Source organism: Eleutherodactylus coqui, chromosome 4 (assembly GCF_035609145.1).
Source record: "Eleutherodactylus coqui strain aEleCoq1 chromosome 4, aEleCoq1.hap1, whole genome shotgun sequence".
In the NCBI taxonomy this organism is placed as follows: domain Eukaryota; kingdom Metazoa; phylum Chordata; class Amphibia; order Anura; family Eleutherodactylidae; genus Eleutherodactylus; species Eleutherodactylus coqui.
Genome location: NC_089840.1, coordinates 276246102 through 276375346, shown reverse-complemented (window position 1 = coordinate 276375346; position 129245 = coordinate 276246102). Strand labels below are relative to the sequence as shown.

Here is a 129245-nt window from a genome sequence, read left to right as displayed (position 1 = left end):
GCTTTCACTTTTAATGTTGGATCTTTTTTCTTGTACTATTTATCAGTTGAAAAAAAAAGGAAAATGTCTTCTTCCCTGATAAGTTATTTGATGTTTAACAAGCTGAGATTTGTGAGCGCTGCATTTGTAAAATTCAAAACATTAATATAGTTTTCTTATGTGAGTTTTTCGATAGTCAAAAGGATTTGACTTCCAAGTAAAATATTCCCCACCTTCAGGATGTGAAAATGGTTTCTCCGCTGAGTGACTTCTCTGCCGTCCAAAATTACTTGATTCAGCTGTAAACATTTTCAACATTTTCCGGACATTTACAGTTTCTCCCCTGGGGGTGGGGGGAGGGGTGACTTGGCTGATGGCAGAGAAGGACACTTTCCCACAGAGCTCTTGCTATCCTGGTAATCTACAGCCTTAGGCCGCCTGCACACGAGCGGAAATCCCGCCGCGGGATTTCCCGCGGGATTTCCGCCGCTGAAAGTTTGCATAGGAGTGCATTAAAATACGCACTCCTATGCAGACGGCCGCGGTTTGGCCGCACGAAATCTCGCGCGGCAAACAAACCGCGGCATGTTCTAATTTTCTGCGGGGCACGCACTCACTCGGCCGCCGGCTCCGGTCTGCGCATGCGCCGGCTGCGCGGCAGCCGGCACATGAAAGAGCCGGGGCCGCCAGGCACGGGTGAGTACGCGCTCGTCCCTGCAGGCGCTCGGGTCGGATCGCGCGGCGAGAATCCTCGCTGCCGGATCCGACCCGCTTGTCTGCAGGCGGCCTAAATAGGCTTCCTTGTAGCACCATCCTGGTAAGATTGAAGGTCAGAAGCAACACTTAACACAGAGGGCAACAGAGGAGGACGGCTCTGGATCCATAGCTCACTTCTTTGGAGCTGGTCCCAGACAGAGCAGTCAGATCCCTGCACCCAAGATGGCTGCTCACAGCACTGCAGGTGCAGCACAACAGAATAAGATCACTGCCACCGTGTCTCCAGGACAGAGAGAGCTAGCAGGTACGTCTGAACATCCCCCTCGGGAGGAGGCAGGCAGGAGCCCGGGGTATTATTGTATCTTCACGCAACTGGAAGCTAGGGGTGTGACAGGGCTTAGATAGTGGGATGGCCCTGTCACACCCCTAGCTCCTGAATGGCTCGTTGCCAGTGTGCAGTCCCATGCCCCCTCCCCCCAGCTGTCTTAATCACCTCCCTGCTGCAGCTGTAAATATTGTGGGCCGCAATGTAGTGGGTCCCTCCGCTGAAGTGACCCTGGCCGCAGCCGGTACTCCGCTCATGCCACTCTGGCAGCCTCTCCTGTTGCGGTCATCCGACTGTGGCCGCTTCTCCGCTCATCGGACTCTGGCTGCAGCCGTTGCAGCGCTTATCCTCTGCCCAGAATCACTGCTCCGCTCATTACTCACCACCCTGCCACTGCTGCAAAGAGTGTGGGCCGCGATGTAGTGGGTCCCTCCGCTGAAGGGACTCTGGTCCCAGCCATTGCTCCGCTCATGGCATTCTGTCCGCCGCTGCTCTGCTCATCAATCTGTAACCACCACTGCTGCTGCGCTGATCCTCTGCTCCCCGACACCGCTGCTCCACTGGTAGTGTGGCTGCTGCCACTGCTGCGTTCATCTTGTGCCCGCTGGCGCTGCTCTGCTCATCTGACTGTGACTGCCGACACTGCTCCGCTCAGCCAATGCTGTCGCCCCTGTCACTCATCGGGTCAGCTTTGCTGCAAAAGCCATCCGCCACTGTGACTGTTTTCTCCCCAGCGGCTCACGTATCTCGGCAGCGCTCATCAGTGCTGGGGGGACGGGGACACAGACTCCAGGGTTGGGGGTGACAGATCAGTGCCGGGGGGACAGGAAAACAGACTCTGGGGCTGTGGGTGACAGTGCAGAAGGCAGAGCACACAAAGCATCAGGGACCCCACATTGTTAGAGTCTCTGCAGCTTGCAATTGACCGCCAATCGGATGCTAGGGGCTTGTCTGGGGGTGTTAACTCCTGCTAACCCAGCTCCGTCCCTAGCTTCTGGTGGCGTCAAGATACAATAATACCGGAGACCAGGACCTCCACAAGTGTGGAGCTTATCACACTCAGCCCAGGGGGAGATGTCTGCAGGGACAAACACAGCACAGCAGGGAGAGGCAGAAATAATAATTCTGCAGGCATTGCAGAGGCTTCTCCCCTGTAGCTGAAAGCACCAAAAGCCAGCTTAACCCCTCACACTCCAGAGCACTTCCTTCCCCGCAGCTTCAGCAGTGATCTCCCTCAACCACTAACTACTATCCACTACACAGCTGAGCAGAGGGACACACAACTAACCGCTCACTGTATAGAGTGGAAGATGAGTGAGATTGGAAAGAGAGAGATACAATACATAGGCCATCATCTAGTAGAAGCAGAGAAGGTACAAGATCAGATATATATACATATCAATGATCACCATACTATATTCAACAAGAAAGCTAACCAAACTTCGGATATCCTAACACACCTGGATGACATTGAAAATCTCCACAGGTGTAATAACATCCGTATCAAAGGTCTACCTGAGGAGGTTGTGTGCGCACAGTGGGAGGACTGGGCACATAAATGTTTTGGAAATCTCTTGCAATGCCTGGTGGAAAAACCTGTGGAGATTGATGGAATCCACAGATCCTTGTGCCCGAAACCATCAGATACTTCTCAGCCATCCAATGTACATTGCAGAATCCACTTCTTCAGGGAGAAAGAGGAGATATCGAGAAAGCTTAAAGAAAGGAGCGCTATTAAATTTAAAGACACTACTCTTGCAATTTTCCCTGACCTTGCTAGGAAGACCGTATTACTCCGCAGAGTTCTACATCCACTTATCTCAGCCTTAAAGGAGCTGGATATCCCATACTGCTGGGACTTTCAGCTTACAGCCAGGCATGATGGAAAAGCAGCTATCTTCGGAGATCTACTCAAATTTTTGGCCGCCTTTGGAATGCCTGTGATTAATCTACCAGATTGGCGGAGACAGTCAGCCTCTTATCCCCTGCTGCCTAGGGAGAGGTGGCATCAGGTCAGAGGCCAGAAGAAACATCAAGGGAAATACCTCCTTGTCCACCTAAAATATAGGGGCTGAGGCACAGGCACTCTCGCTTTGCCTCTGAGGACGTTTTTCCTACTGCCAGGTTGGAAATGCTGCTGCTATTTTAGAACGTTGTGGTTATTTTTTCATATATGCATTCACTATTTCTATGTCGAAGACCTGCGATTCGTGAGAGTCATGTTGGGCGTGCAGGGTCATGAAGAGGACACTCCCGAACTATGGTCTACTTTAGATTTAGAGATGAGCGAGCACCAAAATTGTCGGGTGCTAATTGCTTGAGTCAAACTTTTCGTAATGCTTGAGAGCTCGTTTCGAGTAACGAATCCCATTGAAGTCAATGGGCGACTCGAGCATTTTTTTATGGGACTGATGCTCCACATACCTGATGACTTGTGAAACACCAGAAAACATCAGAAAGTCATGAAAACACCACAGAAACGGATAGGGAAGAGCAGGGGCAGCATGCATGGCTGCATCTGATGCTCCCAGGTCCCACTATTAAGCCAAAATGGGGGAAATAGTCTGGCAGTCACCCCCCTAAAAATTTACTTCAGACAAGCTTTCATTAGCAAGGCACACGCGCTGGCACATCTTAGCCAAGCACCACACTATTTGAAACCAAGGACAATCAATGCCTGCGGGTGACACCGCTGCCTCTTCTCCAGCGTTACATGCTGGCATTGCTCTCCAACCCCCCGCACGACCTTGCGTCCACAGCGCACACAAAAGTTTCCCTGCGAAGCGTTCAGCTGCCCTCATGCCACACGCTCTCTTCATAGCTACACCACCCTCATGTCTATTTATAAGTGCGTACTGGATGAGGAGGAACTGGAGGCACACACTGTAGAGGGTTGGCAGGGCCAGTCAGCGACCCACTTTGAAAGTGTGGGCGATAACCCACAATGCTGTTGAGAATTGACTATAAATTAAGGTACGATCATCATTTCAATCCTGTGCCACCTCCGTCTCAAAATTGTCAGGAGCCGCAAACGCGGGCATAAAGGGGACTCAGGTGCCAGCACTTCTACACATCTCCACAATGCAGCAGCACATACTAACACCAAAGATTGATTTGAAGCAGGAGGTGTCGCAAAAGTAACCACCACAGGTATACAGTGACCCTGTGAAAGTCTCATGAAATCACTAACGCTTCCTGTGAATGCTCCAATCCTGTATCTCGGATAACTGTGGTCATTTGTAGCACGAGAGATAATACATGCCGACCAACGCAGATCCCCAGACCCCAAGCAGGAGGAGGAGGTGACATAATAAACCCGAGAAACCATGACCGAGGTAGGACCCACAATACTCTGTGTGGGAAGCACGTGAATGGGCCCTGGGTCAGGCTCGGTACCAGCCTCCACCTTGTGTGACCCAAGGTATCGTGAGTTACATAGCAATGGGAAATCCATGTGTCCCCACACAATTCATTCTGTGTAGGTGTCAGATAGCTGAACACCACGCTAAGAAAGCCGTCTGTGCCCTACCCAAGTCATTCAGTGTATTTGTGCCAGATAGCTAAAACACTGCAATGGGAAATCTTTGTGCACCCACAGCATAGGCGAGCCCATGAAAGTATTAAACATGAAGCAACTACAGTGCCCAAACATGGCAGACTTTCACTCTGCTGAGGACCTCGGCCTCTGCACACACCCTCAGCAATCGTTGGCATAAAGCGGACTCCGATGCTAGTACAGCTGTGAACGTCTCATTAAATCAGTTACGGTTGCTTTCATCGCTCCAAAGACTGGATGAACCACGAAGAAGTTCCACGGGCCGAACCTGGCGCAGTTGCATTTCCCCCAGGACTTTGTCCTCTGCCCACACCTCCAGCAATCGTGCACATAAAACGGACTCTGATGCTAGTACAGCTATGAACGTCTCGTTAAATCAGTTACGCTTCTTTTGTTTGGCCCAAACCAGTGTCTCAGATAACTGTGGTAACACAAGAGCAAATACATTTCGACCAACACTGAACCCCAGACCCCAAGCAGGAGGAGGAGGTAACATAGTAACATAGTTCGTTAGGCCGAATGAAGACAATGTCCATCTAGTCCAGCCTGTCTATCCTCCTATGTTGATCCAGAGGAAGGCAAAAAACCCCAAGAGCAGAAGCCAATTAGCCCTTTTTGGGGAAAAAATTCCTTCCCGACTCCCTAATGGCAATCAGACTGTTCCCTGGATCAACCCCTGATAGTTCCCACCTGCCTGTAAACCCGGATTAACAATTACCCTAAGATTTATAACCTATAATATCCTTCCTCTCCAGAAAGACATCAAGTCCCCTTTTAAACTCCTCTATGGATTTTGCCATGACCACTTCCTCAGGCAGAGAGTTCCACAGTCCAACTGCTCTTACAGTAAAGAGCCCTTTTCTATGTTGGTGATGAAACCTGCTTTCCTCTAGACGTAGCCGATGCCCTCTTGTTACCGTTTTAGTCCTGGGTGTAATCATGGGAGAGATCCTTGTATTGTCCCCTCATGTATTTATACATAGTTATTTGATCATCCCTTAGTCGTCTTCTTTCTAGAGTAAATAATCCCAATTTGGATAGCCTCTCTGGGTATTCTAGTCTCTTCATTCCGTTTATTAGTTTAGTTGCTAGTCTTTGAACCCCCTCCAGCACTGTAACATCTTTCCTGAGCACCTGTGACCAAAAACTGTGCGCAGTATTCCGTGTGGGGCCTGGCAAGTGCCTTATATAGTGGAAGAATAATGTTCTCGTCCTTCGCCCCTATACCTCTTTTAATACACCCCAAGACTTTATTTGCCTATGCTGCAGCTGACTGGTATTGGTTACTCCAGTTCAGTCTACTATCCACTAGTACCCCCAGGTCCTTTTCCATATCACTTTTCCCTAGTGGTACCCCATTAAGTGAATATTGGTGAAATCCGTTTTTGCTGCCCATGTGCATAATCTTACATTTTTCAATATTGAACTTCATTTGCCATTTTTCTGCCCAAGCCCCCGGCTTATCTAGGTCCTTTTGTAGCTGTACATTGTCTTCCATTGCATTGATTATATTGTATAATTTTGCGTCATCTGCAAATATTGATATTTTGCTGTGCAGCCCCTCTATCAGGTCGTTGATAAATATATTGAACAGAATGGGGCCTAATATTGAACCCTGTGGCACCCCACTAATGACTGTGGTCCAATCCGAGTATGAACCATTTATTACCACCCTCTGCTTTCTATCATTGAGGTGGCATAATAAGTCTGAGAAACCATGATCTAGGTAGGACCCGCAATTCTCTGTGTGGGAAGCACATGAGCGGGCCCTGGGTCAGGCTCGGTACCAGCCTCCACTTTGCGTGACCCAAGGTGCCGTGAGTTACATAGCAATGGGAAATCCATGTGTCCCCACACAATTCATTCTGTGTAAGTGTCAGATAGCTGAACAACACAATGGGAAAGCCATCTGTACTCTGCACCATACCCAAGTTTGTCAGTGTATTTGTGCCAGACAGGTAAAACAACGCAATGGGAAGTCTTTGTGCACCCACAGCATAGGCGAGCCCATGAAACTCAAAGACGGTATTACACATGAAGAAATCAGAGTGCCCAGACAAGGCAGAATTTCACCCCTCCAAGGACCTTGGCGCACACTTCTGCCCTAGTAATTCGGTGTATTGCCAGATAGGTAAAACACCGCAATAGGAAAGCCGTCTGCACCCTACACAAGTCAATCAGTGTATTTGTGCCAGACAGATAAAACAACGCAATGGGAAGTCTTTGTGCACCCACAGCATAGGCGAGCCCAAGGAACTTAAAGATGGTATTACGCATACAGAAATCACAGCGCCCAAACATGGCAGTTTCACCCCACCAAGGACCTCAGCCCACATTTCTACCCTAGTCAGTCAGTGTATTTGTGCCAGACCAGGAAAACACCGCTATGGGAAGTCTTTGTGCACCCACAGCATAGGCGAGCCAAAGGAACCCAAGGAAAGTATTACACATAAAGAAATCACAGCGCCCAAACAAGGCAGTTTCACCCTGCCAAGGACCTCCACCTCGGCTCACACCCTTAGTAATCGTGGGCGTAAAACGGACTGGGATGCTAGTGCAGCTGTGAACGTCTCATTAATGCAGTAACACTTCTTTTCTTTGGCCCAAACCAGTGTCTCAGATAACTGTGGTAACACGAGAGAAAATACATGTTGCCCACTGCTGATTCCAAGCAGGAGGAGGAGGTGACATAGCAAGGCCAAGAAACCATGACCGAGGTAGGACCCGCAATACTCTGTGTGGGAAGTATGTGAGCAGGCCCTGGGTCAGGCTCGGTCCCAGCCTCCACCTTTTGTGACCCAAGGTGCCGCGAGCTACATAGCAATGGGAAATCCATGTGTCCCCACACAATTCATTCTGTGTCTGTGTCAGATAGCTCAACACCGCAAGAGTAAGTCTTTCAGTTCCTTGGGCTCGCCTATGCTGTCAGTGCACAAAGATGGTATTACGCAGGAAGAAATCAGAGTGCCCAAACATGGCAGAGTTTCACTCCGCCAAGGACCTCAGCCTCGGCCCACATTTCTGCCCTAGTCAGTCAGTGTATTTGTGCCAGATTGGTAAAACACAGCGATCGGAGGTCTTTGTGCACCCACAGTATAGGCAGACCCCTGTAACATTTCTGTTGCAAAAGTATAGGCAGACCCCAGTAACATGTCCGTAGTAAAAGTATAGGCGGACCACAGTAACATTCCTGTAGCAGAAGAATAGGCACACCCCTGTAACATTCCTGTAGCAGAAGTATAGGCAGATCCCTGTAACATTCCTGTAGCAAAGGTATAGGCACACCCCAGTAACATTTCTGTAGCAAAAATATATACAGACCCCTGTAACATTGCTGTAGCAGAAGTATAGGCAGACCACAGTAACATTTCTGTAGCAAAGGTATAGGCAGACCCCTGTAACATTTCTGTAGCAGAAGTATAGGCAGACCCCTTTAACATTTCTGTAGCAAGAGTATGGGCGAATACCTAAAACATTGGTGTACCATGAGTGTAGGCGAAGGCCGGAAAAATTAGTTAGATAACAGTATAGGCGAGGGCCAGAAAAATTGGTGTATCAAGAGTATAAGTGTACCTCTGAAAAATTGCTCAACCGCGAGGGCAGGTGAAACTCATAAACATTTTTTAAAGATACAGCTCGCTGTTGCTTAATTTGTAGCAGAGCCTGGAGGCAGCCCTGTGAAAAAAAATGGTTTCTGTTAAAGTATCAATACTTTTGAAACTTTGAAAATTTGTAAAAAAATTATGAACAGAGCCTTTTGGGCGACAGAAAAATTGGCAGTTCAGCATGATGACATGCTGTTTTAGGAGGAGGAGTAGGAGGAGGAGTAATAATATTCGAGAGTGATTGACAAAGCCAATTCCCCCTTTTTTTTCGAGGACAGAAAATGTTTTTTTTCCCTGTTGCAGCAAAAGAATCATTAGGTTCCGCTGCTTTCCGCCGGTGGAGAAGAGAAGTCTGGGGAAATCCAACCTTTGTTCATCTTTATGAGTGTAAGCATGTCGGCACTGGCAGTTAACAGGCGGGTACGCTTATCCGTGATGATTCCCCCAGCTGCACTAAACACCCTCTCTGACAAGACGCTTGCGGCAGGGCAAGCCAGAACCTCCAGGGCGTACAGTGCAAGTTCGTGCCACGTGTCCAGCTTTATATAGATAGTGCAATAGTATAGTGGTGCAGCAACACTCAGCAAAAATACATCATAGGCAGGTGCGAGGTGTGGACAGGAAAGGGTGCAAGCTCTCCAGGTTACATAGCTTCCAGAACCACACAGTCTGTCTCCAATAAAAAGGATAAGAGCAGCACAACCAATCGTCCAGAAAATATCCTACTTTATATTAATCCATACACAAAAAAGGGCAGCAACCTTTCAGCTCCAAAGAGCCTTTTTCAAGCTACCTCCCATAAAATACATCACAGACTATATACAAACAAAACACCAATCACAGACAATTGCAAATTAAAGCAACAGGATCTCACCTGTGAACACCATTGTTGATCCCTGTGACATGAGTGCAGGCAAGAGCGGCTGCAGCATGATAAACAAACTTACACAGCGGAGCTCGCACCTACTGCGCATGTGCGAGGTCATAATGACTCTCGCGATAGCAGGCTTACAGCAAAGCCGGACCAGTTCCTACAGCGCATACGCGGAAATATCGTGCGTCCAGCGATATCCGACCAAATGACATCAGCATCTCATCAGCCCCCATAACGAGCATGCAGCACGCATGCCCAGACTTTGGACTACGGCAACAAGCAGTTTTCTTGACAACCACAATTAGCTTTATTTAAAGTGGACACCGCCGCATTGCACTAACAGCAAGCACTTGTCCTGACAATCACAACTAGCTTTATTCAAAGTGGACATCGCCGCATTGCCCTAACACTTCCGGGCAATAGTTGCATCATAACCCACTTATCAGAGTGATAACATATATTGCATGAAGAAAGCAACCCAGTGCCATAGTTCTAATGCATATAACTTTATTAAATTCATAGCCAAAAATTTTTTTTGTATATATAATACAAGAGCATTGCAAAATTGCTTCACAAATGCATGTGAATGGTCACAAAACGCCTGCCATAACTAGCCAGTGGCCTCCGAGCCAAAAAAAGACATCACAGAAGGAAGCATAGCCTTTCTAAGGTAGAATCAGAGGCGTTACACTCTATGGGGGCCGATTTGTCCATCACCATCAGGGCTGCCGATAAGGGGGGTGCCGTGGTGGTGATGGACTCCTCCTATTACAATGAGGAGTTGTGCATGCAACTTAATGACTGAGATACATATGAGCCTCTTGTAAGTAATCCCACAACGGAGTACCAAAAAAGGCTTATGGAGGTTTTGGAGGAGTCATTTGACTCAGGTATTATTGACCAAAAATTGAAGAATTACACAGGTCTGCGATGAAAAAATTGTAGCATATTTAATTAGTGGATTTAACAGCATTTTTTGTGCTGATTACGGTAAAAATAGTGAAAAAATTCCATCACCCCTAGATAAGTCACAAATTTCACCTGAAATTTTCTTATTTTCAGGGTTTTTCAGGTTCGGTACGCGTACGACAACGAATCTAAACTGTCTGCTAGGCGTGACCTTGACTGCAGTCAGTGACTCAGTGTGGAGCCAGCCACTGTGGTGGACGCATCAAACAGTTTTGTGATACGGTATTTAGAAGAAATGGCTACTAGAAGATGTGTCAACTCTCCTAACTGTTTGTTATATTTGTGGGTCTTATACCGTCAAGAAGCAACAAAGGAACATTTCTAAGTTTGTTCAGAAGGTGTATTTTGCATACTTTGGTATGAAATTAGGGGACCAAGATAAATCTTGGGCTCCCCATATAGTGTGTTCTGTGTGTGTTGAAGAACTGAGACAATGGTTTCAAGGTAAGAAGAAATCATTTCGTTTTGGAGTACCCATGGTTTGGAGAGAGCCTAAAAATCACAGTGATGACTGTTATTTTTGTTCTTGTTCAGTGCAAGGTTTCAATTTAAAAAACAGGAAAGACATTTCATACCCAACCAACATACGTTCGGCTTTTCGCCCTGTTCCTCATGGACCTGACTTGCCTATTCCTTCACCTCCGGATTCCCTGGACAATATTTTAGACCAAATGTCACATAGTAGCAGCGATAATGATGACAGCTCTGATCCAGGTACCAATGACCCTGAACTTTTCTCTCAATGAGACTTGAACGATTTAGTACGAGATCTGGGCCTACCAAAGGATTCAGCGGAAGTGTTAGGGTCTAGACTTAAAGAAAGACATATGTTAGCCTCCGGTGTTTCATTTTCATGGTACCGACTAAGAGAAAAGGAATTTGTCCCTTTTTTTACACAAGAGGGTGAACTAGTTTTCTGCAACAATGTACCTGGAATCATGGAAATGTTCAACATAACGTATGACCCAGAGGAATGGAGACTTTTCATAGATTCGTCAAAAAGGAGTTTGAAAGCCGTACTTCTTCACAATGGTAACCAATATGCTTCTGTGCCTGTTGGACACTCAGTCCATTTGAAAGAATGCTACGGAAATCTTGGGTTTGTTCTTAATAAGCTCAGCTACTCTGACCATAAATGGACCATTTGTGGGGATTTGAAAGTTATTTCCATGTTACTAGGTCAACAAAGTGGTTACACAAAGTTTCCATGTTTCCTCTGTGAGTGGGATAGCCGTGACAGGAAACAACACTATGTCAAGCAGACCTGGCCAATCAGAAAGGCTCTTATTCCTGGAATTAAAAATGTTGAAAGACAAAGTTTAGTGGATCCTAAAAAGATCTTACTTCTACCACTTCATATCATATTGGGACTAATGAAACAGTTTGTGAAAGCATTACACAAAGAAGGAGAGTGTTTCAAGTATCTTTGTGAACAGTTTCCTGGTCTATCAGATGCTAAGCTGAAAGAGGGAGTCTTTGTTGGGCCTGACATAAGAAAACTTTTTAAAGATGAAATCTTTGTCACTAAAATGGAAATGGAAGAAAAAATGCCTGGAATTCATTTAAACTTGTTGTAACAGGCTTTCTTGGAAATAAAAAAGACCCAAACTACAAAACTTTGGTTGCTGAATTATTACAAAACTACAAAATCTTGGGCTGCAACATGAGTGTCAAAGTCCATTTCCTTCACTCACATCTGGACTACTTTCCAGAAAATCTTGGTGCTGTAAGTGAGGAACAAGGAGAACGTTTCCATCAAGATCTAAAAGAAATGGAGCGCAGATACCAAGGTCAATGGAATGTCAACATGATGGCAGACTACTGTTGGATGTTAAAAAGGGAAAATTCACAAGAACACAGCCGAAAAAGTACCAAAAGAAGCTTTGATGGAAAAAGAAAACGTTTTTACAAAGACTTATAATAACTTTGCAACACATGTGTATCACTATTATGCTTATTTTAGCTAGGTATTGTTGTTGCTTTTTTTGCTTTTACTTCATGTTAAAATAATAAAAACTAGAGATGAGCGAGCGTACTCGTTCGAGCTTGATGCTTGTTCGAGTATTAGGGTACTCGAGATGCTCGTTACTCGAGACGAGCACCACGCGGTGTTCGAGTCACTTCCATTTTCTTCCCAGAAAAGTCGGCGCCGTTTTCTGGCCAATAGAAACACAGCGAAGGCATTACAACTTCCTCCTGTGAAGTTCCAGCCCTATACCACCCCCCTGCAGTGAGTGGCTGGGGAGATCAGGTGACACCCGAGTATATAAACTGGGGACGGCCGCGGCTCGCCACAGATGCACGCTGAGAGACATTAGGGAAAGTGCCGTCCTGCTGTAGCTGCTATAGGGAGAGTGTTAGGCTGTTATCTTTGTCTTCAAGAACCCCTTCTTATGGCCACATCTGACCGTGTGCAGTACTGTTGAGGCTGCTTTTAGCAGTTTAGCACATTTTTTTTTTTTGTATATCGGGCGTGCAGACCATAGCGTCCTCAGTCTGCAGTAATTTTACTGAGTATAGGGGCAGTACTGGTGAGGCAGGGACAGTGGTACAAGGATAGAGATATACTGGCTATATAGGCAGTGGGCTTTTTCAAAAAAATTGGAAAAAAAATCTTTGGGCTGCCTGTGACCGTGTTCAAGTTTACTGCGTGTCTGCTGGGGGTAGTAGTCGCTCACTATTACCCAGCTAGGTGTTACTGCAGCCTTGCGCATAATTTTTTCTGGCTGCACTGTGCTTTCAATAACCACAGTCATCCTCCAACAGGGAAATCCATATACAGGCTATATAGGCAAAAATTCCAAAAATTGGAAAAAAATACTATATTTGGGCTGCCTGTGACCGTCTTCAGTTTACTGCATGTCTGCTGGGGGTAGTAGTCGCTCATTATTACCCAGTTAAGCCTGTGACCGTCTACAGTTTACTGCGTGTCTGCTGGGGGTAGTAGTCGCTCATTATTACCCAGCTAAGCGTTACAGCAGGCTTGCGCATAATTGTTTCCTGGCTCTGCTGTGTCCATTACATGATCGCCGTCATCCCGCCAGAGGGAAAGAGTATACATATATACGCTGCATACGGTGTCTGTCTGGTTTTTGACCTCACCATTTGTAAAAATTGAAGCAAAATAGTGCGGTGCTTAGCTAAGGTATGCCTTGCTAATGAGGGTTTTTCAGAAGTAAAAATTGTTGGGGGGGGGCACTCTTGCCGCTATTGTGGCTTAATAGTGGGACCTGGGAACTTGAGATGCAGCCCAACATGTAGCCCCTCGCCTGCCCTATCCGTTTCTGTGTCGTTCCCATCATTTTCTTGAATTTCCCAGATTTTTACAAATGAAAACCTTAGCGGAGCATGGGTCCCATACAAAAATGCTCGGGTCGCCCATTGACTTCAATGGGGTTCGTTACTCGAAACAAACCCTCGAGCATCGCGGGAAGCTCGACTCAAGTAACGAGCACGCGAGCATTTTGGTGCTCGCTCATCTCTAATAAAAACAAATAAAAATTTTTCCATTTTTTGTATTTTTTTCAAAATACTTCAACTTTATTTTGTAGGCAAGCCTTACGTGATAGAAAAAAACCAATGTCATTTTTGAAATCTGCGCAAAAAACTACATAAAGATGATTTAACAAAATCAAAACAATTTTTAAGTTTCCGGTGACCCCGGTCATATATACATTGCCAAAAATACATAAAGATCTTCATCATCCCCCAGGACGCCCTATTGTCTCCGGGAGGGGCTCTCTTTTTGGCAATGTATCGCGATTTCTGAATAAAATTTTGAGGAAGTTTGTTATAGATGTGAAATCGTACATTAAGGACACAACAGATTTCCTTTTAAAAATCAAAGACTGCGTTATCCCTGAGAACTATATACTTGGGTCATTCGATGTAGTTTCTCTTGATATTGACCACGCAAAAGGGCTGGAGGCAGTTGACGAATTTCTGTCCGCTTCTACTTTCGAAAACAACAAAATAATTTTCATAATGACTTTACTAGATATGGTGTACCCCCTACATCCAATCTCTGGCCCGAACATGTCAGCTGCACCTCAAGAACATCGCAAGAATCCGCTCTTTTCTTACTGTGGACACGCTAAAAACACTTACTGTTACCCTCATCCACTCCCGGCTCGATTATTGCAACTCGTTGCTGATCGGCCTCCCCTGCACCAGACTCTACCCTCTCCAATCCATCCTGAATGCGGCAGCCAGGCTCATCTTCCTGTCCAGCCGCTACTCGGACGCCTCTGCCCTGTGCCAGTCACTGCACTGGCTGCCCGTTAAATACAGAATTCAATTTAAACTCGCCACCTTCATCCACAAAGCCCTCCACAGTGCAGCGCCCCCCTATATCGCCTCCCTCATCTCAATCCATCACCCAGCCCAGGCTCTCCGCTCTGCTAACGAAACCAGGCTGAGCGCCCCTTTAATTCGAACTTCTCATTCCCGCCTCCAAGACTTCTCCAGAGCAGCACCGGTCCTCTGGAACGCACTACCAAAGGATACCCGGGCAATCCAGGACTCGCAGAACTTCAGGCGTGCTCTAAAAACGCACCTCTTCAGGGAGGCATACTGCATTCCTTAAATAAACCCCTCTATACGCTGCCTGATAACATGCTCCCTGACCTATTGACTGCAATCCCTGCTAGCCATCATAAACCGCTCCTGCAGTCATACTGTTTCTGCCGTCACACGGCTAAATGTCTGACCATTGTCTATGTGTATAGCATCCCTCACTCTCCACCTCACCATACCGAGCACACTGCCAGCCCCTTTACCTTCTGTATCACCCCATTACTTGTAGTATGTAAGCTCGTTGGAGCAGGACCCGCACCCCTATTGTTTCCATCAATTGATTACTATGTAACTGTGGTTCTGTAATGTTTGTACTTTTGTCTTTCTGTATCCCCTGTCTATGTAAGCGCTGCGGAATATGTTGGCGCTATACAAATAAAGTTTATTATTATTATTATTACCCACCCCCCCGATTGAGGGGTGGAGACAGGGAAAAGAGACTAAAATATCTTGAATGTAAATGGATTTTTGAGTTGAATACGCTTTATCCTTTTGGTCTTAATTTAGAATATAATGCTCTTCCTCTTGTATAGGCTCTATTGATTTTATACTGTTATATATACATTGATTTTAACTATTTTTTGCATTGTTTGACAGGATCCTTGTGGAGGTGACATTGGGAGAACGGCACAGCTTTTTGGGCTCGGAGGCCACTGGCTAGTTATGGCAGGTGTTTTGTGACCATTCACATGTATTTGTGAAGCAATTTTGCAATGCTCTTGTATTATATATATATAAAAAAAAATTTTGGCTAAAAAAATTTTTTTGGCTATGAATTTAATAAAGTTATATGCATTAGAACTATGGCACTGGGTTGCTTTCTTCATGCAATACATGTTATCACTCTGATAAGTGGGTTATGATGCAACTATTGCCCGGAAGTGTTAGGGCAATGCGGCGATGTCCACTTTGAATAAAGCTAGTTGTGGTTGTCAAGACAACTGCTTGCTGTTAGTGCAATGTGACGGTGTTCACGTTAAATAAAACTAATTGTGGTTGTGAAGACAACTGCTTGTTGCCATAGTCCAAAGTCTGGGCATGTGTGCTGCATGCTCACTATGGGGGCTGATGAGATGCTGATGTCACTTGGTTGGATATCGCTGAACGCACGCTATTCCCGCGTATGTGCTGTAGGAACTGGTCCGGCTGCGCTGTAAGCCTGCTATCGCGAGAGTCATTATGACCTCACACATGCGCTGTAGGCGCGAGCTCCGCAGTGTAAGTTTGTTTATCATGCTGCAGCCGCTCCTGCCTGCACACATGTCACAGGGATCAACCATGGTGTTCACAGGTGAGATCCTGTTGTTTTAAATTGCAATTGTCTGTGATCGGTGTTTTGTTTGTATATAGTCTGTGATGTATTTTATGGGAGGTAGCTTGAAAAAGGCTCTTTGGAGCTGAAAGGTTGCTGCCCTTTTCTGTGTATGGATTAAAATAAAGTAGGATATTTTCTGGACGATTGGTTGTGCTGCTCTTATCCTTTTTATTGGAGACGTGTCCAGCTTTGACACCCAGTAGTTGTACGGAGCAGAGGCATCACGGAGGACGGAGGTACGATCGGCTACGTACTCCCTCACCATCTTTTTACAGTGCTCTTTCAGCCTTGACTGGGGAGTAGTGACACAGTCTTGCTAGGAAGCCATAAAGCTGGCAAAGGCCTTGGAGAGTGTTCCCCTGCCTGCGCTGGACATGCTGCCTGATCCCGGTGCCTCCCCTGCTATTTGGCCCTCGGAACTGCGCCTTCTGCCACTAGCGCTGTCAGATGGGAACTTTAGCCTCACTTTTTCCACCAGGGCCCTGTGGTATTGCATTACTCTCATACCCCTTTCCTCTTCGGGAATAAGAGTGGAAAGGTTCTCCTTATACCGTGGGTCAAGAAGGGTGTACACCCAGTAATCCGTATTGGCCAGAATGCGTCTAACGCGAGAGTCATGAAAAAGGCAGCCTAACATGAAGTCAGCCATGTGTGCCAGGGTATCAGTATGCAACACATCGCTGTCCTCACTATGAAGATGACTTTCAGGATCCTCTTCCTCCTCTACAGCCCATACAAGCTGAACAGATGAGAGGCAAGCAGCATGGGTACCCTCTGCAGTGTGCCCAGCTGTCTCTTCCCCCTCCTCCTCCTGCTCCTCCCCCTCCTCCTCCTCCAAAATGCTCTGAGATATAAACATGAGGGTGGTCTGGCTATCAAGTGACATACTGTCTCCTGTTCCAACCGCAAAGCGTTGGCCTTTATGCTTGGCAGCAAAAAAATTTTCAGCAGGCAAAGCAGCGGGATGGTAACGCTAATGATTGCCGCATTGCCACTCACCATCTGGGTAGACTCCTCAAAGTTTCCGAGGAACTGGCAGATATCTGCCATCCATGCCCTCTCCTCAGTAAAGAATTCCGGAGGCTGACTACCACTACACCACCCATGTTGCAGCTGGTATTCCACTATTGCTCTATGCTGCTCGTACAGCCTGGTCAACATGTGCAGCATAGAATTCCAGCGTGTGGGCACGTCACACAGCAGTCGGTGCTCTAGCAGCTGAAACAGATGTTGCAAGGTCCTCAGGGTGGCAGCGTCCGTAGTGGACTTGCGGAAATGTGCGCAGACGCGGCGCACCTTGCCGAGCAGGTCAGACAAGTGGGGGTAATTTTGCAGAAACCGCTGAACCACCAGATTGAAAACATGAGCCAGGCATGGCACGTGTGTGAGGCTGCCGAGCTGCAGAGCGTTACGACCGTTGTCACACACGACCAGGCCCGGTTGGAGGCTCAGCGGTGAAAGCCAGAGGTCGGTCTGCTCTGTCAGACCCTGCAACAGCTCGGGGGCCGTGTGCCTCTTGCCACTTAAGCTGATTAGTTTCAGCACGGCTTGCTGACGCTTGTCCATCGCTGTGCTGCCGCGCAACACCGACTGCTGGCGACATGCTCACACTTCTTAATTGAGAAGTAGAGGTGGCGTAGGAGGTGGGGGAGGGTTTGGAGGAGGTGGCATAAAATGCTGCAGATACCAGCACCGAGGTAGGACCCGCTATTCTGGGTGTGGGTAGGATGTGAGCAGTCCCAGGCTCTGACTCGGTCCCAGCCTCCACCAAATTCACCCAATGTGCCGTCAGGGAGATATAGTGGCCCTGCCCGCCAGTACTTGTCCACGTGTCCGTGGTTAAGTGGACCTTCCCAGTAACCGCGTTGGTGAGGGCACGATTTATGTTGCAGGAGACGTGCTGGTGTAGGGCTGGGACGGCACACCGGGAAAAATAGTGGCGACTGGGGACCGAGTAGCGCCGCCGCCATCATGTTTTTGAAAGCCTCCGTTTCCACAAGCCTGTATGGCAGCATCTTTAGGCTGATCAATTTAGCAATGTGCTCATTTAATGCTTGAGCTTGCGGGTGAGTGGCGGCATATTTGCGCTTGCGCTCCAACGCTTGAGCTAGCGACAGCTGGACGCTGCGCTGTGAGACATTGCTGGATGGGGCCAAGGGACGCGGAGGTGAGGGTGTGGGTGCAGGCCGGGAGGCGCTCGTGCCTGTGTCCTGAGAAGAGGGTTGGATCTGAGTGGCAGGTTGGGGCACAGGGGGAGAGGCAGTGGTGCGACCCGGAGGCAGTGAACGGCCTTTGTCCCACCTTGTGGGGTGCTTGGCCATCATATGCCTGCGCATGCTGGTGGTGGTGAGGCTGGTAGTGGTGGCTCCCCGACTGATCTTGGTGCGACACAGGTTGCACACCACTGTTCGTCGGACGTCCGCACTCTCACTAAAAAATATCCACACCTTTGAACACCTAGCCCTCTGCATGGAGGCTTGCCGCGAGGGGGTGCTTTGGGAAACAGTTGGGGGATTCTTCGCTCTGGCCCTGCCTCTACCCCTGGCCACTCCACTGCCTCTTCCAACCTGTCCTGCTGCTGCACTTGCCTCACCCTCTGAAGCCCTGTCCTCAGTAGGCTTAGCAAACCAGGTGGGGTCAGTCACCTCAACGTCCAGCTGCTCTTCCTCCGAATCCTCTGTGCGCTCCTCCCTCGGACTTACTGCCCTTACTACTACCTCACTAACAGACAACTGTGTCTCATATCATCCTCACCCACAAAGCTCTTGAGACAGTTGCCGGAAGTCCCCAACCTCATCATCCGGACTCCGGGAACTTTCCAAAGGTTGGGCATCGGTCATGACAAACTCCTCAGGTGAGAGAGGAACCATTTTTTTCCACTCATGAGAACAGTTCCTGGGAGTCTGCCTGCTCATCAGAATATGTCATTTTCATGGAGTGAGGAGGCTGGGAGGAAGGAGGAGCAGCAGCCAGAGGATTCAGAGTTGCAGTCCCTAGGCCGGGAGAAGTGGAATGCGTAGAAGACTGGGTGGTCAATACGTTGCTCGACGCATTTTCTGCCATCCACGACAGGACCTACTCACACTGCTCTGTTTGTAATGAAGGTCTACCACGCAGACCCGTAAATTGTGATATGAAGCTGGGGACCCCAGAAACTTGCCTCTCTCCTACTCCCGCAGCAGCTGGCTGTGATTCACCACGCCCAGGAACTCGGCCTGTGCTCACACTCTCCACTTGAACGTCCGCGTCCACGTCCTCGACCCTTACCCCTACTCCTCATCATGGCAGATTAAGAATAGAGCAGGGCCCAAATAAATTACTCCACTGTACAGCACTGACAACTGTGGCTTAATTCACCACACACAGTGACTTGTAAATAGCGGAAGCTCTATGCTGTGACTTGAGAAAATTAGTCCGCTGTCTAGCGCTGATACCTAGGGGTAATTTACCGCTCGCAGAGACTTGTAGATAATAGAGGCTGTGTGGAGTGGGAGAAGAATCTAAAGCCAGTGGATAGTGCTGGTAACTACGGCTATCTCAACTCCACCAAGGAAAGCGTATTATGAGTCGCTCTGCACAGCGGCAGAGCTGAAATACTTTGCAGTGGCCCAGGTAATATTACAGTATTGTTTAGCTGCGAGACCTCTGTCTAATGCACTGCAGACACAAAATGGTATAAATGAAATTGCTTGCAGTAGGCTAGGGGATGTTAGAGAGCCATTTCACGGTTAGAGCTGGTTGTACGGCACTGCAGCCTGAGAACGCTATTACTGACAGGCTGGGAACTTGCCTAGGCCCTAGATGCGTAATACAAAAATGGATGCACTACAACTCCCAGCAAGCCACAACTATAATGCACACTGTCAGATGTAGCCTTAAGAAGGAGATATGCGGTCATTGCACGGAGGATCAGGACTGTGTAGTGTATAACTTTCCCTATAGAAGTGGCTGTGCCTCAACACTCTGTGTCTAATGCACTGCAGACACAGAACGGTATAACTGAAGTCATTTGCAGTAAGCTAGGAGATGTTAGAGAGCACTTTCACGGTGAGAGCTGGTTGTACGGCACTGCAGTCTGAGAACGCTATTACTGACAGCCTGGGAACTGGCCCTGATGCGTAATAGAAAAATTGATGTACTACTACTCCCAGCAAGCCACAACTATAATGCACATGGTCAGATGTAGCCCTAAGAAGGACCGTTTGGGTTATTGCACGAAGGATCAGGACTGTATAGTGTATAACTTTCCCTATAAAAGTGGCTGTGTCCCAACACTCTGTGTCTAATGCACTGCAGATACAGAACGGTATAAATGAAGTCACTCGCAGTAGGCTAGATGTTAGAGAGCAGTTTCACGGTGAGAGCTGGCTGTACAGCACTGCAGCCTGAGAACGCTATTACTGACAGGCTGGGAACTGGCCTAGGCCCTAGATGCGTAATACAAAAATTGATGCACTACTACTCCCAGAAAGCCACTACTATAATGCACACGGTCAGATGTAGCCCTAAGAAGGAGCATTTGGGTTATTGCACGGAGGATCAGGACTGTATAGTGTATAACTTTTCCTATAGAAGTGGCTGTGTCTCTAAACTCTGTGTTATGCACTACAGACACAGAACGGTATAAATGAAGTGGTTCGCAGTAGGCAAGGAGATGTTAGAGAGCAATTTCACGGTGAGAGCTGGTTGTACCGCACTGTAGCCTGAGAACGCTATTACTGAAAGGCTGGGAACAGGCCTAGATGCGTAATACAAAAATGGGTGCAGTACGACTCCCAGCAAGCCACAACTATAATGCACATGTGAGAGATTTAGTTTGGTTCCATATTTGGTTTTACCTGATCTAGGTGTACAGAGGCCCCAGCGAGATATGCTTTACCTTTACACTTTTTACTGAACGTGCAGCAGCAGCCTACTTCTCTTGGACGAAGCAGTACCCCGGGGCAAGAGATTTCTCTTGACTTCTCCGTGGAGAGGGGGGTCGTCTGCAGTGTCAGTGCCAGGTGTACAGCTTCAGCATTTTTGAACTAGCTCCCTATCAGGTAAAATACTTTGATGTTTGTATGTTTTTTTTCCTTTTACGTGTTGTCCCTTTCATGTACGTTGCTACTTTTATGTTCATACTTTAACTCCTTCTGTAGTACATGTTGGTTCTACGATGATACATGTTGGTTCTATGATGTTTAACTCATTAAGAAACACTCACATGATAGAGGCTTTGGGAGATGCCTTTGATAATATCATTGATACACTGTTTGACATACTTGGTGTTCAGAATGAGTATACTAAACAATTAATCCTGGTCACTAATCAACATACAGTTGTTCTAGACTATCTCACCGCTTCACAGGAGGGTTATGCCAGATAGTAGGACCATCTTGTTGTCACTACATAAATCCATCAGGAGCATTGCAGATCACTCATGATAAGTGAAGGAGCTGTACCGTAAAGCTATCTCTGATGATGAGAATAAATGGCCAGAATGGTTGTCTTACTTAAATCCTGTGAATTGGTTTAAAGGCCTAAGTGGTATGATTTCTAGGGTAGTGAGTCTGTTCTTACAAGGAGTTCTGCTTATTGTGGTATTAGCCATTATCATTAAGATTGTTATGGTAATCAATAAGAAAATTCTGGGTACTAACTGCAAATGTTTTTCAGGACAATCTGCCAAGAAATTGCCTGGTATATTAAAAACTGAAACTCACCTTATGACCGTGTTGACAACTGATAAAGCACCTTGCACTTTATAGGGAAAACCTACTTTGCAAAAGTTTGACAACTGCATGTACTGTGGATATGAGAGTGTAATCTAAAAGGATCTCAGCCTTTGAAGGACTATATGCTTTTTGAGAGACTTATACACCTAATGGACTGTTATTCATACCGTGGACATTTCATTGTATGGACTTTTATTGGACTCATTTATTCGCATATATTTGCATATAGTCAACACCTTTGGATGCTGTACACCAGAATGTGATAACCCCTTCTTGTTCTGTGTTTTGAAAAATAAACATAGGGATAGTAGAGACCTGAACCAGTTGGGGGCCGGGTAGAGGAGTGGGAGGAAGATCTCCTGACTTTCCTCGGGGCAGGTCTCTTTAGGCAGGGCTAGTGAGTGTAGCAAAGATAGCAGGTCTGCTTTGTTTCAAGTTCTCTAGCCTAGGGAGCATCCTTGAGAGCCATTCTAAAGATATTTAAGGAGGGAAATTGTGAGATGTAGTTTGGTTCATAGACATTGGTTCACTCTGCAGACGCCTTTAGGGCCTTCAGAGAAGAACACACTGCCCTGGTCATAAACCATGTGCTGACTTATAATGTCACGTACACTAATAATCTGTACAAAGGATGTTCATTCACAGAATTATCTTTAAAATGGTATCAGGATGAGTTAAGAATTGTCCAGTGTGTAGGGGTTATCCTTTAATTGTGTTGTTTGTTCAACATCTGCAAATTCCAATGTGTTTACGCCAAATGTGATATTCTGAGCTTGGGAAAGTTATTTGTTTGCCAATAATGTATACACCCTTATATCTTACATATATCTTATTTGAATACTCCTTCCCATATCTATACATTTATGACACTTTTCCTGTCTTCTCAATAAAACTTGGGTGCCTGGTTCGCCAAACTCTCACTGCCATTAACTACATTCGGATGTCGTGTCTGAGTTTTGGTTAAGGGATAAGTCACTGGTGACTCTCATATTTGGTTTTACCTGATCTAGGTGTACTTCTTTAAAAATCTCTAACACACACGGTCAGGTGTAGCCCTAAAAATGACTGTTGAGGTTCTTGAAGACAGGATCCTACTCTAACTTTTTTGCCTATATCAGCAGCAGCTCTTTCCCTAAACTCTGCATAATACACTGCAGACTGAAAACACTATAGCTGAAATGGCCTGCACAGCCCGAGATGAAAATAAAACAAACATGGTGCACTACTGCTCCCAGCCAGCCACAACAGTAATGCACACTATGAAGAGAAGCCCTAAGAAAGACCGTTGGGGCTCTTGAAGACTGGATCCTACTCTAACACTTTCCTTATATCAGCAGCAGCACTTTCCTCAACATCTGCCAGCATGCATCTGAGGCGAGCCGCGGGCGGACCAGTTTAAGTACTTGGAGGTCACCTAATCGGCCCAGCCACTCACTACTCTGGGGTGGGATAGGGCTGGCACGGTAGCACAAAGTGGTAATGCCTTCCCCGCATGTCTATTGGCTAGAAAATACCGCTAAACATGCAGGGAAGGAAATGCAATTGACTCGAGTACCGCATAGTGTTCGACTCGAGTAACGAGCATCTCGAGTACCCTAATGCTCGAACGAGTGTACTCGCTCATCTCTAGTTTTAACCCCTTAAGAACCAGACACTTTTTAGGGGTTTTAGCCATGTGGTGGTTTTACTGCCCTATTCTTTTAGCTACAAAAATTATTTTTGCTGCGTTTTTTTTCTCGTGACATATAGGGCTTCTTTTAATATGTTTTTTACGTACTTTTTCTTCCGTTTTTGGGGGGGGGGGGTAAAAAGCTAAAAAAGATTTTTACTTACATTTCTAGTTTTTTTAAAATTTGTATATTTAGGCTAAAAGAAAGTATAGGAACGGGTTCCTCATTTTGTTTTGGACATTTTGATATATAATATGTATGGTTTTGGATTACATGGCGCATACGGCGATGGTTTTAGTTGGTGTCGGCTTTTGGTTATTTTCTTAATTTATATATTGTTGTTTTGTTCTGTAATTTTGCTTTACTTATTTATGTAATTGTTCTTCTTACTATCTATGTCCCCCATGACGTCATATAAGACCTCTGGGGGACATTCAGTTTCTTTTTTTTTTTTGACTTTCCCACTGTAGCTAGGGCATCCATAGGAGCCCGAGTTTTAGGGAGAAACATCCCCTGTAGTGACATTAGTCACTACAGGGTTCAATAATTAGTCACTACAGGGTTCAATAATTCAACCCCCTATTGGAAGTATGAAAAGTTGTTATAAATTTATATTCCCAAATTCTTCTATGGCTTTCTGACTTGAAACCGCTCTTTAGTGTCATAACTTTCATATCTTCTATGTTGTGACCATGGCTAGAAAAGTGCTCAGCCACAGGTAATTCTGGCTTTCAGTTTTTATCCTATTTTCCCAACATAAAGGCCCCCAACAGGATATTTACTACACAGGATCAGGTACACAACATCAGATGTGGAACATGTGAATGTCCCCGGGATCTTATAATCCTGCTGTGTGCTGGGGATTTGTATCCTGTCCACAGTCAGTACATGTGAGCAAGTCTTACAGCTCCTTACATTACAGGGATAAGTTCCATTTTGTTTATCAGACAGCAATGCACTCCTGATTATCAAGTTTCTCAGACTTAGAGGTTGCCTGTAACACAGAAGCGGAGAGTCTTGGAATATGGTTTTCAAACGGTCATCCTTGTGTAGGGTATGATGGAGTTTCTTTGCAGTTTTCCTTACTACCTCCAGCTGCAGATTGTAGGTCTCTATTAGAGGTACACAATCATTTTCTTTCTTCTCTGTGTATTGGAGTAGTTGATTTATGGGTATCCTGGAGGCTCTGGTGATTTGGTCATCAATTGAAGTGGGATGGTAGCCCTGATTTAGAAATGTCCTTTTAAGATGGTATAAATGTTCCTCTCTGTCTGTTGGGTTGGAGCAGATCCAGTTGTATCTGATGGCCTGGCTGTAAACGATCGGCTTTTTTATGTGTTTAAGGTGGAAGCTGTCCCATCTGAAGTATGTGGGCAGATCAATTGGTTTCCAATATAGGGATGTCGGTATTGAGTTGTTTGAAATTTTTATGATGGTGTCCAAAAAGTTGATTTCGGTATACGAGTAGCTGAATATCAGGTTTATGGTGGGGTGGAATGCATGGAATCTCTCATGGAATTTTATTAGTTGTTGCTTGATGTTGGTCCAGATGATTATGATGTCATCAATATAGCAGAAGTAGGCCAGTGGTTTGCTGGAGCAGGAGGCCAGAAAGTCATTCTCCAGTTTTGCCATTAAAAGGTTGGCATATTGTGGTGCCATTTTACTTCCCATGGTGGTTCTGGTGAGTTGAGGGAATATCTCTTTGGCAAAGGAGAAATAGTTATGTGTGGATGACTCTTGTAAGTTGTAACAATTGGCGTTAAGATGTGCTTGGCAGTCAGGCAGTCAGTCCATCTTCATGTGGGATGTTGAAATGTAAGCATTCCACATCTTTGGGGGCCAGGATAATGCCATCGGGGAGGGAACCTATGGTTGATAACCAAAACTTCCAAAACTTTGCAAAGCTGGCAACCCAGGGAGGCCAATTATCTCAGGTGTGGGAACCCTCACTGAAGGAATCTCAGGACGGGTAGAAGGTAACCTCAAACCACTGGTGAGAAACACACCTAACTACTTGCAAGACACCACAGACCTACTGAACAAACTCCCAACCATAGAGAGAGAGAGAGAGAGAGAGAGAGAGAGAGAGAGTGGGAGAGAATGGGCATGGAGAGGGGGAGAAGAGAGACGGCATTGAGAGTGGGAGAGAAGCGGCATAGAAGAGAGAGAAGCGGCATAGAGGGGGGAGAGATAAATGGCATGGAGAGAGGGGTAGAGAAGCAGCATGGAGAGAGGAGGGGGATAAGCAGCATGGAAAGGGGGCAGAGATAAGCCACATAGAGAGGGAGAAGAGATAAGCGGCATGGAGAGGAGGGAGAGAAGCAGCATCGATAGGGGTGAGAGATAAATGGAATGGAGGGGGGAGAGAGAAGCAGAGTGGAGCATGAGAGGGATGAGCGGCAAAGAGGGGAGAGAGAAGCAGCATGGACAGGGGGAAGAGATAAACAAAATGGAGCAGAGGAGATAAGCGGCATAGACAGGGGGAAGAAAAGCAGCATGCAGAGGAGGAGATAAGCGGCATGCAGAGGGGGAGGGGGGAAAGAGAAGCAGCATGGAAAGAGGGGAAAAGAGAAAAGCATCATGGACAGAGTACAGAGAAGCAGTATGTACAGAGCAGGAGAGAGAAGCAGCATGGACAGTGGGAGAGATCATTTGGAATGTAGGAAGGATAAGCGGCATGGAGAGGGAGGGAAAGAAGCGGCATGGACAGAAAAAGAGAAGTGGCATGGAAAGAGAGAGGGGGAGATTCACAACAACCATTTTTCCAAACATTTTATGGCGAACATCAAGTCAATCTAGTGTATATGTTTATATATTTTTTATTTTAGGATATATATAAAAAATGTAGCCATTTTTATGTTATTCATATCTTTGGAGGTTATAGGTTTGTATGGTCAATTGTAGACAAAGTTTGTTCAATCCCTGGGCATATGACCAGGCAGGACGTTCACAATGGTTTTGTAAAGGGTTATTAAAGCCTAATGAATTTCCAGGTATTTAGAAATGGGTCCATCTCTGGAAGTTTCACTGGAGCCGTTCCTTTGCCCCAAATTAGGTATCTATTTTCCCTTTCCTTTCCAAAAGCAATGGGATGCTTCATGGGAAGCCCCATTACTGTGGGAACAGGTGTGCTTACATTTACAGCAAATGCATTAGACTTGGTTAAATTGCCAACACAGGCCTGTTTTTAGCCCTGCTGACCAAGCAGAATGCCCAGAAGCATGGGAACTACTGACCAAGCCAGATGACCCAGCTACCCCTTGAAAATACTGCCCATATCTTACTAGGGCCATCACCCTCAACCACAGGCTAATGTCCTTGTGGTCCCATCTAATAGTTGGGCGTACCGCTTTCCTTTTTCCTGAACTGCTCGTCATATCAAAACTAGGTCTACCCGCTGAATACTCGGTACGCCTCCCCTATAGCATCCACGTAGCAAAAAAGGGGGGGGGGGAACAGTTGTCTGGCGCCTTTATTTCAAAGTCACTAGCTGAAAAACCTAATGCCTGCAGCCAATTCATGAATGTCTGCATTCAGATGCCATCTTTTCTTCTCCTCCTCATCCTTTTCTGATTTCTTCCTCTCCCTCTTTGTCCAAATTATTTTCTTTCCAAAAGGAGAGAGTATATCTCCAGATATTCTTCCACAATATCTTTTCCTTGATCTCCCTTTCTAAGTTCGCTCCTAATAGTCCTTCAAAACAAGCAAACACCTTCCCCTTTGCTTTATCATATAACCACATCCAGTCACCGTCCTTCTCTATCAGCACTGCAGCCGTCACTCCAGATGTCTGCTAGACATCTGCCACTACTTGACTCTGTGAGCAGGGGGTGCTCTCCATACTTAGCGAAGAAACTAAAAGGGTTGTCCAAGCTGAAATCCGAGATGGGTCACCCAAAAAATGAAACCTGGTTCCTTTATCATAATGAACATCCTTCCCACCCCTCCTAACACCTGACCTGGATGCTTCCCCCTGCCCCTCTGACCTTTTTCTACTCCTGTTAACTCAGTTTGATTGTCAAAATTACAAGCACACAACATTGATGATCTCCAATGAAGTTATCTTTTTGAAAACCAGAAAGTGTCCCAACCAGTTCCACAAAGTCCGGGATCCTCGGTGTAGTTCTCTCCACACTATTTTTACACATACATAACACTTACGAGCTCCCTCTCATGACCAGAGGTCTGAGGTGATATCTTACCATTTATAGAACACAAGCATGTAAAGATTTACACATGACACGTGTGACAGCTGCGGTAGAGAATTGAAGATTTCCTCTGCTGCATCTTTCATAGATGTGGCAGATGTAGCAGCAGGGAATTCTTTCAACTAACGGGGATGAAAGAAACATCTGCTTCATGCGGCAAATGTGTTCTTCATCCCTGCAGGGGTCACGGCAACGGCGGACAGGGAAGTATATTTAAAAAATGTGTTTTTTTTTACAATAAAATTTTTCTTTTTCAGGGAAGGGCTTATATGTAAAGCCCTTTCCTGAAAAAGAATGCAGGGGTGCCGGCAGACTATTGTCTTCAATGGATCCGCCGGCAGCAGACACGGCTCCATTGAAAACAATGCACGGACCTGCATTCACACGAGTTTTTGCACGTACATGGGTGCGCACGTATGTATGCACAAAAACACGCTCGTGTGAAGCCACCCTAAACCGGGGGAAGTTTTGTCCTGTACAGGGAGGCCAGAGAAAACACCATTAATACCCTTTCATTAATTGACTACCTACCATAACGCATCAGAACAGGTAAGAATCAATGGGCATCTGTCACCCCTTCCCGATCTGGAATGGAACAAAACAGGGGTGCCCCTTATCACTTTATCTATATATATATATATATTAGTGATGGAATCCTTGGCCAATGCCATCAGACGTAATGCTTCGGTCAAAGGAGTAACAATAGGGAAACAGGAGCATAAGCTATCCCTTTTTGCAGATGATCTTTTAATATATGTCCCAAATCCTAGAATAGGATGACTTATGATGTAGCATCTCCGGACGCATGTGCCGTGGTTAATTGCACCTGCTGCATCACGGGACCTTTTTATTGATCACGTGACTGAGGCAAAGCATTATGGGCACGTTAATCATGTGACTGATGCAAAGCATTATGGGCACAACCACATGCTCACTAGACAGGTGGGGACGCGCCGTTGGAGGAGCCGCACATTGAGACAATCCCAGACCAGGTGAAGCTAATCATAGGAGTTGATTGCAATTCTGGACCTGCATCTCTGATTTGTTGATGTGTATGGGTAATTTGTATAAAATGTGCAGGTGTATGTCTTGCTTTTATGCTTGAAAATAACTCCTTTGGAGTCGAAACGTTGCATGTAAACTATGGAGGGGTAAAGGAATGTTTTATTTGCACCTTCTATGCTGTCACCGCTACGTATTTTCTGTAGATGAAGTGAACCCTGGGAACGGATCCTTAGGTGACTGGGCATCATAAACCTGTCCTACCATATTATGGTGAGGAAGCTGTGCTGCTGGCAAACTTCTGTTTATTGTTCCCAAATTCTAGAATAGGCCTTTCTGTGATTTTACGGAAATTTGCTACATAAAGCATACAGCTATTTTAAAGCAAACACACAAAAGTCAGAAATACTAAATATATCTATTCCCCCAGATTAACCTAACATTTCCAAGACTTATTCCGCTTTCAGTGGAAGAGTTCCTCCCTAAAATATTTGCGAATTCAGACTTCAGCAACCCCTAAATTATAAACCCCTTATACAGACTTTAGAGTCAGAACTCAAAGGATGGCAAAAATTTCTGCACTCCTGGTTTGAAAGAATTAATGCACTCTAAATGCATAGTCGGACCAAAATCATATATTTTTCAGTAAGCTATGGGTGAAGATGGAACAAGATCTAAATATTTTTCAGATACAAGGGGCTTTCTGGATTCCTCAGGGACTCGAAAAGGACAGAATGGAATCTTCAATTCTATTAACCATTTTGCTTAACACGGGGAGCCGAATTCTAAGACAGTGCCATGTGATTTCACAACCTTGGTCTCTCACTCCATTAATGGGTAGTCCCCAGTTACTAACTTCTCTACCACAATATTACCTTTCATTCCACCCGAAAAGGACTTCCCTCCAGGTGCGAGATGTTATGGGCCCAGGGGTGTGAGATTCTTCTTGAAGTTAAGGTTGACTCTAATCTACCAACTGGATCTTGGTCCAATATTTTCAACTATGCAGTTATATCAACACCTTAACCCCAAGATCATATTTAACAGTAGATCTTACCCCTTTTGAGAAGCTATGTATTGCCCCTGTTGCACCTACATATGCGATTGCTACAATATGAACAGACAGAGCTTTGAACTTAGCTGGGTGGGGACAAAGGTGAGAGAGCATTGGGTAGGGCTTTTTCTGTAGAGCTCTGGTCTAAATCCTATATACTGTCCCTTAAAATGACTATATCAAGTAGGCTACAAGAGCTCAACTTTAAAATAGTCTCACACTTGTACAGACCCCAACCAAACTACACAAAATGTTTCCCTCTGTATCAGAACAATGCTGGAGGTACTTGTCAGACTCTGGTTCAATGTTGTACATTTGGTGGCAGTGTCCGCTTATAGCTCCCTTATGGAAGGACTTCTCTAGGTTATATTGGGCGGTATGCAGAACCTCAATTGATATCAACCCAGAGATTACACTTTTGTCCATGTTCCCGGGATCAATATCTAAAAATAAAAAAGTATTGTTAGGACATTTTATCATGGTAATGTTACAAATCATTCCCAGATACTCAAAACAAAGTAATGCAATCCTGAGAATAGCATGGGTAGAAGCAATTGATGCCATAAAACATATGGAGCAACTAAGATGCTCTGATCTTGAAAAGGAATGTACAACTTTCTTCACCACCTGGGTAGTATGGATAGGTGTTCAAGACTCACCATCTCTCTCTAGCTGGCTAGCAAACGGAATTGTACAGTAATAGGGGATACTCCATCTATACATTTATTTAAGCACCCAATAGACCATCCCTGTTCATGACTCGCGGTACACATCTTCAAAGCTGCTGCTTCTTTTATTTCTTCTTCTTCCTTTTCTGCTTCTCTACTCTTCATCTTCCTTATTCCTAGGTACCCTGCTATATTACCTTCCCCCTCTACCCCACAACACTTTTTTTATTTCTTTTTAAACTTAGTTACTTGGTTTCTTACTTTAATTTATGTTTGGATTGCATGCAACCAAGTAACAGGAGAATAACACCATAGGCTGAGCCCTTCCTGATTATCACCACCAGCGCCTCAGGTATATTCATACTTGAGAGGGATATTCGGAGAGGTGGCATATGTCACCAACAAAATCACCAATTTACATTAAAATTTGAGTCAATTGTTATTAAGCAAAAGGACAAGTTAGGAGACAAAACAATAGGAGAAGTTAAACAATTTATATCATCACAATTTTTATGTTAAATCTTTGAAATCTTATCGTATTCGTGTTTCTTGTATTACCCTTAAAGTTTCAATAAAAATCTTTTAAATACAAAACATTTCTCACATTCTTAACGTGAAAATGAATTCTCTCTTGTGTGAATTCAGATGAGTAAGAGTCGGTTTCTGCTTAAAATATTTTCCACAATCAGAACATGAATATGGTTTCTCCTCTGTGTGAACTGTCTGATGTACAGCAATATGTGATTTCTGCTTAAAACAATTTCCAATATTCCTAAAATGAATTAGGCTTCTCCTCTAATGAATGTGGCTTCTCCTCTGTGTGAAAGATTTCCCATATTTAGAACATTAAAATAGCCTCTCTACCCTGTATGAATTCTCTGATGTAACACAAAACTTGATTTTTGGTCAAACCATTTCCCACAATCAGAACATGAATATTGCTTCACTCTTGTGTGAATTTTATGATGTTTATCAAGATGTGTTTTTCGGTTAAAACATTTCCCACATTCAGAACATGAATATGGCTTCTCCCCTGTGTGAATTCTATGATGTCTCGCAAGACTTGATTTTTGGTTAAAACATTTCCCACATTCAGGACATGAATATGGCTTCTCCCCTGTGTGAATTCCCTGATGTAATACAAGACTTGGTTTTCGGTTAAAACATTTCCCACATTCTGAACATGAATACGGCTTCTCCCCTGTGTGAATTTTCCTATGTAACACAAGACTTGATTTTTGGTTAAAACATTTCCCACATTCAGAACATGAATATGGCTTCTCCTCTGTGTGAATTATCTGATGTCTAACAAGAGTTGATTTTAGGTTAAAACATCTTCCACATTCAGAACATGAATATGGCTTCTCCCCTGTGTGAATTCTCTGATGTAACAGAAAATTTGATTTTTGGTTAAAACATTTCCCACATTCAGAACATGAATATGGCTTCTCCCCTGTGTGAATTCTCTGATGTAACAGAAAACTTGATTTTTGGTTAAAACATTTCCCACATTCAGAACATGAATATGGCTTCTCCCCTGTGTGAATTCTCTGATGTAACAGAAAACTTGATTTTTGGTTAAAACATTTCCCACATTCAGAACATGAATATAGCTTCTCCCCTGTATGAAATCTCTGATGTAATACAAGATGTGATTTTCGGTTAAAATGTTTCCCACATTCAGAACATGAATATGGCTTCTCCCCTGTATGAATTCTCTGATGTGATACAAGACTTGATTTTTGGTTAAAACATTTCCCACATTCAGAACATGAATATGATTTCTCCCCTTTGTGAACTCTTTGATGTTTGACATCTGTTCTGTAATTTTGTTTCCGTTTAACAATCTGTAAAGAATCAGAAGATGGAACCTGTTTAGAAGGATCTGACGACAGATTTTTGCTATGAAGTACTGAGGATATATTTGTGATAATAGGAGGCTCTTCATATGTATCTTGTATGATACCAGGATCTTCCGCTTTCAAATCTTTTGATATCAGATGTCCGTTGGAGCTCCTGGTTTTGTCATCTGCTAAGAATAAAATGGATTTTAATATTTTTGAATATAACATTACAACTATACCAATAGCTCATGACATTTGTATATAAAATGCACATACAAATTATAAGGCTGGTATTAAAACCTAAACACTAAAGGTTTTTCCCATTTACATGAGCCACAATAATTTGTGAAGCACCTAATCTACTGACAGTCATCCTAATGGATAGATTATTTTAGCCAATAAGATTATTTTTTGTGCTTTTCCAATGCGGTGATATTACATTAGTACATACAACTGGAGCTCTCAGCTGTTGCTCTTATCCACGGCTCATACAGCTAGTAAGGTAACAGAGCACAGGAGCTTTTAGAAGAAAGTATCACACATCATTCCGATTTCCTGGGAGAATACAAACACCTCCAATTTTCATTGTTTGCACAGGATAAACAGCACAAAAATGACAAAAATGACAGAGAAGTGAAATGTGTTTTAGAAGGCTTATAAACAGATTCACCTCCTTTTCAAGCATTGAACATAGAGATATAAAGCCCCCATATGCTTCCATGCGTACTTTGAAAGCGAACCTAGAGGCTCGCTGGTGCCTGCAAACTCCTCATCCAAATAAATTCATCCTCTATTTTTCTGTAAACCACCCACTGATCACTGGGTGAATTGCTTAATGTCGATGGATGACAGAAACTCCCATGTTTACATGCGGAACTGTTGAACCTTGACATATTGATTTAACCTCTTCAGATGCAGAACGGGTTAGACAGTGCCGTCGTCCTTGGGTAACATGAAGAGATTGGAATAGAACCCCTTGCACTGTTCTAAAGGGGAAACAGGAATAATTTCACCCTGAGAGGAGAGAGTGTGTATCGCATTAGCCAAAGCATTGGACGATGAAGGAGAAATTTGAATTCTGTAACTGAAGAAGCAATCTTGGGGTCGGGCGGAAAACTATATGGCATGGCTCAAAGAGATGACTTCCCGAACAGATATGTCTGATACTTGAGTGATTAAGGTCACTCTGAATGCCTTGGTTGGGGACAGCCATACACACAGAAGATTTAGTATAGGCGGACTTGGAGTATAGTGGCCAGGGACACCAGGACGGGTGCGGTTTGTAGGACAGCAAGGATTTTTTGTTATCCAAGTTCCGGGGCCTGGAGCAGCAAAAGAAACAAAACTGATGCCTTTTCTTCTGTGCAGAACCACACATGGCTGGCTTTGTTTTGTGGTAAATGAGAACTCTTACCAACAGTAGCTTCAGAAATAATATTGGCTAGTCAAGAATGGGTGATGAAAATCAGTGCCACCTGGGATAAGGACAAAGGAGAAGCAGTCCTCCAGCATCCCCATGGGCTGTAGCCACATGAGACATCACTTCCCTCCAGCAGTTTCCCAAGCGGTTTCCCAAAAGAGGAGAAAATTGAACTGTCTCCCATAGGGAAGTCTTCATACAACCCAGGAATATGCCACGCCAAGGAGTATCTGCTAGGGGGCTTGGTATAGGTAGAGAGGTCTCGGTGGGTGGGGGGGTTGGAAGTGAAGTGAAGAAAGGTGGTTGAAGTGCCGGTGGTAAGAAGAAAGTGGAAGAAAGAAAGGGAGGAGAGAATACTTACCTCAGTGGAGTGAATACTCACCTAACCGCCATAGACAGTAGAGCTCCGGGATTCTAAGCTAAAACTGATTAGCTGGTTTGTGCAGGAGGTGTGTAGCTGGTAGGAAGAGGTAACACTTTTTTGCTTAGTGCCCACCTCCTAGTGGAAATAGCTATACCCATGGTCTTCAGCTGTGTCTCCCAATGCAATGGTCGAGAAATAAAGTAGTTTTTTTAATTAGAATTATAAAAATCTAAAGTAAAATAAAAAATTCTACAAATTGGTATCACTACATCCATGAAGGTCTACTAAGGTCTCCGTCAGAAAAAGAAACAATAGGCAGTGGAGGAATTGCATTATTTTTGGTCACTCCACGTAAAAAATTGAATGAAAAGCTATCAAAAAGTTGTATGTTCCCCAAAATGTTAGCAATGCAAACTATAGTTCACCCTTAAAAAAGCGAGACGTCACACAGTCCTATCACTGGAAAAATAAAACAAAAATAATGTGGATAAAATATAGCGTTAGAAAGACATTTTTTCTAAGAAAGGTAATTAACTTTTAAGCATTACTACATATAAAAGAGCTGTATGAATTTAGTATCCCTGTACTCGTACTGACCCTCAGAATAAAGACAGAATATAATTTTTACTGCACCATGAAAACCGCAGAAATGACCCCCCACCCCAAAGGGGTGCAGCTGTGGTCCTTTTCCCACTTCACCCACTTAGAGATTTTTAAAAGCAACGCAAGTTCATGTACCTTATGGGGACTAAAAAATAGTAAGAATAAGTTTTAAAAATGTTACTAATTATTAAAATAAAGAATAAGTAATAAAAGTTTTTAAAAAACACCCCTTTTGCCACATTTATAATAAAATAATCTAAATAATATAACAAAAATACATATTTGGTATTGCTGCGTTTGTAAAAGGCCGACCTTTCAATGTATCGCATTATCTACCTTGTACAACGAACGTCATCAGAAAAATAAATTGAATTTTGCTTCTTCGGTCGCCCTGTCTCCAAGAAAAAATGTAACAAAAAGCAATCAATAAGTCGTATGTATTCTAAAATGTTACTAACAGCAACTCCAGGACGTCTCGCACAAAATGAGCTTTGCACAATAATGTCGACGGAAAAATACAAAGGTTATGGCTTTCAGAAGATGGCAGAAAATAACATATAAAAATTAAATATCTTTGAAAAAATAAAAAGAATACAAAAAAACGATATTAGTTGGCATTGCAGTAATCGTACTGACCCACAGAAAATAAGATCTTGTCATTTTTGTTGCAGTTTGTACGCCGTAGAAACAAGACACACTCAAAGATGACCGAATTTCATTTTTTTTCCCATTTCACTCCACTTACAATTTGTAAAAAGTTTTTCAGTACATTATATGATATATTAAATAATACCACTGAAAAATATGACTCATCTTGCAAACAGCAAGCCCTCAGACATACATGTCAGGGATAAATAATAGAGTTACAGGGGCGGAGCCTGACTATGCAGGAGTAGGACGCACACTGCCCAGGCTCCCGCTGCTATCACCGGCAAACTTACCCCACCGCAGACCGAGAGCCGAGAGAAACCCCAGGAGACGAGATGGTGAAGAGGAGATGCACCAGGAAGATGCCGGACGCCGCTGATGAGGACCCGCCGACAATCCAGAGCTACTTCGGGAGCCGTGGCTCCCCCATCTAAGATGGTGCCGGAAAATGTGTGCGCGACGCTGAATTATGCCAACAGCGGGGGAGAAGAACACAGGGCAGCGGAGGAGGCAGGAGCTCCGGAGGCCGGCAGGACAGAAAAGTGCCATGAGGCTGCAGAATCCTCATCTCCCCGGTGGCCCCCCACAGCATACCACAGGGCCTGAAACCTCAGTATAAGGGGGGAAACTCCCTTACACATAGAGCCCCGTCCTCCCAGCCCTCCCCAGAAAGGGACTGTGATCACCCCAGACCCCCAAGAGGCAAAATGGGCGACAACCAGGGCCCCAGTCCAGTAGATACTGAAGCTGGCAGCGGCAGTTCGCAAGAGGGGAGACGCAACCCCACACAAAAATCCCGCAGGAGCACCATCATTGCGGCCAGGCCTAAAACTCCCAGACTCAATCCACAGATCCGAGACCCCTCGTCAGAGGATGAGTGGGACTGGAGGGATCATTTGCATGCGATTCCAACCAAAAGCGATTTCCAGAGGTTGGAGGCCTCCCATAAACAAGCTCTGTCCATGCTGCAACATGAGGTCAAACAAGTGGGCAATCGGCTAAGCTCAGTGGAAGAGTCACATGAGAAGGTTCTTTCTACACTACACGCCCATAGCCAAGCGATCAATGCAAAAGCTTTACAGATGGCGGACATTTTGACCCACATTAATGATATTGAGAACCGTCACAGGCAAAACAACCTGCGCCTGAGGGGTTTATCAGAAGAGATCATGCCGATGCAATTAGAGGACTGGGCCTGGTACTTTTTCGGCTCACTGCTACAAAGGGGACCTGAGAGCCCGGTTGAGATTGACCGTATACATAGGACTCTAGGCCCTAAACCAGACAACCCAAATAGACTGCGAGATGTGGTCTGCCGTATCCACTACTTCAAGGATAACAAAGCCATAATGAAAAAAGCCAGCAAAAAGGACACAATAACACACAACGGAACCCCCATACAAGTGTTCCCAGATCTGGCACAACGTACGCTGCAACTATGTAGGGCAGTGCGACCGATCTTGGATGAACTGAAAGCAAACCATATTTTTAATAGATGGGGGTACCCGTTTCAACTCACATCAACAAGAAACAGGAAAACGGCTTCCTTTAAATCACCAGCAGATCTACCAGGGTTTCTGGGAACACTAGAGTTACCTATGGTGGCGATCCCAGATTGGCCATACGTTCTGGCTCTACCTATTGGGGCCCCAAGAGAGCCAGGCAAGAGGTTAGATACCACAAATCCAGGCCTTCTGAGACCAACAGCAGGGCAAAGCGCTGATCGTATGGCATAAGTGTTGCCCTGGCGATGGAAGAGTTATGGACTTAAGCCATAGCAATATGCAAGAAACACAAAATTGACTCTAACCACCGAATATTGCTAGGCCCCACGGGCGGAACTCTTTGGCTGGAGGTAGGGGGGCTACCTGGGATAGTAGCATAGTTTCTCAAAGATTTTCAAACTGCATTAAGGTTGGATAAGTAACATAGTAACATAACATAGTTCGTAAGGCTGAATGAAGACAATGTCCATCTAGTCCAGCCGGTCTAGCTTCCTTTTTTGTTGATCCAGAGGAAGGCAAAAAAAAACCAAGAGCAGAAGAAAACCCCAAGTGTTGTAGTTTATGCAAAACGTAATTTACATAAGCATATCAACAATTTACTGTTTGGTGGGAGGGGGTTCTCTCTACTGCCCGGTCTCTTCACCCCACGGGATGGACGATGCTTTTGTATCGTCTGCCCAACCCTAGGTTGGTTTCCCACTCTGCTAGATTGGAGATTCGGATTCCAATCGACAGAACAACGGTTTTCTGTCACCCACCTCTACTTCACCCCCCTTTACCTCTTTTCGTTCTTGGACCTATGCCTTACTAATGCCTCTGATGCGGCCCACCCCCGGAGCTACCCACCCAACCAAAGATACTACACCATGGCTAGTTTGACTTTCTGTTCATATAATGCCAGGGGAATGAATGCACCAGCTAAACGGGGCCAGATCCTGGCACATATGCACAAGAAACAGGTCATGATAGCCTTCTTCCAGGGAACAGACTATAAAGCAGGTCAAGTCCCAAAAGGAAGTAATAGATATTATTTTAGTTGGTATCATAGTGCACACCCTGAAAAGAGAATTTGCGGAGCATCGAGCACAATACACAAGACCCTCCCACATAGAGTATTGGCCTCAAAAGCAGACAGTGAAGGGAGACTTATTTTTCTAAAGCTTGATCTGGGAGGACGTATATTAACAATAGCCAATGTTTACTCTCCACATTCTGGACAGGTCTCGTTTGGCTGCCGTATTCTGGGAGAACTGGCGCGGTTCGCCTCTCGCTCAAGGATCGTACTCAGTGGGGAACTCAACCTCGGCTTGGACCCGGAGCTGGATGAATCTTCGGGTACGTCTGGACCTTCCTTGGCGGCCTTGAGTAGACTGCGGAGACAGTTGGCGGAGCTGAGACTCGTTGACCTCCGGAGGATTCTCCACTCGGGGGTTAAGGACAACAGCCACCACTCAGTGGCCCACAACAGCTATGGGAGGCTTGATTAAATTTTTAATTCACATGATCTCCTGGACCTAGACCCCAAGTGTTCTATGGGCAGTTTCATATGGTCGGACCACGCACCTGTCTATGGGGCACTCCTGGGGCAGGGGAAAAGAGGGGGCCTGAACTCCTGGAGTTTAAACAACAACCTTTTGAGCAACTCGTGTTGTCTACAGGAGGTCAGACAGACCATTGAGACCTTCATAGATATACATAGTACGGACACAACACCTCCAACACTACAGAGGGAAGCCTTCAAGTGTGTACTGAGGGGGGTCTTCATCTCTCATGGGACACGCCTTAAGAGGGATTGGACGGGTAGACTGTCAAACTTGATCTCCCGGTTGGACAGGGTGGAGCAAACCAACAAAGCAAAACCCACATTCATGCAATCTCAGATACATGTTCCTTCCTTCCACAAGCCATGCAGGCTACCATCACTGTATTACCCAAACCTGGTAAAGACCCGATGGCGTGCGAGCACTATTGCCTGATCTCCTTATATTATCGATACGATAATCTTCGTGAAAGTTATCGCTACATGCCTAAAACCATTGACCCGGGAGATGCTTAACAGAGATCAAGTAGGGTTTGTCCCTGGACGGGAAGCCAGGGACAACACTATAAAGACACTCTCCCCGATAGAACGGGCGAAGGAGGCAAACACACCACTATGTTTGTTCTCGGTTGACGCCGAAAAGGCTTTCGACCGAGTCAACTGGTCGTTCTTAGAAACAGATAGGATTAGGCAACAGATGCAGGCAATGGATTATGGCCATTTACAACAAACCCACTGCTCAGATAAGGGTGAATGGCTTGCTTTCCAACCAATTAGCATAAAGAATGGAACACATCAGGGATGCCCCCTATCCCCAACACTGTATGCATTGGTAATGGAATCGCTAGCCAACACCATTAGGGAGAACAAAGAAATAATGGGCTATAAAGCTACTAGGAACGAACACAAGGTAGCTATATTTGCGGACGACCTGTTGATTTACATGACAAATCCCAAAATGTCCCTACCCTCCATCTTGCACGAATTTAAAAAATATAGCCGGGTCAGCAATTTCAAAATCAATATGACTAAATCAGAGATATTAAAGGGGTTGTCCCGCGGCAGCAAGTGGGTCTATACACTTCTGTATGGCCATAATAATGCACTTTGTAATGTACATTGTGCATTAATTATGAGCCATACAGAAGTTATAAAAAGTTTTATACTTACCTGCTCCGTTGCTAGCGTCCTCGTTCCCATGGAGCCGACTAATTTTCGCCCTCCGATGGCCAAATTAGCCGCGCTTGCGCAGTCCGGGTCTTCTGCAGTCTTCTATGGGGCCGCTCGTGCAGAATGCCGGCTCCGTGTAGCTCCGCCCCGTCACGTGCCGATTCCAGCCAATCAGGAGGCTGGAATCGGCAATGGACCGCACAGAAGCCCTGCGGTCCACGGAGACAGAGGATCCCGGCGGCCATCTTCAGCAGGTGAGTATGAAGACGCCGGACCGCCGGGATTCAGGTAAGCGCTGTGCGGGTTGTTTTTTTAACCCCTGCATCGGGGTTGTCTCGCGCCGAACGGGGGGGGGGGGGGTTAAAAAAAAAAAAACCCGTTTCGGCGCGGGACAACCCCTTTAAACATCACACTCCCTGCAGAGGATATCACACAACTAACATCCAAGTTCCCCCTAAAATGGCAAAAAGACCAAATAAAATATCTGGGGGTAGTCCTATCCTCAGATACGGGGAAACTATATGGGTTGAATTTTGAACCTATTCTCACATCCATTACAAAAGACCTAGATAAATGGAGAACATTGAACTTCTCTTTCTTGGTAGAATTAATACGCTCAAAATGAACGCCCTACCCAGACTCCTCTATCTTTTCCAAACGTTACCCATACAAATACCCAAAGACTACTTTATTAGATTCCAAAAAGCAGCAACCCGTTATGTATGGAAAGGATCTAGACCACATCTCAGCTATAAACTGCTGACACAGCGGGAGGATAGAGGGCGATTGGGACTCCCAGACCTACGTCTATACTATAGAACTGCAATATGCAAAGTAGTATTCGACCTGACGTAAAAAGACCCTACGGAACATTGGGTAGAACTAGAACGAACAACAAAACAAATAAAAGGGCTATTCTGGCTAAAGGGAGGATTAGGTAGACGGGATATCAGGGTATTCCCCTTAATGTGCTCAATACTGAAAATCTGGGATGGCTTCACAATCATGTCCGGACTGGTAAGGGTACCAGGGCCGTGGATACCCCTGACAGGGAATCCGGACTTCCCACTGGGAGACACCGGATTACCCCTGCTGGAGGGACTGAGACTGCAATGCCCTAGAGTGCGTGACATCATGGATAAGAACAGAATCTTGCGAATGAATGCACTTACGGAGAGGGGGGACTGTGGGCAGGTGCGTAGTTCCAGTACCATCAGATTGCTCATTACATAAGAATCTTGGGACCGACAACCAAATTGACACTACCCTCAACCCCCTTTGAGGAGCTATGTGAAGCACCTCAGAAAAATAAGGGTGAGGTCTCCGCTGTCTATGGCAACCTGGTCGCCGAGGGGGCCGGGACACCGGAGGAGGATTCAGGAAATCCTGGGAGAAGGAGTTGGGGCGAGCCGTGCCAGAGGAGAATTGGGCGAAGGCTCAGTGCTTGACGCACAAGATGACAGTGTCAGGTAACCATCAAGAACTAAACTATAAATTGCTCACACGATGGTATCGCACCCCGGTACGTTTAGCCAGATTCTACCCAGGAGTTTCCGACTTATGTTGGAGATACCTGAAGGAAACTGGGACACTCACACACATCTGGTGGTCATGCCCTCAGATTTCACCTCTCTGGAAGGCAGTCAAGGGACTACATAATGTGTTGAGCGGAGGTTCTCTAGTCCTCACTCCCGAAATTGCTCTCCTGTCTGTCCTACCGGGGCCAATAGGGATAAACAAGAAAATAATTCTTCGATTCTTTCTTTTAGCAACAAGGGTCACAATTCCCCGCCTGTGGAGATCACAGGTCCCACCCTCTAGATTGAATTGGGTAACAGATCTAGACAAGATAAGCCATATGGAGGAGCTAAGAGCGGGAGATGACATTAAATACGCAGCTTTTCATGCGATCTGGGAACCATGGCTGACCTTTCGCAAGTCAGCAGACTTTGACGGGTGGCTTCAGAGGGATGAATTGCCCGTTCAGTAATGAGCTCTGGGACTAGTGGGCGCACCGAGGCACCACAAGGTTTTCTCTACTTCTCTACTTTCTCACTCTTTTTCCACCATCTTCCTCTCCCCCCAAATCTCTTTCATATCCCCCTCTTTTACTCCCCCCTCCCTACCCCCATGATTAGATTTATTATCATTTTATTCAAAGTTTTTTCTGGTCCTGACGGACACCACGTCCTGGTCTATACCCGGGGCGGGGTGGTCGTCGGCTACTAGATTATAAGTATTGTTACCGTGTTCCCCGAAAATAAGGCACCCCTTGAAAATAAGACACCCCCTGAAATTTGCAGACGTTCCAAATATAAGGCACCCCCGATAGTAAGGCATAGTAAAGTGTGCAGGCAAGTCAAGAGGCCTGTCCCCTACCTCCAGATGTATAGGTAGATCTGCAGACAGTCTGCTGTTATTCTGTCCCTGCTGTGCTGTACGAGTGTGCTGTTGTGAGCTCCCCTTGCTGGCTGGCAAAGTCCATACTGTACGTTCTGTTCCTGCTGTACATGTCTGCTGTGATGAGCTCCCCCTGGTGGCCAGAAGCTGCAATACCATCCCTACTTACAAGTGGTACAGGAACTTCTGTCTGCAGACAGGTACGTTACTTTACAGCCCTTATTTTATGGCTCTGTGTGTGAGTCAGGCAACCTGGGTGATTCTTAAGGCTGGGTTCTCACAGAGCATATTTCCAGCGGAAATCTCGCAGTTTGGCCACAGCGATAAACAGCGAGATTTCCGCCGGGAAAGCGCTGCTTCAAAACCCACGGCACTCAGCCACTTGTTTTGAAGCGACCTGGCCACATGCTTTTCCGTTTCTGAGGCCGGTGAATCCGCACCACAACACCGGCTTCTCCCAGCTTTGCCGTGACAGATTTGCTGTCCCGTGTGGACGAGATTTCTGAGAAATTTCGTCCACAAAGCTGGCCAATTGAGGGATTAGCGGCCACAGACGGATTTGCCGCTGCGAAATAAGACACCCCCTGAAAATAAGACGTAGCGCATATTTGGTAGCAAAAATTAATATAAGACGCGTCTTATTTTCGGGGAAACAGGGTATGCTTTTTCATTGTTGGTTTCTCATAAGATAAGAATTAAGAAGCAACGTTAGATACTAATACTAACTCATTTTTAGGGCAATATCGAAGATACCATGAGATATCTATTGCATAATACAAGATCAGATGAGCAGTATATATTAGTTTAAGTTGAATCTCCATAAGCCATGAAGAAATTCGAATAATGCACCTCAGTTTGACATGAATAGACAATGCTGTAAGATGTATATTGCAAATAACGGGAATGAAAAAACAAAAATGAAAAAAAAGGGCTACGTCCTTAAGGGGTTAATATAGATTTTTTTAAAAGCTGCTATCTGGAGTCTCCATGTGCCGGACTGAAAGTTTTACTCTTCGTGTGATTCAAATGATCCCTTAATTCTTTGAGTAGCGAATAATGAAAACAATGCGAAGATTGTTTTTGGCTGAATAAGGGAATGTACAGCTAAAAACCCCGACAACACAGATTCTTCTCTACATGTAGTCTCACCTGGGGGGTCATCTGTAGGGATCCCCTCCATACACGGCTGATCCCCCCTCACATGTGTCTCTGTAGCATCAATAGGGATCTCATCTTCCTCCAGTTTCACAAGCTGTGAAATAAATATTGTAAACGTCATCACACAGTTGGAGAAGTCGTGTGGAAGGTTTTATATGGCCAGAAAAGGTCATTAATTAGTATGAGGAGCCGGAATGACATGACAGCAGTAGTGCCAATTTTTAAAGAGAGTGCAGCAGCATTCATGGGTGCAGAGAAAATAGCAAACTTTTATTCTCCCATGGTAAAAACTGCAGCGACGTTTCGATCCCCAATCGGATCTTTGGCAAGCTACTTTCTCTGCACCTATGAATGCTGCCGCACTCTCTTTCAAATTGGATGTGCTGTACGGATTGGGTCTGTTCTGTGTGTGGCTGATACATTTGCATGGAGGGATCTGACCGCAGGAGTGCTGTCTTTTTATGCTGCTGGTGCCTCTGTGTGTATAAAGACAGCAGTAGTGATCTGGGCCAAATAGCTGCCGGTCTCCTGTATAACTCCAACCTGTTGCTTCTTTATTCCAACAGAAGTCTCCAGAACCAGAATATAGTGATAAGATGCGGAGATCTAATGTCTGCGGTCGGCTGTAATCCCGCCATCTCCAGCTTTCTCATTACACAGGTATCAATCATATAATAAGACTGAACACAAGACCTTCCCAGCCGTCCTACAGACCAGAGGGGAGATTTCATGAGACCTTCTCTCCATCTACCTGATCATCCTGTGGAAGAAGAGGACGGGGACATTTCTCCGCTGCTGTTCTCTTACTGGATCTACCTGCAGAAAACACAGACAGCCAATGAATTCATTCTCTACATCTATATATATATTAAGACGAAAGCCCTCACTGACTGACTGACTGACTGACTGACTGACTGACTGACTTGTCACTAATCCTCCAACTTCCCGATGTCGTAGAAAGTTGAAATTTGGCACAAGCATAGATTATGTCATAAATAGGAAAAGTTAATGGGTTCCAACTCGATTATTCAATTCTAGCGCAAACAATTTAGCGTCCAAATTTTATGTACATAATCTAATTCTCTCACTTCCCGATGTCATAGAAATTTTAAATTTGGCACGGGCATTGATTATGTCATAAATAGGAAAAGGTAATGGGTCCCAACTCGATTTTTCAATTCTAAGTGCAAAAGAATTAGCGTCCAAATTTTATGTACGTAATCTAATTCTCTCACTTCCTGATGTCATTTTATATAAAGGAAACGTTGCATGGTTACCTCCACGTGGTGTTTCCTGGGTAACGCAAAGAACCATGCAAAGTGGTGAACATATTTTTTTCCTTGGTATCTCTAAAGTAACCACGACTTCATAAGATTTTCCGTGTGAACACTAGATAAACACTAGTACCAAATTCACTCGGGAGAAGCCAGGTATATGAGTTAGTACAAATAATAAAGGCCGTGTGGCTTTAGTCCTGTCTATTACCTGGTGATGGAGGGGACTGGTGGTCCGCGATCATGACATCCTTGTACAGATCCTTGTGTCCTTCTAAATACTCCCACTCCTCCATGGAGAAATAGACAGTGACATCCTGACACCTTATAGGAACCTGACAACACAATGATACCGTCATCACCCAGACATGTTATACCACCATAGCGTTACTGTATAATGTCCCAGCATTCCCAGCAGCATCACCTCTCCAGTCAGCAGCTTAATCATCTTGTTGGTGAGTTCTAGGATCTTCTGCTCATTGATCTCCTCCAGTATCAGGGGGTGAGGTGGAGGCCCTATGAGTGGGCTCAGAGGGCTTCTCCATCCATCAGACACCGGGGTCTGACAGCCATCACTAGAAGTCTTCTTCACTACCGTGTAATCCTGTTTATGGGGAGATACATCCATAAATATCACTGCAGACATTCCCGGAGTCCTACATGTCTCCAGTTATGGCCAACAATTATTAAGATTCTCCTCACATCTGTGTTCATCATCTCCGTTGTTCTACTCAGTTACAGGAGCAGAAGAACAAAATGATCAGAGTTTTGGTTCTGTTTGAGGACAGACAATAATGACCCCCAACAACCTCCAATTGCGTTATAGTAGATCTGTTGGGTTTCTGTCATTCTACCAGGACAACTGGCTCTATTACTTTCCCGGCATTTATGATGAATCGGCAGGTAGTAAATCCTCTGCCGTAGATGTGACCAGAGACTGACATAGATGAGAATGATGGAACGTGACGTCATCCCCAGAATCTCTCACCTCTCCTGTAAGCTGGAAGAGTATCTCTAGGGTGAGGGTGAATATACCCTCCGCCGTCTTGTCCCTCTTCCTATCCATTCTTGTCGGGTCAATCAGGAATATTATCGGATATAGAAGATATCAGCTGAGGATCCTGATCGGAGAGAAGATAAGACAATGTAAACCACCCCAAATTTCTGGATTATAGGGGATTCAAAGACGGCTATAAATAAGGGTGTATTCACACCGGTGATTTTCAGTACGATTTCTGTGTGTTGCGAGATGAACAGAAATCACACATGAAAAGAGCCGTTATTTTACGTGAGTGATTAGAGAGAGATGAAAGGGGTTAAGACACTAGAGATGAAGAAATGAGCTAGAAAAAAGGTTAGGAAGGAACTGAGTAAAAGGTGACAGCCACTAACGACCCTAAGAGGGAAAGAGTAGGGCTTGTCAGCTCGCGGCGGTGACCCGAGTGTGAGCTCCATCTAAGGTAGTGTCTCAGATTAATTGTATTTTGGGTGGTATTACACTATTAACCAACCAGGAGTCAAATTTCGCAGAGGGATGAAAATTTATCCAAGTCGCCCATGTAGCGTAGTGGCTGGCGAATGTAGTGTCGTCTCTAGCTTTCAGTTCTTCCATATACCTAATGTCGTCCATGGCCTTTACCCACATTAAACGTGTAGGAGTCGTCGTAGTGTTCCACAACTGCGATATCACCTGTCTCACCGCTAGAAGAAAGAACCTAAGTAGCCCCTTCTTGATCGCGGCCATAGGGCTTGGAATAGCGGAGAGGAGGGCAATCTCTGGGGAAAAAGGGACCTCTGCAGCGGTAAGGGGGTTATATAGTGTGTTTACCTCGTTCCACAGAGGGGACACCAGAGGGCAGGACCACCAGATGTGCAGCATCGATCCTAGGCTATGCAGGCACCTCCAGCAGTTGCTACCAACATTGGGGTACATCTCGGATTTTGTAGTTCAGTTCATGGTGTTTGCCTGATATGGACATCTTATGAGTCATGATAAACGATCTGGACCCAGTCACTTTCTTCAAGGTGCTGGTTCAGCTCCCTCTTCCAACTTCTCTTAAATCTCACCCCACTGTCTAGCGCATCCCCGGCTACCAATATGCCATAGACCGCGGAAATCTCACCTTTCCTTTCAAGAGACGAAGCGCACATCTCCTCAAAAGGGGTGGACTGCCGCGTGACCTCCGAGACCTGATCCTGTGAGCGGATGAACTATAGATATTGGAACCATGCACCAGCCAATGCCCCCCCCCCCTCCATCCTAGCAGTGTTTCCAGTGGTTTAATTCCACCCGTTGTAGTGACATGCCTAATTGGGATGGGGATCCCTATCCTGCCCAGAAGGGGTAGCCTTGCGCACCCAGCGGGAAATTTGGGTTACCGACCAGAGGTGTCCAGGGGCTGGGCACTGAAATTAAGCCTACTTTTACCGCGAAGCCATCCTATTGCTTCAAGATAGTCTCCAGAAATGGAAAAACCACCATCCCCTGATGTCCAAGGCCCTCTCTTAGCCAAAACACGCCTTGCGCTTTAAAAGGGTCTGGGTCCTGCTCAAGTTCCACCCATTGTTTCGATGATCTCCTGAGCATTAAGTCCAGTATGCACTTACTCAGTGCCGCTCTATGGTATTTAGCAAGGTCCAGGAGCCCCACCCCTCCCATCTCTTTTTTTTGCATTAAGGTTTTGTAGCTCAGCCTGGGTCTTGTTCCATTCCATACAAATTTCACTACGGCTCTTCTAAAGCATGTGAAAAAGCTTTTTGGTGCCTGGATCGGTAGGGTCTGGAACAGGTACAGAAACTTGGGAAGGGCGTTCATTTTTATTGCGTTAATCCTGCCAAACCACAACAAGGTCAGGGATCGCCACTTCTCCAGGTCCCTCTCCAGCAAGGAGCAGAGGGGCCCGTGATTAAGACTGAGCAAGTCATCCAACCTGGCAGAAATATGGATACCCAGATATTTGATATGGTCCTCTTTCCATTTCAAAGGGAATCAATATTTTAGGTGGGCGACTTTTGAGGGGGGGGGGGGGGGTTATATTTAGGATTTCTGATTTGTTTATATTAAAGTTGCTAAATTGGCTATATCTTTTGAATTCCTGTAATATGGCTGGGAGACTAGTCTGGGGGCTAGTCAGGTAAACAAGTAGGTCATCCGTGAACGACGCAAGCTTGTGCTCTGAGTGTGGCGTTGGGAAGCCTTTTATGTCTGGGGTCTGTCTTATAGCAGGAGGCAGAAAAAGGGGCATTTTGTGGGGATTTTGGGAAAGCGCTCGTTCTATCAGTTGTGTCACTTATTTATATTCTTCTGGGGGGATTTTGTACGGATTGTAGAAAGCGAATTTGTAGTGGAGGCCGAATAATCCTGATTGTAGCTGGAGATGTTCTCTGCCTTCCGGAGGCTTCTATTCCCAGTCATGGTACAGGCCTGCCAATAGGAGGCGCTGCAGAGGCTTTGTACCATCTCCTATGTACATCCCAGACTCCCCAGAGGAGCGTTACATGGCCGCTAATCTCCTGTACCTCCCTGGTGTCTCCACAAGGGGAAGCTGTGACCCCACATACCTCCAGCTGCAGCCGGACAGGAGCCGCGTGGTTGTTCTGTGCTTATAGGACCTGTGATGATGTCACCGTCATGTGATCAGTGTGTGGGAGGAGACAAGGGGTCACATGACCAGGTCTCTCCGCTCAGTGGATGCAGGACTCTGCTGTGTGGGGATGTATTCAGAGAGTTGGTAGTGCAGAGCCGTGTGAGACGAAGGAGCAGAGCCGAATGTGTGTGAGACGGAGGAGCAGAGCCGAATGTGTGTGAGACGGAGGAGCAGAGCCGAGTGTGTGTGAGACGGAGGAGCAGAGCCGAATGTGTGTGAGACGGAGGACAGAGCCGAATGTGTGTGAGACGGGGGAGCAGAGCCAAATGTGTGTGAGACGGGGGAGCAGAGCCAAATGTGTGTGAGATGGAGGAGCAGAGCCGAGCATGTAATGTACTTGTGGGGCGCTATATATATATATGTGTGTGTGTAATGTACATGGGGGTGCTATATATATATATATATATGTATCATGTATATGTTGCAGCTTGTTGCCCTTGGTGAGGTGTGCCTTGTGCCGGTCCTTGGTGAGGTGTGCCTTGTGAATGTGACATGATAAGCAGCCTTTATATTTTCTCACTGGAGTGCAGAAGGACCCAGGTTCAAGTCCCGGACATCCGGTATCTACAGTGAACCTCATCTGTGAGCCAGGGAGCACGATTCCCACGAGTCTTTGTCCTGGCCATACGCCTTCCATTGCTATTTGTTCTGGAGTTCAGGGCTCTGCTTACCAGGAACTCCTCTTCACCCTGGACCTTCACGGGTGGAGGAGGTGGCTGGCTTCTTCCAGGAAAGCTCTTGCCATAAAACGGCTTGAGCAGTGACATATGGAACACTGGATGAATCTTTAGCCTTCAGCCAGTTTCAAGTGGAAGGCCCAATAAACTTTTGACCCCATTAGGAGGAGGGCAAATTAATTTTTACATTTTTTTTGTAGACAGCCAAACCTTTTCACCCACCTTGAAGGTTGGAGAGAGTTTTGCGATGTCTGTCCACTGCCTTCTCGTAGAGTTCCTGGGCTTCTTGTAGCATTTATTTTAGCTTTTACTGAGTTTCCCATAATTTAGTAAGCCTGTGATTGAGAATAGCGGTGGTAGTATTCAAGAATATGTGAACTCGGGAACTGCGAGCAAGACTTGTGGACAGATATAAACCAATGACTTACAAACACCGAAAACAGTCACCTGACGTACCTGCACGCATAAACAGATCTGAATTGCTACAGTACGAGGTATTAGTTCGTATTTTGGCCAATATACTTAAGCCCACAAGTCCGCCGACAAGGGTCTCTGTGGTCACGTGGGACCCTAATCGCAAAGGTCAACTTCCACCTAAAACCTGCCTGCATGCAGGGTGATCGTCCCGATAGGGACTGCCCCACACTGAAACCTAAGGACTTAATTCGCTCTTCATGGTAAACAATCCAAACAGACAGGAGACAGTTCACACCAATGCAACAGGTAATGCATAGCACAAAGAAACTGGACTGTTCATATATATGTCTGGTCACCTGCACAGACACCCAGAACATGTTGTTGTTCACACACACAGAACAGAACTGTACACTTCATGTCCGGCCACCTGCACAGACACACAGAACATACCACTGTTCACACGCACAAACAACATCCATTACTGCAAACACCAGGGTATTGGGAAACCAGCATCTTCTAGCGAGAGGGGCTGGTATTTATATGTAAGGTTGGGTACAAACAGGGCGGATTTGCCGCGGAATTTCGCCTGCGGACGCTAATCTCGGGATTAGCCAGCCATGTGGAAGAGATTTCTCAGAAATCTCATCCACATGGGACGGCCAATCCGCTACGGTTAATCCGGCCGCAGCCGCGGCTTTGCCGACCGCAGCATGTCCATTCTTTTTTCTTTCCGCTGCGGCCGTGCTCTCCTCTATGGGAGCGCCGGCTGCAGCGGAAGAGCAAGCGGCCGGGCCGCTTCAAAGCCGCCGCAGGTTTTTCTGCTGCGGTTCTCCCGTCGGAAATCTTGCGGTTTTTGCTGCGGCCAAACCGCGGGATTTCCGTCGGAAATCCGCCCCGTGGGAACCCAGCCTAACAGAACTGTGGTGCTTGACTGCCTGGAGAACTCTATATCCAGTCGGCACAAATGTGCCACACCTGTGGAAGTGTGCTCCTGGAAACCCATGGCACTACAGGTCCCAGTAGTATGACCTAACACAAGGTTAGCAAAAAACTGATTTTAGAATTCTAGAGTTGTTATTGGTGAATTATGCCGTAGATAAGTAGTCCACCCAATCATCCTGGAGGTAGGAGTCGAGGGTCTGCTTGGTTCTTTCGGTCTGGCCATTGAACTGAGAATGGAAGGTGGAAGACAGGTTGATAGTAATCCCTAGAGCAGTACAGAAGCTTTTCCAAAATCTTGATTTAACTGAACCCTTCTATCAGAAACTACATTATCAGGAATGCCATGCAGCCTAAATATCTCCTTGATCATTAATTCCCCAGTTTCTTCAGCAGTAGGAATCTACTTGGTACAAAAGTAAGTGAATCCCTGTGTAATATACCTAATCTAAATCTCTAAGTTCCTGGTGTCTTACAAAGATGAAATTGGGCAGAACCATTGTTTAGGTCGTAAATCGAAAAAGTACAGGGGTTACAACTTGATTATTCAATTCTAAGTGCTAAAGTAAGTGACCCCCACCATCCCCTATGTAATGTACCTAATCTAATTCACTAACTTCCCGGTGTCGTACAAATGTGAAATTTGGCATTACCATTCTTTAGATTTAAAATAGAAAAAGTGAAGAGGTTACAACTTGATTATTCGAAGTAAGTGACCCCTAAGTAATTTAACTAATAACACACATTTGTACTGCACAAATGTGAAATTTGCTACAACTATTCATTACGTTTTATATAAGAAAAGTAAAGGTGTCACAACTTCAATATTGAATTCTAAAAAAAAACAGCTGTGCGAAATTCTGCGATGAATGATCTTTTCTCAGAAACCATAAAGCCTAGGGAAATGATTTGTATACTGAGGAGAATCTAAAGCTCCTGTATGTGCGTATACTGAAAAGAATCTACCTCACCTTTAAATGCATATACTGAAGAGAATCTACCATAGCTCCTTGTTCAGGTTCAGCAGGGGAGCTGTTCAACAGGTTTATAGCTGACTAGGAATAGCTGTCGACTGGAGTCCAGGGGATCCCATGTTCAAGTCCCGACACTGAGAGGCGTTCAGCAGGTTCGCACTTGTCAGAGCGGTTAATCTGCTTTAAGAGACCTTTCCAACTTAGGAGCAGAGTCAGTTTTCCCTTTTATTTTCTGTTCTTTTTTGCCCGGTGTTGACCCAGTTTTGCTTCTGTCCTGGGCGAGGTGTGCATTGCACCGAGGGCAAATGTGGCAGTATATGTGCGTAATGTACACATAGGGGGCCGTATGTGTGTGCAATGTATACGTAGGGGGACGTACATTACACATGTATACGGCCTCCTATGTTTACATTACACACAAAATCAGGTTGTTTTAGTCCTTTATGTGGGCATTATAGGTGTGCTTTCTGCATCATGGTTTTTAGATGCTTTTATTGTTGTGTTTTTATCTCCAGATATCCAATAAATTATAATTTTTGTATTTTCTCGGTGCGCACAATATTTTGCTTTGCTTTTTCCTTTTCTACTTCATCCTGAATTCAGGATAGTTCACCAATCACGTCTGGCAACAACACTCAGCAAACCCAGGCAGGAGCTGTGGACCACTAGCCATGGGGGTGCCCGGGCTGCTTGGTCAGGCACAGCAGTCGGGCCTTTCTGATTTTAATTTAATGTATGCTTAATAAAAATCAGAAACTCTCCGCTCTCACCTGCCGCCTGCCGCTCCGGGATTTGCTCTTCTCCTACCCGCCAGACGGATCTTCCAGCGGCTCCGATGTGTCCCTTACTGCTGCTCCAATGCATCTCTTAGTATGTAATAAAATATAAATCAGCTCATACTCATTTCCTCTGTGGCTCCCCAGCTGCTGTAATGGGTGCCGCTGACTTCCGTATTGGTTATTTAGTTACTTTTACTGGCCGAAAAATTCTTCTGGACTCAGATTGCTTCCCCTCAGGTACTTTCCAGTTTCTGTTCTCTCACCAACAGAGCTTTCTGACTGTTCCAAACTGCGCTCCCCCTCTCTCTCCACACTAATTACAACGACTCCTCTTCTCACTACGACTTCTCTAACTGCGATTACGTCTTCTCTAACTGCGATCATGTCTTCTCGACTGCCTGTCTCTTAGTCCTGGCTCGCAGAGCAAATTTGATTTGCGGAACCTGTGCAGGAGATCCTCAAATCAAGCCGCCCATAAAGATACATGGGCGCCCGGCATAGCAGCTTCTAAGCATGCGGATGTGACTTTTTTTCCAGGCATGCGTATCGCATGCGTGGGACAAAATTACAGCATACTCTAATTTCCTGCGGATGCCACAGGGACGATCCTCCTTGTGTAGGGTATGATGGATTTTCTTTGCCGTTTTACTTAGTTGCGGATTGTAGGTCTCTACTAGAGGTACACAATCATTTACTTCCTTCTCTGTGTATTGGAGTAGTTGATTTCTGGGTATCCTGGTGGCACCTGGTGATTTGTGTTTAGGGTCAAAAATGTCCCATCTGAAGCATGTGGGCAGATCAGTTGGTTTCCAGTATAGGGATGTCTGTATTGAGTTGTTTGAAAATTGTATGGTGGTGTCCAAAAAGTTGATTTCTGTATACGAGTAGCTTAATGTCAGTTTTATGGTGGGGTGAAATGCATGGAATCACTCATGTAATTTTATTAGTTGTTGCTCGGTGTTGGTCTAAATGATTATGATGTCATCAATGTAGCAGAAGTAGGGCAATGGTTTGCTGGAGCAGGAGGCCAGAAAGTCATTTTCCAGTTTTGCCATGAAAAGGTTGGCATATTGTGGTGCCATTTTACTGCCCATGGTGGTTTTGGTGAGTTGCAGGAATCTCTCTTTGCCAAAAGAGAAATAATTGTGTGAGGGTGAATCTTGTGAGTTGTAACATGGGTTCAGAGGCAACCACATTGGCTTCAAGGTGTTCTTGGATGCAGGCAGTCAGTCCATCTTCATGTGGGATGTTAGAATGTAAGGATTTCACATCCATGGGGGCCAGGATGGTGCAATTGGGGAGGGAAGCTATGGTTGATAACCAAAACTTCTAAAACTGCACAAAGCTGGCAACCCAGGGAGGCCAATTATCTCAGGTGTGGGAATCCTCACTGAAGGAATTAGGATGGGTAGAAGGTAACCTCAAACCACTGGTGAGAAACATAACTAGCTACTTGCAAGACACCACAGACCTACTGAACAAACTATCAACCATAGAGAGAGGGAGAAAGTGGGAGAAAAACAGCATAGAAGTAAGGGAGAGATAAACGGCATGGAAAGAGGGGTAGAGAAGCGGCATGAGAGAGAGGGGAGCCATAAGTAGCATGCACAAGGGGGAAAGAAGCAGCATACAGAGAAAGAGGGGGAAGAGAGAAGCACAGTGGACAGAGGAGTAGAGAGATGCAGTATGTACAGAGGATGAGAGAGAAGCAGCATGGACAGTGGGGAGAGAAGCGGAATGAAGGGAGGAGAGATAAGCAGAATGGATCAGGGGAGAGATAAACGGAATAGAGGGAGGAGAGATAAGCGACATGAGGGGGAGAGATAAGCGACATGGAGAGAGAGTGAGAGAGAGAGAAAAGTGGCATGAAAAGAGAGGGGGAGATTCACAACAACCATTTTTCGAAACATTTTATGGTCGCGTAGGAATCATCAGGTTAATCTAGTGTATATATATATATATATATATATATTTTTATTTTTTTATTTTTTTTAATTTTGGGATATACATAAAAAATGTAGCCAATTTTATGTTATTCATATCGTTGGAGGTGTATAGGTTTGTATTGATAATTGTAGACAAAGTTTGTTGAATCCCTGGGCATAGGACCAGGCAGGACGTTCACCAGGGTTTTGTAACGGGTTATTAAAGCTTATTGAATTTCCAAGTATTTAGAAATGGGTCCATCTCTGGAAGTTTCACCGAAGCCGTCCCTTTGCCCAAAATTAGATCTTCCTCCTTCCTTTCCTTTCCTAAAGAAAAAGGCTGCTTCATGGGAAGTCCCATTACTGTGTGAACATATGTGCTTACATTTACAGTTCCCAGCAAATGCATTAGACTTTGTTGAATTGCCAACTTAGACCTGTTTTTTGCCCTGCTGACTAAGAAGACTACCGAGAAGCATGGGAACTACTGGACAAGCCAGATGACCCAGCTATCCCTTGAAAGGACTGCCAATATCTTACTGGGGCCATCACCCTCAACCACAGGCTAATGTCCTTTTGGTCCCATCTAATAGTTGGGCGTACCACTTTCCATTACCTGAACTGCTCGTCATATCACAACCAGGTCTACCCACTGAATACTCGGTGCACCTCCCCTATAGCATCCATGTAGTGAAAAAGGGGAGAACAGTTGTTTGGTGCCTTTTTTCCAAAAACACTAGCTAAAATAGTTAATGCCTGCAGCCAATTCATGAATGTCTGCGTTCAGATGCCATCTTTTCTTCTCATCATCATTTTCTGATTTCTTCCTCTCCCCTTTGTCCAAATTACTTTCTTTCCAAAAGGAGAGAGTATATCTCCAGATATTCTTCCACAATATCTTTTCCTTGATCTCCCTTTCTAAGTTCGCTCCTAATAGTCCTTCATAACAAGCAAACACCTTCCCCTTTGCTTTATCATATAACCACATCCAGTCACAGTCCTTCTCTATCAGCACTGCAGCCGTCACTCCAGACATCTGCTGGACATCTGCCACTACTTGACTCTGTGAACAGAGGCACTCTCCATACTTACCGAAGGAACTAAAAGGGTTGTCCAAACTGAAATCCGAGAAGGGCCACCTAAAAAATGAAACCTGGTTCCTCTATCATAATGAACATCCTTCCCACCCCTCCTAACACCTGACCTGGATGCTTCCCCCTGCTCTCGGACCTTTTCCTACTCCTGCTAACTCAGTTTGATTGTCAAAATTACATGCACACAATATTGATGATCTCCAAGGAAATTATATATTTGAAAACCAGAAAGTGTCCCAACTAGTTCCACAAAGTCCGGGATCCTTACACTTCTCTCCTCACTATTTCTACACATATCACCTACCAGCTGCCTCTCATCTCCAGAGGTCTGAGGTGATAGCTTACCATTTATAGAACACAAGCATGTAAGGTTTTACACATTTATTAGTGATTGGTAACAAGTTTTTAGACTTCAACACAATTCTAATTGTCAAAGGCAAAAAATACCCATAAGTATTGCCTTTGGGAATTATAATTGTGTTTGTCTGACCCGGAGTATTCCTAGGGCAATTTCTGAATATGTTCCTACTTCTATATTATATATATTAATGGGAAATATTCTCTACACACGGTTGGTATACACTATAGATGTGTCATCTGGGTTCTAGGTGATTTTTAGATAACAGACATTAGTTGGCCGTTGCATATATTTCTTGCTCATCTTGTTATACATGTGACTTCGCTTTCACTTTTAATGTTGGATCTTTTTTCTTGTACTATTTATCAGTTGAAAAAAAAAGGAAAATGTCTTCTTCCCTGATAAGTTATTTGATGTTTAACAAGCTGAGATTTGTGAGCGCTGCATTTGTAAAATTCAAAACATTAATATAGTTTTCTTATGTGAGTTTTTCGATAGTCAAAAGGATTTGACTTCCAAGTAAAATATTCCCCACCTTCAGGATGTGAAAATGGTTTCTCCGCTGAGTGACTTCTCTGCCGTCCAAAATTACTTGATTCAGCTGTAAACATTTTCAACATTTTCCGGACATTTACAGTTTCTCCCCTGGGGGTGGGGGGAGGGGTGACTTGGCTGATGGCAGAGAAGGACACTTTCCCACAGAGCTCTTGCTATCCTGGTAATCTACAGCCTTAGGCCGCCTGCACACGAGCGGAAATCCCGCCGCGGGATTTCCCGCGGGATTTCCGCCGCTGAAAGTTTGCATAGGAGTGCATTAAAATACGCACTCCTATGCAGACGGCCGCGGTTTGGCCGCACGAAATCTCGCGCGGCAAACAAACCGCGGCATGTTCTAATTTTCTGCGGGGCACGCACTCACTCGGCCGCCGGCTCCGGTCTGCGCATGCGCCGGCTGCGCGGCAGCCGGCACATGAAAGAGCCGGGGCCGCCAGGCACGGGTGAGTACGCGCTCGTCCCTGCAGGCGCTCGGGTCGGATCGCGCGGCGAGAATCCTCGCTGCCGGATCCGACCCGCTCGTCTACAGGCGGCCTAAATAGGCTTCCTTGTAGCACCATCCTGGTAAGATTGAAGGTCAGAAGCAACACTTAACACAGAGGGCAACAGAGGAGGACGGCTCTGGATCCATAGCTCACTTCTTTGGAGCTGGTCCCAGACAGAGCAGTCAGATCCCTGCACCCAAGATGGCTGCTCACAGCACTGCAGGTGCAGCACAGCAGAATAAGATCACTGCCACCGTGTCTCCAGGACAGAGAGAGCTAGCAGGTACGTCTGAACATCCCCCTCGGGAGGAGGCAGGCAGGAGCCCGGGGTATTATTGTATCTTCACGCAACTGGAAGCTAGGGGTGTGACAGGGCTTAGATAGTGGGATGGCCCTGTCACACCCCTAGCTCCTGAATGGCTCGTTGCCAGTGTGCAGTCCCATGCCCCCTCCCCCCAGCTGTCTTAATCACCTCCCTGCTGCAGCTGTAAATATTGTGGGCCGCAATGTAGTGGGTCCCTCCGCTGAAGTGACCCTGGCCGCAGCCGGTACTCCGCTCATGCCACTCTGGCAGCCTCTCCTGTTGCGGTCATCCGACTGTGGCCGCTTCTCCGCTCATCGGACTCTGGCTGCAGCCGTTGCAGCGCTTATCCTCTGCCCAGAATCACTGCTCCGCTCATTACTCACCACCCTGCCACTGCTGCAAAGAGTGTGGGCCGCGATGTAGTGGGTCCCTCCGCTGAAGGGACTCTGGTCCCAGCCATTGCTCCGCTCATGGCATTCTGTCCGCCGCTGCTCTGCTCATCAATCTGTAACCACCACTGCTGCTGCGCTGATCCTCTGCTCCCCGACACCGCTGCTCCACTGGTAGTGTGGCTGCTGCCACTGCTGTGTTCATCTTGTGCCCGCTGGCGCTGCTCTGCTCATCTGACTGTGACTGCCGACACTGCTCCGCTCAGCCAATGCTGTCGCCCCTGGCACTCATCGGGTCAGCTTTGCTGCAAAAGCCATACGCCACTGTGACTGTTTTCTCCCCAGCGGCTCACGTATCTCGGCAGCGCTCATCAGTGCTGGGGGGACGGGAACACAGACTCCAGGGTTGGGGGTGACAGATCAGTGCCGGGGGGACAGGAAAACAGACTCTGGGGCTGTGGGTGACAGTGCAGAAGGCAGAGCACACAAAGCATCAGGGACCCCACATTGTTAGAGTCTCTGCAGCTTGCAATTGACCGCCAATCGGATGCTAGGGGCTTGTCTGGGGGTGTTAACTCCTGCTAACCCAGCTCCGTCCCTAGCTTCTGGTGGCGTCAAGATACAATAATACCGGAGACCAGGACCTCCACAAGTGTGGAGCTTATCACACTCAGCCCAGGGGGAGATGTCTGCAGGGACAAACACAGCACAGCAGGGAGAGGCAGAAATAATAATTCTGCAGGCATTGCAGAGGCTTCTCCCCTGTAGCTGAAAGCACCAAAAGCCAGCTTAACCCCTCACACTCCAGAGCACTTCCTTCCCCGCAGCTTCAGCAGTGATCTCCCTCAACCACTAACTACTATCCACTACACAGCTGAGCAGAGGGACACACAACTAACCCCTCACTGTATAGAGTGGAAGATGAGTGAGATTGGAAAGAGAGAGATACAATACATAGGCCATCATCTAGTAGAAGCAGAGAAGGTACAAGATCAGATATATATACATATCAATGATCACCATACTATATTCAACAAGAAAGCTAACCAAACTTCGGATATCCTAACACACCTGGATGACATTGAAAATCTCCACAGGTGTAATAACATCCGTATCAAAGGTCTACCTGAGGAGGTTGTGTGCGCACAGTGGGAGGACTGGGCACATAAATGTTTTGGAAATCTCTTGCAATGCCTGGTGGAAAAACCTGTGGAGATTGATGGAATCCACAGATCCTTGGGCCCGAAACCATCAGATACTTCTCAGCCATCCAATGTACATTGCAGAATCCACTTCTTCAGGGAGAAAGAGGGGATATCGAGAAAGCTTAAAGAAAGCAGCGCTATTAAATTTAAAGACACTACTCTTGCAATTTTCCCTGACCTTGCTAGGAAGACCGTATTACTCCGCAGAGTTCTACATCCACTTATCTCAGCCTTAAAGGAGCTGGATATCCCATACTGCTGGGACTTTCAGCTTACAGCCAGGCATGATGAAAAAGCAGCTATCTTCGGAGATCTACTCAAATTTTTGGCCGCCTTTGGAATGCCTGTGATTAATCTACCAGGTTGGCGGAGACAGTCAGCCTCTTATCCCCTGCTGCCTAGGGAGAGGTGGCATCAGGTCAGAGGCCAGAAGAAACATCAAGGGAAATACCTCCTTGTCCACCTAAAATATAGGGGCTGAGGCACAGGCACTCTCGCTTTGCCTCTGAGGACGTTTTTCCTACTGCCAGGTTGGAAATGCTGCTGCTATTTTAGAACGTTGTGGTTATTTTTTCATATATGCATTCACTATTTCTATGTCGAAGACCTGCGATTCGTGAGAGTCATGTTGGGCGTGCAGGGTCATGAAGAGGACACTCCCGAACTATGGTCTACTTTAGATTTAGAGATGAGCGAGCACCAAAATTGTCGGGTGCTAATTGCTTGAGTCAAACTTTTCGTAATGCTTGAGAGCTCGTTTCGAGTAACGAATCCCATTGAAGTCAATGGGCGACTCGAGCATTTTTTTATGGGACTGATGCTCCACATACCTGATGACTTGTGAAACACCAGAAAACATCAGAAAGTCATGAAAACACCACAGAAACGGATAGGGAAGAGCAGGGGCAGCATGCATGGCTGCATCTGATGCTCCCAGGTCCCACTATTAAGCCAAAATGGGGGAAATAGTCTGGCAGTCACCCCCCTAAAAATTTACTTCAGACAAGCTCTCATTAGCAAGGCACACGCGCTGGCACATCTTAGCCAAGCACCACACTATTTGCAACCAAGGACAATCAATGCCTGCGGGTGACACCGCTGCCTCTTCTCCAGCGTTACATGCTGGCATTGCTCTCCAACCCCCCGCACGACCTTGCGTCCACAGCGCACACAAAAGTTTCCCTGCGAAGCGTTCAGCTGCCCTCATGCCACACGCTCTCTTCATAGCTACACCACCCTCATGTCTATTTATAAGTGCGTACTGGATGAGGAGGAACTGGAGGCACACACTGTAGAGGGTTGGCAGGGCCAGTCAGCGACCCACTTTGAAAGTGTGGGCGATAACCCACAATGCTGTTGAGAATTGACGATAAATTAAGGTACGATCATCATTTCAATCCTGTGCCACCTCCGTCTCAAAATTGTCAGGAGCCGCAAATGCGGGCATAAAGGGGACTCAAGGTGCCAGCACTTCTACACATCTCCACAATGCAGCAGCACATACTAACACCAAAGATTGATTTGAAGCAGGAGGTGTCGCAAAAGTAACCACCACAGGTATACAGTGACCCTGTGAAAGTCTCATGAAATCACTAACGCTTCCTGTGAATGCTCCAATCCTGTATCTCGGATAACTGTGGTCATTTGTAGCACGAGAGATAATACATGCCGACCAACGCAGATCCCCAGACCCCAAGCAGGAGGAGGAGGTGACATAATAAACCCGAGAAACCATGACCGAGGTAGGACCCACAATACTCTGTGTGGGAAGCACGTGAGTGGGCCCTGGGTCAGGCTCGGTACCAGCCTCCACCTTGTGTGACCCAAGGTATCGTGAGTTACATAGCAATGGGAAATCCATGTGTCCCCACACAATTTATTCTGTGTAGGTGTCAGATAGCTGAACACCACGCTTAGAAAGCCGTCTGTGCCCTACCCAAGTCATTCAGTGTATTTGTGCCAGATAGCTAAAACACTGCAATGGGAAATCTTTGTGCACCCACAGCATAGGCGAGCCCATGAAAGTATTAAACATGAAGCAACTACAGTGCCCAAACATGGCAGACTTTCACTCTGCTGAGGACCTCGGCCTCTGCACACACCCTCAGCAATCGTTGGCATAAAGCGGACTCCGATGCTAGTACAGCTGTGAACGTCTCATTAAATCAGTTACGGTTGCTTTCATCGCTCCAAAGACTGGATGAACCACGAAGAAGTTCCACGGGCCGAACCTGGCGCAGTTGCATTTCCCCCAGGACTTTGTCCTCTGCCCACACCTCCAGCAATCGTGCACATAAAACGGACTCTGATGCTAGTACAGCTATGAACGTCTCGTTAAATCAGTTACGCTTCTTTTGTTTGGCCCAAACCAGTGTCTCAGATAACTGTGGTAACACAAGAGCAAATACATTTCGACCAACACTGAACCCCAGACCCCAAGCAGGAGGAGGAGGTAACATAGTAACATAGTTCGTTAGGCCGAATGAAGACAATGTCCATCTAGTCCAGCCTGTCTATCCTCCTATGTTGATCCAGAGGAAGGCAAAAAACCCCAAGAGCAGAAGCCAATTAGCCCTTTTTGGGGAAAAAATTCCTTCCCGACTCCCTAATGGCAATCAGACTGTTCCCTGGATCAACCCCTGATAGTTCCTACCTGCCTGTAAACCCGGATTAACAATTACCCTAAGATTTATAACCTATAATATCCTTCCTCTCCAGAAAGACATCAAGTGCCCTTTTAAACTCCTCTATGGATTTTGCCATGACCACTTCCTCAGGCAGAGAGTTCCACAGTCCAACTGCTCTTACAGTAAAGAGCCCTTTTCTATGTTGGTGATGAAACCTGCTTTCCTCTAGACGTAGCCGATGCCCTCTTGTTACCGTTTTAGTCCTGGGTGTAATCATGGGAGAGATCCTTGTATTGTCCCCTCATGTATTTATACATAGTTATTTGATCATCCCTTAGTCGTCTTCTTTCTAGAGTAAATAATCCCAATTTGGATAGCCTCTCTGGGTATTCTAGTCTCTTCATTCCGTTTATTAGTTTAGTTGCTCATCTTTGAACCCCCTCCAGCACTGTAACATCTTTCCTGAGCACCTGTGACCAAAAACTGTGCGCAGTATTCCGTGTGGGGCCTGGCAAGTGCCTTATATAGTGGAAGAATAATGTTCTCGTCCTTCGCCCCTATACCTCTTTTAATACACCCCAAGACTTTATTTGCCTATGCTGCAGCTGACTGGTATTGGTTACTCCAGTTCAGTCTACTATCCACTAGTACCCCCAGGTCCTTTTCCATATCACTTTTCCCTAGTGGTACCCCATTAAGTGAATATTGGTGAAATCCGTTTTTGCTGCCCATGTGCATAATCTTACATTTTTCAATATTGAACTTCATTTGCCATTTTTCTGCCCAAGCCCCCGGCTTATCTAGGTCCTTTTGTAGCTGTACATTGTCTTCCATTGCATTGATTATATTGTATAATTTTGCGTCATCTGCAAATATTGATATTTTGCTGTGCAGCCCCTCTATCAGGTCGTTGATAAATATATTGAACAGAATGGGGCCTAATATTGAACCCTGTGGCACCCCACTAATGACTGTGGTCCAATCCGAGTATGAACCATTTATTACCACCCTCTGCTTTCTATCATTGAGGTGGCATAATAAGTCTGAGAAACCATGATCTAGGTAGGACCCGCAATTCTCTGTGTGGGAAGCACATGAGCGGGCCCTGGGTCAGGCTCGGTACCAGCCTCCACTTTGCGTGACCCAAGGTGCCGTGAGTTACATAGCAATGGGAAATCCATGTGTCCCCACACAATTCATTCTGTGTAAGTGTCAGGTAGCTGAACAACGCAATGGGAAAGCCATCTGTACTCTGCACCATACCCAAGTTTGTCAGTGTATTTGTGCCAGTCAGGTAAAACAACGCAATGGGAAGTCTTTGTGCACCCACAGCATAGGCGAGCCCATGAAACTCAAAGACGGTATTACACATGAAGAAATCAGAGTGCCCAGACAAGGCAGAATTTCACCCCTCCAAGGACCTTGGCGCACACTTCTGCCCTAGTAATTCGGTGTATTGCCAGATAGGTAAAACACCGCAATAGGAAAGCCGTCTGCACCCTACACAAGTCAATCAGTGTATTTGTGCCAGACAGATAAAACAACGCAATGGGAAGTCTTTGTGCACCCACAGCATAGGCGAGCCCAAGGAACTTAAAGATGGTATTACGCATACAGAAATCACAGCGCCCAAACATGGCAGTTTCACCCCACCAAGGACCTCAGCCCACATTTCTACCCTAGTCAGTCAGTGTATTTGTGCCAGACCAGGAAAACACCGCTATGGGAAGTCTTTGTGCACCCACAGCATAGGCGAGCCAAAGGAACCCAAGGAAAGTATTACACATAAAGAAATCACAGCGCCCAAACAAGGCAGTTTCACCCTGCCAAGGACCTCCACCTCGGCTCACACCCTTAGTAATCGTGGGCGTAAAACGGACTGGGATGCTAGTGCAGCTGTGAACGTCTCATTAATGCAGTAACACTTCTTTTCTTTGGCCCAAACCAGTGTCTCAGATAACTGTGGTGACACGAGAGAAAATACATGTTGCCCACTGCTGATTCCAAGCAGGAGGAGGAGGTGACATAACAAGGCCAAGAAACCATGACCGAGGTAGGACCCGCAATACTCTGTGTGGGAAGTATGTGAGCAGGCCCTGGGTCAGGCTCGGTCCCAGCCTCCACCTTTTGTGACCCAAGGTGCCGCGAGCTACATAGCAATGGGAAATCCATGTGTCCCCACACAATTCATTCTGTGTCTGTGTCAGATAGCTCAACACCGCAAGAGTAAGTCTTTCAGTCCCTTGGGCTCGCCTATGCTGTCAGTGCACAAAGATGGTATTACGCAGGAAGAAATCAGAGTGCCCAAACATGGCAGAGTTTCACTCCGCCAAGGACCTCAGCCTCGGCCCACATTTCTGCCCTAGTCAGTCAGTGTATTTGTGCCAGATTGGTAAAACACAGCGATCGGAGGTCTTTGTGCACCCACAGTATAGGCAGACCCCTGTAACATTTCTGTTGCAAAAGTATAGGCAGACCCCAGTAACATGTCCGTAGTAAAAGTATAGGCGGACCACAGTAACATTCCTGTAGCAGAAGAATAGGCACACCCCTGTAACATTCCTGTAGCAGAAGTATAGGCAGATCCCTGTAACATTCCTGTAGCAAAGGTATAGGCACACCCCAGTAACATTTCTGTAGCAAAAATATATACAGACCCCTGTAACATTGCTGTAGCAGAAGTATAGGCAGACCACAGTAACATTTCTGTAGCAAAGGTATAGGCAGACCCCTGTAACATTTCTGTAGCAGAAGTATAGGCAGACCCCTTTAACATTTCTGTAGCAAGAGTATGGGCGAATACCTAAAACATTGGTGTACCATGAGTGTAGGCGAAGGCCGGAAAAATTAGTTAGATAACAGTATAGGCGAGGGCCAGAAAAATTGGTGTATCAAGAGTATAAGTGTACCTCTGAAAAATTGCTCAACCGCGAGGGCAGGTGAAACTCATAAACATTTTTTAAAGATACAGCTCGCTGTTGCTTAATTTGTAGCAGAGCCTGGAGGCAGCCCTGTGAAAAAAAATGGTTTCTGTTAAAGTATCAATACTTTTGAAACTTTGAAAATTTGTAAAAAAATTATGAACAGAGCCTTTTGGGCGACAGAAAAATTGGCAGTTCAGCATGATGACATGCTGTTTTAGGAGGAGGAGTAGGAGGAGGAGTAATAATATTCGAGAGTGATTGACAAAGCCAATTCCCCCTTTTTTTTCGAGGACAGAAAATGTTTTTTTTCCCTGTTGCAGCAAAAAGAATCATTAGGTTCCGCTGCTTTCCGCCGGTGGAGAAGAGAAGTCTGGGGAAATCCAACCTTTGTTCATCTTTATGAGTGTAAGCATGTCGGCACTGGCAGTTAACAGGCGGGTACGCTTATCCGTGATGATTCCCCCAGCTGCACTAAACACCCTCTCTGACAAGACGCTTGCGGCAGGGCAAGCCAGAACCTCCAGGGCGTACAGTGCAAGTTCGTGCCACGTGTCCAGCTTTATATAGATAGTGTAATAGTATAGTGGTGCAGCAACACTCAGCAAAAATACATCATAGGCAGGTGCGAGGTGTGGACAGGAAAGGGTGCAAGCTCTCCAGGTTACATAGCTTCCAGAACCACACAGTCTGTCTCCAATAAAAAGGATAAGAGCAGCACAACCAATCGTCCAGAAAATATCCTACTTTATATTAATCCATACACAAAAAAGGGCAGCAACCTTTCAGCTCCAAAGAGCCTTTTTCAAGCTACCTCCCATAAAATACATCACAGACTATATACAAACAAAACACCAATCACAGACAATTGCAAATTAAAGCAACAGGATCTCACCTGTGAACACCATTGTTGATCCCTGTGACATGAGTGCAGGCAAGAGTGGCTGCAGCATGATAAACAAACTTACACAGCGGAGCTCGCACCTACTGCGCATGTGCGAGGTCATAATGACTCTCGCGATAGCAGGCTTACAGCAAAGCCGGACCAGTTCCTACAGCGCATACGCGGAAATATCGTGCGTCCAGCGATATCCGACCAAATGACATCAGCATCTCATCAGCCCCCATAACGAGCATGCAGCACGCATGCCCAGACTTTGGACTATGGCAACAAGCAGTTTTCTTGACAACCACAATTAGCTTTATTTAAAGTGGACACCGCCGCATTGCACTAACAGCAAGCACTTGTCCTGACAATCACAACTAGCTTTATTCAAAGTGGACATCGCCGCATTGCCCTAACACTTCCGGGCAATAGTTGCATCATAACCCACTTATCAGAGTGATAGCATATATTGCATGAAGAAAGCAACCCAATGCCATAGTTCTAATGCATATAACTTTATTAAATTCATAGCCAAAAATTTTTTTTGTATATATAATACAAGAGCATTGCAAAATTGCTTCACAAATGCATGTGAATGGTCACAAAACGCCTGCCATAACTAGCCAGTGGCCTCCGAGCCAAAAAAAGACATCACAGAAGGAAGCATAGCCTTTCTAAGGTAGAATCAGAGGCGTTACACTCTATGGGGGCCGATTTGTCCATCACCATCAGGGCTGCCGATAAGGGGGGTGCCGTGGTGGTGATGGACTCCTCCTATTACAATGAGGAGTTGTGCATGCAACTTAATGACTGAGATACATATGAGCCTCTTGTAAGTAATCCCACAACGGAGTACCAAAAAAGGCTTATGGAGGTTTTGGAGGAGTCATTTGACTCAGGTATTATTGACCAAAAATTGAAGAATTACACAGGTCTGCGATGAAAAAATTGTAGCATATTTAATTAGTGGGTTTAACAGCATTTTTTGTGCTGATTACGGTAAAAATAGTGAAAAAATTCCATCACCCCTAGATAAGTCACAAATTTCACCTGAAATTTTCTTATTTTCAGGGTTTTTCAGGTTCGGTACGCGTACGACAACGAATCTAAACTGTCTGCTAGGCGTGACCTTGACTGCAGTCAGTGACTCAGTGTGGAGCCAGCCACTGTGGTGTACGCATCAAACAGTTTTGTGATACGGTATTTAGAAGAAATGGCTACTAGAAGATGTGTCAACTCTCCTAACTGTTTGTTATATTTGTGGGTCTTATACCGTCAAGAAGCAACAAAGGAACATTTCTAAGTTTGTTCAGAAGGTGTATTTTGCATACTTTGGTATGAAATTAGGGGACCAAGATAAATCTTGGGCTCCCCATATAGTGTGCGCTGTGTGTGTTGAAGAACTGAGACAATGGTTTCAAGGTAAGAAGAAATCATTTCGTTTTGGAGTACCCATGGTTTGGAGAGAGCCTAAAAATCACAGTGATGACTGTTATTTTTGTTCTTGTTCAGTGCAAGGTTTCAATTTAAAAAACAGGAAAGACATTTCATACCCAACCAACATACGTTCGGCTTTTCGCCCTGTTCCTCATGGACCTGACTTGCCTATTCCTTCACCTCCGGATTCCCTGGACAATATTTTAGACCAAATGTCACATAGTAGCAGCGATAATGATGACAGCTCTGATCCAGGTACCAATGACCCTGAACTTTTCTCTCAATGAGACTTGAACGATTTAGTACGAGATCTGGGCTACCAAAGGATTCAGCGGAAGTGTTAGGGTCTAGACTTAAAGAAAGACATATGTTAGCCTCCGGTGTTTCATTTTCATGGTACCGACTAAGAGAAAAGGAATTTGTCCCTTTTTTTACACAAGAGGGTGAACTAGTTTTCTGCAACAATGTACCTGGAATCATGGAAATGTTCAACATAACGTATGACCCAGAGGAATGGAGACTTTTCATAGATTCGTCAAAAAGGAGTTTGAAAGCCGTACTTCTTCACAATGGTAACCAATATGCTTCTGTGCCTGTTGGACACTCAATCCATTTGAAAGAATGCTACGGAAATCTTGGGTTTGTTCTTAATAAGCTCAGCTACTCTGACCATAAATGGACCATTTGTGGGGATTTGAAAGTTATTTCCATGTTACTAGGTCAACAAAGTGGTTACACAAAGTTTCCATGTTTCCTCTGTGAGTGGGATAGCCGTGACAGGAAACAACACTATGTCAAGCAGACCTGGCCAATCAGAAAGGCTCTTATTCCTGGAGTTAAAAATGTTGAAAGACAAAGTTTAGTGGATCCTAAAAAGATCTTACTTCTACCACTTCATATCATATTGGGACTAATGAAACAGTTTGTGAAAGCATTACACAAAGAAGGAGAGTGTTTCAAGTATCTTTGTGAACAGTTTCCTGGTCTATCAGATGCTAAGCTGAAAGAGGGAGTCTTTGTTGGGCCTGACATAAGAAAACTTTTTAAAGATGAAATCTTTGTCACTAAAATGGAAATGGAAGAAAAAATGCCTGGAATTCATTTAAACTTGTTGTAACAGGCTTTCTTGGAAATAAAAAAGACCCAAACTACAAAACTTTGGTTGCTGAATTATTACAAAACTACAAAATCTTGGGCTGCAACATGAGTGTCAAAGTCCATTTCCTTCACTCACATCTGGACTACTTTCCAGAAAATCTTGGTGCTGTAAGTGAGGAACAAGGAGAACGTTTCCATCAAGATCTAAAAGAAATGGAGCGCAGATACCAAGGTCAATGGAATGTCAACATGATGGCAGACTACTGTTGGATGTTAAAAAGGGAAAATTCACAAGAACACAGCCGAAAAAGTACCAAAAGAAGCTTTGATGGAAAAAGAAAACGTTTTTACAAAGACTTATAATAACTTTGCAACACATGTGTATCACTATTATGCTTATTTTAGCTAGGTATTGTTGTTGCTTTTTTTGCTTTTACTTCATGTTAAAATAATAAAAACTAGAGATGAGCGAGCGTACTCGTTCGAGCTTGATGCTTGTTCGAGTATTAGGGTACTCGAGATGCTCGTTACTCGAGACGAGCACCACGCGGTGTTCGAGTCACTTCCATTTTCTTCCCAGAAAAGTCGGCGCCGTTTTCTGGCCAATAGAAACACAGCGAAGGCATTACAACTTCCTCCTGTGAAGTTCCAGCCCTATACCACCCCCCTGCAGTGAGTGGCTGGGGAGATCAGGTGACACCCGAGTATATAAACTGGGGCTGGCCGCGGCTCGCCACAGATGCACGCTGAGAGACATTAGGGAAAGTGCCGTCCTGCTGTAGCTGCTATAGGGAGAGTGTTAGGCTGTTATCTTTGTCTTCAAGAACCGCTTCTTATGGCCACATCTGACCGTGTGCAGTACTGTTGAGGCTGCTTTTAGCAGTTTAGCACATTTTTTTTTTTTGTATATCAGGCGTGCAGACCATAGCGTCCTCAGTCTGCAGTAATTTTACTGAGTATAGGGGCAGTACTGGTGAGGTAGGGACAGTGGTACAGGGATAGAGATATACTGGCTATATAGGCAGTGGGCTTTTTCAAAAAAATTGGAAAAAAAATCTTTGGGCTGCCTGTGACCGTGTTCAAGTTTACTGCGTGTCTGCTGGGGGTAGTAGTCGCTCACTATTACCCAGCTAGGTGTTACTGCAGCCTTGCGCATAATTTTTTCTGGCTGCACTGTGCTTTCAATAACCACAGTCATCCTCCAACAGGGAAATCCATATACAGGCTATATAGGCAAAAATTCAAAAAATTGGAAAAAAATACTATATTTCGGCTGCCTGTGACCGTCTTCAGTTTACTGCATGTCTGCTGGGGGTAGTAGTCGCTCATTATTACCCAGTTAAGCCTGTGACCGTCTACAGTTTACTGCGTGTCTGCTGGGGGTAGTAGTCGCTCATTATTACCCAGCTAAGCGTTACAGCAGGCTTGCGCATAATTGTTTCCTGGCTCTGCTGTGTCCATTACATGATCGCCGTCATCCCGCCAGAGGGAAAGAGTATACATATATACGCTGCATACGGTGTCTGTCTGGTTTTTGACCTCACCATTTGTAAAAATTGAAGCAAAATAGTGCGGTGCTTAGCTAAGGTATGCCTTGCTAATGAGGGTTTTTCAGAAGTAAAAATTGTTGGGGGGGGCACTCTTGCCGCTATTGTGGCTTAATAGTGGGACCTGGGAACTTGAGATGCAGCCCAACATGTAGCCCCTCGCCTGCCCTATCCGTTTCTGTGTCGTTCCCATCATTTTCTTGAATTTCCCAGATTTTTACAAATGAAAACCTTAGCGGAGCATGGGTCCCATACAAAAATGCTCGGGTCGCCCATTGACTTCAATGGGGTTCGTTACTCGAAACAAACCCTCGAGCATCGCGGGAAGCTCGACTCAAGTAACGAGCACGCGAGCATTTTGGTGCTCGCTCATCTCTAATAAAAACAAATAAAAAATTTTCCATTTTTTGTATTTTTTTCCAAATACTTCAACTTTATTTTGTAGGCAAGCCTTACGTGATAGAAAAAAAACAATGTCATTTTTGAAATCTGTGCAAAAAACTACATAAAGATGATTTAACAAAATCAAAACAATTTTTAAGTTTCCGGTGACCCCGGTCATATATACATTGCCAAAAATACATAAAGATCTTCATCATCCCCCAGGATGCCCTATTGTCTCCGGGAGGGGCTCTCTTTTTGGCAATGTATCGCGATTTCTGAATAAAATTTTGAGGAAGCTTGTTATAGATGTGAAATCGTACATTAAGGACACAACAGATTTCCTTTTAAAAATCAAAGACTGCGTTATCCCTGAGAACTATATACTTGGGTCATTCGATGTAGTTTCTCTTGATATTGACCACGCAAAAGGGCTGGAAGCAGTTGACGAATTTCTGTCCGCTTCTACTTTCGAAAACAACAAAATAATTTTCATAATGACTTTACTAGATATGGTGTACCCCCTACATCCAATCTCTGGCCCGAACATGTCAGCTGCACCTCAAGAACATCGCAAGAATCCGCTCTTTTCTTACTGTGGACACGCTAAAAACACTTACTGTTACCCTCATCCACTCCCGGCTCGATTATTGCAACTCGTTGCTGATCGGCCTCCCCTGCACCAGACTCTACCCTCTCCAATCCATCCTGAATGCGGCAGCCAGGCTCATCTTCCTGTCCAGCCGCTACTCGGACGCCTCTGCCCTGTGCCAGTCACTGCACTGGCTGCCCGTTAAATACAGAATTCAATTTAAACTCACTACCTTCATCCACAAAGCCCTCCACAGTGCAGCGCCCCCCTATATCGCCTCCCTCATCTCAATCCATCACCCAGCCCAGGCTCTCCGCTCTGCTAACGAAACCAGGCTGAGCGCCCCTTTAATTCGAACTTCTCATTCCCGCCTCCAAGACTTCTCCAGAGCAGCACCGGTCCTCTGGAACGCACTACCAAAGGATACCCGGGCAATCCAGGACTCGCAGAACTTCAGGCGTGCTCTAAAAACGCACCTCTTCAGGGAGGCATACTGCATTCCTTAAATAAACCCCTCTATACGCTGCCTGATAACATGCTCCCTGACCTATTGACTGCAATCCCTGCTAGCCATCATAAACCGCTCCTGCAGTCATACTGTTTCTGCCGTCACACGGCTAAATGTCTGACCATTGTCTATGTGTATAGCATCCCTCACTCTCCACCTCACCATACCGAGCACACTGCCAGCCCCTTTACCTTCTGTATCACCCCATTACTTGTAGTATGTAAGCTCGTTGGAGCAGGACCCGCACCCCTATTGTTTCCATCAATTGATTACTATGTAACTGTGGTTCTGTAATGTTTGTACTTTTGTCTTTCTGTATCCCCTGTCTATGTAAGCGCTGCGGAATATGTTGGCGCTATACAAATAAAGTTTATTATTATTATTATTACCCACCCCCCCGATTGAGGGGTGGAGACAGGGAAAAGAGACTAAAATATCTTGAATGTAAATGGATTTTTGAGTTGAATACGCTTTATCCTTTTGGTCTTAATTTAGAATATAATGCTCTTCCTCTTGTATAGGCTCTATTGATTTTATACTGTTATATATACATTGATTTTAACTATTTTTTGCATTGTTTGACAGGATCCTTGTGGAGGTGACATTGGGAGAACGGCACAGCTTTTTGGGCTCGGAGGCCACTGGCTAGTTATGGCAGGTGTTTTGTGACCATTCACATGTATTTGTGAAGCAATTTTGCAATGCTCTTGTATTATATATATATAAAAAAAAATTTTGGCTAAAAAAATTTTTTTGGCTATGAATTTAATAAAGTTATATGCATTAGAACTATGGCACTGGGTTGCTTTCTTCATGCAATACATGTTATCACTCTGATAAGTGGGTTATGATGCAACTATTGCCCGGAAGTGTTAGGGCAATGCGGCGATGTCCACTTTGAATAAAGCTAGTTGTGGTTGTCAAGACAACTGCTTGCTGTTAGTGCAATGTGACGGTGTTCACGTTAAATAAAACTAATTGTGGTTGTGAAGACAACTGCTTGTTGCCATAGTCCAAAGTCTGGGCATGTGTGCTGCATGCTCACTATGGGGGCTGATGAGATGCTGATGTCACTTGGTTGGATATCGCTGAACGCACGCTATTCCCGCGTATGTGCTGTAGGAACTGGTCCGGCTGCGCTGTAAGCCTGCTATCGCGAGAGTCATTATGACCTCACACATGCGCTGTAGGCGCGAGCTCCGCAGTGTAAGTTTGTTTATCATGCTGCAGCCGCTCCTGCCTGCACACATGTCACAGGGATCAACCATGGTGTTCACAGGTGAGATCCTGTTGTTTTAAATTGCAATTGTCTGTGATCGGTGTTTTGTTTGTATATAGTCTGTGATGTATTTTATGGGAGGTAGCTTGAAAAAGGCTCTTTGGAGCTGAAAGGTTGCTGCCCTTTTCTGTGTATGGATTAAAATAAAGTAGGATATTTTCTGGACGATTGGTTGTGCTGCTCTTATCCTTTTTATTGGAGACGTGTCCAGCTTTGACACCCAGTAGTTGTACGGAGCAGAGGCATCACGGAGGACGGAGGTACGATCGGCTACGTACTCCCTAACCATCTTTTTACAGTGCTCTTTCAGCCTTGACTGGGGAGTAGTGACACAGTCTTGCTAGGAAGCCATAAAGCTGGCAAAGGCCTTGGAGAGTGTTCCCCTGCCTGCGCTGGACATGCTGCCTGATCCCGGTGCCTCCCCTGCTATTTGGCCCTCGGAACTGCGCCTTCTGCCACTAGCGCTGTCAGATGGGAACTTTAGCCTCACTTTTTCCACCAGGGCCCTGTGGTATTGCATTACTCTCATACCCCTTTCCTCTTCGGGAATAAGAGTGGAAAGGTTCTCCTTATACCGTGGGTCAAGAAGGGTGTACACCCAGTAATCCGTATTGGCCAGAATGCGTCTAACGCGAGAGTCATGAAAAAGGCAGCCTAACATGAAGTCAGCCATGTGTGCCAGGGTATCAGTATGCAACACATCGCTGTCCTCACTATGAAGATGACTTTCAGGATCCTCTTCCTCCTCTACAGCCCATACAAGCTGAACAGATGAGAGGCAAGCAGCATGGGTACCCTCTGCAGTGTGCCCAGCTGTCTCTTCCCCCTCCTCCTCCTGCTCCTCCCCCTCCTCCTCCTCCAAAATGCTCTGAGATATAAACATGAGGGTGGTCTGGCTATCAAGTGACATACTGTCTCCTGTTCCAACCGCAAAGCGTTGGCCTTTATGCTTGGCAGCAAAAAAATTTTCAGCAGGCAAAGCAGCGGGATGGTAACGCTGATTGCCGCATTGCCACTCACCATCTGGGTAGACTCCTCAAAGTTTCCGAGGAACTGGCAGATATCTGCCATCCATGCCCTCTCCTCAGTAAAGAATTCCGGAGGCTGACTACCACTACACCACCCATGTTGCAGCTGGTATTCCACTATTGCTCTATGCTGCTCGTACAGCCTGGTCAACATGTGCAGCATAGAATTCCAGCGTGTGGGCACGTCACACAGCAGTCGGTGCTCTAGCAGCTGAAACAGATGTTGCAAGGTCCTCAGGGTGGCAGCGTCCGTAGTGGACTTGCGGAAATGTGCGCAGACGCGGCGCACCTTGCCGAGCAGGTCAGACAAGTGGGGGTAATTTTGCAGAAACCGCTGAACCACCAGATTGAAAACATGAGCCAGGCATGGCACGTGTGTGAGGCTGCCGAGCTGCAGAGCGTTACGACCGTTGTCACACACGACCAGGCCCGGTTGGAGGCTCAGCGGTGAAAGCCAGAGGTCGGTCTGCTCTGTCAGACCCTGCAACAGCTCGGGGGCCGTGTGCCTCTTGCCACTTAAGCTGATTAGTTTCAGCACGGCTTGCTGACGCTTGTCCATCGCTGTGCTGCCGCGCAACACCGACTGCTGGCGACATGCTCACACTTCTTAATTGAGAAGTAGAGGTGGCGTAGGAGGTGGGGGAGGGTTTGGAGGAGGTGGCATAAAATGCTGCAGATACCAGCACCGAGGTAGGACCCGCTATTCTGGGTGTGGGTAGGATGTGAGCAGTCCCAGGCTCTGACTCGGTCCCAGCCTCCACCAAATTCACCCAATGTGCCGTCAGGGAGATATAGTGGCCCTGCCCGCCAGTACTTGTCCACGTGTCCGTGGTTAAGTGGACCTTCCCAGTAACCGCGTTGGTGAGGGCACGATTTATGTTGCAGGAGACGTGCTGGTGTAGGGCTGGGACGGCACACCGGGAAAAATAGTGGCGACTGGGGACCGAGTAGCGCCGCCGCCATCATGTTTTTGAAAGCCTCCGTTTCCACAAGCCTGTATGGCAGCATCTTTAGGCTGATCAATTTAGCAATGTGCTCATTTAATGCTTGAGCTTGCGGGTGAGTGGCGGCATATTTGCGCTTGCGCTCCAACGCTTGAGCTAGCGACAGCTGGACGCTGCGCTGTGAGACATTGCTGGATGGGGCCAAGGGACGCGGAGGTGAGGGTGTGGGTGCAGGCCGGGAGGCGCTCGTGCCTGTGTCCTGAGAAGAGGGTTGGATCTGAGTGGCAGGTTGGGGCACAGGGGGAGAGGCAGTGGTGCGACCCGGAGGCAGTGAACGGCCTTTGTCCCACCTTGTGGGGTGCTTGGCCATCATATGCCTGCGCATGCTGGTGGTGGTGAGGCTGGTAGTGGTGGCTCCCCGACTGATCTTGGTGCGACACAGGTTGCACACCACTGTTCGTCGGACGTCCGCACTCTCACTAAAAAATATCCACACCTTTGAACACCTAGCCCTCTGCATGGAGGCTTGCCGCGAGGGGGTGCTTTGGGAAACAGTTGGGGGATTCTTCGCTCTGGCCCTGCCTCTACCCCTGGCCACTCCACTGCCTCTTCCAACCTGTCCTGCTGCTGCACTTGCCTCACCCTCTGAAGCCCTGTCCTCAGTAGGCTTAGCAAACCAGGTGGGGTCAGTCACCTCAACGTCCAGCTGCTCTTCCTCCGAATCCTCTGTGCGCTCCTCCCTCGGACTTACTGCCCTTACTACTACCTCACTAACAGACAACTGTGTCTCATATCATCCTCACCCACAAAGCTCTTGAGACAGTTGCCGGAAGTCCCCAACCTCATCATCCGGACTCCGGGAACTTTCCAAAGGTTGGGCATCGGTCATGACAAACTCCTCAGGTGAGAGAGGAACCATTTTTTTCCACTCATGAGAACAGTTCCTGGGAGTCTGCCTGCTCATCAGAATATGTCATTTTCATGGAGTGAGGAGGCTGGGAGGAAGGAGGAGCAGCAGCCAGAGGATTCAGAGTTGCAGTCCCTAGGCCGGGAGAAGTGGAATGCGTAGAAGACTGGGTGGTCAATACGTTGCTCGACGCATTTTCTGCCATCCACGACAGGACCTACTCACACTGCTCTGTTTGTAATGAAGGTCTACCACGCAGACCCGTAAATTGTGATATGAAGCTGGGGACCCCAGAAACTTGCCTCTCTCCTACTCCCGCAGCAGCTGGCTGTGATTCACCACGCCCAGGAACTCGGCCTGTGCTCACACTCTCCACTTGAACGTCCGCGTCCACGTCCTCGACCCTTACCCCTACTCCTCATCATGGCAGATTAAGAATAGAGCAGGGCCCAAATAAATTACTCCACTGTACAGCACTGACAACTGTGGCTTAATTCACCACACACAGTGACTTGTAAATAGCGGAAGCTCTATGCTGTGACTTGAGAAAATTAGTCCGCTGTCTAGCGCTGGTACCTAGGGGTAATTTACCGCTCGCAGAGACTTGTAGATAATAGAGGCTGTGTGGAGTGGGAGAAGAATCTAAAGCCAGTGGATAGTGCTGGTAACTACGGCTATCTCAACTCCACCAAGGAAAGCGTATTATGAGTCGCTCTGCACAGCGGCAGAGCTGAAATACTTTGCAGTGGCCCAGGTAATATTACAGTATTGTTTAGCTGCGAGACCTCTGTCTAATGCACTGCAGACACAAAATGGTATAAATGAAATTGCTTGCAGTAGGCTAGGGGATGTTAGAGAGCCATTTCACGGTTAGAGCTGGTTGTACGGCACTGCAGCCTGAGAACGCTATTACTGACAGGCTGGGAACTTGCCTAGGCCCTAGATGCGTAATACAAAAATGGATGCACTACAACTCCCAGCAAGCCACAACTATAATGCACACTGTCAGATGTAGCCTTAAGAAGGAGATATGCGGTCATTGCACGGAGGATCAGGACTGTGTAGTGTATAACTTTCCCTATAGAAGTGGCTGTGCCTCAACACTCTGTGTCTAATGCACTGCAGACACAGAACGGTATAACTGAAGTCATTTGCAGTAAGCTAGGAGATGTTAGAGAGCACTTTCACGGTGAGAGCTGGTTGTACGGCACTGCAGTCTGAGAACGCTATTACTGACAGCCTGGGAACTGGCCCTGATGCGTAATAGAAAAATTGATGTACTACTACTCCCAGCAAGCCACAACTATAATGCACATGGTCAGATGTAGCCCTAAGAAGGACCGTTTGGGTTATTGCACGAAGGATCAGGACTGTATAGTGTATAACTTTCCCTATAAAAGTGGCTGTGTCCCAACACTCTGTGTCTAATGCACTGCAGATACAGAACGGTATAAATGAAGTCACTCGCAGTAGGCTAGGAGATGTTAGAGAGCAGTTTCACGGTGAGAGCTGGCTGTACAGCACTGCAGCCTGAGAACGCTATTACTGACAGGCTGGGAACTGGCCTAGGCCCTAGATGCGTAATACAAAAATTGATGCACTACTACTCCCAGAAAACCACTACTATAATGCACACGGTCAGATGTAGCCCTAAGAAGGAGCATTTGGGTTATTGCACGGAGGATCAGGACTGTATAGTGTATAACTTTTCCTATAGAAGTGGCTGTGTCTCTAAACTCTGTGTTATGCACTACAGACACAGAACGGTATAAATGAAGTGGTTCGCAGTAGGCAAGGAGATGTTAGAGAGCAATTTCACGGTGAGAGCTGGTTGTACCGCACTGTAGCCTGAGAACGCTATTACTGAAAGGCTGGGAACAGGCCTAGATGCGTAATACAAAAATGGGTGCAGTACGACTCCCAGCAAGCCACAACTATAATGCACATGTGAGAGATTTAGTTTGGTTCCATATTTGGTTTTACCTGATCTAGGTGTACAGAGGCCCCAGCGAGATATGCTTTACCTTTACACTTTTTACTGAACGTGCAGCAGCAGCCTACTTCTCTTGGACGAAGCAGTACCCCGGGGCAAGAGATTTCTCTTGACTTCTCCGTGGAGAGGGGGGTCGTCTGCAGTGTCAGTGCCAGGTGTACAGCTTCAGCATTTTTGAACTAGCTCCCTATCAGGTAAAATACTTTGATGTTTGTATGTTTTTTTTCCTTTTACGTGTTGTCCCTTTCATGTACGTTGCTACTTTTATGTTCATACTTTAACTCCTTCTGTAGTACATGTTGGTTCTACGATGATACATGTTGGTTCTATGATGTTTAACTCATTAAGAAACACTCACATGATAGAGGCTTTGGGAGATGCCTTTGATAATATCATTGATACACTGTTTGACATACTTGGTGTTCAGAATGAGTATACTAAACAATTAATCCTGGTCACTAATCAACATACAGTTGTTCTAGACTATCTCACCGCTTCACAGGAGGGTTATGCCAGATAGTAGGACCATCTTGTTGTCACTACATAAATCCATCAGGAGCATTGCAGATCACTCATGATAAGTGAAGGAGCTGTACCGTAAAGCTATCTCTGATGATGAGAATAAATGGCCAGAATGGTTGTCTTACTTAAATCCTGTGAATTGGTTTAAAGGCCTGAGTGGTATGATTTCTAGGGTAGTGAGTCTGTTCTTACAAGGAGTTCTGCTTATTGTGGTATTAGCCATTATCATTAAGATTGTTATGGTAATCAATAAGAAAATTCTGGGTACTAACTGCAAATGTTTTTCAGGACAATCTGCCAAGAAATTGCCTGGTATATTAAAAACTGAAACTCACCTTATGACCGTGTTGACAACTGATAAAGCACCTTGCACTTTATAGGGAAAACCTACTTTGCAAAAGTTTGACAACTGCATGTACTGTGGATATGAGAGTGTAATCTAAAAGGATCTCAGCCTTTGAAGGACTATACGCTTTTTGAGAGACTTATACACCTAATGGACTGTTATTCATACCGTGGACATTTCATTATATGGACTTTTATTGGACTCATTTATTCGCATATATTTGCATATAGTCAACACCTTTGGATGATGTACACCAGAATGTGATAACCCCTTCTTGTTCTGTGTTTTGAAAAATAAACATAGGGATAGTAGAGACCTGAACCAGTTGGGGGCCGGGTAGAGGAGTGGGAGGAAGATCTCCTGACTTTCCTCGGGGCAGGTCTCTTTAGGCAGGGCTAGTGAGTGTAGCAAAGATAGCAGGTCTGCTTTGTTTCAAGTTCTCTAGCCTAGGGAGCATCCTTGAGAGCCATTCTAAAGATATTTAAGGAGGGAAATTGTGAGATGTAGTTTGGTTCATAGACATTGGTTCACTCTGCAGACGCCTTTAGGGCCTTCAGAGAAGAACACACTGCCCTGGTCATAAACCATGTGCTGACCTATAATGTCACGTACACTAATAATCTGTACAAAGGATGTTCATTCACAGAATTATCTTTAAAATGGTATCAGGATGAGTTAAGAATTGTCCAGTGTGTAGGGGTTATCCTTTAATTGTGTTGTTTGTTCAACATCTGCAAATTCCAATGTGTTTACGCCAAATGTGATATTCTGAGCTTGGGAAAGTTATTTGTTTGCCAATAATGTATACACCCTTATATCTTACATATATCTTATTTGAATACTCCTTCCCATATCTATACATTTATGACACTTTTCCTGTCTTCTCAATAAAACTTGGGTGCCTGGTTCGCCAAACTCTCACTGCCATTAACTACATTCGGATGTCGTGTCTGAGTTTTGGTTAAGGGATAAGTCACTGGTGACTCTCATATTTGGTTTTACCTGATCTAGGTGTACTTCTTTAAAAATCTCTAACACACACGGTCAGGTGTAGCCCTAAAAATGACTGTTGAGGTTCTTGAAGACAGGATCCTACTCTAACTTTTTTGCCTATATCAGCAGCAGCTCTTTCCCTAAACTCTGCATAATACACTGCAGACTGAAAACACTATAGCTGAAATGGCCTGCACAGCCCGAGATGAAAATAAAACAAACATGGTGCACTACTGCTCCCAGCCAGCCACAACAGTAATGCACACTATGAAGAGAAGCCCTAAGAAAGACCGTTGGGGCTCTTGAAGACTGGATCCTACTCTAACACTTTCCTTATATCAGCAGCAGCACTTTCCTCAACATCTGCCAGCATGCATCTGAGGCGAGCCGCGGGCGGACCAGTTTAAGTACTTGGAGGTCACCTAATCGGCCCAGCCACTCACTACTCTGGGGTGGGATAGGGCTGGCACGGTAGCACAAAGTGGTAATGCCTTCCCCGCATGTCTATTGGCTAGAAAATACCGCTAAACATGCAGGGAAGGAAATGCAATTGACTCGAGTACCGCATAGTGTTCGACTCGAGTAACGAGCATCTCGAGTACCCTAATGCTCGAACGAGTGTACTCGCTCATCTCTAGTTTTAACCCCTTAAGAACCAGACACTTTTTAGGGGTTTTAGCCATGTGGTGGTTTTACTGCCCTATTCTTTTAGCTACAAAAATTATTTTTGCTGCGTTTTTTTTCTCGTGACATATAGGGCTTCTTTTAATATGTTTTTTACGTACTTTTTCTTCCGTTTTTGGGGGGGGGGGGTAAAAAGCTAAAAAAGATTTTTACTTACATTTCTAGTTTTTTTAAAATTTGTATATTTAGGCTAAAAGAAAGTATAGGAACGGGTTCCTCATTTTGTTTTGGACATTTTGATATATAATATGTATGGTTTTGGATTACATGGCGCATACGGCGATGGTTTTAGTTGGTGTCGGCTTTTGGTTATTTTCTTAATTTATATATTGTTGTTTTGTTCTGTAATTTTGCTTTACTTATTTATGTAATTGTTCTTCTTACTATCTATGTCCCCCATGACGTCATATAAGACCTCTGGGGGACATTCAGTTTCTTTTTTTTTTTTGACTTTCCCACTGTAGCTAGGGCATCCATAGGAGCCCGAGTTTTAGGGAGAAACATCCCCTGTAGTGACATTAGTCACTACAGGGTTCAATAATTAGTCACTACAGGGTTCAATAATTCAACCCCCTATTGGAAGTATGAAAAGTTGTTATAAATTTATATTCCCAAATTCTTCTATGGCTTTCTGACTTGAAACCGCTCTTTAGTGTCATAACTTTCATATCTTCTATGTTGTGACCATGGCTAGAAAAGTGCTCAGCCACAGGTAATTCTGGCTTTCAGTTTTTATCCTATTTTCCCAACATAAAGGCCCCCAACAGGATATTTACTACACAGGATCAGGTACACAACATCAGATGTGGAACATGTGAATGTCCCCGGGATCTTATAATCCTGCTGTGTGCTGGGGATTTGTATCCTGTCCACAGTCAGTACATGTGAGCAAGTCTTACAGCTCCTTACATTACAGGGATAAGTTCCATTTTGTTTATCAGACAGCAATGCACTCCTGATTATCAAGTTTCTCAGACTTAGAGGTTGCCTGTAACACAGAAGCGGAGAGTCTTGGAATATGGTTTTCAAACGGTCATCCTTGTGTAGGGTATGATGGAGTTTCTTTGCAGTTTTCCTTACTACCTCCAGCTGCAGATTGTAGGTCTCTATTAGAGGTACACAATCATTTTCTTTCTTCTCTGTGTATTGGAGTAGTTGATTTATGGGTATCCTGGAGGCTCTGGTGATTTGGTCATCAATTGAAGTGGGATGGTAGCCCTGATTTAGAAATGTCCTTTTAAGATGGTATAAATGTTCCTCTCTGTCTGTTGGGTTGGAGCAGATCCAGTTGTATCTGATGGCCTGGCTGTAAACGATCGGCTTTTTTATGTGTTTAAGGTGGAAGCTGTCCCATCTGAAGTATGTGGGCAGATCAATTGGTTTCCAATATAGGGATGTCGGTATTGAGTTGTTTGAAATTTTTATGATGGTGTCCAAAAAGTTGATTTCGGTATACGAGTAGCTGAATATCAGGTTTATGGTGGGGTGGAATGCATGGAATCTCTCATGGAATTTTATTAGTTGTTGCTTGATGTTGGTCCAGATGATTATGATGTCATCAATATAGCAGAAGTAGGCCAGTGGTTTGCTGGAGCAGGAGGCCAGAAAGTCATTCTCCAGTTTTGCCATTAAAAGGTTGGCATATTGTGGTGCCATTTTACTTCCCATGGTGGTTCTGGTGAGTTGAGGGAATATCTCTTTGGCAAAGGAGAAATAGTTATGTGTGGATGACTCTTGTAAGTTGTAACAATTGGCGTTAAGATGTGCTTGGCAGTCAGGCAGTCAGTCCATCTTCATGTGGGATGTTGAAATGTAAGCATTCCACATCTTTGGGGGCCAGGATAATGCCATCGGGGAGGGAACCTATGGTTGATAACCAAAACTTCCAAAACTTTGCAAAGCTGGCAACCCAGGGAGGCCAATTATCTCAGGTGTGGGAACCCTCACTGAAGGAATCTCAGGACGGGTAGAAGGTAACCTCAAACCACTGGTGAGAAACACACCTAACTACTTGCAAGACACCACAGACCTACTGAACAAACTCCCAACCATAGAGAGAGAGAGAGAGAGAGAGAGAGTGGGAGAGAATGGGCATGGAGAGGGGGAGAAGAGAGACGGCATTGAGAGTGGGAGAGAAGCGGCATAGAAGAGAGAGAAGCGGCATAGAGGGGGGAGAGATAAATGGCATGGAGAGAGGGGTAGAGAAGCAGCATGGAGAGAGGAGGGGGATAAGCAGCATGGAAAGGGGGCAGAGATAAGCCACATAGAGAGGGAGAAGAGATAAGCGGCATGGAGAGGAGGGAGAGAAGCAGCATCGATAGGGGTGAGAGATAAATGGAATGGAGGGGGGAGAGAGAAGCAGAGTGGAGCATGAGAGGGATGAGCGGCAAAGAGGGGAGAGAGAAGCAGCATGGACAGGGGGAAGAGATAAACAAAATGGAGCAGAGGAGATAAGCGGCATAGACAGGGGGAAGAAAAGCAGCATGCAGAGGAGGAGATAAGCGGCATGCAGAGGGGGAGGGGGAAAAGAGAAGCAGCATGGAAAGAGGGGAAAAGAGAGAAGCATCATGGACAGAGTACAGAGAAGCAGTATGTACGGAGCAGGAGAGAGAAGCAGCATGGACAGTGGGAGAGATCATTTGGAATGTAGGAAGGATAAGCGGCATGGAGAGGGAGGGAAAGAAGCGGCATGGACAGAAAAAGAGAAGTGGCATGGAAAGAGAGAGGGGGAGATTCACAACAACCATTTTTCCAAACATTTTATGGCGAACATCAAGTCAATCTAGTGTATATGTTTATATATTTTTTATTTTAGGATATATATAAAAAATGTAGCCATTTTTATGTTATTCATATCTTTGGAGGTTATAGGTTTGTATGGTCAATTGTAGACAAAGTTTGTTCAATCCCTGGGCATATGACCAGGCAGGACGTTCACAATGGTTTTGTAAAGGGTTATTAAAGCCTAATGAATTTCCAGGTATTTAGAAATGGGTCCATCTCTGGAAGTTTCACTGGAGCCGTTCCTTTGCCCCAAATTAGGTATCTATTTTCCCTTTCCTTTCCAAAAGCAATGGGATGCTTCATGGGAAGCCCCATTACTGTGGGAACAGGTGTGCTTACATTTACAGCAAATGCATTAGACTTGGTTAAATTGCCAACACAGGCCTGTTTTTAGCCCTGCTGACCAAGCAGAATGCCCAGAAGCATGGGAACTACTGACCAAGCCAGATGACCCAGCTACCCCTTGAAAATACTGCCCATATCTTACTAGGGCCATCACCCTCAACCACAGGCTAATGTCCTTGTGGTCCCATCTAATAGTTGGGCGTACCGCTTTCCTTTTTCCTGAACTGCTCGTCATATCAAAACTAGGTCTACCCGCTGAATACTCGGTACGCCTCCCCTATAGCATCCATGTAGCAAAAAAGGGAGGAACAGTTGTCTGGCGCCTTTATTTCAAAGACACTAGCTGAAAAACCTAATGCCTACAGCCAATTCATGAATGTCTGCATTCAGATGCCATCTTTTCTTCTCCTCCTCATCCTTTTCTGATTTCTTCCTCTGCCCTTTGCCCAAATTATTTTCTTTCCAAAAGGAGAGAGTATATCTCCAGATATTCTTCCACAATATCTTTTCCTTGATCTCCCTTTCTAAGTTCGCTCCTAATAGTCCTTCAAAACAAGCAAACACCTTCCCCTTTGCTTTATCATATAACCACATCCAGTCACCGTCCTTCTCTATCAGCACTGCAGCCGTCACTCCAGATGTCTGCTAGACATCTGCCACTACTTGACTCTGTGAGCAGGGGGTGCTCTCCATACTTAGCGAAGAAACTAAAAGGGTTGTCCAAGCTGAAATCCGAGATGGGTCACCCAAAAAATGAAACCTGGTTCCTTTATCATAATGAACATCCTTCCCACCCCTCCTAACACCTGACCTGGATGCTTCCCCCTGCCCCTCTGACCTTTTTCTACTCCTGTTAACTCAGTTTGATTGTCAAAATTACAAGCACACAACATTGATGATCTCCAATGAAGTTATCTTTTTGAAAACCAGAAAGTGTCCCAACCAGTTCCACAAAGTCCGGGATCCTCGGTGTAGTTCTCTCCACACTATTTTTACACATACATAACACTTACGAGCTCCCTCTCATGACCAGAGGTCTGAGGTGATATCTTACCATTTATAGAACACAAGCATGTAAAGATTTACACATGACACGTGTGACAGCTGCGGTAGAGAATTGAAGATTTCCTCTGCTGCATCTTTCATAGATGTGGCAGATGTAGCAGCAGGGAATTCTTTCAACTAACGGGGATGAAAGAAACATCTGCTTCATGCGGCAAATGTGTTCTTCATCCCTGCAGGGGTCACGGCAACGGCGGACAGGGAAGTATATTTAAAAAATGTGTTTTTTTTTACAATAAAATTTTTCTTTTTCAGGGAAGGGCTTATATGTAAAGCCCTTTCCTGAAAAAGAATGCAGGGGTGCCGGCAGACTATTGTCTTCAATGGATCCGCCGGCAGCAGACACGGCTCCATTGAAAACAATGCACGGACCTGCATTCACACGAGTTTTTGCACGTACATGGGTGCGCACGTATGTATGCACAAAAACACGCTCGTGTGAAGCCACCCTAAACCGGGGGAAGTTTTGTCCTGTACAGGGAGGCCAGAGAAAACACCATTAATACCCTTTCATTAATTGACTACCTACCATAACGCATCAGAACAGGTAAGAATCAATGGGCATCTGTCACCCCTTCCCGATCTGGAATGGAACAAAACAGGGGTGCCCCTTATCACTTTATCTATATATATATATATATTAGTGATGGAATCCTTGGCCAATGCCATCAGACGTAATGCTTCGGTCAAAGGAGTAACAATAGGGAAACAGGAGCATAAGCTATCCCTTTTTGCAGATGATCTTTTAATATATGTCCCAAATCCTAGAATAGGATGACTTATGATGTAGCATCTCCGGACGCATGTGCCGTGGTTAATTGCACCTGCTGCATCACGGGACCTTTTTATTGATCACGTGACTGAGGCAAAGCATTATGGGCACGTTAATCATGTGACTGATGCAAAGCATTATGGGCACAACCACATGCTCACTAGACAGGTGGGGACGCGCCGTTGGAGGAGCCGCACATTGAGACAATCCCAGACCAGGTGAAGCTAATCATAGGAGTTGATTGCAATTCTGGACCTGCATCTCTGATTTGTTGATGTGTATGGGTAATTTGTATAAAATGTGCAGGTGTATGTCTTGCTTTTATGCTTGAAAATAACTCCTTTGGAGTCGAAACGTTGCATGTAAACTATGGAGGGGTAAAGGAATGTTTTATTTGCACCTTCTATGCTGTCACCGCTACGTATTTTCTGTAGATGAAGTGAACCCTGGGAACGGATCCTTAGGTGACTGGGCATCATAAACCTGTCCTACCATATTATGGTGAGGAAGCTGTGCTGCTGGCAAACTTCTGTTTATTGTTCCCAAATTCTAGAATAGGCCTTTCTGTGATTTTACGGAAATTTGCTACATAAAGCATACAGCTATTTTAAAGCAAACACACAAAAGTCAGAAATACTAAATATATCTATTCCCCCAGATTAACCTAACATTTCCAAGACTTATTCCGCTTTCAGTGGAAGAGTTCCTCCCTAAAATATTTGCGAATTCAGACTTCAGCAACCCCTAAATTATAAACCCCTTATACAGACTTTAGAGTCAGAACTCAAAGGATGGCAAAAATTTCTGCACTCCTGGTTTGAAAGAATTAATGCACTCTAAATGCATAGTCGGACCAAAATCATATATTTTTCAGTAAGCTATGGGTGAAGATGGAACAAGATCTAAATATTTTTCAGATACAAGGGGCTTTCTGGATTCCTCAGGGACTCGAAAAGGACAGAATGGAATCTTCAATTCTATTAACCATTTTGCTTAACACGGGGAGCCGAATTCTAAGACAGTGCCATGTGATTTCACAACCTTGGTCTCTCACTCCATTAATGGGTAGTCCCCAGTTACTAACTTCTCTACCACAATATTACCTTTCATTCCACCCGAAAAGGACTTCCCTCCAGGTGCGAGATGTTATGGGCCCAGGGGTGTGAGATTCTTCTTGAAGTTAAGGTTGACTCTAATCTACCAACTGGATCTTGGTCCAATATTTTCAACTATGCAGTTATATCAACACCTTAACCCCAAGATCATATTTAACAGTAGATCTTACCCCTTTTGAGAAGCTATGTATTGCCCCTGTTGCACCTACATATGCGATTGCTACAATATGAACAGACAGAGCTTTGAACTTAGCTGGGTGGGGACAAAGGTGAGAGAGCATTGGGTAGGGCTTTTTCTGTAGAGCTCTGGTCTAAATCCTATATACTGTCCCTTAAAATGACTATATCAAGTAGGCTACAAGAGCTCAACTTTAAAATAGTCTCACACTTGTACAGACCCCAACCAAACTACACAAAATGTTTCCCTCTGTATCAGAACAATGCTGGAGGTACTTGTCAGACTCTGGTTCAATGTTGTACATTTGGTGGCAGTGTCCGCTTATAGCTCCCTTATGGAAGGACTTCTCTAGGTTATATTGGGCGGTATGCAGAACCTCAATTGATATCAACCCAGAGATTACACTTTTGTCCATGTTCCCGGGATCAATATCTAAAAATAAAAAAGTATTGTTAGGACATTTTATCATGGTAATGTTACAAATCATTCCCAGATACTCAAAACAAAGTAATGCAATCCTGAGAATAGCATGGGTAGAAGCAATTGATGCCATAAAACATATGGAGCAACTAAGATGCTCTGATCTTGAAAAGGAATGTACAACTTTCTTCACCACCTGGGTAGTATGGATAGGTGTTCAAGACTCACCATCTCTCTCTAGCTGGCTAGCAAACGGAATTGTACAGTAATAGGGGATACTCCATCTATACATTTATTTAAGCACCCAATAGACCATCCCTGTTCATGACTCGCGGTACACATCTTCAAAGCTGCTGCTTCTTTTATTTCTTCTTCTTCCTTTTCTGCTTCTCTACTCTTCATCTTCCTTATTCCTAGGTACCCTGCTATATTACCTTCCCCCTCTACCCCACAACACTTTTTTTATTTCTTTTTAAACTTAGTTACTTGGTTTCTTACTTTAATTTATGTTTGGATTGCATGCAACCAAGTAACAGGAGAATAACACCATAGGCTGAGCCCTTCCTGATTATCACCACCAGCGCCTCAGGTATATTCATACTTGAGAGGGATATTCGGAGAGGTGGCATATGTCACCAACAAAATCACCAATTTACATTAAAATTTGAGTCAATTGTTATTAAGCAAAAGGACAAGTTAGGAGACAAAACAATAGGAGAAGTTAAACAATTTATATCATCACAATTTTTATGTTAAATCTTTGAAATCTTATCGTATTCGTGTTTCTTGTATTACCCTTAAAGTTTCAATAAAAATCTTTTAAATACAAAACATTTCTCACATTCTTAACGTGAAAATGAATTCTCTCTTGTGTGAATTCAGATGAGTAAGAGTCGGTTTCTGCTTAAAATATTTTCCACAATCAGAACATGAATATGGTTTCTCCTCTGTGTGAACTGTCTGATGTACAGCAATATGTGATTTCTGCTTAAAACAATTTCCAATATTCCTAAAATGAATTAGGCTTCTCCTCTAATGAATGTGGCTTCTCCTCTGTGTGAAAGATTTCCCATATTTAGAACATTAAAATAGCCTCTCTACCCTGTATGAATTCTCTGATGTAACACAAAACTTGATTTTTGGTCAAACCATTTCCCACAATCAGAACATGAATATTGCTTCACTCTTGTGTGAATTTTATGATGTTTATCAAGATGTGTTTTTCGGTTAAAACATTTCCCACATTCAGAACATGAATATGGCTTCTCCCCTGTGTGAATTCTATGATGTCTCGCAAGACTTGATTTTTGGTTAAAACATTTCCCACATTCAGGACATGAATATGGCTTCTCCCCTGTGTGAATTCCCTGATGTAATACAAGACTTGGTTTTCGGTTAAAACATTTCCCACATTCTGAACATGAATACGGCTTCTCCCCTGTGTGAATTTTCCTATGTAACACAAGACTTGATTTTTGGTTAAAACATTTCCCACATTCAGAACATGAATATGGCTTCTCCTCTGTGTGAATTATCTGATGTCTAACAAGAGTTGATTTTAGGTTAAAACATCTTCCACATTCAGAACATGAATATGGCTTCTCCCCTGTGTGAATTCTCTGATGTAACAGAAAATTTGATTTTTGGTTAAAACATTTCCCACATTCAGAACATGAATATGGCTTCTCCCCTGTGTGAATTCTCTGATGTAACAGAAAACTTGATTTTTGGTTAAAACATTTCCCACATTCAGAACATGAATATGGTTTCTCCCCTGTGTGAATTCTCTGATGTAACAGAAAACTTGATTTTTGGTTAAAACATTTCCCACATTCAGAACATGAATATAGCTTCTCCCCTGTATGAAATCTCTGATGTAATACAAGATGTGATTTTCGGTTAAAATGTTTCCCACATTCAGAACATGAATATGGCTTCTCCCCTGTATGAATTCTCTGATGTGATACAAGACTTGATTTTTGGTTAAAACATTTCCCACATTCAGAACATGAATATGATTTCTCCCCTTTGTGAACTCTTTGATGTTTGACATCTGTTCTGTAATTTTGTTTCCGTTTAACAATCTGTAAAGAATCAGAAGATGGAACCTGTTTAGAAGGATCTGACGACAGATTTTTGCTATGAAGTACTGAGGATATATTTGTGATAATAGGAGGCTCTTCATATGTATCTTGTATGATACCAGGATCTTCCGCTTTCAAATCTTTTGATATCAGATGTCCGTTGGAGCTCCTGGTTTTGTCATCTGCTAAGAATAAAATGGATTTTAATATTTTTGAATATAACATTACAACTATACCAATAGCTCATGACATTTGTATATAAAATGCACATACAAATTATAAGGCTGGTATTAAAACCTAAACACTAAAGGTTTTTCCCATTTACATGAGCCACAATAATTTGTGAAGCACCTAATCTACTGACAGTCATCCTAATGGATAGATTATTTTAGCCAATAAGATTATTTTTTGTGCTTTTCCAATGCGGTGATATTACATTAGTACATACAACTGGAGCTCTCAGCTGTTGCTCTTATCCACGGCTCATACAGCTAGTAAGGTAACAGAGCACAGGAGCTTTTAGAAGAAAGTATCACACATCATTCCGATTTCCTGGGAGAATACAAACACCTCCAATTTTCATTGTTTGCACAGGATAAACAGCACAAAAATGACAAAAATGACAGAGAAGTGAAATGTGTTTTAGAAGGCTTATAAACAGATTCACCTCCTTTTCAAGCATTGAACATAGAGATATAAAGCCCCCATATGCTTCCATGCGTACTTTGAAAGCGAACCTAGAGGCTCGCTGGTGCCTGCAAACTCCTCATCCAAATAAATTCATCCTCTATTTTTCTGTAAACCACCCACTGATCACTGGGTGAATTGCTTAATGTCGATGGATGACAGAAACTCCCATGTTTACATGCGGAACTGTTGAACCTTGACATATTGATTTAACCTCTTCAGATGCAGAACGGGTTAGACAGTGCCGTCGTCCTTGGGTAACATGAAGAGATTGGAATAGAACCCCTTGCACTGTTCTAAAGGGGAAACAGGAATAATTTCACCCTGAGAGGAGAGAGTGTGTATCGCATTAGCCAAAGCATTGGACGATGAAGGAGAAATTTGAATTCTGTAACTGAAGAAGCAATCTTGGGGTCGGGCGGAAAACTATATGGCATGGCTCAAAGAGATGACTTCCCGAACAGATATGTCTGATACTTGAGTGATTAAGGTCACTCTGAATGCCTTGGTTGGGGACAGCCATACACACAGAAGATTTAGTATAGGTGGACTTGGAGTATAGTGGCCAGGGACACCAGGACGGGCGCGGTTTGTAGGACAGCAAGGATTTTTTGTTATCCAAGTTCCGGGGCCTGGAGCAGCAAAAGAAACAAAACTGATGCCTTTTCTTCTGTGCAGAACCACACATGGCTGGCTTTGTTTTGTGGTAAATGAGAACTCTTACCAACAGTAGCTTCAGAAATAATATTGGCTAGTCAAGAATGGGTGATGAAAATCAGTGCCACCTGGGATAAGGACAAAGGAGAAGCAGTCCTCCAGCATCCCCATGGGCTGTAGCCACATGAGACATCACTTCCCTCCAGCAGTTTCCCAAGCGGTTTCCCAAAAGAGGAGAAAATTGAACTGTCTCCCATAGGGAAGTCTTCATACAACCCAGGAATATGCCACGCCAAGGAGTATCTGCTAGGGGGCTTGGTATAGGTAGAGAGGTCTCGGTGGGTGGGGGGGTTGGAAGTGAAGTGAAGAAAGGTGGTTGAAGTGCCGGTGGTAAGAAGAAAGTGGAAGAAAGAAAGGGAGGAGAGAATACTTACCTCAGTGGAGTGAATACTCACCTAACCGCCATAGACAGTAGAGCTCCGGGATTCTAAGCTAAAACTGATTAGCTGGTTTGTGCAGGAGGTGTGTAGCTGGTAGGAAGAGGTAACACTTTTTTGCTTAGTGCCCACCTCCTAGTGGAAATAGCTATACCCATGGTCTTCAGCTGTGTCTCCCAATGCAATGGTCGAGAAATAAAGTAGTTTTTTTAATTAGAATTATAAAAATCTAAAGTAAAATAAAAAATTCTACAAATTGGTATCACTACATCCATGAAGGTCTACTAAGGTCTCCGTCAGAAAAAGAAACAATAGGCAGTGGAGGAATTGCATTATTTTTGGTCACTCCACGTAAAAAATTGAATGAAAAGCTATCAAAAAGTTGTATGTTCCCCAAAATGTTAGCAATGCAAACTATAGTTCACCCTTAAAAAAGCGAGACGTCACACAGTCCTATCACTGGAAAAATAAAACAAAAATAATGTGGATAAAATATAGCGTTAGAAAGACATTTTTTCTAAGAAAGGTAATTAACTTTTAAGCATTACTACATATAAAAGAGCTGTATGAATTTAGTATCCCTGTACTCGTACTGACCCTCAGAATAAAGACAGAATATAATTTTTACTGCACCATGAAAACCGCAGAAATGACCCCCCACCCCAAAGGGGTGCAGCTGTGGTCCTTTTCCCACTTCACCCACTTAGAGATTTTTAAAAGCAACGCAAGTTCATGTACCTTATGGGGACTAAAAAATAGTAAGAATAAGTTTTAAAAATGTTACTAATTATTAAAATAAAGAATAAGTAATAAAAGTTTTTAAAAAACACCCCTTTTGCCACATTTATAATAAAATAATCTAAATAATATAACAAAAATACATATTTGGTATTGCTGCGTTTGTAAAACGCCAACCTTTCAATGTATCGCATTATCTACCTTGTACAACGAACGTCATCAGAAAAATAAATTGAATTTTGCTTCTTCGGTCGCCCTGTCTCCAAGAAAAAATGTAACAAAAAGCAATCAATAAGTCGTATGTATTCTAAAATGTTACTAACAGCAACTCCAGGACGTCTCGCACAAAATGAGCTTTGCACAATAATGTCGACGGAAAAATACAAAGGTTATGGCTTTCAGAAGATGGCAGAAAATAACATATAAAAATTAAATATCTTTGAAAAAATAAAAAGAATACAAAAAAACGATATTAGTTGGCATTGCAGTAATCGTACTGACCCACAGAAAATAAGATCTTGTCATTTTTGTTGCAGTTTGTACGCCGTAGAAACAAGACACACTCAAAGATGACCGAATTTCATTTTTTTTCCCATTTCACTCCACTTACAATTTGTAAAAAGTTTTTCAGTACATTATATGATATATTAAATAATACCACTGAAAAATATGACTCATCTTGCAAACAGCAAGCCCTCAGACATACATGTCAGGGATAAATAATAGAGTTACAGGGGCGGAGCCTGACTATGCAGGAGTAGGACGCACACTGCCCAGGCTCCCGCTGCTATCACCGGCAAACTTACCCCACCGCAGACCGAGAGCCGAGAGAAACCCCAGGAGACGAGATGGTGAAGAGGAGATGCACCAGGAAGATGCCGGACGCCGCTGATGAGGACCCGCCGACAATCCAGAGCTACTTCGGGAGCCGTGGCTCCCCCATCTAAGATGGTGCCGGAAAATGTGTGCGCGACGCTGAATTATGCCAACAGCGGGGGAGAAGAACACAGGGCAGCGGAGGAGGCAGGAGCTCCGGAGGCCGGCAGGACAGAAAAGTGCCATGAGGCTGCAGAATCCTCATCTCCCCGGTGGCCCCCCACAGCATACCACAGGGCCTGAAACCTCAGTATAAGGGGGGAAACTCCCTTACACATAGAGCCCCGTCCTCCCAGCCCTCCCCAGAAAGGGACTGTGATCACCCCAGACCCCCAAGAGGCAAAATGGGCGACAACCAGGGCCCCAGTCCAGTAGATACTGAAGCTGGCAGCGGCAGTTCGCAAGAGGGGAGACGCAACCCCACACAAAAATCCCGCAGGAGCACCATCATTGCGGCCAGGCCTAAAACTCCCAGACTCAATCCACAGATCCGAGACCCCTCGTCAGAGGATGAGTGGGACTGGAGGGATCATTTGCATGCGATTCCAACCAAAAGCGATTTCCAGAGGTTGGAGGCCTCCCATAAACAAGCTCTGTCCATGCTGCAACATGAGGTCAAACAAGTGGGCAATTGGCTAAGCTCAGTGGAAGAGTCACATGAGAAGGTTCTTTCTACACTACACGCCCATAGCCAAGCGATCAATGCAAAAGCTTTACAGATGGCGGACATTTTGACCCACATTAATGATATTGAGAACCGTCACAGGCAAAACAACCTGCGCCTGAGGGGTTTATCAGAAGAGATCATGCCGATGCAATTAGAGGACTGGGCCTGGTACTTTTTCGGCTCACTGCTACAAAGGGGACCTGAGAGCCCGGTTGAGATTGACCGTATACATAGGACTCTAGGCCCTAAACCAGACAACCCAAATAGACTGCGAGATGTGGTCTGCCGTATCCACTACTTCAAGGATAACAAAGCCATAATGAAAAAAGCCAGCAAAAAGGACACAATAACACACAACGGAACCCCCATACAAGTGTTCCCAGATCTGGCACAACGTACGCTGCAACTATGTAGGGCAGTGCGACCGATCTTGGATGAACTGAAAGCAAACCATATTTTTAATAGATGGGGGTACCCGTTTCAACTCACATCAACAAGAAACAGGAAAACGGCTTCCTTTAAATCACCAGCAGATCTACCAGGGTTTCTGGGAACACTAGAGTTACCTATGGTGGCGATCCCAGATTGGCCATACGTTCTGGCTCTACCTATTGGGGCCCCAAGAGAGCCAGGCAAGAGGTTAGATACCACAAATCCAGGCCTTCTGAGACCAACAGCAGGGCAAAGCGCTGATCGTATGGCATAAGTGTTGCCCTGGCGATGGAAGAGTTATGGACTTAAGCCATAGCAATATGCAAGAAACACAAAATTGACTCTAACCACCGAATATTGCTAGGCCCCACGGGCGGAACTCTTTGGCTGGAGGTAGGGGGGCTACCTGGGATAGTAGCATAGTTTCTCAAAGATTTTCAAACTGCATTAAGGTTGGATAAGTAACATAGTAACATAACATAGTTCGTAAGGCTGAATGAAGACAATGTCCATCTAGTCCAGCCGGTCTAGCTTCCTTTTTTGTTGATCCAGAGGAAGGCAAAAAAAAACCAAGAGCAGAAGAAAACCCCAAGTGTTGTAGTTTATGCAAAACGTAATTTACATAAGCATATCAACAATTTACTGTTTGGTGGGAGGGGGTTCTCTCTACTGCCCGGTCTCTTCACCCCACGGGATGGACGATGCTTTTGTATCGTCTGCCCAACCCTAGGTTGGTTTCCCACTCTGCTAGATTGGAGATTCGGATTCCAATCGACAGAACAACGGTTTTCTGTCACCCACCTCTACTTCACCCCCCCTTTACCTCTTTTCGTTCTTGGACCTATGCCTTACTAATGCCTCTGATGCGGCCCACCCCCGGAGCTACCCACCCAACCAAAGATACTACACCATGGCTAGTTTGACTTTCTGTTCATATAATGCCAGGGGAATGAATGCACCAGCTAAACGGGGCCAGATCCTGGCACATATGCACAAGAAACAGGTCATGATAGCCTTCTTCCAGGGAACAGACTATAAAGCAGGTCAAGTCCCAAAAGGAAGTAATAGATATTATTTTAGTTGGTATCATAGTGCACACCCTGAAAAGAGAATTTGCGGAGCATCGAGCACAATACACAAGACCCTCCCGCATAGAGTATTGGCCTCAAAAGCAGACAGTGAAGGGAGACTTATTTTTCTAAAGCTTGATCTGGGAGGACGTATATTAACAATAGCCAATGTTTACTCTCCACATTCTGGACAGGTCTCGTTTGGCTGCCGTATTCTGGGAGAACTGGCGCGGTTCGCCTCTCGCTCAAGGATCGTACTCAGTGGGGAACTCAACCTCGGCTTGGACCCGGAGCTGGATGAATCTTCGGGTACGTCTGGACCTTCCTTGGCGGCCTTGAGTAGACTGCGGAGACAGTTGGCGGAGCTGAGACTCGTTGACCTCCGGAGGATTCTCCACTCGGGGGTTAAGGACAACAGCCACCACTCAGTGGCCCACAACAGCTATGGGAGGCTTGATTAAATTTTTAATTCACATGATCTCCTGGACCTAGACCCCAAGTGTTCTATGGGCAGTTTCATATGGTCGGACCACGCACCTGTCTATGGGGCACTCCTGGGGCAGGGGAAAAGAGGGGGCCTGAACTCCTGGAGTTTAAACAACAACCTTTTGAGCAACTCGTGTTGTCTACAGGAGGTCAGACAGACCATTGAGACCTTCATAGATATACATAGTACGGACACAACACCTCCAACACTACAGAGGGAAGCCTTCAAGTGTGTACTGAGGGGGGTCTTCATCTCTCATGGGACACGCCTTAAGAGGGATTGGACGGGTAGACTGTCAAACTTGATCTCCCGGTTGGACAGGGTGGAGCAAACCAACAAAGCAAAACCCACATTCATGCAATCTCAGATACATGTTCCTTCCTTCCACAAGCCATGCAGGCTACCATCACTGTATTACCCAAACCTGGTAAAGACCCGATGGCGTGCGAGCACTATTGCCTGATCTCCTTATATTATCGATACGATAATCTTCGTGAAAGTTATCGCTACATGCCTAAAACCATTGACCCGGGAGATGCTTAACAGAGATCAAGTAGGGTTTGTCCCTGGACGGGAAGCCAGGGACAACACTATAAAGACACTCTCCCCGATAGAACGGGCGAAGGAGGCAAACACACCACTATGTTTGTTCTCGGTTGACGCCGAAAAGGCTTTCGACCGAGTCAACTGGTCGTTCTTAGAAACAGATAGGATTAGGCAACAGATGCAGGCAATGGATTATGGCCATTTACAACAAACCCACTGCTCAGATAAGGGTGAATGGCTTGCTTTCCAACCAATTAGCATAAAGAATGGAACACATCAGGGATGCCCCCTATCCCCAACACTGTATGCATTGGTAATGGAATCGCTAGCCAACACCATTAGGGAGAACAAAGAAATAATGGGCTATAAAGCTACTAGGAACGAACACAAGGTAGCTATATTTGCGGACGACCTGTTGATTTACATGACAAATCCCAAAATGTCCCTACCCTCCATCTTGCACGAATTTAAAAAATATAGCCGGGTCAGCAATTTCAAAATCAATATGACTAAATCAGAGATATTAAAGGGGTTGTCCCGCGGCAGCAAGTGGGTCTATACACTTCTGTATGGCCATAATAATGCACTTTGTAATGTACATTGTGCATTAATTATGAGCCATACAGAAGTTATCAAAAGTTTTATACTTACCTGCTCCGTTGCTAGCGTCCTCGTTCCCATGGAGCCGACTAATTTTCGCCCTCCGATGGCCAAATTAGCCGCGCTTGCGCAGTCCGGGTCTTCTGCAGTCTTCTATGGGGCCGCTCGTGCAGAATGCCGGCTCCGTGTAGCTCCGCCCCGTCACGTGCCGATTCCAGCCAATCAGGAGGCTGGAATCGGCAATGGACCGCACAGAAGCCCTGCGGTCCACGGAGACAGAGGATCCCGGCGGCCATCTTCAGCAGGTGAGTATGAAGACGCCGGACCGCCGGGATTCAGGTAAGCGCTGTGCGGGTTGTTTTTTTAACCCCTGCATCGGGGTTGTCTCGCGCCGAACGGGGGGGGGGGGGGGGGTTTAAAAAAAAAAAACCCGTTTCGGCGCGGGACAACCCCTTTAAACATCACACTCCCTGCAGAGGATATCACACAACTAACATCCAAGTTCCCCCTAAAATGGCAAAAAGACCAAATAAAATATCTGGGGGTAGTCCTATCCTCAGATACGGGGAAACTATATGGGTTGAATTTTGAACCTATTCTCACATCCATTACAAAAGACCTAGATAAATGGAGAACATTGAACTTCTCTTTCTTGGTAGAATTAATACGCTCAAAATGAACGCCCTACCCAGACTCCTCTATCTTTTCCAAACGTTACCCATACAAATACCCAAAGACTACTTTATTAGATTCCAAAAAGCAGCAACCCGTTATGTATGGAAAGGATCTAGACCACATCTCAGCTATAAACTGCTGACACAGCGGGAGGATAGAGGGCGATTGGGACTCCCAGACCTACGTCTATACTATAGAACTGCAATATGCAAAGTAGTATTCGACCTGACGCGAAAAGACCCTACGGAACATTGGGTAGAACTAGAACGAACAACAAAACAAATAAAAGGGCTATTCTGGCTAAAGGGAGGATTAGGTAGACGGGATATCAGGGTATTCCCCTTAATGTGCTCAATACTGAAAATCTGGGATGGCTTCACAATCATGTCCGGACTGGTAAGGGTACCAGGGCCGTGGATACCCCTGACAGGGAATCCGGACTTCCCACTGGGAGACACCGGATTACCCCTGCTGGAGGGACTGAGACTGCAATGCCCTAGAGTGCGTGACATCATGGATAAGAACAGAATCTTGCGAATGAATGCACTTACGGAGAGGGGGGACTGTGGGCAGGTGCGTAGTTCCAGTACCATCAGATTGCTCATTACATAAGAATCTTGGGACCGACAACCAAATTGACACTACCCTCAACCCCCTTTGAGGAGCTATGTGAAGCACCTCAGAAAAATAAGGGTGAGGTCTCCGCTGTCTATGGCAACCTGGTCGCCGAGGGGGCCGGGACACCGGAGGAGGATTCAGGAAATCCTGGGAGAAGGAGTTGGGGCGAGCCGTGCCAGAGGAGAATTGGGCGAAGGCTCAGTGCTTGACGCACAAGATGACAGTGTCAGGTAACCATCAAGAACTAAACTATAAATTGCTCACACGATGGTATCGCACCCCGGTACGTTTAGCCAGATTCTACCCAGGAGTTTCCGACTTATGTTGGAGATACCTGAAGGAAACTGGGACACTCACACACATCTGGTGGTCATGCCCTCAGATTTCACCTCTCTGGAAGGCAGTCAAGGGACTACATAATGTGTTGAGCGGAGGTTCTCTAGTCCTCACTCCCGAAATTGCTCTCCTGTCTGTCCTACCGGGGCCAATAGGGATAAACAAGAAAATAATTCTTCGATTCTTTCTTTTAGCAACAAGGGTCACAATTCCCCGCCTGTGGAGATCACAGGTCCCACCCTCTAGATTGAATTGGGTAACAGATCTAGACAAGATAAGCCATATGGAGGAGCTAAGAGCGGGAGATGACATTAAATACGCAGCTTTTCATGCGATCTGGGAACCATGGCTGACCTTTCGCAAGTCAGCAGACTTTGACGGGTGGCTTCAGAGGGATGAATTGCCCGTTCAGTAATGAGCTCTGGGACTAGTGGGCGCACCGAGGCACCACAAGGTTTTCTCTACTTCTCTACTTTCTCACTCTTTTTCCACCATCTTCCTCTCCCCCCAAATCTCTTTCATATCCCCCTCTTTTACTCCCCCCTCCCTACCCCCATGATTAGATTTATTATCATTTTATTCAAAGTTTTTTCTGGTCCTGACGGACACCACGTCCTGGTCTATACCCGGGGCGGGGTGGTCGTCGGCTACTAGATTATAAGTATTGTTACCGTGTTCCCCGAAAATAAGGCACCCCCTGAAAATAAGACACCCCCTGAAATTTGCAGACGTTCCAAATATAAGGCACCCCCGATAGTAAGGCATAGTAAAGTGTGCAGGCAAGTCAAGAGGCCTGTCCCCTACCTCCAGATGTATAGGTAGATCTGCAGACAGTCTGCTGTTATTCTGTCCCTGCTGTGCTGTACGAGTGTGCTGTTGTGAGCTCCCCTTGCTGGCTGGCAAAGTCCATACTGTACGTTCTGTTCCTGCTGTACATGTCTGCTGTGATGAGCTCCCCCTGGTGGCCAGAAGCTGCAATACCATCCCTACTTACAAGTGGTACAGGAACTTCTGTCTGCAGACAGGTACGTTACTTTACAGCCCTTATTTTATGGCTCTGTGTGTGAGTCAGGCAACCTGGGTGATTCTTAAGGCTGGGTTCTCACAGAGCATATTTCCAGCGGAAATCTCGCAGTTTGGCCACAGCGATAAACAGCGAGATTTCCGCCGGGAAAGCGCTGCTTCAAAACCCACGGCACTCAGCCACTTGTTTTGAAGCGACCTGGCCGCATGCTTTTCCGTTTCTGAGGCCGGTGAATCCGCACCACAACACCGGCTTCTCCCAGCTTTGCCGTGACAGATTTGCTGTCCCGTGTGGACGAGATTTCTGAGAAATTTCGTCCACAAAGCTGGCCAATTGAGGGATTAGCGGCCACAGACGGATTTGCCGCTGCGAAATAAGACACCCCCTGAAAATAAGACGTAGCGCATATTTGGTAGCAAAAATTAATATAAGACGCGTCTTATTTTCGGGGAAACAGGGTATGCTTTTTCATTGTTGGTTTCTCATAAGATAAGAATTAAGAAGCAACGTTAGATACTAATACTAACTCATTTTTAGGGCAATATCGAAGATACCATGAGATATCTATTGCATAATACAAGATCAGATGAGCAGTATATATTAGTTTAAGTTGAATCTCCATAAGCCATGAAGAAATTCGAATAATGCACCTCAGTTTGACATGAATAGACAATGCTGTAAGATGTATATTGCAAATAACGGGAATGAAAAAACAAAAATGAAAAAAAAGGGCTACGTCCTTAAGGGGTTAATATAGATTTTTTTAAAAGCTGCTATTTGGAGTCTCCATGTGCCGGACTGAAAGTTTTACTCTTCGTGTGATTCAAATGATCCCTTAATTCTTTGAGTAGCGAATAATGAAAACAATGCGAAGATTGTCTTTGGCTGAATAAGGGAATGTACAGCTAAAAACCCTGACAACACAGACTCTTCTCTACATGCAGTCTCACCTGGGGGGTCATCTGTAGGGATCCCCTCCTTACACGGCTGATCCCCCCTCACATGTGTCTCTGGAGCATCAATAGGGATCGGATCTTCCTCCAGTTTCACAAGCTGTGAAATAAATATTGTAAACGTCATCACACAGTTGGAGAAGTCGTGTGGAAGGTTTTATATGGCCAGAAAAGGTCATTAATTAGTATGAGGAGCCGGAATGACATGACAGCAGTAGTGCCCATTTTTAAAGAGAGTGCAGCAGCATTCATGGGTGCAGAGAAAATAGCAAACTTTTATTCTCCCATGGTAAAAACTGCAGCGACGTTTCGATCCCCAATCGGATCTTTGTCAAGCTACTTTCTCTGCACCTATGAATGCTGCCGCACTCTCTTTCAAATTGGATGTGCTGTACGGATTGGGTCTGTTCTGTGTGTGGCTGATACATTTGCATGGAGGGATCTGACCGCAGGAGTACTGTCTTTTTATGCTGCTGGTGCCTCTGTGTGTATAAAGACAGCAGTAGTGATCTGGGCCAAATAGCTGCCGGTCTCCTGTATAACTCCAACCTGTTGCTTCTTTATTCCAACAGAAGTCTCCAGAACCAGAATATAGTGATAAGATGCGGAGATCTAATGTCTGCGGTCGGCTGTAATCCCGCCATCTCCAGCTTTCTCATTACACAGGTATCAATCATATAATAAGACTGAACACAAGACCTTCCCAGCCGTCCTACAGACCAGAGGGGAGATTTCATGAGACCTTCTCTCCATCTACCTGATCATCCTGTGGAAGAAGAGGACGGGGACATTTCTCCGCTGCTGTTCTCTTACTGGATCTACCTGCAGAAAACACAGACAGCCAATGAATTCATTCTCTACATCTATATATATATTAAGACGAAAGCCCTCACTGACTGACTGACTGACTGACTGACTGACTGACTTGTCACTAATCCTCCAACTTCCCGATGTCGTAGAAAGTTGAAATTTGGCACAAGCATAGATTATGTCATAAATAGGAAAAGTTAATGGGTTCCAACTCGATTATTCAATTCTAGCGCAAACAATTTAGCGTCCAAATTTTATGTACATAATCTAATTCTCTCACTTCCCGATGTCATAGAAATTTTAAATTTGGCACGGGCATTGATTATGTCATAAATAGGAAAAGGTAATGGGTCCCAACTCGATTTTTCAATTCTAAGTGCAAAAGAATTAGCGTCCAAATTTTATGTACGTAATCTAATTCTCTCACTTCCTGATGTCATTTTATATAAAGGAAACGTTGCATGGTTACCTCCACGTGGTGTTTCCTGGGTAACGCAAAGAACCATGCAAAGTGGTGAACATATTTTTTTCCTTGGTATCTCTAAAGTAACCACGACTTCATAAGATTTTCCGTGTGAACACTAGATAAACACTAGTACCAAATTCACTCGGGAGAAGCCAGGTATATGAGTTAGTACAAATAATAAAGGCCGTGTGGCTTTAGTCCTGTCTATTACCTGGTGATGGAGGGGACTGGTGGTCCGCCATCATGACATCCTTGTACAGATCCTTGTGTCCTTCTAAATACTCCCACTCCTCCATGGAGAAATAGACAGTGACATCCTGACACCTTATAGGAACCTGACAACACAATGATACCGTCATCACCCAGACATGTTATACCACCATAGCGTTACTGTATAATGTCCCAGCATTCCCAGCAGCATCACCTCTCCAGTCAGCAGCTTAATCATCTTGTTGGTGAGTTCTAGGATCTTCTGCTCATTGATCTCCTCCAGTATCAGGGGGTGAGGTGGAGGCCCTATGAGTGGGCTCAGAGGGCTTCTCCATCCATCAGACACCGGGGTCTGACAGCCATCACTAGAAGTCTTCTTCACTACCGTGTAATCCTGTTTATGGGGAGATACATCCATAAATATCACTGCAGACATTCCCGGAGTCCTACATGTCTCCAGTTATGGCCAACAATTATTAAGATTCTCCTCACATCTGTGTTCATCATCTCCGTTGTTCTACTCAGTTACAGGAGCAGAAGAACAAAATGATCAGAGTTTTGGTTCTGTTTGAGGACAGACAATAATGACCCCCAACAACCTCCAATTGCGTTATAGTAGATCTGTTGGGTTTCTGTCATTCTACCAGGACAACTGGCTCTATTACTTTCCCGGCATTTATGATGAATCGGCAGGTAGTAAATCCTCTGCCGTAGATGTGACCAGAGACTGACATAGATGAGAATGATGGAACGTGACGTCATCCCCAGAATCTCTCACCTCTCCTGTAAGCTGGAAGAGTATCTCTAGGGTGAGGGTGAATATACCCTCCGCCGTCTTGTCCCTCTTCCTATCCATTCTTGTCGGGTCAATCAGGAATATTATCGGATATAGAAGATATCAGCTGAGGATCCTGATCGGAGAGAAGATAAGACAATGTAAACCACCCCAAATTTCTGGATTATAGGGGATTCAAAGACGGCTATAAATAAGGGTGTATTCACACCGGTGATTTTCAGTACGATTTCTGTGTGTTGCGAGATGAACAGAAATCACACATGAAAAGAGCCGTTATTTTACGTGAGTGATTAGAGAGAGATGAAAGGGGTTAAGACACTAGAGATGAAGAAATGAGCTAGAAAAAAGGTTAGGAAGGAACTGAGTAAAAGGTGACAGCCACTAACAACCCTAAGAGGGAAAGAGTAGGGCTTGTCAGCTCGCGGCGGTGACCCGAGTGTGAGCTCCATCTAAGGTAGTGTCTCAGATTAATTGTATTTTGGGTGGTATTACACTATTAACCAACCAGGAGTCAAATTTCGCAGAGGGATGAAAATTTATCCAAGTCGCCCATGTAGCGTAGTGGCTGGCGAATGTAGTGTCGTCTCTAGCTTTCAGTTCTTCCATATACCTAATGTCGTCCATGGCCTTTACCCACATTAAACGTGTAGGAGTCGTCGTAGTGTTCCACAACTGCGATATCACCTGTCTCACCGCTAGAAGAAAGAACCTAAGTAGCCCCTTCTTGATCGCGGCCATAGGGCTTGGAATAGCGGAGAGGAGGGCAATCTCTGGGGAAAAAGGGACCTCTGCAGCGGTAAGGGGGTTATATAGTGTGTTTACCTCGTTCCACAGAGGGGACACCAGAGGGCAGGACCACCAGATGTGCAGCATCGATCCTAGGCTATGCAGGCACCTCCAGCAGTTGCTACCAACATTGGGGTACATCTCGGATTTTGTAGTTCAGTTCATGGTGTTTGCCTGATATGGACATCTTATGAGTCATGATAAATGATCTGGACCAGTCGCTTTCTTCAAGGTGCTGGTTCAGCTCCGTCTTCCAACTTCTCTTAAATCTCACCCCACTGTCAAGCGCATCCCCGGCTACCAATATGCCATAGACCGCGGAAATCTCACCTTTCCTTTCAAGAGATGAAGCGCACATCTCCTCAAAAGGGGTGGAGTGCCACGTGACCTCTGAGACCTGTTCTTGCGAGCAGATGAACTATAGATATTGGAACGATGCACCAGCCAATGCTCCCCCCCCCCCCATCCTCGCAGTGTTTCCAGTGGTTTAATTCCACCCGTTGTAGTGACATGCCTAATTCTGGGGACGGGGATCCCTATCCTGCCCAGAAGGGGTAGCCTTGCGCACCCAGCGGGAAATTTGGGTTACCGACCAGAGGTGTCCAGGGGCCGGGCACTGAAATTAAGCCTACTTTTACCGCAAAGCCATCCTATTGCTTCAAGATAGTCTCCAGAAACGGAGAAACCACCATCCCCTGACGTCCAAGGCCCCCTCTTAGCCAAAACACGCCTTGCGCTTTAAAAGGGGCTGGGCCCTGCTCAAGTTCCACCCATTGTTTTGATGATCTCCTGAGCATTAAGTCCACTATGCACTTACTCAGTGCCGCTCTATGGTATTTAGCAAGGTCCGGGAGCCCCACCCCTCCCATCTCTGTTTTTTGCGTTAAGGTTTTGCAGCTCAGCCTGGGTCTTGTTCCATTCCATACAAATTTCACTACGGCTCTTCTAAGGCATGTGAAAAAGCTTTTTGGTGCCTGGATCGGTAGGGTCTGGAACAGGTAGAGAAACTTGGGAAGGGCGTTCATTTTTATCGCGTTAATCCTGCCAAACCACAACAAGGTCAGGGATCGCTACTTCTCCAGGTCCCTCTCCAGCGAGGAGCAGAGGGGCCCGTGATTAAGACTGAGCAAGTCATCCAACTTGGCAGAAATATGGATACCCAGATATTTGATATGGTCCTCTTTTCATTTCAGAGGGAATCGATATTTTAGGTGGGCGACTTTTGAGGGAGGGGGGGGGGGGGTTATATTTAGGATTTCTGATTTGTTTATGTTTATATTAAAGTTGCTAAATTGGCTATATCTTTTGAATTCCTGTAATATGGCTGGGAGACTAGTCTGGGGGCTAGTCAGATAAACGAGTGGGTCATCCGTGAACGACGCAAGCTTGTGCTCTGAGTCAGGAGTTGGGAAGCCTTTTATGTCTGGGGTCTGTCTTATAGCAGGAGGCAGAAAAAGGGTCATTTTGTGGGGATTTGGGGAAAGCGCTCGTTCTATCAGTTGTGTCACTTATTTATATTCTTCTGGGGGGATTTTGTACGGATTGTAGAAAGCGAATTTGTAGTGGAGGCCGAATAATCCTGATTGTAGCTGGAGATGGTCTCTGCCTTCCGGAGGCTTCTATTCCCAGTCATGTTACAGGCCTGCCAATAGGGGGCGCTGCAGAGGCCTTGTACCATCTCCTATGTACATCCCAGACTCCCCAGAGGAGCGTTACATGGCCCCTAATCTCCTGCTCCTCCCCGGTGTCTCCACAAGGGGAAGCTGTGACCCCCACATACCTCCAGCTGCAGCCGGACAGGAGCCGCGTGGTTGGTCTGTGCTTACAGGACCTGTGATGATGTCACCGTCATGTGATCAGTGTGTGGGAGGAGACAAGGGGTCACATGACCAGGTCTCTCTGCTCAGTGGATGTAGGACTCTGCTGTGTGGGGATGTATTCAGAGAGTTGGTAGTGCAGAGCCGTGTGAGACGGAGGAGCAGAACCAAATGTGTGTGAGACGGACGAGCAGAGCCAAATGTGTGTGAGATGGAGGAGCAGAGCCGAGCATGTAATATACATGTGGGGCGCTATATATATATATATATATATGTGTGTGCGTAATGTACATGGGGGTGCTATATATATATATATATATGTATCATGTATATGTTGCAGCTTGTTGCCCTTAGTGAGGGGTGCCTTGTGAATGTGACATGATAAGCAGCCTTTATATTTTCTCACTGGAGTGCAGAAGGACCAAGGTTTAAGTCCCGTACATCCGGTATCTACAGTGAACCTCATCTGTGAGCCAGGGAGCACGATTCCCACGAGTCTTTGTCCTGGCCATACGCCTTCCATTGCTATTTGTTCTGGAGTTCAGGGCTCTGCTTACCAGAAACTCCTCTTCACCCTGGACCTTCACGGGTGGAGGAGGTGGCTAGCTTCTTCCAAGAAAGGTGTTGCCATAAAACGGCTTGAGCAGTGACACATGGAACACTGGATGAATCTTTAGCCTTCAGCCAGCTCCAAGTGGAAGGCCCAATAAACTTTTGACCCCATTAGGAGGAGGGCAAATTAGTTTTTACATATTTTGTAGACAGCCAAACCTTTTCACCCACCTTGAAGGTTGGAGAGAGTTTTGCGATGTCTGTCCACTGTCTTCTAGTAGAGTTCCTGGGCTTCTTGTAGCATTTATTTTAGCTTTTACTGAGATTCCCATAATTTAGTAAGCCTGTGATTGAGAATAGCGGTGGTAGTATTCAAGAATATGTGAACTCGGGAACTGCGAACAAGACTTGTGGACAGATAAAAACCAATGACTTACAAACACCCAAAACAGTCACCTAACGTACCTGCACACATGAACAGGCTGGAATTGCTACAGTACGAGGTATTAGTTTGTATTTTGGCCAATATACTTAAGCCCACAAGTCCTCCGACAAGGGTCTCTGTGGTCGCGTGGGACCCTAATCGCAAAGGTCAACTAAAACCTGCCTGCATGCAGGGTGATTGTCCCAATAGGGACTGCCCCACACTGGAACCTAAGGACCTAATTCGCTCTTCATGGTAAACAATCCAAACAGACAGGAGACAGTTCACACCAATGCAACAGGTAATGCATAGCACAAAGAAACTGGACTGTTCATACATATGTCCAGGTACATGCACAGATACCCAGAACATTTTGTTAACACACACAGAACAGAAGTGTACACTTTATGTCCGGCCACCTGCACAGACACACAGAACATACCACTGTTCACACGCACAAACAACATCCATTACTGCAAACACCAGGGTATTGGGAAACCAGCATCTTCTAGCGAGAGGGGCAGGTATTTATATGTAAGGCTAGGTACAAACAGGCAAACAGGGCGGATTTGCCGCGGAAATTCCGCGCGGAATTTCGCCGCGGCACATCCGCCTGCGGCCGCTAATCTCGGGATTAGCCAGCCATGTGGAAGAGATTTCTCAGAAATGTCGTCCACACGGGACGGCCAATCCGCTGCGGTTAATCCGGCCGCAGCCGCGGCTTTGCCGACCGCAGCATGTCCATTTTTTTTTCTTTCCGCTGCGGCCGTGCTCTCCTCTATGGAAGTGCCGGCCGCAGCGGAAGAGCAAGCGGCTGGGCCGCTTCAAAGCCGCCGCAGGTTTTTCTGCTGCGGTTCTCCCTGCGGAAATCTCACGTTTTTTGCTGCGGCCAAACCGCGGGATTTCCGGTGGAAATCCCGCCCCGTGGGAACCCAGCCTAAAAGAACTGTGGTGCTTAACTGCCTGGAGAATTCCATATCCAGCCGGCACAAACGTGCCACACCTGTGGAATTGTGCTCCTGGAAACCCATGGCACTACAGGTCCCAGTAGTATGACCTAATACAAGGTTAGCAAAAAACTGATTTTAGAATTCTAGAGTTGTTATTGGTGAATTATGCCGTAGATAAGTAGTCCACCCAATTATCCTGGAGGTAGGAGTCGAGGGTCTGCTTGGTTCTTTCGGTCTGGCCATTGAACTGAGAATGGAAGGTGGAAGACAGGTTGATAGTAATCCCTAGAGCAGTACAGAAGCTTTTCCAAAATCTTGATTTAACTGAACCCTTCTATCAGAAACTACATTATCAGGAATGCCATGCAGCCTAAATATCTCCTTGATCATTAATTCCCCAGTTTCTTCAGCAGTAGGAATCTACTTGGTACAAAAGTAACTGAATCCCTGTGTAATATACCTAATCTAAATCTCTAAGTTCCTGGTGTCTTACAAACATGAAATTTGGCAGAACCATTGTTTAGGTCGTAAATCGAAAAAGTACAGGGGTTACAACTTGATTATTCAATTCAAAGTGCTAAAGTAAGTGACCCCCACATCCCCTATGTAATGTACCTAATCTAATTCACTAACTTCCCGGTGTCGTACAAATGGAAAATTTGGCATTACCATTCTTTAGATTTTAAATAGGAAAAGTAAAGAGGTTACAACTTGATTATTCAAAGTAAGTGATCCCTAAGTAATTTAACTAATAACACACATTTGTACTGCACAAATGTGTAATTTGGTACAACTATTCATTACGTTCTATATAAGAAAAGTAAAGGTGTCACAACTTCAATATTGAATTCTAAAAAAAAACAGCTGTGCGAAATTGTGCGATGAATGATCTTTTCTCAGAAACCATAAAGCCTAGGGAAATTATTTGTATACTGAGGAGAATCTAAAGCTCCTGTATGTGTATATACTGAAAAGAATCTAACTCACCTTTAAATGCATATACTGAAGAGAATCTACCATAGCTCCTTGTTCAGGTTCAGCAGGGGAGCTGTTCAACAGGTTTATAGCTGACTAGGAATAGCTGTCGACTGGAGTGCAGGGGATCCCATGTTCAAGTCCCGACACTGAGAGGCGTTCAGCAGGTTCGCACTTGTCAGAGCGGTTAATCTGCTTTAAGAGACCTTTCCAACTTAGGAGCAGAGTCAGTTTTCCCTTTTATTTTCTGTTCTTTTTTGCCCGGTGTTGACCCAGTTTTGCTTCTGTCCTGGGCGAGGTGTGCATTGCACCGAGGGCAAATGTGGCAGTATATGTGCGTAATGTACACATAGGGGGCCGTATGTGTGTGTAATGTATACGTAGGGGGACGTACATTACACATGTATACGGCCTCCTATGTTTACATTACACACAAAACCAGGTTGTTTTAGTCCTTTGTGTGGGCATTATAGGTGTGCTTTCTGCATCATGGTTTTTAGATGCTTTTATTGTTGTGTTTTTATCTCCAGATATCCAATAAATTATAATTTTTGTATTTTCTCGGTGCGCACAATATTTTGTTTTGCTTTTTCCTTTTCTACTTCATCCTGAATTCAGGATAGTTCACCAATCAGGTCTGGCAACAACACTCAGCAAACCCAGGCAGGAAGTGTGGACCACTAGCCATGGGGGTGCCCGGGCTGCTTGGTCAGGCACAGCAGTCGGGCCTTCCTGATTTTAATTTTATGTATGCTTAATAAAAATCAGAAACTCTCCGCTCTCACTTGCTGCCTGCTGCTCCGGGATTTGCTCTTCTCCTACCCGTCGGACGGATCCTCCGGCTGCTCCGATGTGTCCCTTACTGCTGCTCCAATGCATCTCTTTGTATGTAATAAAATATAAATCAGCTCATACTCATTTGCTCTGTGGCTCCCCAGCTGCTGTAATGGGGGCCACTGACTTCCGTATTGGTTATTTAGTTACTTTTACTGGCCGAAAAATTCTTCTGGACTCAGATTGCTTCCCCTCAGGTACTTTCCAGTTTCTGTTCTCTCACCAACAGAGCTTTCTGACTGTTCCAAACTGCGCTCCCCCTCTCTCTCCACACTAATTACAACGACTCCTCTTCTCACTACGACTTCTCTAACTGCGATTACGTCTTCTCTAACTGCGATCATGTCTTCTCGACTGCCTCTCTCTTAGTCCTGGCTCGCAGAGCAGATTTGATTTGCGGAACCTGTGCAGGAGATCCTCAAATCAAGCCGCCCATAGAGATACATGGGCGCCCGGCATAGCAGCTTCTAAGCATGCGGATGTGACTTTTTTTCCAGGCATGCGTATCGCATGCGTGGGACAAAATTACAGCATACTCTAATTTCCTGTGGATGCCACAGGGACGATCCTCCTTGTGTAGGGTATGATGGTTTTTCTTTACCGTTTTACTTAGTTGCGGATTGTAGGTCTCTACTGGAGGTACACAATCATTTTCTTCCTTCTCTGTGTATTGGAGTAGTTGATTTCTGGGTATCCTGGTGGCACCTGGTGATTTGTGTTTAGGGTCGAAAATGTCCAATCTGAAGCATGTGGGCAGATCAGTTGGTTTCCAGTATAGGGATGTCTGTATTGAGTTGTTTGAAAATTGTATGGTGGTGTCCAAAAAGTTGATTTCTGTATACGAGTAGCTGAAAGGGGTTGTCCCGCGAAAGAAAGTGGGGTTCAGCACTTCTGTATGGCCATATTAATGCACTTTGTAATGTACATCGTGCATTAATTATGAGCCATACAGAAGTTATTCACTTACCTGTTCCGTTGCTAGCGTCCCCGTCGCCATGGTGCCGTCTAATTTCAGCGTCTAATCGCCCGATTAGACGCGCTTGCGCAGTCCGGTCTTCTCCCTGGTGAATAGGCCCGCTCGTGCCGGAGAGCTGGTCCTCATAGCTCCGCCCCGTCACGTGTGCTGATTCCAGCCAATCAGGAGGCTGGAATCGGCAATGGACTGCACAGAGCCCATGGTGCACCATGGGAGAAGACCCGCGGTGCATCGTGGGTGAAGATCCCGGCGGCCATCTTGCTAAGGTAAGAAAGAAGTCGCCGCAGAGCGGGGATTCGGGTAAGTACTAAACTGTTTGGTTTTTTTACCCATCCCTTGTGTTTGTCTCGCGCCGAACGGGGGGCCTATTGTAAAAAAAAGCAACTCATTTCGGCGCGGACAACCCCTTTAATGTCAGGTTTATGGTGGGGTGAAATGCATGGAATCGCTCATGGAATTTTATTAGTTGTTGCTCGGCGTTGGTCCAAATGATTATGATGTCATCAATGTAGCAGAAGTAGGGCAATGGTTTGCTGGAGCAGGAGGCCAGAAAGTAATTTTCCAGTTTTGCCATGAAAAGGTTGGCATATTGTGGTGCCATTTTACTGCCCATGGTGGTTTCGATGAGTTGCAGGAATCTCTCTTTGCCAAAAGAGAAATAATTGTGTGAGGGTGAATCTTGTGAGTTCTAACATGGGTTCAGAGGCAACCCCATTGGCTTCAAGGTGTTCTTGGATGCAGGCAGTCAGTCCATCTTCATGTGGGATGTTGGAATGTAAGGATTTCACATCCATGGGGGCCAGGGTGGTGCAATTGGGGAGGGAAGCTATGGTTGATAACTAAAACTTCTAAAACTGCACAAAGCTGGCAACCCAGGGGAGGCCAATTATCTCAGGTGTGGGAATCCTCACTGAAGGAATTAGGATGGGTAGAAGGTAACCTCAAACCACTGGTGAGAAACATAACTAGCTACTTGCAAGACACCACAGACCTACTGAACAAACTATCAACCATAGAGAGAGGGAGAAAGTGGGAGAAAAACAGCATAGACCTAAGGGAGAGATAAACGGCATGGAAAGAGGGGTAGAGAAGCGGCATTGAGAAAGAGGGGAGCCATAAGTAGCATGCACAAGGTGGAAAGAAGCGGCATACAGAGAAAGAGGGGGAAGAGAGAAGTACAGTGGACAGAGGAGTAGAGAGATGCAGTATGTACAGAGGAGGAGAGAGAAGCAGCATGGACAGTGGGGAGAGAAGCGGAATGGAGGGAGGAGAGATAAGCAGAATGGATCAGGGGAGAGATAAATAGAATAGAGGGAGGAGAGATAAGCGACATGAGGGGGAGAGATAAGGGACATGGAGAGAGAGTGAGAAAAGTGGCATGAAAAGAGAGGGGGAGATTCACAACAACCATTTTTCGAAACATTTTATGGTTGCGTAGGAATCATCAGGTCAATCTAGTGTGTATATATATATTTACATTTTTTTTTATTTTGGGATATACATAAAAAATGTAGCCAATTTTATGTTATTAATATCATTGGAGGTGTATAGGTTTATATTCATAATTGTAGACAAAGTTTGTTGAATCCCTGGGCATATGACCAAGCAGGACGTTCACCAGGGTTTTGTAACGGGTTATTAAAGCTTATTGAATTTCCAGGTATTTAGAAATGGGTCCATCTCTGGAAGTTTCACCGGAGCTGTCCCTTTGCCCAAAATTAGATCTTCCTCCTTCCTTTCCTTTCCTTTCCTAAAGAAACAGGCTGCTTCATGGGAAGTCCCATTACTGTGGGAACATATGTGCTTAAATTTACAGTTCCCAGCAAATGCATTAGACTTTGTTGAATTGCCACCTTAGGCCTGTTTTTTGCCCTGCTGACCAAGAAGACTACCGAGAAGCATGGGAACTACTGGACAAGCCAGATGATCCAGCTATCCCTTGAAAGGACTGCTCATATCTTACTGGGGCAATCACCCTCAACCACAGGCTAATGTCCTTGTTGTCCCATCTAATAGTTCGGCGTACCATTTTCCTTTGCCTGAACTGCTCGTCATATCACAACCAGGTCTACCCACTGAATACTCAGTGCACCTCCCCTATAGCATCCATGTAGCAAAAAAGGGGAGAACAGTTGTTTGGTGCCTTTTTTCCAAAAACACTAGCTAAAATAGTAAATGCCTGCAGCCAATTTATGAATGTCTGTGTTCAGATGCCATCTTTTCTTCTCCTCATAATTTTCTGATTTCTTCCTCTTCCCCTTTTTTCCAAATTACTTTCTTTCCAAAAGGAGAGATTATATCTCCACATATTCGTCCGCCAAAACCTTTCCTTGATCTCCCTTTCTAAGTTCGCTCTAATACTCCTTCTAAACAAGCAAACACCTTCCCCTTTGCTTTATCATATAACCACATCGAGTCACCATCCTTCTCTATCAGCACTGCAGCCGTCACTCCAGATGGCTGCTGGACATCTGCCACTACTTGACTCTGTGAGCAGAGGCGCTCTCCATACTTACCGAAGGAACTAAAAGGGTTGTCCAAGCTGAAATCCGAGAAGGGTCACCCAAAAAAATGAAACCTGGTTCCTCTATCATAATGAACATCCTTCCCACCCCTCCTAACACCTGACCTGGATGCTTCCCCCTGCATCTCAGACCTTTTCCCACTCCTGCTAACTCAGTTTGATTGTCAAAATTACATGCACACAATATTGATGATCTCCAAGGAAATTATATTTTTGAAAACCAGAAAGTGTCCCAACTAGCTCCACAAAGTCCGGGATCCTTACAGTTCTCTCCACACTATTTTTACACATACATAACACTTACCAGCTCCCTCTCATCCCCAGAGGTCTGAGGTGATAGCTTACCATTTATAAAACACAAGCATGTAAGGTTTTATACATTTATTAGTAGAGATGAGCGAGCGTACTCGTTCGAGCATTAGGGTACTCAAGATGCTCGTTACTCGAGACGAGCACCACGCGGTGTTCGAGTCACTTCTATTTTCTTCCCAGAAAAGTTGGCGCCGTTTTCTGGCCAATGGAAACACAGGGAAGGCATTACAACTTCCTCCTGTGAAGTTCCAGCCCTATCCCACCCCCCTGCAGTGAGTGGCTGGGGAGATCAGGTGAAACCCGAGTATATAAACTGGGGCTGGCCGCGGCTCGCCACAGATGCACGCTGAGAGACATTAGGGAAAGTGCCGTCCTGCTGTAGCTGCTATAGGGAGAGTGTTAGGCTGTTATCTTAGTCTTCAAGAACCCCTTCTTACGGCCACATCTGACTGTGTGCAGTACTGTTGAGGCTGCTTTTAGCAGTTTAGCACATTTTTTTCTTTTTTGTATATCAGGTGTGCAGACCATAGCGTCATCAGTCTGCAGTCATTTTACTGAGTATAGGGGCAGTACTGCTGAGGCAGGGACAGTGGTACAGGGAAAGAGATATACTGGCTATATAGGCAGTGGGCTTTTTCAAAAAAATTGGAAAAAAAAATCTTTGGCCTGCCTGTGACCGTGTTCAGTTTACTGCGTGTCTGCTGGGGGTAGTAGTCGCTCACTATTACCCAGCTAGGTGTTATTGCAGCCTTGCGCATATTTTTTTCTGGCTGCACTGCACTTTCAATAACCACAGTCATCCTCCAACAGGGAAATCCATATACAGGCTATATAGGCAGTGAGCTTTCTCCCAAAAATTGGAAAAAAATACTATATTTCGGCTGCCTATGACCGCCTTCAGTTTACTGCGTGTGTGCTGGGGGTAGTAGTCGCTCATTATTACCCAGCTAAGCCTGTGACCGTCTACAGTTTACTGCGTGTCTGCTGGGGGTAGTAGTCGCTCATTATTACCCAGCTAAGCGTTACAGCAGACTTGCGCATAATTGTTTCCTGGCTCTGCTGTGTCTGTTACATGATCGCCGTCATCCCGCCAGAGGGAAAGAGTATACATATATACGCTGCATACGGTGTCTGTCTGGTTTTTCACCTCACCATTTTAAAAAATTGAAGCAAAATACTTAAGGCCTACCACTGGCCTTTGGCCACTTGACTGGTTCCTCGCTGTGAATTCCAGTAGCTGAGTCATACGCACCTAGGTCTGACTACAGGCTTGCGCATAATTGTTTCCTGGCTCTGCTGTGCGTTCCGTAAGCGAAGTCAGCCTCCAACCACAGGCCAATAAGCGGCACATTTAATTACAGCGTTCTGTTTCTGCTCTACTCGTAATACACCATGCTGAGGGGTAGGGGTAGGCCTAGAGGACGTGGACATGGATGCGGGCGAGGACGCGGAGGCCCAAGTCAGGGTGTGGGCACAGGCCGAGCTCCTGGTCCAGGTGTATCGCAGCCGACTGCTGCGGGATTAGGAGAGAGGGAAGTTTCTGGGGTCCCCAGATTCATCTCACAATTAATGGGTCCACGCAGTAGACCTTTATTAGAAAAACGGAGCAGTGTGAGCAGGTCCTGTCGTGGATGGCAGAAAGTGCATCCAGCAAACTATCCACCGTCACCACCCAGTCTTCTACGCCGTCCACTGCTGCATCCCTCAATCCTCTCGCTGCTGCTCCTCCCTTCTCCCAGCCTCCTCCCTCCCAGCAAATGACACATTCAGAAGAGCAGGAAGGCTCCCAGGAACTGTTCTCGGGTCCCGGCCGTGAGTGCGAAAAAATGGATCCTCTATCACCTGAGGAGTTTCTCATGACCGATGCCCAACCTTTGGAAAGTTCCCGGGTTCCGGGTGAGGAGACTGGGGACTTGCGGCAACTGTCTCAAGAGCTTTCAGTGGGTGAGGAGGACGATGACGATGAGACACAGTTATCTATCAGTGAGGTAGTAGTAAGGGCAGTAAGTCCGAGGGAGGAGCGCACAGAGGATTCGGAGGAAGAGCAGCTGGACGATGAGGTGACTGACCCCACCTGCAAGATTTGTCGCGCCAAGATCAGCCAGGGAGCCACCACCACCAGCCTCACCACCAGCATGCGCAGGCATATGATGGCCAAACACCCCACAAGGTGGGACAAAGGCCGTTCACCGCCTCCGGTTTGCACCACTGCCTCTCCCCCTGTGCCCCAACCTGCCACTGAGATCCAACCCCCCTCTCAGAACACAGGCACTACCGTCTCCCGGCCTGCACCCACACCCTCACCTCCGCTGTCCTCGGCCCCATCTAGCAGTGTCTCAGCGCACCGTCCAGCCGTCGCTAGCGCAACTGTTTGAGCGCAAGCGCAAATACGCCACCACGCACCCGCATGCTCAAGCGTTAAACGTGCACATAGCCAAATTGATCAGCCTGGAGATGCTGCCGTATAGGCTTGTGGAAATGGAGGCTTTCAAAAACATGATGGCGGCGACGGCCCCGCACTACTCGGTTCCCAGTTGCCACTACTTTTCCCGATGTGCCGTCCCAGCCCTGCACGACCACGTCTCCCGCAACATTGTACGCGCCCTCACCAACGCGGTTACTGGCAAGGTCCACTTAACAACAGACACGTGGACAAGCACAGGCGGGCAGGGCCACTATATCTCCTTGACGGCACATTGGGTGAATTTAGTGGAGGCTGGGACCGAGTCAGAGCCTGGGACCGCTCACGTCCTACCCACCCCCAGAATTGCGGGCCCCAGCTCGGTGCTGGTATCTGCGGCGGTGTATGCTTCCTCCACTAAACCACCCTCCTCCTCCTCCTACGCAACCTCTGTCTCGCAATCAAGATGTGTCAGCAGCAGCACGTCGCCAGCAGTCGGTGTCGCGCGGCGTGGCAGCACTGCGGTGGGCAAGCGCCAGCAGGCTTTGCTGAAACTACTCAGCTTAGGAGAGAAGAGGCACACGGCCCACGAACTGCTGCAGGGTCTGACAGAGCAGACCGACCGCTGGCTTTCACCGCTGAGCCTCCAACCGGGCATGGTCGTGTGTGACAACGGCCGTAACCTGGTGGTGGCTCTGCAGCTGGGCAGCCTCACGCACGTGCCATGCCTGGCCCACGTCTTTAATTTGGTGGTTCAGCGGTTTCTGAAAAGCTACCCACACTTGTCAGACCTGCTCGGAAAGGTGCGCCGGGTCAGCGCACATTTCCGCAAGTCCAACACGGATGCTGCCACCCTGAGGACCCTGCAAGATCGGTTTAAACTGCCAGTGCACCGACTGCTGTGCGACGTGGAAACTTTGAGGAGTCTACCCAGATGGTGAGCGGCGATGCTGCACTCATTAGTGTCAACATACCTCTGCTGTGCCTCTTGAGAAGTTCCCTGCAAAGCATAAAGGCAGACGCTTTGCGCTCGGAAACGGAGGCGGGGGAAGACAGTATGTCGCTGGATAGTCAGAGCATCCTCATGTCTATATCTCAGCGCGTTGAGGAGGAGGAAGAGGAGGTGGAGGGGGAGGAGCCTGAGGAGGAGCAGGGGGAAGAGACAGCCGGGCCCACTGCTGAGGGTACCCATGCTGCTTGCCTGTCATCCTTTCAGCGTGTATGGCCTGAGGAGGAGGAGGAGGAGGAGGATCCTGAAAGTGATCTTCCTAGTGAGGACAGCCATGTGTTGCGTACAGGTACCCTGGCACACATGGCTGACTTCATGTTAGGATGCCTTTCTCGTGACCCTCATGTTAGACGCATTCTGGCCACTACGAATTACTGGGTTTACACACTGTTCGACCCACGGTATAAGGAGAACCTTTCCACTCTCATACCTGAAGAGGAAAGGGGTTCGAGTGTGATGCTATACCACAGGACCCTGGTGGACAAACTAATGGTAAAATTCCCATCCGACAGCGCTAGTGGCAGAAGGCGCAGTTCCGAGGTCCAGGTAGCAGGGGAGGTGCGGAGATCAGGCAGCATGTACAGCGCAGGCAGGGGAACACTCTCCAAGGTCTTTGCCAGCTTTATGGCTCCCCAGCAAGACTGTGTCACCGCTCCCCCGTCAAGGCTGAGTCGGCGGGAGCACTGTAAAAGGATGGTGAGGGAGTACGTAGCCGATCGCACGACCGTCCTCCGTGACGCGTCTGCTCCGTACAACTACTGGGTGTCGAAGCTGGACACGTGGCCTGAACTCGCGCTGTATGCCCTGGAGGTGCTTGCTTGCCCTGCGGCTAGCGTCTTGTCAGAGAGGGTGTTTAGTGCGGCTGGGGGAATCATCACGGATAAGCATACCCGCCTGTCAACCGACAGTGCTTACACTCATAAAGATGAACAAAGCCTGAATTTCCCCAGACTTCTCTTCTCCACCAGCGGACAGCAGCGGAACCTAAACAATACGTAGGCTGCACCTGCGGATGGAAGCATCGTTCTCTATCACCATAAAAAACGGGGACCTTTTAGCTTCATCAATCTGTGTATTATATTTATCCTCCTCCTCCTGCTTCTCCTCCTGAAACCTCACGTAATCACGCAGAACGGGCAATTTTTCTTAGGCCCATAAGGCTCAGTCATATTACCTTTGTAAACAATGTTTATATGTTTCAATTCTCATTAAAGCGTTGAAACTTGCACCTGAACCAATTTTTATTTTAACTGGGCTGCCTCCAGGCCTAGTTACAAATTAAGCCACAGTAACCAAAGCGATTAATGGGTTTCACCTGCCCTCTTAGTTGGGCATGGGCAATTTTTCTGAGGTACATTAGTACTGTTGGTACACCAATTTTTTTGGGCCCTCGCCTACAGTGGAATCTTAGTAATTTTTATGGGCTTCGCCTGCACTCATGGTACAGCAAGGTGTGTGGGGTTGGTCTACACTTTTGCTACATAAATGTAACTGGGGCGTTGTCTATACTGCAACTACTGAAATGTGAAAGAGACTGTTATCTCCCTAAACTGCTGCAAAGGGAATGTTACTGTGGCCTGTCTTGACTGCTACTACTACTGAAATGGAACTAATACTGTGCTCCCCCTATACTGCTGCTTCGGAATTGTTACTGGGGCCTGTCTTGACTGCTACTATTACTGAAATTGAACTAAGACTGTGCTCCCCCTATACTGCTGCTAGTGATATGTTACTGGGGCCTGTCTAGACTGCTACTACTACTGATATGGAACTAATACTGTGCTCCCCCTATACTGCTGCTAGTAATATGCTACTGGGGCCTGTCTAGACTGCAACTACTACTGAAATGGAACTAATACTGTGCTCCCCCTATACTGCTGCTAGTGATATGTTAATGGGGCCTGTCTTGACTGCTACTATTACTGAAATGGGTGGTTGGGCAGCATGTTACCCAGGAGAAGTGGCAGCGGAGTGTCATGCAGGCAGTAATTGTGCTTTGTTGGAGGTAGTGTGGTGCTCAGCTAAGGTATGCCTTGCTAATGAGGGTTTTTCAGAAGTAAAAATTGTTGGGGGGGGGGGCACTCTTGCCGCTATTGTGGCTTAATAGTGAGACCTGGGAACTTGAGATGCAGCCCAACATGTAGCCCCTCGCCTGCCCTATCCGTTTCTGTGTCGTTCCCATCACTTTCTTGAATTTCCCAGATTTTCACAAATGAAAACCTTAGCGGAATATAGGTCCCATACAAAATTGCTTGGGTCGCCCATTGACTTCAATGGGGTTCGTTACTCGAAATGAACCCTCGAGCATCGCGGGAAGTTCGACTCGAGTAACGAGCACCCGAGCATTTTGGTGCTCGCTCATCTCTATTTATTAGTGATTGGTAACAAGTTTTTAGACTTCAACACAATTCTAATTGTCAAAGGCAAAAAATACCCATAAGTATTGCCTTTGGGAATTATAATTGTGTTTGTCTGACCCGGAGTATTCCTAGGGCAATTTCATAATATATTCCTACTTCTTGAACTATATTATATAAATTAATGGGAAATATTCTCTACACATGGTTGGTATACACTATAGATATGTTATCTGGGTTCTAGGTGATTTTTAGATAACAGACATTAGTTGGCCGTTGCATATATTTCTTGATCATCTTGTTATACATGTAACTTCGCTTTCACTTTTAATGTTGGATCTTTTTTCTTGTACTATTAATCAGTTGAAAAAAAAAAAGGAAAATGTCTTCATCCCTGGTAAGTTTTTTGATGTTTAACAAGCTGAGATTTGTGAGCACTGCATTTGCAAAATTCAAAACATTAATATAGTTTTCTTATGTGAGTTTTTCGATAGGCAAAAGGATTTGACTTCCAAGTAAAATATTCCCCACCTTCAGGATGTGAAAATGGTTTCTCCCCTGAGTGACGTCTCTGATGTCAAAGAAGACTTGATTCAGCTGTAAACATTTTCAACATTTTCCAGACATTTATAGTTTCTCCCCTGGGGGTGGGATGAGAGGTGACTTGGCTGATGGCAGAGAAGGACACTTTCCCACAGAGCTCCTGCTAACCTGGTAATCTACAGCCTTAATAGGCATTCTTCTGGCACCATCCTGGTAAGATTGAAGGTCAGAAGCAACACTTAAAGGGGTTGTCTCGAGGAAGCACTGAAATTTTTTTTTTTGCCCAGTCCCCCTAATTAAGCATACATTTCTAAGCCCCCCTGTAAATGACTTTTCTAGCTGGTTTGTACTTACAGTTCCAGCGTTTCAGCAACTTATAAAAAGTTTCCCCAAGATGGCCGCCGGCTCTTTTCCCGTCGCTTGCTGTAGCCCGACGTGCGCGCTCCCGAGACGCTACCAGCTGTGTCTGCCTGACAACCAGACGCCCCGCAGCCGCCGACCGGACCCTGGGATTGAACGCGGCCGACCAGTCACCCACCGCCAGGCAGCAGGTAACCGGCGCTAGCCCCCGGCTCCCCCGCGCTAGCCCCCGGCTTCCCCGCGCTAGCCCCCGGCTTCCCCGCGCTAGGCCCCGGCTCCCCAGCGGTAGGCCCCGGGGCCACAGCAGTAGGCTCCGGGGCCACAGCGGTAGTCAGTCACGCGTCACCCCCGTTAGTCCGTCACCCATCACTAACCTGGGCGGCTGGGCTGGGCTGGGCGGCTGGGCTGGGCGGCTCTGCACCTTCCTCTAAGAGAGGATGGTAGCAGAATGGCCGCTCCAGCGCGCTCCCGAGAAGATACAGCTCGTCTGCGCATGTGCAGAAGAGCTGTAGCGGGGAGCACACTGAAGCGGCTCGTGCTCAGAGCAGAAGACCGGACTGCGCAAGCGCGTCTAAAAAAGCAAGCCGCCAGCGAATTTAGACGGAACCATGGAGACGGGGACGCCAGCAACGGAGCAGGTAAGTGAATAACTTCTGTATGGCTCATATTTAATGCACGATGTATATTACAAAGTGCATTAATATGGCCATACAGAAGTGTATAACCCCACTTGATTTCGTGAGACAACCCCTTTAACACAGAGGGCAACAGAGGAGGACGGCTCTGGATCCATAGCTCACTTCTTTGGAGCTGGTCCCAGACAGAGCAGTCAGATCCCTGCACCCAAGATGGCTGCTCACAGCACTGCAGGTGCAGCACAGCAGAATAAGATAACTGCCACCGTGTCTCCAGGACAGAGAGAGCTAGCAGGTACATCTGAACATCCCCCTCAGGAGGAGGCAGGCAGGAGCCCGGGGTATTATTGTATCTTCACGCAACTGGAAGCTAGGGGTGTGACAGGGCTTAGATGGTGGGATGGCCCTGTCACACCCCTAGCTCCTGAATGGCTCGTTGTCAGTGTGCAGCCCCATGCCCCCTCCCCCCCAGCTGTCTTACTTACCTCTTTGCTGCAGCTGTAAATATTGTGGGCCGAAATGTAGTGGGTCCCTCCGCTGAAGTGACCCTGGCCGCCGCCGGTACTCCGCTCATGCCACTCTGGCAGCCTCTCCTGTTGCGTTCATCCGACTGTGGCCGCTTCTCCGCTCATCGGACACTGGCTGCAGCCGTTGCAGCGCTTATCATCTGCCCAGAATCACTGTTCCGCTCATTACTCACCACCCTGCCACTGCTGCAAAGAGTGTGGGCCGCGATGTAGTGGGTCCCTCCGCTGAAGGGACTCTGGTCCCAGCCATTGCTCCGCTCATGGCATTCTGTCCGCCGCTGCTCTGCTCATCAGACTGTAACCACCGCTGCTGCTGCGCTGATCCTCTGCTCCCCGACACCGCTGCTCCACTGGTAGTGTGGCTGCTGCCACTGCTGCGTTCATCTTGTGCCCGCTGGCGCTGCTCTGCTCATCTGACTGTGACTGCCGACGCTGCTCCGCTCAGCCAATGCTGTCGCCCCTGTCACTAATCAGGCCAGCTTTGCTGCAAAAGCCATCCGCCACTGTGACTGTTTTCTCCCCAGCGGCTCACGTATCTCGGCAGCGCTCATCAGTGCTGGGGGGACGGGGACACAGACTCCAGGGTTGGGCGAGACAGATCAGTGCCGGGGGGGACAGGAACACAGACTCTGGGGCTGTGGGTGACAGTGCAGAAGGCAGAGCACACAAAGCAGCAGGGACCCCACATTGTTAGAGTCTCTGCAGCTTGCAATTGACCGCCAATCGGATGCTAGGGGCTTGTCTGGGGGGGTTAACTCCTGCTAACCCAGCTCAGCCCCTAGCTTCTGGTGGCGTCAAGATACAATAATACCGGAGACCAGGACCTCCACAAGTGTGGAGCTTATCACACTCAGCCCAGGGGGAGATGTCTGCAGGGACAAACACAGCACAGCAGGGAGAGGCAGAAATAATAATTCTGCAGGCATTGCAGAGGCTTTTTCCCTGTAGCTGAAAGCAGCAGGAGCCAGCTTAACCGCTCACACTCCAGAGCCCTTCCATTCCCGCAGCTTCAGCAGTGATCTCCCTCAACCACTAACTACTATCCACTACACAGCTGAGCAGAGGGACACACAACTAACCTCTCACTGTATGGAGTGGAAGATGAGTGAGATTGGAAAGAGAGAGATACAATACATAGGCCATCATTTAATAGAAGCAGAGGAGGTACCAGATCATATATATATACATATCAATGATCACCATACTGTATTCAACAAGAAAGCTAACCAAACTTCGGATATCCTAACACACCTTGATGACATTGAAAATCTCCACAGGTGTAATAACATCCGTATCAAAGGTCTACCTGAGGAGGTTGTGTCCGCACAGTGGGAGAACTGGGCACATAAATGTTTTGGAAATCTCTTGCAATTAGAGATGAGCGAATGTACTCGGTAAAGCACTACTCGTCCGAGTAATGTGCTTTATCCGAGTACCTCCCCGCTCGTCCTGAAAGATTCGGGGACCGCCGTGGCTGACAGGTGAGTTGCGGCGGGGAGCAGGGGAGAGCGGGCGGGAGAGAAGGAGAGAGAGATCTCCCCTCCGTTCCTCCCCGCTCTCCCCTGCAGCTCCCCGCTCCGCGGCGCTCCCCGAATCTTTCAGGACGAGCGGGGAGGTACTGGGATAAAGCACATTACTCGGACGAGTAGTGCTTTACCGAGTACGTTCGCTCATCTCTACTTGCAATGCCTGCTGGAAAAACCTGTGGAGATTGATGGAATCCACAGATCCTTGTGCCCAAAACCATCAGATACTTCCCAGCCATCCAATGTACTTTGCAGAATCCACTTCTTCAGGGAGAAAGAGGAAATATCGAGAAAGCTTAAAGAAAGGGGCGCTATTAAATTTAAAGACACGACTCTTGCAATTTTCCCTGACCTTGCTAGGAAGACCGTATTACTCCGCAGAGTTCTACATCCACTTATCTCAGCCTTAAAGGAGCTGGATATCCCATACTGCTGGGACTTTCAGCTTACAGCCAGGCATGATGGAAAAGCAGCTATCTTCGGAGATCTACTCAAATTTTTGGCCGCCTTTGGAATGCCTGTGATTAATCTACCAGATTGGCGGAGACAGTCAGCCTCTTATCCCCTGCTGCCTAGGGAGAGGTGGCATCAGGTCAGAGGCCAGAAGAAACATCAAGGGAAATACCTCCTTGTCCACCTAAAATATAGGGGCCGAGGCACAGGCACTCTCGCTTTGCCTCTGAGGACGTTTTTCCTACTGCCAGGTTGGAAACACTGCTGCTATTTTAGAACGTTCTGGTTATTTTTTCATATATGCATTCTCTATTTCTATGTCGAAGACCTGCGATTCGTGAGAGTCATGTTGGGCGTGCAGGATCATGGAGAGGACACTCCCAAACTATGGTCTACTTTAGATTTAGAGATGAGCGAGCACCAAAATGGTCGGGTGCTTATTGCTTGAGTCAAACTTTTCGTAATGCTTGAGAGCTCGTTTCGAGTAACGAATCCCATTGAAGTCAATGGGCGACTCGAGCATTTTTTTATGGGACTGATGCTCCGCATAGCTGATGACTTGTGAAGCACCAGAAAACATCAGAAAGTCATGGAAACACCACAGAAACGGATAGGGAAGAGCAGGGGCAGCATGCATGGCTGCATCTGATGCTCCCAGGTCCCACTATTAAGCCAAAATGGGGGAAATAGTCTGGCAGTCACCCCCCTAACAATTTACTTGGGACAAACCCTCATTAGCAAGGCACACGCGCTGGCACATCTTAGCCAAGCACCACACTATTTGCAACCAAGGACAATCATTGCCTGCGGGTGACACCGCTGCCTCTTCTCCTGCGTTACATGCTGGCATTGCTCTCCAACCCCCCGCACGACCTTGTGTCCACAGCGCACACAAAAGTTTCCCTGCGAAGCGTTCAGCTGCCCTCATGCCACACGCTCGCTTCATAGCTACACCACCCTCATGTCTATTTATAAGTGCGTACTGGATGAGGAGGAACCGGAGGCACACACTGCAGAGGGTTGGCAGAGCCAGTCAGCGGCCCACTTTGAAAGTGTGGGCGATAACCCACAATGCTGTTGAGAATTGACGATAAATTAAGGTACGATCATCATTTCCATCCTGTGCCACCTCCGTCTCAAAATTGTCAGGAGCCGCAAATGCGGGCATAAAGGGGACTCGGGTGCCAGCACTTCTACACATCTCCACAATGCAGCAGCACATACTAACACCAAAGATTGATTTGAAGCAGGAGGTGTCGCAAAAGTAACCACCACAGGTATACAGTGACCCTGTGAAAGTCTCATGAAATCACTAACGCTTCCTGTGAATGCTCCAATCCTGTATCTCGGATAACTGTGGTAATTTGTAGCACGAGAGATAATACATGCCGACCAACGCAGATCCCCAGACCCCAAGCAGGAGGAGGAGGTGACATAATAAACCCGAGAAACCATGACCGAGGTAGGACCCGCAATACTCTGTGTGGGAAGCACGTGAGCGGGCCCTAGGTCAGGCTCGGTACCAGCCTCCACCTTGTGTGACCCAAAGTGTCATGAGTTACATAGCAATGGGAAATCCATGTGTCCCCACACAATTCATTCTGTGTAGGTGTCAGATAGCTGAACACCACGCTAAGAAAGCCCTCTGTGCCATATCCAAGTCATTCAGTGTATTTGTGCCAGATAGCTAAAACACTGCAATGGGAAATCTTTGTGTACCCACAGCATAGGCGAGCCCATGAAAGTATTAAACATGAAGCAATTACAGTGCCCAAACATGGCAGACTTTCACTCTGCCGAGGACCTTGGCCTCTGCACACACCCTCAGCAATCGTTGGCATAAAGCGGACTCCGATGCTAGTACAGCTGTGAACGTCTCATTAAATCAGTTACGGTTGCTTTCATCGCTCCAAAGACTGGATGAACCACGAAGAAGTTCCACGGGCCGAACCTGGCGCAGTTGCATTTCCTCCAGGACTTTGTCCTCTGCCCACACCTCCAGCAATTGTGCACTTAAAACGGACTCTGATGCTAGTACAGCTGTGAACGTCTCGTTAAATCAGTTACACTTCTTTTGTTTGGCCCAAACCAGTGTCTCAGATAACTGTGATAGCACAAGAGCAAATACATTTCGACCAACACTGAACCCCAGACCCCAAGCAGGAGGAGGAGGTAACATAGTAACATAGTACGTTAGGCCGAATGAAGACAATGTCCATCTAGTCCAGCCTGTCTATCCTCCTATGTTGATCCAGAGGAAGGCAAAAAACCCCAAGAGCAGAAGCCAATTAGCCCTTTTTGGGGAAAAAATTCCTTCCCGACCCCCTAATGGCAATCAGACTGTTCCCTGGATCAACCCCTGATAGTTCCTACCTGCCTGTAAACCCGGATAAACAATTACCCTAAGATTTATAACCTATAATATCCTTCCTCTCCAGAAAGACATCAAGTCTAGAGAAGAGCGAGCACCAAAATGCTCGGGTGCTCGTTACTCGGGACGAAATTATTGCAATGCTCGAGGGTTCGTTTCGAGTAACGAACCCCATTGAAGTCAATGGGCGACCCGAGCATTTTTGTATATCGCCGATGCTCGCTAAGGTTTTCATTTGTGAAAATCTGGGCAATTCAAGAAAGTGATGGGAACGACACAGCAACGGATAGGGCAGGCGAGGGGCTACATGTTGGGCTGCATCTCAAGTTCCCAGGTCCCACTATTAAGCCACAATAGTGGCAAGAGTGGGCCCCCCCCCCTCCCAACAACTTTTACTTCTGAAAAGCCCTCATTAGCAATGCATACCTTAGCTAAGCAACACACTACCTCCAACAAAGCACAATCACTGCCTGCATGACACTCCGCTGCCACTTTTCCTGGGTTACATGCTGCCCAATCCCCCCCCCCCCCCCCCGCACGACCCAGTGTCCACAGCGCACACCAAAGTGTCCCTGCGCAGCCTTCAGCTGCACTCATGGCACACGCTGGCCTCATAGCCACACCACCCTCATGTCTATTTATAAGTGCGTCTGCCATGAGGAGGAACCGCAGGCACACACTGCAGAGGGTTGGCATGGCTAGGCAGCCACCCTCTTTAAAAGGGGCGGGGCGATAGCCCACAATGCTGTACAGAAGCAATGAGAAATATAATCCTGTGCCACCGCCATCAGGAGCTGCACACGTGGGCATAGCAATGGGGAACCTATGTGCCACACACTATTAATTCTGTCAAGGTGTCTGCATGCCCCAGTCAGACCGCGTTTTTTTATAAATAGTCACAGGCAGGTACAACTCCGCAATGGGAATTCCGTGTGCACCCACAGCATGGGTGGCTCCCTGGAACCCACCGGCTGTACATAAATGTATCCCATTGCAGTGCCCATCACAGCTGAGGTAACATCCGATTAAATGCAGGTGGGCTTCGGCCCACACTGCATGCCCCAGTCACACTGGGGTTCTTTAGAAGTGGACACATGCAGTTACAACTCCCTGTGGACCCACAGCATTGGTGGGTGCCAGGAAGCCACTGGCGGTACATAAATATATCCCATTGCATTGCCCATCACAGCTGAGGTAATGTCATGTTAAATGCAGGTGGGCTTCGGCCCACACTGCATGCCCCAGTCAGACTGGGGTACTTTAGAAGTAGACACATGCAGTTACAACTCCCTGTGGACCCACAGCATGGGTGGCTCCCTGGAACCCACCGGCGGTACATAAATATATCCCATTGCAGTGCCCAGCACAGCTGATGTAACGTCAGCTTTAATGCAGGTGGGCAAAAAATTAATTGGATTACACTGTAGGCGAGGGCCCCAAAAAATTGGTGTACCAACAGTACTAATGTACGTCAGAAAAATTGCCCATGCCCAACCAAGAGGGCAGGTGAAACCCATTAATCGCTTTGGTTAATGTGGATTAATTTGTAACTAGGCCTGGAGGCAGCCCAGTTAAAATAAAAATTGGTTCAGGTGAAAGTTTCAACGCTTTAATGATCATTGAAACGTATAAAAATTGTTTACAAAAATTATATGACTGAGCCTTGTGGGCCTAAGAAAAATTGCCCGTTCGGCGTGATTACGTCAGGTTTCAGGAGGAGGAGCAGGAGGAGGAGGATGAATATTATACACAGATTGATGAAGCTAAAAGGTCCCCGTTTTTGATGGTGATAGAGAACAGTGCCTCCATCCGCGGGTGCAGCCTATGTATTGTTTAGGTATCGCTGCTGTCCGCTGGTGGAGAAGAGAAGTCTGGTGAAATCCAGGCTTTGTTCATCTTGATGAGTGTAAGCCTGTCGGCACTGTCGGTTGACAGGCGGGTACGCTTATCTGTGATGATTCCCCCAGCCGCACTAAACACCCTCTCTGACAAGACGCTAGCCGCAGGACAAGCAAGCACCTCCAGGGCATACAGCGCGAGTTCAGGCCACGTGTCCAGCTTCGACACCCAGTAGTTGTAGGGGGCAGAGGCGTCACGGAGGACGGTCGTGCGATCGGCTACGTACTCCCTCACCATCCTTTTACAGTGCTCCCGCCGACTCAGCCTTGACTGGGGAGCGGTGACACAGTCCTGCTGGGGAGCCAGAAAGCTGTCAAAGTGTTCCCCTGACTGTGCTGTACATGCTGCCTGATCTCTGCGCCTCTCCTGCTACCTGGACCTCGGAACTGTGCCTTCGGCCACTAGCGCTGTCGGATGGGAATTTTACCATCAGTTTGTCCGCCAGGGTCCTGTGGTATAGCATCACTCTCGAACCCCTTTCCTCTTCAGGTATGAGAGTGGAAAGGTTCTCCTTATACCGTGCGTCGAGCAGTGTGTACGCCCAGTAATCCGTAGTGGCCAGAATGCGTGTAACGCGAGGGTCACGAGAAAGGCATCCTAACATGAAGTCAGCCATGTGTGCCAGGGTACCTGTACGCAACACATGGCTGTCCTCACTAGGAAGATCACTTTCAGGATCCTCCTCCTCCTCCTCAGGCCATACACGCTGAAAGGATGACAGGCAAGCAGCATGGGTACCCTCAGCAGTGGGCCAAGCTGTCTCTTCCCCCTCCTCCTCATCCTCCTCATGCTCCTCCTCCTCCTCCTGTACGCGCTGAGAAATAGACAGGAGGGTGCCCTGACTATCCAGCGGCATACTGTCTTCCCCCGCCTATTTCCGAGCGCAAAGCGTCTGCCTTTATGCTTTGCAGGGAACTTCTCAAGAGGCATAGCAGACAAATGGTGACGCTAATGATTGCAGCATCGCCGCTCACCATCTGGGTAGACTCCTCAAAGTTTCCACGGACCTGGCAGATGTCTGCCAACCAGGCCCACTCTTCTGTAAAGAATTGAGGAGGCTGACTCCCACTGCGCCGCCCATGTTGGAGTTGGTATTCCACTATAGCTCTACGCTGCTCATAGAGCCTGGCCAACATGTGGAGCGTAGAGTTCCACCGTGTGGGCACGTTGCACAGCAGTCGGTGCACTGGCAGATGAAACCGATGTTGCAGGGTGCGCAGGGTGGCAGCGTCCGTGTGGGACTTGCGGAAATGTGCGCAGAGCCGGCGCACCTTTCCGAGCAGGTCTGAGAAGCGTGGGTAGCTTTTCAGAAAGCGCTGAACCACCAAATTAAAGACGTGGGCCAGGCATGGCACGTGCGTGAGGCTGCTGAGCTGCAGAGCCGCCACCAGGTTACGGCCGTTGTCACAGACGACCATGCCCGGTTGGAGGCTCAGCGGCGCAAGCCAGCGGTCGGTCTGCTCTGTCAGACCCTGCAGCAGTTCGTGGGCCGTGTGCCTCTTCTCTCCTAAGCTGAGTAGTTTCAGCATGGCCTGCTGACGCTTGCCCACCGCTGTGCTGCCACGCCGCACGACACCGACTGCTGGCGACGTGCTGCTGCTGACACATCTTGACTGCGAGACAGAGGTTGCGTAGGAGGAGGAGGGTGGTTTAGTGGAGGAAGCATACACCGCCGCAGATACCAGCACCGAGCTGGGGCCCGCAATTCTGGGGGTGGGTAGGACGTGAGCGGTCCCAGGCTCTGACTCTGTCCCAGCCTCCACTAAATTCACCCAATGTGCCGTCAGGGAGATATAGTGGCCCTGCCCACCTGTGCTTGTCCACGTGTCCGTTCTTAAGTGGACCTTGCCAGTAACCGCGTTGGTGAGGGCGCGTACAATGTTGCGGGAGACGTGGTCGTGCAGGGCTGGGACGGCACATCGGGAAAAGTAGTGGCGACTGGGAACTGAGTAGCGTGGGGCCGCCGCCGCCATCATACCTTTGAAAGCCTCCGTTTCCACAACCCTATACGGCAGCATCTCCAGGCTGATAAATTTGGCTATGTGCACGTTTAACGCTTGAGCGTGCGGGTGCGTGGCGGCGTACTTGCGCTTGCGCTCCAACACTTGCGCTAGCGACGGCTGGACGGTGCGCTGAGAGACATTGGTGGATGGGGCCGAGCACAGCGGAGGTGAGGGTGTGGGTGCAGGCCAGGAGACGGTAGTGCCTGTGTCCTGAGAGGGGGGTTGGATCTCAGTGGCAGGTTGGGGCACAGGGGGAGAGGCAGTGGTGCAAACCGGAGGCGGTGAACGGCCTTCGTCCCACCTTGTAGGGTGCTTGGCCATCATATGTCTGCGCATGCTGGTGGTGGTGAGGCTGGTAGTGGTGGCTCCCCGGCTGATCTTGGCGCGACAAAGGTTGCACACCACTGTTCGTCGGTCGTCTGCACTCTCAGTGAAAAACTGCCAGACCTTTGAGCACCTCGGCCTCTGCAGGGTGGCATGGCGCGAGGGGGCGCTTTGGGAAACAGTTGGTGGATTATTCGGTCTGGCCCTGCCTCTACCCCTGGCCACCGCACTGCCTCTTCCAACCTGCCCTGCTGCTGCACTTGCCTCCCCCTCTGAAGACCTGTCCTCAGTAGGCGTAGCAAACCAGGTGGGGTCAGTCACCTCATCGTCCTGCTGCTCTTCCTCCGAATCCTCTTTGCGCTCCTCCCTCGGACTTACTCCAATTACTACTACCTGAGTGATAGACAACTGTGTCTCATCGTCATCGTCCTCCTCACCCACTGAAAGCTCTTGAGATAGTTGCCGGAAGTCCCCAGCCTCATCCCCCGGACCCCGGGAACTCCTCCGGTGGGAGAGGAACCATTGCTGGCCATTCTGGGCAGGGGCCCGGGAACAGTTCCTGGGAGTCTGCCTGCTCCTCAGAATGTGTCATTGTAATGGAGTGAGGAGGCTGGGAGGAAGGGGGAACAGCAGCCAGAGGATTCAGAGTTGCAGCAGTGGACGGCGCAGAACTCTGGGTGGTCGATAGATTGCTGGATGCACTTTCTGCCATCCATGACAGGACCTGCTCACACTGCTCATTTTCTAATAAAGGTCTACCGCGTGGACTCATTAATTGTGAGATGAATGTGGGGATGCCAGAAACGTGCCTCTCTCCTAATCCCGCAGCAGTCGGCTGCGATACACCTGGATCAGGAGCTCGGCCTGTGCCCACACCCTGACTTGGGCCTCCACGTCCTCGGCCGCGTCCACGTCCTCTAGGCCTACCCCTACCCCTCAGCATGGTGTATTACCAGTAGTGCAGAAACAGAACGCTGTAATTAAATGTGCCGCTTATTGGCCTGTGGTTGGAGGCTGACTTTGCTTACGGAACGCACAGCAGAGGCAGGAAAGAATTTTGCGCAAGCCTGCTGTAACACTTAGCTGGCTGCGTATGAATTAGGACAACTACCCCCAGCACAGACCCAGAACACTTGTGGACAGGAATACAGCGGTGATGTAAGAGGCAACACAGAGGCAGGAAAGAATTTTGCGCAAGCCTGCTGTAACACTTAGCTGGCTGCGTATGAATTAGGACAACTACCCCCAGCAGAGACCCAGTACACTTGTGGACAGGAATACAGCAGTGATGTAAGAGGCAACACAGAGGCAGGAAAGAATTTCGCGCAAGCCTGCTGTAACACTTAGCTGGCTGCGTATGAATTAGGACAACTACCTCCAGCAGAGACCCAGTACACTTGTGGACAGGAATACAGCGGTGATGTAAGAGGCAACACAGAGGCAGGAAAGAATTTTGCGCAAGCCTGCTGTAACACTTAGCTGGCTGCGTATGAATTAGGACAACTACCCCCAGCAGAGACCCAGTACACTTGTGGACAGGAATACAGCGGTGATGTAAGAGGCAACACAGAGGCAGGAAAGAATTTTGCGCAAGCCTGCTGTAACACTTAGCTGGCTGCGTATGAATTAGGACAACTACCCCCAGCAGAGACCCAGTACACTTGTGGACAGGAATACAGTGGTGATGTAAGAGGCAACACAGAGGCAGGAAAGAATTTTGCGCAAGCCTGCTGTAACACTTAGCTGGCTGCGTATGAATTAGGACAACTACCCCCAGCAGAGACCCAGTACACTTGTGGACAGGAATACAGCGGTGATGTAAGAGGCAACACAGAGGCAGGAAAGAATTTTGCGCAAGCCTGCTGTAACACTTAGCTGGCTGCGTATGAATTAGGACAACTACCCCCAGCAAAGACCCAGTACACTTGTGGACAGGAATACAGTGGTGATGTAAGAGGCAACACAGAGGCAGGAAAGAATTTTGCGCAAGCCTGCTGTAACACTTAGCTGGCTGCGTATGAATTAGGACAACTACCCCCAGCAGAGACCCAGTACACTTGTGGACAGGAATACAGCGGTGATGTAAGAGGCAACACAGAGGCAGGAAAGAATTTTGCGCAAGCCTGCTGTAACACTTAGCTGGCTGCGTATGAATTAGGACAACTACCCCCAGCAAAGACCCAGTACACTGAGGACGGTCACAGGCAGCCCAAATAGATTTTTTTTCCCAAATGTTTT

At 46.4% G+C, this 129245-nt stretch overlaps 3 protein-coding genes across 4 annotated transcripts; all 3 read right to left on the bottom strand.

Annotated features, from left to right (window-relative positions):
* Positions 1-30727: 30727 nt before the first annotated feature.
* Positions 30728-42936, bottom strand: LOC136624428 (zinc finger protein 300-like). 2 transcript variants are annotated; one of them, XM_066598406.1, is made up of 2 exons: positions 42881-42936; positions 30728-32269 (listed from the first exon to the last, which is right to left on the bottom strand). In XM_066598406.1, exons 1-2 carry the CDS (start codon positions 42909-42911, stop codon positions 31098-31100), a joined length of 1203 nt encoding a protein of 400 aa, XP_066454503.1. In that variant the 5' UTR covers positions 42912-42936; the 3' UTR covers positions 30728-31097. The 2 variants fall into 2 exon arrangements, with proteins under 2 accessions (XP_066454503.1, XP_066454504.1); XM_066598407.1 differs by having other exon boundaries at positions 30728-32266; positions 42881-42931.
* A 24-nt stretch (positions 42937-42960) lies between these two features.
* LOC136626712 (gastrula zinc finger protein XlCGF66.1-like) lies at positions 42961-46062 on the bottom strand. Its single transcript, XM_066601723.1, has 5 exons — positions 45992-46062; positions 45152-45284; positions 44555-44767; positions 44375-44498; positions 42961-42983 (listed from the first exon to the last, which is right to left on the bottom strand). The coding sequence occupies exons 2-5, from the start codon at positions 45227-45229 to the stop codon at positions 42961-42963; spliced, it is 438 nt and encodes a 145-aa protein (XP_066457820.1). The 5' UTR covers positions 45230-45284; positions 45992-46062.
* A 39945-nt stretch (positions 46063-86007) lies between these two features.
* On the bottom strand, positions 86008-101342 carry LOC136624369 (zinc finger protein ZFP2-like). Its single transcript, XM_066598335.1, has 7 exons — positions 101272-101342; positions 100432-100564; positions 99868-100047; positions 99655-99778; positions 98925-98989; positions 98165-98267; positions 86008-87546 (listed from the first exon to the last, which is right to left on the bottom strand). The coding sequence occupies exons 2-7, from the start codon at positions 100507-100509 to the stop codon at positions 86378-86380; spliced, it is 1719 nt and encodes a 572-aa protein (XP_066454432.1). The 5' UTR covers positions 100510-100564; positions 101272-101342; the 3' UTR covers positions 86008-86377.
* Between the last annotated feature and the right edge of the window lie 27903 nt (positions 101343-129245).

Excerpts from the sequence above, each read along its gene's own strand:
- LOC136626712 (XM_066601723.1), bottom strand. The coding sequence starts at position 45,229 with ATGGATAGGAAGAGGGACAAGACGGCGGAGGGTATATTCACCCTCACC. Across the intron at positions 44,768-45,151 it reads TCTTCCAGCTTACAGGAGAG|GATTACACGGTAGTGAAGAA; the intron begins GTGAGAGATTCT and ends CCCCATAAACAG. Across the intron at positions 42,984-44,374 it reads CCAGTCCCCTCCATCACCAG|CTTGTGAAACTGGAGGAAGA; the intron begins GTAATAGACAGG and ends TTTATTTCACAG.
- LOC136624428 (XM_066598406.1), bottom strand. The coding sequence starts at position 42,911 with ATGGAGGGGATCCCTACAGATGACCCCCCAG. Across the intron at positions 32,270-42,880 it reads CCCTACAGATGACCCCCCAG|CAGATGACAAAACCAGGAGC; the intron begins GTGAGACTACAT and ends TTTTATTCTTAG.
- LOC136624369 (XM_066598335.1), bottom strand. The coding sequence starts at position 100,509 with ATGGATAGGAAGAGGGACAAGACGGCGGAGGGTATATTCACCCTCACC. Across the intron at positions 100,048-100,431 it reads TCTTCCAGCTTACAGGAGAG|GATTACACGGTAGTGAAGAA; the intron begins GTGAGAGATTCT and ends CCCCATAAACAG. Across the intron at positions 87,547-98,164 it reads CCCTACAGATGACCCCCCAG|ATGACAAAACCAGGAGCTCC; the intron begins GTGAGACTGCAT and ends TATTCTTAGCAG.